The 143,541-nt window shown below is 46.8% G+C and overlaps 2 protein-coding genes and 2 long non-coding RNA genes across 10 annotated transcripts; 1 reads left to right on the forward strand and 3 right to left on the reverse strand.

The window, feature by feature from the left end:
- Positions 1-697: 697 nt before the first annotated feature.
- SLCO4A1 (solute carrier organic anion transporter family member 4A1) lies at positions 698-28,741 on the reverse strand. The gene is made up of 12 exons (XM_052785904.1): positions 28,660-28,741; positions 14,776-15,756; positions 13,617-13,707; positions 12,678-12,799; positions 12,238-12,349; positions 7,258-7,412; positions 6,364-6,559; positions 5,598-5,763; positions 4,816-4,988; positions 4,608-4,672; positions 3,913-4,061; positions 698-3,096 (listed from the first exon to the last, which is right to left on the reverse strand). The coding sequence occupies exons 2-12, from the start codon at positions 15,599-15,601 to the stop codon at positions 2,947-2,949; spliced, it is 2,205 nt and encodes a 734-aa protein (XP_052641864.1). The 5' UTR covers positions 15,602-15,756; positions 28,660-28,741; the 3' UTR covers positions 698-2,946.
- Positions 28,742-31,672: 2,931 nt separating this feature from the next.
- LOC128141314 (uncharacterized) lies at positions 31,673-35,235 on the reverse strand. 4 transcript variants are annotated; one of them, XM_052785926.1, is made up of 3 exons: positions 34,982-35,235; positions 33,061-33,192; positions 31,673-32,913 (listed from the first exon to the last, which is right to left on the reverse strand). In XM_052785926.1, the coding sequence occupies exons 1-3, from the start codon at positions 35,171-35,173 to the stop codon at positions 32,731-32,733; spliced, it is 507 nt and encodes a 168-aa protein (XP_052641886.1). In that variant the 5' UTR covers positions 35,174-35,235; the 3' UTR covers positions 31,673-32,730. The 4 variants fall into 4 exon arrangements, 2 of the variants coding, with proteins under 2 accessions (XP_052641886.1, XP_052641877.1); XR_008234957.1 differs by having other exon boundaries at positions 31,673-33,192; positions 33,390-35,235; XR_008234956.1 differs by having other exon boundaries at positions 31,673-33,192; positions 33,304-35,235.
- A 28,474-nt stretch (positions 35,236-63,709) lies between these two features.
- LOC128141334 (uncharacterized) lies at positions 63,710-64,605 on the forward strand. The gene is made up of 2 exons (XR_008234965.1): positions 63,710-63,787; positions 64,463-64,605. It is a non-coding gene; the product is annotated as an uncharacterized LOC128141334 (long non-coding RNA).
- A 37,078-nt stretch (positions 64,606-101,683) lies between these two features.
- Positions 101,684-104,194, reverse strand: LOC128141325 (uncharacterized). Of its 4 annotated transcripts, none has more exons than XR_008234959.1 (3): positions 104,026-104,194; positions 103,509-103,667; positions 101,684-102,016 (listed from the first exon to the last, which is right to left on the reverse strand). It is a non-coding gene; the product is annotated as an uncharacterized LOC128141325 (long non-coding RNA). The 4 variants fall into 4 exon arrangements; XR_008234963.1 differs by having other exon boundaries at positions 103,509-103,719; XR_008234961.1 differs by having other exon boundaries at positions 104,001-104,079.
- Positions 104,195-143,541: the final 39,347 nt, after the last annotated feature.

A 143,541-nucleotide genomic window follows, 5' to 3' on the forward strand; every position in this document is an offset into this window, starting at 1 on the left:
TCCAAACAAACTTCACTAGAGAAAAACGGCTCATTGACTGCCTGGGGTTTTGTCTACAATAAATAACGTTCAGTTCTTCCTGCTTGGACTCCCTTCTGGGTGCTCATTTGTTTTACTTCCCTGTGGCTTTTCCTCAATATCAGCCACTGTTTGTATTCTTTAACAGCATGAATCGCCCCTTAAGAAAACCAGAGGTGACCCAGGACTTGGACCTCGTTTACGTACTGTATGTCTGGGAGAAACTCCATGGCTTTAACAGGGTTGGTCTGTGGATGAAGGAGGGCAGCAAAAGTCTTACCTTGCCCATTTCGTTCATCTTCCCCAGCAACGAAAAACCTCATTTTGCCTTCAAAAGCAATTATCCTCTGTCTCAAGAGGAGAGGGTAAGTCAGCAGGAGACACCCACCCACAGGGTCTCAGTGTCACCTGCTGTCCCACCAGACAATGCTGCCTGCAGCCCCCGTATCCACGAGGGGCTTTCCTACCACTACAGTTTAAGCACAAAGCTAAACCCAAACTCTCCTCCTTGGAGGCACCACAATGACCTGCAGTGAAGCCTGGACCCCTTGGGGTGGCCCTGACCCCATTAGCTGGAGGTTCTGTGGCACAGGCTTCCCAGGCAGCACGGATCCAGCCCACACCTGCCAAGAACAGCAGCTGGGAAAGGGTGATGACTGATGAAAAACACGCACACAAGTACCTGTGAAATACTGATTATATTTCTATGCTTTTATAGCAATATAATACTTCATATGAGACCGGGAAACATACTGTCAAACATTTTAAGTTACCTGTACACCTACATAACCTATTTATGGAACAGGAATGCCTTGTTGCTGCTTACTTAATCCACGACTTACCAGTCCCACAGCAACATAATAAATGCCCAGAATCCCACGAGCTTTTCTTTCGCTCTGGAAACAACACACTCGGATAAAGCTCATTTTATAAACACTAGAATTGCATTGCAATATCCATATATATATTAAGAAAAACTTCTACCTTTCATAAATACATCATACACAAAATATGTTCCCAAAATACATTCATGCATTTTCTCCATCTAAGATCCCTGCTTGTACCCAAAGTGTCTGTAAGCTGGGAAGGGCAATCGCTGGGCAAGGCCTGGAGACAGGCTCCTGTTTGCAGGTGGCTCCAAACCCAGGTGGAGGTTGTGAAGAAGCCTTTGGTGTTTGGGTGGTGTTGGGGTTAACTCCTGCATCAGTGGGTCTAATCCTGCCTCCCTGCAGAAACAGGGCTCTCCTGCATGCTGTGCCCTATCAAAGCTGCACCAGCTGCCCACGTTTTAGCAGCCAAAATCCACGCTCCGTCTCAACCCTTAGCACTTCTAGTTTTTCCAGCAGTTACTGGAGATACTCAAGTCTCTCCCAGTGCTTGACAGAGGCTGGGAAAGCAGGGCTTTGGAAGCGGGAAGGTCACTACCTGGCTTTGGTGGAAGGGGATCTGTGAATGGAAGAAGCTGCTTTCTTGACCGCCATCGACCTGAAGATCGAGAACGCTCCCAGCGCTGCCATCCCTGTCTGCAACAGGAACGGCTTCACATCTGCTCTGAGAGTCTTTGCTAATGAAGGAAACAAAGGCCCAGCCCGTGCCCATTTATGAAAGCATACACAAAATATACAAAAACATCTAGGAAGTAATTCTAAGTAGCAGCTGGCACAAAAGAAGCGCCAGCGTTGCAGCTTGGTAACGCGGGTCCCATGCCCGTGAGCGTGGTTTATACAGTGTAGGACTCCAGGGGCCGGCCACAGCCCTCCCCCAGAGCTGTACCTGGATCGTGTGACTGTGCAAATACAGGCAGACTAAGCACTAACCTCGCCTGATCTGGGTTAAGAGGGAAACCAAACACACGCCCACCCAAATTCCACTTTTTCCTCCCCTGGTCAATATTGCAAGTGCACATTCAAAGGTCATTTTGGGAATGCTGCCCTCTCTACTTGCAAGCAGGCCAGTTACAAGTCAGCATCCCCTTTCCACAAGGCAGTCTGTCATTAGGGCAAGCTATCCCTTAAGCTTAAGAGACAAATTAAATTCATTCTGACTTTTCTCATCTACCCAAACTCAATGTCTTTACAGAGTAACCAAAGAGAAGCATTGCATAGATCTGTATCTCACGTCTTCCCGCACCCAACAAACAGCAAGAAGTTAAGTTCAAGTTTTGCAAAATACATTACAAAAGGCATCAGCTTTAAACAATGCAAGAAAAAAAAAAAAATGAAGTGTCACCACGGTGTAAACTCTGCAATGAAATGAGGCAGTGAACGTACAGTGCTCGGCAGCTCTCGGGGATGGCTGCCTGTAGTGTACTGATGAATTTGCTAGACAAATCTCCTCTCAAACTTATCTCCCATTGCACAGTAATATGAATTTGCATAATTAGATAACCTGCTCCTGAATAAAAGGAGTGATGCTGTGTGTCACAGGAAGGAAGAGGACACTGTTGGGGCCATCTGCTTTGCATACAGTAGTTTACGGGCCAGTCATCCTCTCTGTAATGCAGACTGCAGGATAGCAGGGCTCTTTTCAGGCTTAGGAAGTCTCAACAGAAGTTTTGCTACAGTTGGATTTACAACTGAGATATTAGGGCCCAGATCCTCTGGTGGTTTAAACCCCACATGCTCCATTGGAGTTACTGGTGCTTATTTCCACGAGTGGAGAATGCGGTCCTTGCTTGTCACAGACAGAGAATAAAGCTATGGTAGCCCTTTCTTTAAATAAAATTAAATAACTGCATGTGGCATCAGCGCACAATTTTAAATGTGCTTCTGCTGTTAGGAAAATAGCAAGCACACCAGTGGTTAATTAAATTATTTATCTTGAACTAAAAAAAGTGATACTACTATTAATTTAAAAACCCCTAGGGACTGCATAACATCTTCTCATCATATTTTTGCGACTGAGAAAGTCACTTGCACGCATACAGCACTATATATCCTCTTCAGCCGGCAGCGAAGGTTTGTGTTCCTGGAGGTCACAGTTGCCATTTTCAGATGCATCCGAGCTGCCCGGAGCCGACTCTGGTGGTGGGGGTTTGTAGAGTAGACAGGCGACTACAAAGAAGGTTGTCCCAAGCACCTGCAGCCACGAAGACATTCCATTACTCTCTGCTCCCCCTGCAAAACCAGGCACCTAGCCCTCATTTGGGCTGAGATTTGTTGACTAAGCTTTGGGGAAGAGATGATGCTGAAGGCCAGCCTGGGCAGCAGGCCAGCGGCATGGAGTCAGAGAGGGCAAAAATCTGAATTTAGCCAGCCCCATAGCAATGGGACAGTGAGAATTTGGAAAGCTGTTCAGCCCCCCCCGGACACTTGGAGCACAGCACTGTGCGGACCGACACCGCCTGAGCCATTTGCTGGAAGGTTTTTGAAAGCCTCTTCATCACAGCAACTGCTAAACACTGCTATCTAGGGCAAGTGTTTGTTTGGGAGCAGTTAAAATGATGGTTTTCAGCTAATAAATAAGAAATATAGAGCTAAGCTCTCTTATTTTCTAGCAGTGATCAGGGAATGGTTATTTACAGCCTGTCTACAATGCCATCCCTCACTCTCACTAACACACCGCAGTTATATATTTTACTCCATTTCTAGAAAAAAAATCACTTCGGTAACTGTTGGGAGAAAAGGAGATATTTCAAATGGTGCAACAGAAGCTGTAAGCCTAGAAAGTAATGGGAATTTAAGAGAATGATGGTGCCTGGAGCTCCATTACCTGGCAAGAAGCAAATGGAGCTTTTGCCTTCCCTGAGAACATTTCTTGTGTGAAGGTCTAATTTGGGCTGGGCTGAGAAGCAGATCAGGACAACCCAATTTTGTAAAATTCTCTCCCAGAGCAAAAAGCTGTCTGCTAAAGACCTGTTCGCTTTATCAGAGTGAAGTTAACAGGCAGCATCACCTTGTAGACCAGTCCAGCGATGAGGGTGTATCGGCTCATGGCTGAGTTCTGGTAAACGTAGCAAGAACCTTGCTCGCCACACTGGTCCTGCCAGAGCAGGCAGGATTTATCAATCATGGACCCAAAGGCGATGGGGCCAGGGATGCCTCCTGCGGGAAGAGAGAGTGGACCTTCAGTTTGGGCAGCACATATGCACCAGCCTTGCAAGATGCAAGGTGCTTGTAGAAAAGCATCAGGCTCTGCTGCTACCGTGATTAAGCAAACTCATCCTGCAACATCCGTGCCCAGAGCCACAAGATACCCAAAATACACTGAATTTCAAGATCTGAGAGTCCAAGCAGGTCTTTTGATCATCCTGACCTACACGTTGCACAAGAGTCAAGAGGCAAACACAGGAGCTTCAATGCCTCTGCTCCTTTTTTCTTAAAATAAGGACACGTTGCCCAAACGTTGCTCTTCGACTCCATCTGTGATACGTTACAGAATCCTTCATTCAGTTTGCAAACCCTACGCAAAGGGAATTAGGTTTTTCTGAATGACAGCAAAGAAAAGAAAACATCCTCCTTTCAACAGTGTGTGTCCTACCCCCTTCCTTCTTTTCTAACCCAACGGGTTTTATTCTTAGGCAACAGCTTGGCACACGCTCCACAAAGCCAACGGACCACACCGATGCCCAAATTCACTCTGTTCCATACCTAGCGTTCGTACTACAATCCACTGGATCCCGAGTGCGAATGACCTTTGCCTGTCGGAGACACACCTGGGGAACAAAAGGGGACTGTTTAAAAACGCTGCCAGGCTGCACGGCACCTCCCCACGGCTTGAGCCAGCAGAATAAAGCGGAGAGGTGGATATCAGGGCTTCTTGCAGCGCTGGCGGAGGATGAGGAGATCCCGTGCTTACCGCAGAGTGGCAGTCAGGGCAGGAATGCTGCTCAGGAAGGTGAAGAGGATCACCACAAACATGAAGAGGAGGAGCAGGGGCCTTTTTGCACAAGAGGAGGTGCATTTCCCTGCCTCTGCGTTGCCGGGGCTGGGCAGGAAGGTTTTCTCAACGCAGCTACACTTGTGATAGACCTGGGAAAGAAAGGCTGGTGGGAGCTTTGCCAAGGAGAGCACGGTGATAGACAAACCTCTAAAAAGAAAGACATTCAGGGAGGGCAGAAACCAGCCGGTTTCCCTCCCAGAGCAGAGTGAAGCAGAAAGCAAGCTGCGTTCTTGGCACACCTCTGTTTCAAAACAGGTTATTAAATAAAAGACATTAACTTTGCCAGGCAGCCCTTGAACGCTGAATGTCATCATTACCCTTCTTAAGCCTTTGTCTGTCTCTATGACCAACACGCTGGAAGGATGAGGAGATGCATCATGTTCACTGAAGACCCAAACTAAGGATTGGGACAGGAATTAGGTGCCTACCGAGCTCCCTGCCTGCCTGGGTGATTTACTACAGTGAGTTTGACTCGGAGTGAGGCAAAAATGGTTGGACACATTGAGAGAAGCAAAGCAGGGCAGCCTCAGGGTACCTTCTGCCTTCATCCCAGGTGGTGCCCGAGAGCATCCATCCTGCATTGGGCTTTTACGCTGATTTGCAGCAAAGTTCAAACCTGTCGACGCTTTTGCAGAGCCAGCCAAATCACTCCAAAGATGTGGCACCACCTCGTTAACACACAGCGCTCTCAAACATACCTTCTTGCCGTTCCTGAGGTTTTCAGACACTTTTTTGCACCCAGCGTGGCAGGGAGAGTAATACATAATGCCATCACTCCCGCAGACAGGGCTGTAGGTCTCCTGTAGACAGCCACACTCGGCGTTGCAGGCTGCTGTCAGGTTTAGGTGGCCACCAGGCAAAGCACTAAGGGAAACATGGGAGCAGTCAGTGGGGAGACACTGAACAGTATTTTCCAGGAGGAAATGGGGAGAGCAAGAGAAGGAGAAGGTGGGACAGTAGGAAACACGGTGGATCCCCAAGTAGCATAAAGCCAGGCTCGGGAAGGGTTTCATCTCGCCCAATTTTAACCATGAACAGGAATCAATCGTGCCCTGGAGTTGCCTCTTTCCCACAGCTACCAAGGGAGTTTAAGTGACCCACTCACAGGGAGACACCTCCATTTGGAGAGGAGATTCCCCCTTTTAGGCCAGTTTATCCCACTGGCTAGACATGTGATGCCCTGTGAAGGCAACTGAAGAGCAGAGTATCTCACACTCTGGCACTGCTGATCTCCCCTCCCTCACTAAAGAGGAAGCCTCTTCCATAAACTCCAACGAGATGCAAAAATTAGGACATCTATATTCTGGGTCTCACCCTCAGTATCTGCCTGCAAGACTGACAGGACATCATCTTGCATCACCAACACATTCACACACAACTACCACCAGCCCCATGTATTTGGAGTTATCCTTCTATTCTGACCAGGGCCACGCAGCACAAGACAGATGGGATAATTGTCATTACCTTCCATCGTACATCTGGGTTACTCCTGCCATTGGCATGTTAGGGCAGTGAATAAAAAAAATGAATATAGCCAGCAGACTTGACACTGTGCAAAGTAAACACAACTTGATGATTCCTGAACAGCGGAGTTTAAATTTATTCACAAGGAATCCTCCCAGGAACGTGCCTCCCCCTCCGGCTGGCACAACCAGATAACCTGAAAAAAAAAAAAAAAAAAAACAAAAAAAAAACACCCACAAGCAAGTTTAGAAATGTCAGGCAGGAGTTTTCATGTCTGAATACATTAACTGCAGTGTGTCTGCATGAGAATAACCCCTTGGTTGCTGTGTGGCTTCTTGGTGGGAGTTCAGTGGACTTTGCTACAGTAGGTGGTCCTCCGTAACAGCTCAGGTAATGTGACAAGAGCTTGGTAAGGCAGCTTTTCCTGGCCAGAGATCTTAAAACAGACCCTTTGAGGAGCACATCGTGAGCATTGATGCTTGTTGGACATCACTTCCTCAGTCTACGATACGGCAGCTAAGTGAGGATCTTCCCAGTTTCAGGATGCTGACAAAATAAGTCCCCCAATTCAGACAGTCCTCGTTAGAGGAAACATTTAATTAATGTTTTCTGGTAATGCACTAGAAGGAACAGACTACAGTTATTTTGCCTTCCTCTAGAGGGTAACAGATGGCTACAGAAGTGACACATTTCCTCCTGATGTCAGTAGATACAGCTCTGAAAATGCACTTGGTACAGATGTGCTGACGGGAAACGATCCTATCTAATAGCTGAAGACGATAACTGCTCTGTAAATGAACTGCAAAGAGCGTTTGTCTCCATTCTAAATGAGCTACAGTGCTCTTATATTTGTAAGCAAAATGGGAAAACATTGCAAAAACCTGGTTTTCTTACCAAAAAAGGTAGCAGCTTCAGAGGCACTTAAACTAAACTGAGACTCCAAGAACTTGGGCCCAAACGTGGACATCCCAGCAATAAGGGTGGCTTCGGTCGCTCCTGCTAAGCAGAGGAAGATGAAGGTGGGGTTCTTCAGAAGCAGCAGTACTGACCTGGGAAGGACAAATATACTGGAATTGAATCACTGTGGCACATTTTGATTTTAGGTCAGTCCCCTATCTTCAAGTCAGAAAGACCACATGTAAGATGAGGCAGCATCCCACCATGCTGCATCTCTTCGAAAGAAAAAACCAAAAGGGAACTAATTGGAGTTTGAAAGAGCAGCGAGTTTCTCCACTCACACTTATCGAGTCCTACCAGCCAAGGAAGGATGCTGAGGACACCCTCGCTTCTCCCTATGTACCTGCACAGAGTAGATACTGGTGCTCTGGGGGAGATAAGTCTCCATTGCAGGTGAGGATCGACAGTTTGTCCTTAAAATCTGCTTTTATATATAAAGTCTCTCATGCACCAACTTGCTCTGGCTCTTGTTCCTACTGGGTGTTGTCCTGACTATCTTCAGGCATGTAACAGATGTGCTTACCCTGGCCATCTTTTATAGCCCCGTTGGCTACAGCCAACCACCAAGGAAATCTGAGGAACATCAGCCAAACACCTAAAGCAGGAGGGAATAATCTGGGACTCTTCTCTGTGGACCTCATGAGGGCACCAGCTGGGTCTATTTATCTCATCTGCATATTCAAAATGGAGATCATTTCAATGGTCAATCATTTCAAGGTTTTATTAGTCCCTGATGGCAGTTACTCCCGACTCAAACAACCAAAAGCAGGGAACAAAGTTGTGTTACATCCTCCCGTACGCACATGCTACTCATGGGCACCCACGTCCTCATGAGAATAACAATCTCTGATAACCATGGACGTTTTGCAGCTCGGGGGAAATACCAAGCAAGCCTTTCTGTACGGAGGAAGCACCTCCGAGACACCTTATTTCCCACTGGGAAACAGAAAGCAATCTTTCTCCCACAATCTAAGCACAGTTTTACTTTAAGCTTAATGTATAAGTTGAGCAAATACATTTTCTTTTCAACCCACTGGGATTTAGTAGAGAGCCATAGATAGGCCTGAAAAATTGCCACGTGTCATTTATATGCAGAAAGATGATCCAGCAATGATTCCATCTTGGAGACACAGAAACACCCTCGGGCACATGGGATGGTCTCAATTATCTCTCGCTATCTCGGATATTGGACTAAGAGGGTTGACACTGCTTTGCAGGGAGCGTTTTGTAACACACTTGAAATTCTGCCGCATGACTTTCCCCAAGCCTAGCCCGGACCAGTACCACAGACCATCTCTTTTCCGAGACAGGCACAACTCCGTCATTCCACAGTGATGGCAGCAACAGGGACACTGCGGGATGCTCGCTGAATTGAAAGGCACAGTCACTTACCACCTACTGCGTTGGAGGAAATGTGAAATCAGAGAAATCCTACTGTAGTACAATCGAGTGAGAGACATGCTGAGGCTCAGCATCAGATTTATGCAACTTTATCCACATAAAGTGGAGAATTTCATTATACCAGAAGAATGAAGAAGCTGAAAGACAGAAATACCACACATTCCTACACGTTGATTACAGGGGGCTTTATACCAACCATTGTCTAGTTGTTGGGATTAGTTTAATTTACTAAACTATTTTCCAGGAATGATCTTTTCAATTGTGCTTTATTTGGAAGCACAAAGCCTAATCTCTCAGCAGAAAACACTTCTTGTGGACCTCGTTGCTGATGTAGAAGTGGTACAACGCCTTCACCTTTTTACAATTCAAGAGAAAAGAGAGAAGTTGTCCCCTGGCAGTAATGTGACTTCGTGTCTGTTGGCCAAAGGTTACAGGCTAGACTTGCAGATAGGAAAATGCAGGGGAACTCCTTTCAGTGCTAAGAGTAAGGATTTACTCACATAACTTAATCTGTCTGTAGACAGAAGATGTAGTTGTGAGGAGCTATGGCATATAAAACCTTACCAAATTCAACGCAGACCTTTTCATTACTATCAGTAGGATTTTAAACACACCCAGAAACCACCTAACTCTTGAATAGTCTCGACTGTCCTCAGTTCTTGCAGCCAAGGGGATTTCAGGATGCTCAGCACTGCCAAGAGAAGAATCCCACCATCTATAAAAGCCTGATCCTGTAAGTCTTTACTGATATGGGCACATGTAAGTACTCTTTCCCTATGTAATGGTCCTGCTGAGCAGTCTGGACCACCTGTACAATCAGAACCTGCTCCTCTGAGGAACACTTGCATGCCCAGGACACCCCAGACTGTAACAGAGTCCAGCCACAAGCTAATGAGCCATTAACGATAGAGAGATATTTATGCAATCTTAGAGCATGTCAATGGGGACTTTTCCAGCACAAAACGACACCGACTGTCACGACCACCAAGGGGACGGAGGGCAGCACGTATGTCCTGCAGGAATGTAAAGCAACCTCCCTTTACAATGCATGGAAGCTGCAGTAAAGCCACGAAACAAACCAAAGCATCCCCCTGCCAACTAATCCAAGAGGGACGAGTGAAATATAGACAGTAGCTTCTCGTGTTGAAGATCAGGCCTTGACAGACCACTAAGTGATCCTCACAAACTCCATCCCATAGCTCGCTAGGACAAAGCCTCCTCTCCTGGCACAGCTCTGCGTGTCTTCTGTTTGAATCCCTCTATGCTGCCAGCAGGGGTTATTTCATGAGAGCAATCATATGGAACCAGAGAAAGGAAAATGCTATTTTATCAGGCCTTTTCAACCCAAGAATTACAACAGAAGTCTCTTCAGGGCAGAGGATTAAGCTGCATGGGCTGCATTCCTGTAAGCTCCTGCTCTTAGGCAGCACTGTGAATACAGCAATTCATTAACGCTTAGAAAGGACCTGATGGCATGGAATAGTATTTTATTTCATCAGTATTTCTGCTTATCTTTGTGAGACTCTTACTGTCCATACTGTGAGAAAATGCGTAGCACCCGATCCCTTACTAAAACAAAAGCAACAGTGTCCTTTGGCCTCGCTCTCCAGCCTGGTCCATGTGTCCCCAAGAGCTGCACGTACAGATGTGATCTCCTCTTTAATGCAAGTTTCCAGAATAGCAAGCCTTTAAGGCACTTCCCTTTTATTAATCAAAAGCAGGGAACACAAAAGTCAGTCGGGTTTTTGTTTTCAAACAAAAACCACACTAAGGTCTGGACTGATCTGAATTGTTTGATATGAGTTGCCCACCTTTGGCTATTTGTTCTTCAGCAACGAGGGGTGAAAGAAGATGCTCCCGGAGGAGGACTGCCTCCATACCTGCTGTCAGACAGCCTTCACCGAGAAACAGTGGGAGCTTTGTTCCAGATAAGCAAGAAAAGCATCAGCCACTGAATTTCATCCCTCTCTGCTACCCTGTTTGTGTTGGTTTTAGTCATAACCTTATCATTATTTAAATGCAGGTTTTGAATTTAATTTCCGTGCAGAGAGTAAGCCATGACCTCGGAAAATGGCACCCAGTCAAGAATGCCATTTAATAACAGTATTGAAATCTGTTCAATGTAATATTCTTCATAAAACTGCCTTAACCCCTGGTAAACTTCCTATGAAGTCTCCAAGAACTTCAGACCTATGCGAGTAGTTGCGTTGACACAACACAGATCGACTGCTGCTGAAAACTCCCGTACTGAGCACCTGCTTCGATCCTCCTCTGCCAGCACAAAGGCAAATACCACAACTAAAGTTCAGAAGTAATTGCTAGCAGCGGCACGGCGTTTGGCAACCTTGAATGTTTGCCTTTGCATGGGGCAGCTGTCACACACTGATGCAAACTCCTCCCTAAGAACGGTCCTGGGAGAAACACAAAAAAGAAAAACCCGCTTAGTGACTGCAAGCTCCGAAAGGAATTGATACCCAGATATCTCTGCAACATCGAGAGCTTGCACACCAGCTAAAGCCAAGCTGTAAATAAAGCAGCACCTCTCCCCCTGCCCTCCATTTAAATACAGCTCAAAAAAAAAAAAAAAAATCCTAAAAGATCTCAAAGATCCATAGCAAATGTTTCCAGGTTAAAAGACCACATTTTATTTTGGCCACTCGCTTGTTCCCACCCAGGATCCCTTTAAAACATTTCCTACCAAACCTCCTTTGGTGCAAGCGTGCTTGCCCGCACCACAGACCCAAGCAGCAGCCCTGTGATTCAGCGCGCTGCTCTGTCGCTGCTTTGCGGGAGACATAAGAAGTAGTAACACATAAAAGGTGGCTGGAAGATGCAAAGGCAAAAGGAAAAAAAAAACAGGAAACTAAGAATAAAAGAGAAAGGGAACTGAAAGCTACAGTACAGGATATCTTGTTCCCTGGATTCGGAATGGAGCTGTAAGAGTCAGGGGTTTTGTTTCCTCTCTTTTCTCGTCAAAAGGAAAAAACAGGGACCTAACACAAGCAAAAACAGAGGAAAGGAAGAAAAGCCCTGAGGGGATGGAGAGGAAGAGACATCGGATGACACCCAGTTGGGCCAGGTGAGGCCAGACACCAGCAGATGGGAAGAAATAATGCCGCTAGGCAGAGGGAATGAGATGGCAATGCCTGTGCATCTCCCATCACCTAAAGGTTGGCACCAAGCCACTCTCGGTGAAACTTGGCGCGTTGCATATGACTGCAGGTGGATCTTCACACGCGGACGTGAGCTTCTGAAAACCACAGACAGGACCAGCTGCTTGTCCCCTGCTCTCCCACGCGATCCTCAGCACAATTTCTAGTTCAGCCCATCTGCCGAGACCCCCCAGCCACTGACAGGACTCGGCGCTTTGCAATTTCCTCCGCGAGAACGCGTCATTGCTACGTTTGGAGGTGGGCAAAACCTTTTAGCTAGCATCAGAGAAAGCAAGCTCAGTTTGGGCCCGTTGTTCTTGCTTCTGGGGCTCCCTGAACCTCAGGCGTGGGGTGGTTTTCTCACCGAGGCAGATCTTTAACTGTTTTCCCAAAGTCCGGATCCGACGCTTTTTTGTGGCTTCCATCCTTTAGCTGATGAGCCTCTGACACCCTCATAACGATATACCGCTGGGATCCTGAAAACGAGAGGCGAACGGGAACAAGGAGCATGTGAGACATGGGATGCGGATGCTACCGAAGCGGTGGATTTGCAGGGGGGAAAATGCAACGTGACATCCTCCCTCCGCCAACCCCTGCAAGGGAGGAGCAGGGAAACAGGCAGCTGGAAAGCCGCAGGGGTGAAATCCATGTAGGAATTACAATTTAAACACTGGAAGCTCTTCCTCTGCCCCGGTGTCCCCAACTACACGCGTGCATAAGGATGCAAGCCCCAAGGCGAGCGTTGAGTACTGTGCAGTCCCAGCCCCAATTCCCTCGAGCTGGGGGGGGGGGGGGTCCACGTACCTGGGAGGCGCTGGGGGTACCCCAGGATGGGGATGGAGATGAGGAGGGAGGCTGCTCCGGCCCCGAGGAAGCCGATCCACCATGCCCCCACCCACAGCGTGTTCTCCGGCGTGATGTCGATCCTGTAAGAAACGAAGCCGAAAGGACACAAGGGAGAGAGGCGGCGGTTTGAAACGGAGCGGGATGGCTCGGCGTGCCTCTCGGGGGGACATGGGGGGGACGTCAGCGAAGGAAACCGAGCTCTGGCCTCTCCCGTGGCAATCTGCTGGGGATGCCACGTCCACCATCCCTCTTGCCACACCGCAGTGCTGCCTGCCTTACCGGAGAGCACGATGCTTAACAAGCCCTGGAAACTACCATTTAATTCTCTCCTTCTCTGGCTTGCATATTCACTTCTCCCCATTTCATTTGCACTTTGGGGGTTGCTACGATCCTTGTTCCACCCCGGAGCCACCCTTTACAAGAAAACGGGTGGAAATAATCCATTCCATCCCCTAGAAACCCGTTCCCCCTTTTTAACCTACTCATCTGCCAAAGAGCCTGTAAGGAGATAAGAATGAGTTACAAATACTAGGAAGCAAGGAGGGAGTAAGCATCCTGGCTGGATGACCAGGAGGACGAGCAGCACTGCTGGTAGCACTGCCTCATCAGGGAACTCATTCAAAAAATTCACCTGCTGCTCGTAGCCTCATTAGCGCAGGCAGTGCAGCGTGAGGAAGGATTTAAGCTGACAGGTTTGTCAGCAATTTTCTTCCAGCGACAGCACTAATGCAAGCCACCCCTCCAGCTTTGGCCCCCCCACAGAAACACCGCTGAACACCATGGGCACGTTTCCACGCAGCCACTAGGTCATTTCTCCAGATTATTATTATTTTTTTTACCCCAAAGGAAACATATAGCATAAAGGAAAAGGAACAAGATTATTTTTTAGCGACTTACTCTCTGCCAATTTCAGTATAAATATTTAGAAACATTCCTCCTACCAGATAACCCGCTGCAGGCCCAAGGATTGCAGCAGTGTAGAAAACAGCTGAAAGGGAAAACAAGCCGTGTTAGACAAATAGCAGCATTCCAGCCAGGGATGCTGGGGTGCTCAGCGTCCCCTGCCCCACCGCAGCAGCCCAATTCCCTCCGGGATCCGGGATGCTCAGCCTCCTGCCACCTCGCACCCCTCTCCCTAAGCCACTGAGAAACAAAGCCAGTTTTAATCCGTTTTCATCTTATGTCCCAGGGCAACTTTTGCATCCAACCTGGGAATTTTTATAGCATGGGGCAGGCAAAATTGGTTCAGTGGAAAACCATATTTAGCAGGGATGTAGCTGCCACATCCCAGCTCCCAGCGGTGTGATGAGCAGTGGTGTTGTCTCCCCACTGACAATACCCAATGTCTACGCTAAATGCGGCACCAGCGGCACTTATTTTGGTTTGCTGCCGTGGAAAGACCACCAACTTACTGATGATCAACTTGTGATCTCCTTGTCTCCCTGCACAGCCTTCTGATACAACAGTACGGGCAGACTGCTACATTTTGAAATGGCTCAAAGGTCGTCCCTTTTAGCAGTTTCACCAAATGGGACTGGAAGTATTTGGCAATTGTCGAGTGATCAGCCATCGAGAGCAGAGCGAGCTGAGCCTCTTCTCTTGGCTCTGCTTTGCACCAGCGGTATCTGAGCAGCCCAGCGACCGTCTCTGCTGTCCTATGGCACTAAAGGGGTGATGTCCCCTTGCACGGACAGTGTATGGCCCCATGGTTGTTTGCCAGAGATGCTAATGCCACACACGCACCGGGGCACGCTGGAAGCTCTCCCCCGCTGGCCCCGTGCCGGCAGCAGGAGGCACCTCCTGATCTGCAGGGCATGCGTTGCAGGAGCAAAAATACCCAGCTGCACTTACAGTTCCTGCCCATAAATTATCAAAACCGCCCCAACAGCTGCCACTTCTCTCTGATTACCACCTCGCCTGTTATCGGGAACAAAAGACCGGGAGCACCTCTTGTGAAACTGCTCAATGTGGCCCGTTCGGTGCCAAGGTTGATGGACCGGTTCTCCCTCCCATTGCCCCACTCGTGGGTCCGGGCTGCCCCTCCAGCTCTACTCACCAATGTACACAGGGGAGTAGTTAGTCTTGACGTTTTCATCTAAATAGGTGACACCGAGCGTGTAGAGCGGCGTGGCTCCCATCCCGTGCAGGAACTGCCCCAGCATGAAGATGAATCTGTAGCCGGAGAGGCTGGAGGCAACCTGGGCGCAGGGCAGGCTCTGGTTCCCCCCGCAGACGCCCACCTCGGCTGCCGAATGCGTCTCGTACCGTCCCGTGGTGAAGTGGGGCAAGGCAAAGAGCAGGGAACCCAAGCCCATGACCAGCACGCCCCAACCCAGCCATCGCGGTTTGTGGCCGTTCCCCCCAAAATAGCTGACGAAGGTCAAGCAGACGCACGCCGCGATGTCGTAGGAGCTGGCGATCAGCCCGCTCTGGTAGCTGCGGAGGTCGAAGCGTCGCTCGATGGAGGTGATGACCGTGTTGATGAAGCCATTCACCGTCATGCCTTGCAAGAAGGAGGCCACGCAGAGGAAGAACAAGACGCCCTTGGACGTGTTAAAGAGCTGTAAGCACCCGGGGGTGAACCCCCCCCAGCCGCACGCCAGTTCCTCCCCGTCGGCCGACACGTATTTAATCCCTTTGCCAAATTGGGTCTCCTCCTCTCCGGGGGTGGCAGAGCAGAGGGGCTCGGCGCACGAGTCGGAGGGGCTGGGCGCGCCGGAGGATGCCGTGCCGTTGCTCAGCGGGGTCCCGCACGCCTCTCGCCCGCTCGGGGCATCGAAGGTCCGGCCGGCCTCGCCGGGAGGAGGAGAGGGGCGAGAGAAGTCGAGCGTCTGAGCGAAACAAAAGCCATTTTCTCCGGTCGAATTCTGGGGCATTGCCATGAATGGGAACGCGGGATCAAGCGGCAGGTCGAGGTGAGCCTGGTGGCTGGGGTGGCTTCGCAGGGCGGCAAGGACCTGCCTGTCCGGGAGGTGCAATTTTTTGGCGCTTACATCAGTAGGGAGATGGCGAAGGTCTGAGCCAAGACCATTCTGATCTGTGAAGAGAGAATTTTTACACATGCCTTTATATAAAACCATGCTCAAAACCCTCAAATATTGTTCCTTTTTTTTTTTTTTTTTTAAATAAGTATTAGCGTTTCACTGTGCAGTTCAGCTGGATGTGTGCCCTCCACCATGGGGTTTGTTGGTACCTCAGGTATCGGGGCACCATTAACATTACAGAGAAGAGCAAAACATTCAAGAGCATTAAAAAAAAAGCACGTCTAAAGGCAGTCTTCCCACCGGCTGAAGCCCCTTATCCCTCCTCTCAAAAAGACCCTGCTTAGACACCGGACCCTCACAACCTCTGTCCCTCTCCTTCCCCCTGCAGAGAACGGTGTGCGCAGCTACAAGTTTCCCACTGTTAAAAGTCCTTTGGTCTCTCTTTCACACTCTGCCAATAACAGTTTATAATTATCCTGAAAAGTTTCCACAGTCAGACTGATTTTATTCCAAGCCCTCAGATCTGTTTACAACTATTCAGTAAAATCCTTTCTATAACTAATTAGACTACATGCCATTTCAGAGAGAGCTGGAGGGCAGAGGCAGCTGACTCTAACCTGATTACCGATGCAGACTGCCTTCTTTCAACCGGTTCCTGTGCATCGCAGCACCTGATCATGCCAGCGACCAAGAGTATTTTTTCTTAAATGCCTTGGCTGAACTGTAAATGATGAAAACAATAAGGTTTTCCCTTGAATACTGGCCTTAAGTGCTCGACAAATGCTAGGCAAGAACAGTTTTATTCATAGAGAGAATCTTCAAAGCATCCAGTATTTCCCAATATTTTTTGCCAATATCTGTTCGAGAGGTTCCTATAAAAACGTTCCTCTTGAGATGGCAATCAGCCTCATCAGCAGGGAACGGGGAAAAAGGGCATTTGTTTCCCCAATAAAATGAACCACGTTCAGATCATGGTAACCTGGGAATATCACAGCCTTTGATGAAGGAATTAACACTCATCTGTGTGTTGCTGGAAAAACTTACTGACATTTGCTTGGTAGATCACGGCGTGCACAAGCACCGATGTGGTTGCCTGTACCGGCAGTTCTTGCAGGCACTGGGGCAGGAGGACTCGGCAGAGTGTGATGCTTGGAGCAGCATCAAGGTCCTGCTCCCACCCCAGAAGGGTAGAGGATAGACCACGTAGGCAACCAAATTTTAAACACCCAGGTCAGTAGTGCTACAACAGGTCTGGTCCTTAAGGTAACTTAAACAAACGAGATTTGCCTTTCATTGGCAAATAATTCCATCTTAATTACCCTGTCCGGGGAGCAGAGTGCACAGAATATTTCAGGGTCCAGATTTTAGGAGGAATTTGATGATAGCGCAGGGGCAGGGTGAGCTTGGCAGCCAGAAGGGCACTGCTTTTCAGGTCCACGCTAGACCCCTCCGGGTAACTTCTACTTTAGCTGGCCGAGTGCAGTGCAGGATAACTTTGATGTGGAACGTGTACGTGCAAACAACTAACTGCAGGCATTGAAATTTTTGCTGCAGAGACAGACTGTTGTAATGTGTTGGCACAAAAAGATAATGCCTTGGATGCAAGGCTATATTTTTTCACCTTTTCGTCCCTCCAATGTTCTTATGACTTTTACAGCTCTAAATCTGTTTTCTCATCTTTGGATGCAATATTGGAAACAATAAATAAGAGTGCTTTAGCACTCTAACTTTATTAAAGCCAGAAATGATTATTGGGTTCTGCATCAGGCTCTAAGGGGCGGAACCGCTCGTGTTACCCCAGTGTAAATCAAACATGCCTCCTGCACAGCAGCCGGCTGACTTCAGCTGCACGCTTCCCATCTCAAACACAAGTCTGATGTTACATTTGACTGCACTTGTAAAGCAGGTTGTTTGGCTAGGGATTGATTTTGCTATCACTGGTTTCAGTACATAGAAAAAGCCCACCTCTGTTAGTCGGCTGATGCCAAGCGGTCCCAAACTGGCACACCTTCATCCTGGACGAAACACTCCTACTGCCTCTTTACCAGCACTGGCATATCTCCTTTGACACTTCATGAATATATATTGACATTTTGATATTTCGTGAGTCAGGAAAGAGATTACAGCCTTTCATTAAAGTTTCCTTTTCCTTGAAGTAGCAGGAGTCTGGGCCACCAGCCCCAGGTGACCACATCACCCTCCCCTTCAACTCTGGTTACCCTTAGTTCTAATTAACAGTAAACACAGGGCGAAACATTTCCAGGGAACCAACCAGTCTTTCTTCCAAGCAGCAGATGTTTCCCCCGCCCCAGAAGCCCTCTCTGCCCCCAAAGCCCACGTCCTGGCCATCTCCTGAGGGACCTGGGCTAACGACTTGTACCCAGGTGCTGCAGGCGGGAAGCCCGTTCCTGCTCGGTGCTGTCCACCAAGCTGCTTTTTATCTCTTAAAGTATTTATAAACTGGCAGTGACATATTCACTGGGAATATTAGCTTTCATAGGAGCCATATGCCACTTTAGAGGACAAAATATAATCTTGAGGGGAAAAAAATCCCAACCAACTTCACGCACTTCCTAATCATTCTTATTCATCTCAGCCATCCATTTATTGCTTCCCATTCATCTCTGTTTTTAATGACGCAGCTGGTGATTTCTTGCTTACTTTGAATCAGTCCCAATGCTATTATCTTGCAGCTATAGATTTACTCATTTTGCTGCAAGATTTTAACTCATTTTTTTTCAGCTGTACAGCTGGTTCCAGACTGCCCACATTACCAAGTCAACACAACAAAACTAGCAAGGCAATGAAAGCATATGATTTGTATTTCGTGATGAAATCTGTAAAGACTTCCTCTGCTAATATTTAGCATTAAATCAATAGTAAAACTTACAAGCTTTTCATCAGGTGATCATTGAAAAAGTCACAGGACCAATTAAAAACATTTTGTGTCTCTGCCGAGGACTGCGATTAGATTAATGTTACAAATTAACTCATAACTGACATGCAAAATAATCCCATTTGCTGAAGCATGCCCAATAATAGTTAATCTTCCCTTTCACTCTATGTTTTTTGACTTTTATAGGGTATTATTGTGGCAAATAACATCTATTCATAACTTCTGCTTTCCATAGCTGAGCACAGTTTACGGTTTATGAGCAGACTTAATCATTTTTTCAATTCTATGGCATACATGGAGATATTTGCTAAGGAAGAGGAATGGGGGATTAAAAAATGATCAGAAAATGTACTGTAAACCAGGGAGAAGCAGCCCCAGGCAATGCTCAGTGGCTGCGCCAGGCGGTCTCAGTTATTCTCCCCGACGTGCGAGTGAGCCTGACCTTGCTAAACAGATACTTTGACTTTGGGAAAGTCCACATCCAAGTACCAAGCTCACGTTACTCCAGAAAGGGACAAATTCATCCGGGTTTGTACATTTAATTTCTCTTGGTAACACACACTGAATTTTTCTCAGATAGTTCGGCTCCAGAGGATTATCAGTATTACTTCTGTCATGGCTGATAAACACCATATGGATCAAGCATAATCCACTCACTGGTTTAGGAACGGGGAAGCCTCCCAGAAGCGAAATAAATCCACGTCCCAGTCCTGTGAATGGGGCTTGCCCTCAGAGCGCTGGTTCAGTTAAAAGGAGATAAAAGAAAGCATGGAGTGATCGGGTTGTTCATGTGCAACACTGAACCGTTTTCCTGGCAGCTGAGGAACTTTACCCAGCTCACATGAAGTGTGAGCCTTGCATTTTTTAGCAGGCTTTTAAAAAGCAACCCTTTGGTTCAGTGATACAGAGGATGCTGCTATCGCCGGGAGCGGCATCGGGACCAGCCTGGAGCCTTTCGTAAGCAATTCCTACAGGAACAGCACCGTCCTGCACACCCAGAAACATTTCAGGAATGAGAAACACACCTGAAGAGCAGGCAGCTGACCATATATCCAACGCTGTGCCCACCGTCAGTGCTGCAGGGACAGCTGAAGTGCAGGGGAGGAGGCATCTAGAAGCGGAGGGCGATAGGAATACCCTGGTCCATCCCTCATGTCAGAGATTTGTTTTTACATATTAGTCCCACCAGAGTCTGAAGAATGGAAGGTAGCAGTAGAAACTGGCTTTAAATTATCACATGAGCAAGGACACATTTATAATTAAATACATTCCAAATAGCAAAGCTTAGCACTCGCAAATCCTTTGTATGTTTTCCAAGCACCTTCCATTCGCTGGCAAATTAATACAATAATATGCAAGAAATGAGGAAGGTGGCTTGGATAATTTTCAATTAGCTGCTTGAAAATGCTTTGAAGATAAATCTAGCCAGATTCTCTGACCTTACTTACTTGTTCCAGCTTATCTGTGCAAACACAATTGGCTGCAGCTGCCTTAGACCATCTTTAAAAACTTGCAGTGCCAATGCACAAAGCACATTTAACCGGGCCGCTATATTTTGTGATAGCAAAGATTAGCCAGACAAAAGATTCTTTTATGCTGTAATACCTCACTCCCTCTCCCTAATGTCACTCTTGCTTTAATATCTTTTTCCTACCCATGAGTTCAATCAACGATGAGAAAGTTTTCATGCTGGCGCAGTACTGTGCTCTCCAGCCAGCGTCACTGCCCACGGAGCCGGGTGTCTCCCTGGCTCCTCCAACGCACACACACCACCAGCATCTTCCCAATATCTAGCCCTGCCCACAGCATGGCATTGTTTTCCATCATTTGGATTCTTACGACCCATTTGAGGATGTTCAATATTCAGGATAATGTTTCTGCATGAGCCGTTAGTCAGCTTTTCCCAATGATTACCAGTTAGTTCCTATAGGTATCCCTTCTTTGTTTCCATACAGAAGACGCAGATTCAGGCAAACTCTTTAAGATATAAGAATTGAAACAAAATGAGCAAAACCCAAATGAAGAACGTGAAACACGATTCTTTGCTGCTTCTAAAAATAAAATAGATATAATATTTGCAATAAAAATGCAAAAAATGCAACATCCTGTATTACGCAGTGCAAGGATGCTGAGTACAGCATAAATATAATAGAATAATGCTGACATCTACTCTTTTTCATCCCCCTGGTTTGATCAGTATGAAGGCAAAAACAAAAAGGGAAAACCAGAGGAAATCATACCATGAAACTTTGTGGAAGCCATACCATAATATTGTACAGAATTACTGCATCCTCCTCCTAAACAGAGGGCAACAGTCATTGCTAGAGTATCAAAGTCTTTCCATAGGCTTTTTTCTTACATCGCTGCTGGATAACAGCCTTTTCATTGAGCTGTCTCCTTCATCTGGCTTTTTTTTTCCACTGAATGATCAATTCATGTATTACACCAAGCTGCACGCCTCTTGCAGGGTATCGGGAATCTATTTTTGGTTTGATCGTAAAAGCAAAAGGAGAAACAAAATCATGCTTGGGGCCAGAACTATTTACACCCTAACTCAGACCACTACCCTCCTTTCTACTGTCAACTGTTCAAAAAACCTAGAGAAATTTGCACATTTCCACAACTGTTTTTTTTCCTCAGAACACCTGCCATGCCTGTGCTACTGCGGACTGTGAGCGAGGAGCTGTCAGAAGTGGGTTTCACATGAACCCTTGCTGTTGAAGAACCATTCCTTCACGGAGTCTTAATGCCTTTTTCCTTTCAAATGGATCACATAGATCCAAAATTGGAGATGAAATACAAATCTTAAATCCCTGATTTCCGCTGCAGCATGGGAAGAAATCTGTGTGAAATCCTGGGGCGTTACACAGTGCTGGAAAAGGGAAAGGTCTGGCATGGGGCACAGCCTCCGTGCTGTCGCTGGACAAAGGGGATTGGAGGTCAACTTCCAAATTACCTAGTACTTCACTTTCTCCTGAGACAAGATGGCCTTCCAACCCCTCTTCTCCATAGTAAGTGGACCTTCTGGGGAAAATCATGTACCACGAGGTCATATTGCTCTACCAGCCAACGACAGTCTTTAGCCTGAGCTTTCCACGACAAGTTCTCCAGCTCAACCCCATGTTGGTGGGCTGCATGCTCACCCGTTCCTCTCTCAAACCGGACAACACAGAGCCGAAGGGAACACATTAGAAGAGCCAATGCATCACAGAAAAAGAAACTCGCTGATCGTCAGCGACCCCTGCAACAGTCGCCATCCTCAGCGAGCGCAAGAACACGCGAGTCCACGAGACAGGCAGAGGGTGGAAACACTGCGTCAAGTGGGAGCACGAGAGAGACAGAAACTACAGGAAGGATTCAGCTGAGGGAAAAGTATTTCCCACACAAGCCCACGTTTTTTCCAGATCAGCAAGTAACAGCTTCCCCAAACAGCCCCTGGAGCACAAGCTCACTGGTGCACACCGCTTAGCCTGGATCTTGTTTAACATTCAGCGATGCTCTCTAATCCTCTTAGGTATTAGTCTTGAGATTCCTGCCAAGCACGGGAACAGCACAGCCTCCCAGACAGCACTTAAATGAACTCACTGCTTGAAATGGGTGACTCCAGCTGTTCATTTTTGGTTAACCTCAGATTAGCACCTAGGAAGTCACTATGGCATGCAAAATGCAAAGTTAAATAACCCCAATTTCTACGTCTCAGGTGACTCCCTAGGAAGTTGTTCTGCATTAAGACTGGGATTTCTCTCTCTTAATTACTTGTTTAAAGTTAAGTACCTAATTTGAGTTAGGCATTCCTATTGTCTCGCTGTTGCCCACTGCAAGGAGATGATCCCATTCGGGTTATCTACAGCCCTCAAGCCGCATCTCCACAATCACTATTTTGTGCGTGACTAAATCACCCATTACTGCAGATACGATCTGGAGCAGGAACAGGCACACAATCATATTTCTGTTGGATTAGCCAAGCATATCACCCCGAGCTTATTCTGGCCTCATGTTGGCTACCACAACACAAACAATATTTGATCTAGCACAAAGCCAGATGGTGCAAAATTAACCCTTTCAGCACAAACCTGACGTGGCACAAGGGAGTTTGGACAAGATCAGCGCACAGGCTCATGTAGCAGTAGGACCTCTGACTTGGTGTATGCAGCCTCTAAGTTTCCTGACACCAAATACTCCCCATCTGCCCTCCAAAGAGGAGCTAAACAAAAGCACCATACTTCATCGTATTTCATCCACCTAGAATAAACACAATGTCAGCTTGCAGTTAATTTGCATTTGATCATGCAATACCCTAGATCTTGACACACTGTGGTATATTTGGGGATTTTTTTGAAAAGGGCACATCCCTATTATGTAATCGAGAGGAAACGATGACCACTTTCAAAGGGATGACTTCTCTTCATTCTCTGACTCAAAATCCCAAACCAGTACCATAACCACAAACTACAGCTACAACAACTACGAGTTGAAGGGTAGGAACCCAGACCCAAAGAGGAATGGGACAAAACACGAGATCAGCACGCTGGCAGTGTGCAGGGCTGCTGACCACTGCCACCAAGGATGGGCAGAAGAAGCCAACCTGAAATGACACCTTCCTTAGAAACCTCAGATCCATTTCAACGGCGAGTCCTTGTGCTGCAGGTTCCTACAGTAGCTACAGCAAATGTCTGATGTGGAAAGCACTGAGAATCTCAAGGATGGCCACAAACCACAACAGGTTGCAAATGGGCCGGTATACCTTGGCTGTGCTGTCCTCGGCTGCCTGCTTCTTCTATGGCTGGCTGCATCTCAATAAATAAAAATCCCCGCTGATTGGAAGAGGTGAGACTCCACTGATTCCTTCGAGAGATGCTGGTGGAAAAATGCTGAGCAATACCATTCTGCATTAACAGGCTTCTCCAAGAAACCCAGCTCAGTATGAAACAGCAATCCCACAGACACACGCGTCAATATATGTACTAATGTATAGAGAAAGATGCGTACACAGGTGACCACACACTCTCCGCAAGCACCACACGGTTTGCAAGCTGCCCCTCTCCCCGGCTGGCATGTCTTTCATCTGACAACGCTCAATCAGGTCAGTAATTCATTCTTACTGCCAGGGAGCAAATTGCTGCCAAATGGTGTTTCTTCCTGAGATAAAGGAATAAACAGGCATATAATGTTCCCATTGTCAACCCAAAACATCTGCTGGAATTCAGAGGGGTTTGCTGTCCGTGTGCAATGTGGAGATGGCTTCTACTTTGTACCCTCCCATTTCTCACACATAAGGAATCGCAGCGTTAGACAGCAGCTGTTGGAAGACAGATTTACTTGGAAATCTGAAAACCGCCTTCAAGGGATCCCTGCTTCCACGCAGCAGCATAGTGGCGTTTCCATTTCTGGCTCCGGAACTTTTAAATTTTCCTTGGTTAGGACCTGCTCGCATCCTACAGCCCCCACCAAGGTGCTACGAGAAACGGCCACAGCGGGATGACCTTGTTCTTGGTTATTACCTTGAATGAGGTCACTGAGGACTGATTTTTGAGCAGTGTTCCCTAAGAAACGGTGGGCCTGATCCTGCCATTGCTGCTTACCCATGAGCAGTGTTTGCTCACACAAGCCATTCAAGCGGGGTTCCCGACATCACTCACAGAAAGTAAAAGGTAATTCAAGGGAATAAAAATCGGCTGGTTTGTGGCAGTAGGCAAGGAAGTCTTTTTATTGCCTCTTGAAAAAAGGCAATATTTTAAATTTTAAATTATTTTAAAACAAGAATATTGGAGACAGATAATCAGTGTACCACAGGCTGGATACCTACTTTTCACTCCTTTTAATTCAGTTCTTCAGCATCTTAAAATACTCTTTTCAAAGTTTTCTGCCAAATAAGAAGAAAATACTCAACACTAAAGGGATCATGTTGATCAGGTTACAGGGGGACTCCAGAAAAGGCTGATACTGTTGTAACCAAGAGCCACATCTGGTTCGAAGGATCTAAATCCTCCTCGAGACTGAATCTGCTCCAGCAATACAAAGAAGACCGTAAAGTTGCTCTGAAAGCACTGTGAGGAAATCCCTTTTTTGGGGGGAATTCTTATGCTAACATAAAGCTCCATGGCATCTGCCCTGTCCTTGATTATGCTGAAGCGGTGCAGGATCAGATCGGTCACGGAGGGAAGGCGTTAGCAAGCCCTTCCAGCTAAGGCAAGGTAGAGCAGCCTTGCAGCTGCTCCGACTTGCGTCCAGGACAAGGGCTGAGCTTCTGTTTTCCACGGGGCTTTTAAAGCAAAGGAAATCTTGAATTAAACTTTCAAATCCGATTTCTTTGGAGTATGGTAAGCTAAAAAGATTGGTGCAGTTTTCCAAGGAGAGACTATGAGGGAACAGAAAATCTAAAGAGCTCATGTCCTTCAGATGTTTTGCAGACTTATTTCTGTGTCGTGGGTTGGTATCATTTATCAGAACTCTAGAATCTAAACTTATTTTTTTAACTCCTAATGCCATCTAGAAAAATAAACTCCTATCTCATAGCATACCCAAAGCACTTGAATTCACAAATATAAAGCCATAGCCATAAAAATGCCAAAAAGTACTTTTTCTTGGATTTTTTTCAGCCAGAACATTGCAAAGTCAAAGTATTCTTTGGGAAAAAAAAGTGTTTGGCCTTGCTTTTTCAACATGAAAATGACTCTCTAACTCCTTCAAACCACTGGACGACAGTTAAACAAAACTTGTCAGCATTTCATTTTCTTTTTTGAAGCCACCAAGCCAAGCTCTGAGAATTCAAATGACTGAAGATTATTGATGCCATACAGCAACATACTTTATCCATTAACAATAGCAATCAAATTCGGGTTTAGTGTAACTATACATATGTCGGTGGAATAGCACAAGAGAAGAAATGGGACTAGTGTCTTCACTGCTCCAGGCATTTCAAAACCTGCTGGAAAGGCTCAGCACTTTGCTGAACAAGGCGAACAAGAATAAACAGAGTATTTCCCACTGCTAACATATTCCCATTGCTCAAGCTCATTTACAGTCTAGAAGTGGAATGACATTATTTTTGACAGCAGCAACACAGTAGTACCCCAGATTCAGGGGCACTTCTGCCTAAAGAGAGATTTAAGGTTAGAATAACATTACTCTGTTAATATTAAACACTTCACTGCCTCATCTCATGCTCTCCACTGTACTAACGAGAGGTCTGATGCAAAATCTATTAAAGTTAGTGGCCCTCTCCGAGTGCTTGTCTACAATCACTCATCACAGCTCCCGAAGTAGGATGGATGCTTTTGTCCAGGATTCATAAACCAGATGAAGTCCTTGACCTCTCTCAGAGCATTTTTTTCCCAGAAAGTGTTTGCAGAAACTCTTTGTTCTCAAATCCCCCAGTTCAGCATCACCACTCATACACTGGGAGGTCGCTCAAGGCCAAGACGGAAGAAAACTAACCATAATCACGGGGAAGTCTAGCAATAAATCAGTTTTGAAAAGGGAAAGGAGAGTGACTCCAGGATAGAAGCAGCCCTTGCACTGAGAGGGCTGGGAGAGCCAGGGAACCTGCCAAAGCACAGGCACAGGGAGAGCCGTGCTGCCACCGACCCCGCGGGCAAAGCCCCTGATCCTGCCGGTGGTGTGGTCTGGGCTATTACTGCTCCCAAATTCTGCTTCTCTGCACAAGGATCAGCCCCCACTGGGCCAAGATAACGCGTTTTTTTCAAGTTACTACGGAAGCACAATATGCTTTGGGGTGGCCACTGAAATCAAGACCAGAACAGCCCACATCCCAACCAGCCTGTGCATAGTTAACAACTCCCGCACATTGCTTTAACACAGGGACCTCGGTTTATTAAGCATAAAATCCAAAGGGGGAACCTTTCCCCTGAAATCGTACTCAGCATCTCACTGACCCACCAGCAACAAGCCGTCAGCTCTGCTAAGTGGTTGCAGAGTCTTGCAAAGCTTTTCCACTGTTCACCGTTGCATTAATGGGATTCTGCCAAATGCGAACGTCCCAGGCTCTGAATAATCAACTTACAGGCAGCAGCTCAAAGAACCAGGTGAGGAAGACAAGAAACCCAAATGGTAAAGCAGAATATTTGGCAATCTGGCATAACGAGCACCTTCACCTGTGCATTGTGACCAAGCCCGTAGGCAAAGGCAGGTTTCTGGGCTCGGTACACTCAATTAAAATAAAGCAAAACAAGCGCTCAGTGACGCTTTTTGGGGTGGACTGAGCAAAACAAGCAGCGTAAAGCAGAGCCATGATTCACTTTTTGTGCTACTGCAGGGTGTAAAGCCCCAAATCAGAGAGCAGGATCCTCCCCAGCATGCTCCATGCTGTAAAGGCACACACAAAAAAAGATTAAAGCTGCCTCAAGGAGTTTGCAATCGGAAATCATGAGGCACAGAGCAGCTGGATGCTGATCTCCCTAAGCCGGTGGATATTTCTTTTGTTGGTGGCTGATCCCATCTTCCCCCTTGCCTGCAAATCTCTAATCTTTGTAAAGATTTCTAGTAAGTATTTGCTCAGGTAGTTCCTGGTTTTGCTGGCCAAGAACGTCTAACCCTCGCAGGAATTGCTCCTTCCAATCTCACTTGTCATCCCAGGGTCACGCTTAATGTTTTTGCCACTGTCACTTTGTGGGTTGGATGCACACGTGCGGGGCAAATTAAGGCAATATCAGCGGAGAGGCTATTTCACAGGGCTTCAGACAACACTGTCACGCCTGGACACACTTGTCACACGCCAGCACACGCTTGTTGCACGCCAGCACGGTTTCGGCCGAGTCGTGGCAGGGCAGGTGGCTGTGGTCTGTCCCTCGCAGCCCGCCCAGCGCAGAGGGCTGCTGCTTCAGTTTCTGATCATTTTCGGTAGCCTGCAGGCTAGACCTCTTTGCATATAAATAGCAACTTTTTTTTTTTTTGTCTTTTCATTTTTTGACTAACCCTCTCTCCCCACGTTTCATCCTTTTTCTCACATTTACAACAGCTCAAAGCATCCTTCTCTAAAGATCTCTTTTGCGTTCGTTCCCCCTTAAATGCTGTTTTGACATGTGTTTTTACAACCAAGTGGCACTATAGAAAGTAAGAGCCCAGAAATCAAAAAAAAAAAGGAGGTGCCAGACTGGGATAACTTCACGTTTGTAGCGTGTTGCCTGGTAAAACCAAACAGCCTATAAAATGGTAATAAAACATTAATGCAACAAACTGATGCGATTAATGCCCACTTGCGCCTTTGGAGCTCTCAGAACTGAAAAACACGGTTTTATTATAACAATGCTTTTGATTTGTATCACCTGGACAAATAGGTTAGTAAAAGTAATATAGGTCAGGTGACGAAAGTGCTCCGATTTTGTTTCAGCATGCCGCCTGCTACTTCCTTCTCTAACTTCAGTTACTACCCTCTCGAAATAGGGATCGTTTTGTCATTAACACAGTTTTTACTTGCTGTAAGGATCATTTTGCCCTGCCACTTCACTAGTTTTTCTTATTTTCCGCCTTTTCTCTGCATCTTCTTCCCATAGAAAGGCAAGGGTTTGATAAAAGGGAAAAAAAAAAAACCCACTCAACCAACCAACCACAGTGAATCAGTTCTAACGAATTTCAGTGACAAGGTTTTGAAGCATCACCGGCCATCGCTTGCAGACGGAAAATTTCAATGAGTTTCGCTATTTTGGTAACTTTTTCCCCCCTCCTTGACACAAGCCGGGCTTTTCCCCATCAAACCACCGATCCCCACACAAAAGCCCGGGGCTGGAGCGCTGCCCTGGGACCGGGCACCAAACGCTTTACCCCAACCCCGAGACCCCCCCCTCCCCTCCCCGGGGGACCCCCGGCAGCCCCATCTCGGGGCTTTTCACCCCGCTGCGGGGGGGGGGAGCGCCGGATGATCCGCGCCCATTCCCGCCTCCTCGGGGCTCCCCACAGACACGTGCGGCACCGCCCGGTAGGTCCTACCATGCTGGGGGTTGGGGGGAGGGGGTCAGGGTTCGCCCACCCCTCCCCTGCGATGCCCGCCCCGCGCCCCTCCATCCTTCCCCCCCCCCGGATCCCTTGGTCCCGCCGCCGTTACCTGCCGCCGGGCGCCGCCGCTGCCCTCTCGCCTCCGCCCCCCCCCGCTCCACAGCTCCACAGCCCCCGCCAAGGGGGTGGGTGCCTGGCCCTGACGGACGGGTGTTTCCTCCAATCGGCGTGGATGCTGCAAGCGGGCTGGCCAATGGCGGGGAAAAGTGAGGCTAAAGCGAAAGTAGGGAGGGGGGGATAAGGCGGGCGGTGGCGGGGGGAGAGGGATGGACGGGAGGGGACGGGGGGGGGGGGGGGGGAGAGGAACCGGTGTTTGAGGGGGGGAAGGGGGAGCGAGAAGAAACGGGGTGAGGAGAGAGCGGGGGGGGGCAGGTGCATCTGATGAAAAATGCCCAATTTCCCGCCCTGCTGCGCACCTGGGGGCTCGCAGCCCCCCAGGTAGGGTTCGGGTTAACCCCCCCCCCCCGCCGGGGTATCCCAGCCTTCTTGCACCCCCGGGATGCTCAGGGAGAAATTTGGGATATGGGAAAACTGTGCTGGAAGGAGCAGCATCGGTGGCTGTGGTGGCAGAGAGCAATGGCAGGGAATTTAATCGTTTACCTCCAGCTATCGCAACGAGCTGACCTCGCGTAAAAGGCAGAAAAAGCGCGAGAGCAGAGGCACGGGTGTTATTTTATCTGGGCCATAAACGCAGCTATCGTGGCATTATTTTTATTGGTGCAGTGGAGTGCCAGGCTGGGCACGGCGGGTTTAACGGTGGAGCTGGGCGGAAAAGCTGTGGAAATACACCGAAGCCCCTCGATTTGCATTAACACTTTTGTTCCGGCCTTTTTCTCTGCTCTTTGGGGACTTGCTGTCACTGCGGTTGGTTTATAGGCACAGAAAGGGGGTCCTTGTGTCATTACACAGATGAGTCTCTGGACCGGCACCCACACCTGAGCACCCACCACCCCGCAGGACATAAATCACCTGGGTGGGAAGAATCTCAGCAGATGTGACACCTGCATGTGTGAGGGTCTAACCACGCAGCTCTCGCATGCCTACCAGGGCAGCTTTTGCAGCCCCGTTTCTTACAAGAGCTGTTTCACATCGCTTGGGAATTTGGCTTGTTTCTGCATGTTCAAAGATAAATAATTTAGGCACTGTATGTTTAGCTCTTCAAAGTGCAATCAGTTCTCCATTATCCAGAGCGCGCGGGATAACCTGGGTAATGGAAAACCCCGGCTAATGCCGCGCAAGGCGGCGAGGAAGGCAAAGATATGGCCAGAGGTCTGCCATCCTTGCTGTGCCCCTTGGAGGTGGATGGGCATCTTGCAGTTTTGCTTTCGCTTACTGGGCTAAATTGGGAGCTGTTGAATAAGCTTTTAAAGCAAAACTAAATGTGGGAGAGTCTGCTGTTTGCGACATGCTGTGGTTAGGAAAACCAGGAAGCTTTTGCTCCATGGGCACACGCTGATGTTGGTTTATTATATATGAATCGTTTCCTGCACACTGGAGTTAGGGCATTGTTTTGCCTGGTGCTGTACAAGGACTGATGTGTAAGGCCCTGTTTCAAACCGTTTATATTTTAAATAAACAGGGTGGAAAGGACAACAGATGTGCGAAGGTGAAGTGGTGCGTCAAAAGCATCCGAGCTGGGGAAGCCCACACTGTTTCCCGTTCAACCATGCCAAGCTGCATTCATTGCTGGCTCCAGCTTCAGGGTGATGCATCCCTGCTCCTCAGCTCTGCTCACTTCTCCACATAGGTTTTGGTCCATCCTGCCTTTGGTGAGGTTGTCCTCTTTTACTTAAATTTTGGTGATTTTTTTGTACAGCATCTCCAACTATGTTACCTCTTGGGTGAGGGAGATGTCAAGATACGGAGCTTGTCCTATGGATTTGCATGAGCTAATAGTAACTACGATAACGTGTCCAAGGGAGATGGTGTGGCAGGGAAGGACAGAGGTCACCTGGAAGATATCTGTCTCCTACAAAAATCTTTAAAAGATGCTGGGCAGTGGCATGGCAAATCAGTCTTGCCATCTCTGCTGATTCGCTTGTAAATGAAAAGGAGTCTGTCCCGGGGGCAAGTTTGGTTTAAACTCAGTTTTAAAGCCCTCGGGGCTCACCCTGCGTGAGCCAGTGCACACCTTGCAGTGTGAGTGGCAGAAGGCTCCTCCAGAGCCCGGCGTCTTCCCAGAACTGGGCTTATCCTAAGGATCTTTGTAGCTGTTTTAAGGGATAGGAGAAGCTGGAATTAATCTTGGGACTGTCTCCTTTTGCTCCTTCGCCTGTCAAGCTCAGCCAGACTGGATATGGAGCTCTGCTAGTGGCTGATGCTGCTGGTGGCTTTTCTTTTAAAATTGAAGGGGACAAGGTTTTTCCTTGGCTGGGGCTTGGTGGTGGACACAAAGGTTGTTTCTGAAAGGATGGGGCCATCTCTGCCCCCATCCATCGTTAGAGCTGAGAATTATCAGGGCCATGATGGTAATAAACAGTGACAAGGAGACTGGTAATCGTATTAGTAGTATTTTTACTAACATTATAATCATTATATTGTTGTTATTATATGGGTTACTATCTCCTTGGGTTTGGGAGGCCCTGAGCATTTTAGTTTGACTGAAACTGATTTTATGGGTCATGTTAACACTTGCAGATATACCTGCAATGATTTTCATTCAGTATTTCACCCCGGGATGGATTTATGATGTGTTGTACCTCTGTCACAAGCTTTGAGAGTGTCAGGAGCTCTGGGCTGCCGTTTTTATAAATGTCCATAAATCATTAAAACTCTGGTTTTAATGAATGCAAATTTAGTGCCACGGAAGGGAAGTTAGTTGGCTGGAGGCGCTCCCAGAGCTGGAATCGCTCCGACACCAGCAGCTGTTGAAAGATGTTTCTTCAAGTTCAGTCCTGTAAGCCACGTGGGGCCTGAGATGATCATGACAATCTTTGGGCTAAATCTCTGCAGACATAAACCTATTAATGCCCATCAAATGAAACTATCCTCGTTTTTCCAAGATCCACAGAGCTGACTAGGAAAGAAGGGGAGTTGTTGTATATTCATCATGTAAAGTCCGGTTCTGGGAATGTTTACATTTTTAATATAGTTAAGTGTACATGTATTTACAAGATAAGGTTAACATAGTAATAAACAATTTATTTAAAGACATAATGTCTAACACAGATTTCTGGTGCCTGAATGATCATTTCCTAATATCGCTGTTATAAATACTGCCATGATTCACATCTCCTATTGCAGAACACGCAACAAATCTTGGGGAAGGAAGTACAGAACTGGATTTTTTCCTCAGAGAAGATTTTTTTTTAGACTTTTATTATAACTCTAATTTGAGCCAGAAATTCATTCACAGGAAACATATAATAAATAATGAGTAAAGGTGGGATTTTTCAAGAGCAGTGGCTAGTGCTGGCTTGCAGTGGGAAATGCACTCCTGAAAATCCCCCCTGGGATTTTTACCAGACTTTGTGTTATCCTACCTCTGTAAGACCCTGTTGGTTTTGCAAACTGGAGCATCAGAATCCATCCTGCTCAGCACTGCGAGCTGCATTTATTATTACAAGAGCAAAGGATCCTGTAAATGAAAGGATGAGGTAGGAGGTTTAAAGCAAACTCTTGCACAGCTCCTGATTAAACAATGGCAACCGTTGCCGAAGGGCATTGCAGAGCTGAAAGTGTAACTGTGTTCGAGGAAGGATTAGACAAATTCATGGGTGACACACGCTCTGGCGGCTGTTAAACCCAATAATCTCCGTGCAAACCTCTAGTTCGGGATGCCCCCGAGGTGCTGATGGCCGGCAGCCAGGGGAACGTCGCGAGAGGCAGCGATCCCTCGCCGTGTGTCCTGCTCTCGCCCTCTTTATAAACCAGCCGGCGACAGCACTGCCATACCGTACCTCTGGGTTATTTGGAAACGGTGTTAGAAACTTTGCTGCTCAGCAGGTAAAAAGTGTGATGCATTAATTTTAAAAGAGGTAAGGGAGAGCTGTAGCTTCTCTTTGAAAGATTTCTGAAGGGTCTGAGCTCTTTTTTCTCAGGTCTTTTCCATTAGGTGATGCGCAGACCCTGCAGCCTTTCTTTCCTAAGATAGAAATAGAAGTGATTTCTTGCACTCCAATCAACTTTTATTTGAATGAAATATGACATTACACTGGCAAGAATCATGGAAAAGTCCATAGATGGCATCATCCGAGGAGAAGACACGTTGAAGCAGAGCGCAGCAGCCGTGGGTATGTTCCCATAGAGTCTGAACAGTACGTGGTGCCCGGCAGCTCTGAGTTAGCATCAAGGTCATTTCAACCTTAGGAGTTAAAAGGGAAATTGTGGCTGCGATTATGGCAAGCACAATGTTTTTGTAACTGTTGCTTTCTGGCAGAAACCAGCCCAGATTAGCAAAGCCACCCCATGGGAGTGTATGTTCTGGGTGCAGGCGAGGCAGTCCTGTTACCATAAACACCCATGGCCACGCTCCGGTCCGGCTCCACTTCTCCGGGCAAGCTGTCAGGAGCTCGAGGGGTTCCTTTCTCCCTGCCCATGTGCTGCACCGTGCACAGGAGCTCCTGAGCTGGACGTGGGAGTCCTACAGAAATGCAAACAGTAATTAATAATACCAATAATTACAATCCAGATCATTATTACATGGGTCATGCCCAGCTCCAAAATTTTAATTCTTTGAGCATAACTAACTAACCTGCTAAATTCTTATTTAGGAGGGACTATAAATCGTGGCCTCTTTCCTGAGATGAGGGCTGGAACAAAGCACACTCCGCACCCTACCTTCCTGGGTTGCAGGACCTGAAGCTCCGCGCTGGGACGAGGATCCCCACCTTGGAGAGCTGCGGGTGTGGGTGCATCTGCGGGAATCCCCCGGCTTGCGGAGGGAGCGAGGGCAGAGATGTACCCCAATCCCACTTTTCCTCTGTTCGATTCACTGAGGGGGGAAAAAAGCTATGAAGAATAATCAGAGAAAAACATATAAAACGAGAGCAAATATTTGTGGTGTCGTGACAGCTCAGAATTCATCGCTCTGTTGTACCAAGCAGCGGTGCAAACAGGAGCGTGGGGAAAACCACCTGTACTGTGGTCTTTGCTCCTTATCCACTTGCTGTGCTTTTGGCACTGCGTCTGATGGGAATATTTACTCTCCATTTAGCAGCAGCACAAACTCTACCGTACCAAGGAAGAGCAGGCTGAGCTCTTGCAGGGCACGAGTGAGGCGGCAGCATCTCAAATAAGATCCCAGCAACGCCTGTGGTGTGCGGGAAGCGGTACAGAGCATCAGCACAAGGGTTTGGGCTTTGGCTCCAACTGAGTTGCCATGGTCAACATTGCATGTTTGTACAGCAAGAGGAGATCATATTCATCAGAGCAACACCCTTCCTTTTTACGTGTGTGTTTTGACGTGTATTCGCCATTGAACTACCCATTTAACACCGCTCTCTCTTGCTAGGACACTAGAGAAAGAGGTTATTTTCAGTCACCAAAGGTTTTACTATTTTTTTTTTTAATAAATCCTGATGAAAAAACAACATTATAGCTGAGGCGTGAACTTTTAATGACTTTATTTCGTAATCTTTTTGAAGATTCCTGTTGAACTAACCGAGTCTTTCAACACTTTTTGTTGTTGGCTTAAAATGCTGGCACAAATGTTGCTCCAGATCTCACATACTGTGCTATTTGCTGTGCCCAGTCCCCCCCTGCAGATTTTGGTAAATGTTGCCATTGCAGTGTAATGAAGTACAGACGCTTATTGACAGTGATATCATCTGCCCATATGATCTGGGAGATGGTCACAAGCATCATGTGTTTGTGAAGAATATATTCCAGCATGATATGTAGCATGCTTAGTTAGCCGCATTGGAAAGATTTCCAGATAGCTATTGATTTTCCAGTCCTGTAATTAGTTCAGAGATTACAAACATAGAAAATATTGCTCCAGAAATTGATTTTTTTAATTGTTCATAGCACCAAAACTATGGCGTGACTGCGAAGCATGTCACATGCTTCCTGCAGATAAAGACTTTGAACTTTGGAAAAATATTGCCCCTGTAAACCCAGAGGAGAAATCATGTGGCTAATTCTGTTGCTATCTATCTCAGGTAAGGCCTGGATCCCACTAATTCTGACTGATTTTGAAAATCCATCCCTATAGTTCCTCTTGCAGGATTCAAGGTCTACAAGAGAGATCGCACTCTGCATCTGCGAGGCCAGATTGCATCCCGGCCGGGAGCTGCCCGTGTGGGTCAGGATCAGAGGAAGCATCAGCCATCCCCCGTGGTGCGGAGCCCTCCATCTGGGGATGCCCCAGTGTCCTGGGGCTGACGTTCACCCTCGTAATAGTTTTCGCTTAATCTGTGCTCTGTGCTTACCATCGCATGACTGCCTCTTGCCCCCCCGAAGAGGTCGCAGCCCCATGGAGCACATCCCACGTACTTCACCAGCGCATGCAGCCCTCTGTGCTCAGCTGTGGGCTGAAAATGCCCCTGAGGAGGAGGTAGACTCCTCTGCCCACTTTCCAAATTCATGGAGCTGCTTTTAATCACCATCATGAGGGTCCGCATGGCTGCCGCAATGCCGGGAGCTAGCTACCGAAGGGCTCTGGCTGCAACCTGCAGCGACACAACATTTCATAGAATCATAGAATCATAGAATCATTTCGGTTGGAAAAGACCTTCAAGATCATCAAGTCCAACCATTAACCATGCCTCCTAAACCATGCCCTGGAGTACCCTGTCCACTCGCTTTTTGAATACCTCCAGGGATGGTGACTCAACCACTTCCCTGGGCAGCCCATTCCAATGTTTGACAACCCTCTCAGTAAAAAAATTTTTCCTAATATCTAACCTAAATCTCCCTTGCCTCAACTTGAGGCCATTTCCTCTTGTCCTATCTCCAGCTACCTGACAGAAGAGACCAACACCCACCTCACTACAACCCCCTTTCAGGTAGTTGTAGAGAGCGATAAGGTCTCCCCTCAGCCTCCTCTTTTCTAGACTGAACAACCCCAGATCCCTCAGCCGCTCCTCATAAGACTTGTGCTCAAGGCCCCTCACCAACTTGATTGCCCTTCTCTGGACACGCTCAAGCAGCTCAAGGTCTTTCCTGTAGTGAGGGGCCCAAAACTGAACACAGTACTCGAGGTGCGGCCTCACCAGTGCTGAGTACAGGGGAACAACCACCTCCCTGTTCCTGCTGGCCACGCTGTTCCTGATACAGGCTAGGATGCGATTGGCCTTCTTGGCCACCTGGGCACACTGCTGGCTCATATTCAGCCAGCTGTCAACCAGCACCCCCAGGTCTTTCTCTGCCGGGCAGCTTTCCAGCCACTCTTCCCCAAGCCTGTAGCGCTGCATGGGGTTGCCGTGACCAAAGTGCAGGACCCGGCACTTGGCCCTGTTAAACTTCATACAATTGGCCTCAGCCCATCGATCCAGCCTGTCCAGATCTCTTTGTAGAGCCTCCCTACCCTCAAGCAGATCGACCCTGCCTCCCAACTTGGTGTCGTCTGCAAACTTGCTGAGGGTGCACTCAATCCCATCATCCAAATCATCAATAAAGATATTAAACAGAACAGGGCCCAACACCGAGCCCTGGGGAACACCACTCGTGACCCACCGCCAACTGGATTTCACCCCATTCACCATGACCCTCTGGGCTCGGCCATCCAGCCAGTTTTTCACCCAGTGAATAGTGCACTTATCCAGGCCACAAGACGCCAGCTTCTCCAGGAGTATGCCATGAGAGACAGTATCAAAGGCCTTGCTGAAGTCTAGGAAAATAACATCGACAGCCTTTCCCTCATCCACTAGGCGGGTCACCTGGTCATAGAAGGAGATCAGGTTGGTCAAGCAGGACCTGCCTTTCATAAACCCATGCTGACTGGGCCTGATCCCCCTCTTATCCTGGAGCTGCCGTGTGAGTGCTCTCAAGACAAACCGTTCCATAATCTTTCCTGGTACCGAGGTCAGGCTGACAGGCCTGTAGTTCCCTGGATCCTCCCTCCGACCCTTCTTATAAATGGGAGTCACATTGGCAAGCCTCCAGTCCTCTGGGACCTCCCCTGTTGACCAGGAACGCTGATAGATGATAGAGAGTGGCTTGGCAAGGACCTCTGCCAGTTCCCTCAGTACTCTTGGATGGATCCCATCAGGTCCCATAGATTTGTGAGTGTCCAGATGGCGTAACAGGTCCCTAACTAATTCCTCCTGGATTAAGGGGGGTATGTTATGCTCTTCATCCTTACCTTCCAGCTCATGAGGTGGAGTACCCTGAGGATGACTGGACTCACTATTAAAGACTGAGGCAAAGAAGGCATTAAGTACCTCGGCCTTTTCCTCATCACTGGTTGCTACGTTCCCTTCTGTATCCATTAAAGGATAGATATTCTCCTTGGGATTCTTTTTACTGTTAACATATTTGTAAAAACATTTTTTGTTGTCCCTTACGATAGTGGCCAGATTTAGTTCTAGCTGAGCTTTCGCCTTTCTAATTTTCTCTCTGTATGATCTAACAAGATCCCTGTACTCCTCCCAAGTTGCCCGCCCTTTCCTCCAGAGATTATAAACTCTCCTTTTTTTCTTAAGTCCTAGCAAAAGCTCCCCATTCAGCCAGGCAGGTCGTTTTCCTCGGCGGTTTGACTTGCGGCACATGGGAATAGCCTGGTCCTGAGCCATTAAGATTTCCTTTTTAAAGAATGTCCATCCCTCCTGGACCCCTTTGCCCTTCAGGACCGTCTCCCAAGGGACTCTCTCAACCAGTGCCTCGAAGAGGCCAAAGTTAGCCCTCCGGAAGTCCATAGTGGTGGTTTCCCAGCAAGGCTGCCTTTTGCTAATCCGCTGCTCCATTCTGGTCTCTGCATCTATGCTTTATAAGTTTAAGCTTTACACTCTATATTGCTGCTGGAGCTGCCTACTGGTGCAGTAAATGCCGTGCGTGCACACGTGCTGCGCGCGACTCTGCCCCAACCATTCGTCAGGGCTGTTTCACGGCTAGCTGAGCTTTCCTGAAACAAGTCCCGTGGACCACAGCTTGGGCCATGCTCAAATCCTTTTTCCTTTCCTCCCCCTGGTCCTGCAGCAGCAGGAATTCAAGGCTCAGCCTCACATACTGGAAAGGTTTACAGGATACAGCTTTAACTTGGTGACTGCCACGTGTTTCTCATCTGAAGCGACACTTGCACGTGCCGTTGCCTTGTTATAATTAAAGAGAAACTTAATCAGCTCAACTTCTCCTTGCTGAAGTAGGCCTGACTTTGCGTTTGGCGTGCTGAAAGCCATTAGACAGCGACAAGCCGCAGCAGCTCCTGCAGTCAGCAGAGGCCAGAAGTCGGTCTCTGGTGTCCTTGTTCCTCCGGTCCTGTGTCATCACAAGGGTGCACCGTCCCACCGGTCACTTTGTAGCTCCTCTCGCCAGTTAGTGCTTTTTCTGGTTTTTAATTCTCTTCTAGGACTGTGAAGGGGGAGATAAGAGAGGAAAGGGATATAAAGACTGGGAGCATAGCAAAGCAAATCAGAGTTACTGCAGTGGTCCCGAGTATTTCAGATTTATTTTTTCCACTTGCTTACCCAGCGTTTGACATCCGAGGAGGACAGGGAGCAGCAGGCAGTTGGCTGAGGGCAGTAACTTCTCCCACGAATGTCCATGGCCAGAAGCAGATATACGATTAACCATCTATTAGAGATGCCCTATGGCTGCTCTGACCTTCATCCCCACACGTCCCAGATCCGTGCATGGACAGAGTGAGGTGAAACCCCAGTCCTGGCCCCCGCTGCAGCAGGAGATGCTCCCACCCCAGGCTGTCCCCAGCAGCTAGAAGCTCCATTTGCACAAGCAAATGTGCCCTGGACCTGCCAGGTCTGGAATGTCTATTTTTTTTTATTGCTTCCAGGCAACATTTTTTCATCTGTAATTATCCACTGAAGAAAGATGTCTCTTCTCTTCTTTGAAGGGATTTTGGGTCTTCCCCGGCAAGGTGCACGAGCCGGTTAGTGCTTCGCACTGGTGACTCAGTGGCCTCGTTGCACACACAGGACGGTGTGCCTGTTGCTTACGGAAAATAGGAGTAGTTCTGTCCAGGAAAAAACACAAACTTCCTCTCCAAAGAAGCTGTTGTTTCTCTCTAACAGGATAATGACAGATATTTTCTGTGGAGGCAAAGCCAGGAGACTGCAGCAGAGGCAATAAGGGCACTGCAGTTAGGGTGGTTATTAGAATTATTTCATCTCATTGCCCAACTGTGCCTGGCATTAAACAAATCAGTTGAGTCACTTCTCTAAAAAGCTTGCAAATTAGGAAGGTGGGGCAGACAGCAAAATCCCCCAGAAAGATAATTTCCAAGTTACAGGGATTACATAGTCTGCCATAGTCACACAGGCAGTCAGAGAATTTGGCTACTATGGGATTTCTTCCAGAACTTGTGAGATCTCAGGAAGGAAGAAGAGTTGTTTATTTTTAAAAGCCCCAAACCTTACAATAATAAAAATAGTCAAACTGGGCAATGTGATTTGGTTGAGAAAGTGCTTCTGCAACTATATAATTCCCAAACATACCCAGTCCCAGCAAGACCTTGGGAAGCATCTCGGGAGACGGGAAGTGCTGCAGTGAAAGTAAATTTAATAAGACATTAATGAACCGGGCACCCTCCCCACCCTCGCCCACGGCAGCTCCCGAGGCAAGCGGCATCAGACCAGGGCACAAATTCTCCTCCTGCATGTGCAGTCATTGCGCCAGCCCATTTTTAATCTTTGCAGGAAAATGGTATCGCTGGGAGTATCATTACATAAGAATCCTATAGGAGAAAGGTGTGGAAGGAAAGGAGGAGAAAATACTGCTTTATTCTTTACCTCACAAAGCAATTATTGGGGTCAACCAGCTTCCTGGGAAGCAGGATTTGGGGCATGGATGAGAAGGGAATTGCAAGCACTTTCCCCACCTCCCTCTGCTCTAGGACAGGTGGATAGGAAGAAAAATGAAGCATATCACCCCAAGAATATATCTAGTCTTTGTGTAAGTGAATCCCCCTTGCCTGAGGGCGGAGCGGCCACCGCCAGGATACCGGTATTGAGGGAAAGCACCAGGCAAGCATCAGTCCCCCCTAACCATGCACTTTGGGGGTTAGGCAATAACTAGGCATTTGGGGGGTTACCCACTGTCTCCCCGAGTTGGGAGGATTTGCAGGATGACCTGCGGGCATTTCTCAGTTCTCAACACCTCTCGGAATTCCTACCGGGACAAGGACGGGAGCAGCTGAGTTAGCCCAGTCTCACTCTCCCATCTAGTGGTAAAACAAGGAAAAGTGGTCCAGGCAGAAAGAAAGACATTTTAACTTTCTGGGGCTTTTGGAGAGGGTATCATTGTGGGTTCAGTTAAACTCATCTTCCCCAGTACGCTGGGGATTGGGAATGTCACCGATCTGATCCAGAGGGAAACACAGCAAAATGCAAAGGTTGCTGCGGGTCGTTCCCCAGGTCTAGCGGGATTTGGGGGACCTCTGCTCCCAGAATAACTCACAAAGGAGAGAGATCTGCACACTGATGAATACACCCCAGGTAAACCAGTGTGGCTCTAAAAGCATGCAATTCTTAAGCAAAATGATGTCTTCTAAACCCCTCGTGGCAAGTGGGAGGCAAAAAGCTGTAGAGCAGCACAAGAACTGCAGCTTCCCATAAATAACCTCTTACCTTCAACTAGCCCTCTCCGCTGCTCCGGCCCCGATACAGACACAGCTTTGCAGTTCCCCCCCCCAAGCCCACCCCACACGCAAACCTCACAGCCACCGCGCTGCCTTCCTGGAAAGGCTGATTGTACGGACGAGATTAGGTACCCGCAGGCATCGCGCTGTCGGAAATGTGGGCTGTGCTCGCTGAGCATGGCGTGCAGAGCCTGAAATTTCGGCAGTGCAACAGTCTTTAAGACCTCTTCTAGGAGGTGGCTAGGGGAGGCTGAAGCAGGGCAAGCTGCAGAGCTGTGTTTTATTTCAGCCAGACCCACAGAGCTGCATGAGAAGGGTTTCATCTCTCCCACAAAACTTTAAGATGCTCAAGCTGATTCAGGCTCAAGAAATCCCAATTTTTCCATGAGGAACTGGTGCAGAATGAGCTTAGTCAGTGACTAGCCCCATGGGGATGTCACTCCCCAGGCTGGAGAGGTGCAGGGCTCAGGTCCTGCTGTCCCATATTCATGATGCTGCAATTCCCACTCCGGTGCCCAGAACTCTGTTCCAGAGACCTGAGATGCAGAACGGATGCACTCTTACAGAAGATTCATGTTGTCATGTCAGATCGAAGAATCATGGTATTTCCTGGAAGGTTAGATGATGTTTCATTTTCAGCAAATAAGGTCAAAAGCACAAGGGAAAAAAAAAAAGTAATCTCTCATAGATCAGCTGTTTACAAACCCCAGAGGTACAAGTGCTTGGCTCATGTTGCTGTTCATAAAAAAAAAAAAAATGCATTCCTGGAGCAGTACACTGCTAAACTGGGCTTTCCCAGGGTGTCACCCACATAGTCTGCAGCGTGAATAGACTCAGCTGGAAAAAGATTACTCGGATGAGTACGGTACTCACTCCCACACTGTTGGAATACAAAACCGAAAATAAAAAGTGCTGGGCAGGTTTGGGAGGGCAGGAGTCAGTCAGGTAAAATGGAAATCTTCTGCAGAAGGAATGCAGCGCTCTGGGTGGTTTCTCAAACAGCACCCACACGCTGCTGGAGGGGGGACGCAGGTTGGACCCATCGTGGGCAGGAGCCGGTGATGGGGCCAGGCCACCTCGGGGGATGCTTGAGGCCGTGTTGGTGTGTGCTTACTGGGATGGGACATCGTTGGGCTGTGCCCAGCGTGGCTGGGACCAAGGGGGGTGCTGGCCGAGGGTGCTGGGCCCCCTGCGCTGGTGGGGTGCAAGCTCAACCACTGCATCCCTCAGATACTCTGCGTGTCGGGAGAGGGCAGCCTTCACCGCAGACGGATGCGGCCGGGAGGGCGAGAGGCATCCGCAACCAACTGGTCCCAGCACAGCGGGAGCTGTGGCTTTTAAGAAAAGCTTCAATTGGAAAGTTTAAGTGATGCCTGCGGAATAGGGGGTTGTGCAGATGAAGGCGGCACCTTTCTCTCCTGAAGACACTGACGTTGCCAGGAGTTAAGCACTTTCCCATCTGCATCCTCAAGGATGTCCCGAGATGGGATTCACGCAGCCAAGCTGGTAGGGCAAAAGGGCCCCTGGAGCAAGGCTGGCCATGACCTGCTGCTCCAAGAGCCCCTCTCCAGCAGACTTGTAGATATATATCAGGTTTCCCTTCTTCACTGCAAGCTCATCTACATGCAGCACAGACCATCAGGCTCATGTGCCACAGCCTGGGGACCCGGGTGGGACATCCTGGGCTTGCATCTCCAGCAATGCAAACCCTCTCTGGAAAGCATGTTCGCTGCTACAGCAATAAAAAAAGGTTAATGAAAAGACAAGCTGGAAACATGGAAGCACAGTTAATGCTACTGCTGTGATGCTTCATTTGCGCTGCAAAGAGGAGATAAGTTCTGCCTCCCACTAGAAGTGTCACCAGGGAAAATTATTCCTTCCTTCTGTAAATGGCATCACATTGTTTCTTCTTTTCAGCTTGCTGCCAACTTGGTGTCACGGTCTATTTTTTCATGAAAATAATCTGATTACCTGGCAGTGGCGGTACCCTCCATCCAGCCTCTCACCCCCCAGACAAGATCAGTACAAAAGATATTCAAAAATAGATTCACCTAGGAAGGAAGAATAAATAAGGACGGCTCTTAGCTTGTGAATAGCTAATGAAGACCCACTTAGCAGTCTTGGCATCTTCATCAGCTTCAGCGGATGATCGTTGATTGTGTGTCTGCAGCTACTTTTTTCTTCTTTGCTCATTATACCCAGGTCAAATGAAACACACACAAAACTGTGGCAGAAATGATAAGAGCCGATGGAGATGGCCATAGTGGTGACCCATCAAACTGGAAAATTACCAGTTAGGATTTTTTTGTAGCCTGTTACGTGGAGCTGTTTCGTCTATCAGCAAGCGGTAGGTCACTTCTAATCACCAGGAGTGAAATCCAACTCATCACACTGTCCTGCATCTCTCATTAACAAGGGATGAATCTGAACAGTCCCGCCTGGGACACCCCTTGGAGAAGCACCGGGCACATGTTTTGGGGGCTGTTTAGGATTCACCACCACACTAACGTGCTGGTATTGCCCAAAGGACTCGGGGCTGTCTGCACCAACCTGGGTGCAAAGGCTGTGGGTGAGGATGGAAGAGGGTGGCAGGGCTGCTTGGCACCCAGCTCCTGGCAGCAGCTGTGGCAACAAGTGCCACCCTCACCGGTTGCTGCACTGCTCTCCTCAGCCCAGAAAGAGTTTTCCCTCTTAGCAAGCGGTTTTTCAACTGTTAGAGTCTAGTGAAACTTATAGTGAATAACCTACATCAATACACTATCATATAAATATAGTGAATCCTCTAACAGGATTTTCTTCTTAAGTACCTTAGGACATCGATTTCTCCCTTTCCCAAAACCAAGCCTGAAGGGCTCAGGGGCTGCAAGGTGAATGATGTTTTAATACTATATTTGCTACTAACCTGGGAAAGAAAAAAGGGAACAAAAGAGTAAAAAAGAAAGAGAGCCAGCCAGATCCTGCCTCGCCACAAGTACCCATGTCTTGATTAGTTTGCCACAAAACTTGTGGCAATGGATAAATATGGAAGAGGGGTGCTGTAACATGAAGTGCCTTTGCCAGAGAACTCTGCTGCAATGTGGATTACCCTGCTGTAAAATCTGCTCTATTTCTACTTGTCTGATCCAGCCCCAAGACCTCATTGACGGTGATTACTCCCAGACTCTTCAGTCTCTGCTTCTTTCTGTTCCTAACCCAGCAAACCATCCTCTTCTCACCAGTTCTGGGTCAGAGGAAAATGTTGTTATTAGGCTACCTCTATTTTATAGTCTTTTAATTATTTCCACCTCTGTGATTACACTAATTAGCTAACTGGTTTCTAATGGCTGTACAGTAGCTTGCATTACACTTTCATTAATCACGGTGTTAGCTAGTCTCGTTAAGAGTCCCTGATTTTTTGCATTATGATTTGAAATTATTCAATGTAAAAGTAATCTGAAGGGGGAAAAGAATTAAATAGGAATTGACACCATCTTTGCCAGCAGCTTGGCAGAGAGCCTTTTTGATATATTTAGAAATGTTATGATTTACAAGAGCCCGCCAACCATTTACTTAGTGTCTATAAAAAAAAAAAAAAGGTAAGCTTGAAGTTTCCAAATCACAACTATTAAAGGCTCCTTCTCACTTTCTTTGATTCAAGGCTGTTGACGGACACATTCAAATGGGATCAAAACCAAAACAACTGACAACACGTGTCCTTCATCCTGATAGCTGTAACCGAGCACTTACCACAGCTACACCATCTCTTCATCACATGGCAAACGCAGGACAACGCAGAAATAAAGATCTAAGAGGAGGTTAAGTTTTTGCCACTGGAAAAACATTACTCTGACAGCTCTCAAGACCTTCCTATAAATCCTTATCCATGGAGACTATTTGATGTGCTAAAGGACTTCTTAAAATAATCAAAATTAAGAACAAAGCGGCCCACATTGGATAGCTTAAATACATGCACAGGGGAATGTTTGCCACTGTGGTTACGATGGGGAAAAAAAAAAAAAAATTAATACCTACTTAAGAGGAGAAATTCAAACACAGATCAATTAATCCTGCCAGCCTGCTGTGTATTGGGCAGGGGAAGGATGATGGGTGAAAAGACAATTGCCCAGAGACCTGCGAACTGCCAGCAGAGAAGGCCAAGCTGGAGTCACCACTTGCAGACAGTGCTGCCCGTCCACTCGAGCCCTGCCCAGGCACGAGCCGTTTGCTTTGCTTCTACTTCCAAGTGCGATCCCGCAGCTTCCCTTTTCCCTCCACTGCAGCCACTCCGGGAGTCCCTGGAAGACATCCCTGCCTGCACCACCACCATCACAAAAAAATCCTCCAAGGAGAGGCGTGCGGGAAGGCACGGTTCTGTCCATCAGAGCTCACCCCCCTCCCAAACCCTTTGAAAGGCAACAGAGGCACAAATTAGAAAGAAACCAAAAGCGGACTCTTACACATCAGACCTATTTCAGCTATCTGAGGGCTGAAAATTGATCACGCTCTCTCCTGCTAGAGATGCTACAGATGCATGTCACCAGCGATTCTTGCTCCCTTTCCCCATCCCGGGCCAATCCTGCACCCCAAGCTTTTCTCAGGAAAGCAACCTTCACCTGCGCAGCATCCCACAGCCTCTTCAAGTCACGGCCCATGGAGGATCACATGCAGGGGAGCACAGGGGGGGGCCTGTGGCACCAGGGGCAATGAACTGGCCTGGAAAAGCCATTCCCAAAAGAAAGGGTGCAGGTAACAAGCAAGGGCAAACACAGGAGGCTACCTTGCTAAATAACGGCACTTAAATGCTGTTCTCCAGGCAGGAATTAGCACTTTGCTCAGCTGTTTGTGACCTTCATCAGCACCTTCAGCACAGGTGCTGCTGATACCTTCAGCGAGAGCCTCTTCACCCGCAGTTATCCCATGCTGGTTTTTGGAACAGGACAAACTTTGCTCATCCTGCTTGCTCCCAGTGAGGACAGGATAACAGCACTGCATGGGGATTAACTAAACCAGACCTTGAGCAGCAACTGCAGCATTTCAGCTACTGCAGAAGGGTAACCATTGGCTCCTGTGGATTTTTTTTACAGCAGCAGCCTCTCTATTTAGTTATTTTGCATCTCCGACCAGTAGTCTTCATCTGCTGCAAAGCTGAGCTCTGAAGAAAGATGTCTGGTCTGGCTGCAGTGTGGGGCCCTTCTCCTGGGCATGTCAACCTGGGCTCTGCGTGATGATGAAGAGGGTGGCCAAGCTCCAGTTCAACGAGGTGTTTCAGTACAGCATAATTTTAGCAAGCGTTAAGTAAAACATTTTTAGCAGAAGGGACAAGGATGACGTTGCTCTTGCCTGCCAGGGCTGGCTTTGAAAAGGAGGGAGAAGCAGGGAACCTTCATTTCCTGAAACTAAGAGGCTGAAGAGCTCCCATGACAAGCAAACCATTAAAAAGAAAAAGTAACAATACTACTGAGCAAAATATTGCTTCAGGGAAAAATTTCGGCTTGGTTTTAGCACAGACATTGATATTGCACACTCAGAAATGGCTGCGTGGAAACACATTCACAGTGTGCTATTAGATGGTGCACGAAAGCAGAGAGCTGTGCTTGCATGGGAGAAATTAAAGCATTTAAAAATTAAAAGACATTTAAAAAATGTTTTCTGAAAGGCATTTTCTTCTCTGATAGAGAAGTTATGAGTAGAGAGACTGCGCTTCCCCAAACCACAGACCCTTAAAGCCAGAGTCTGTGACTACCTTGAAGCACTTGTCCAACCCTTCACTTCTCTGCTTCCACAGAAGGGAGCTCTGGCAGGAACCAGCCGTCACCTCTGCAAATTCCCGTGGGAGCTCCTCTGCTCGCGGTGAGACTGTGCCAGGCTCGCCCCTGCAAACCAGCCTCGGCTGGGGGCTCCTGCCCACAGCAACCTGCATCGCCTCATTTGCAAACGTGCATTCATGTGCTCAGGAGCAAATCTGGAGCAGGGGGATCTGCAACGTGCCAAATTTCCCCAGGGCGAGCCCTTCTCACGCTTGGAGCAGACACCCATCCTGCCTGACGCCTGCACTGCTGGAGGTGCTCTGCGTGTAAATTCAAAAGAAAGCTTATCCATACGGCACCCTTACTACCTCCACATGCAGATCCCACAAAGCATAAAGGGATGCTTTTCAAATTAATGAATATCATCGTTTCAAAACCTGAAGCCCTTGGGAGGAGGGAATCCTGAGACCCGTGGGATGAGGGAGTCACAGGCTGAGGCTGAGCGGAGTTTTTCGGGCGTCGTGCACCTGAAGGCGGCATGCAGCAAGGCTCATGCACAGAGGTGATTGCTCTATACTCTGCATATTCCCTCTGTGCACCGGGCTGGGATTTTTCAATTCATCCATAATTCATGTCTTGCTGCAGCGATTCTACGGAGGCAGTACAGGACCTCAGCACCAGTGATAACAGGGAAAAGAGAGAGATGCTTTTCGTGGCCAGACAGCAAACTGTAGAGCTTGGGTCCAACAAGCACCTCCACTTTATCCCAATTGCCCTGTAGGCAAAGATGCAAATAGACAGTGAAATAAAGGCTGCGGCTGGGTTCGGCGAAGAATGAGCTGCTGGTGCGTGTACAGCCTGCTGAAGGGTGCAAGAAAAACCTCCGTATCGCGGGAGGGCCAGCCCGGCTCAGAGCTGCACAACCTTTGCTCTTGAGTCGCTGGCAGCCGAGGCTGAAGATGGCTACTGCAAACCCCACATTCAAACTCCCCGTCTTGGCTCTGTTTGTAGCCAGGAGTGACTCTGCACAACAGCCAGCAGCACAGGGCTGCTTATTCCTCCAACCCCGACCTGTTTTACACATGCAAATGCCATTGCTAACCAAACTCAGATGCCCGTGCACCATTAGCTTTTGGGACCAAGTTGCTTTTCTTTTTCACCTGGCTCCAGCAGTGCTGAAGGATGACAATCTTTACTGTCACCGTGCTGCTCCGGCCGTATCACGTATATGAAACAGCCTGCGCTCACTCCCAGGGCTATAAAGCTTCCTCCTGTAACCCCGCTGCCTTTCCTCTCCATAACACACAGACTGAAAAACCCAGTTTGTCAGAAACCAAAGTGTTTTGTGAGATTAAAATGTAAATGTTGCACTCAGCTTTTCAGAGGGGGTTTGGTATTTTACTTGTGACTTTGAGAGGAAATAGATTGTTGATAACTCTGCGGAACTGCTGCTGCCCAGCCCCTGCTGCAAACAGCCAAAACCTTAATAAATAAATCCTCTGTCAGCCAGCTCTGAAAACCAACTTGCTGGTGGTTTGGAGAAATATTGGGAATTTCAAAGCAGCTTTGCACAAGGGGACCTCTAATTACAGCAGCGTCTCCTACGCTGCCTGGTTTTCCTTGGGTTTGGGAGGAGAGGGTGACTGCAGAATACCCTCTGACAGTGCTGGCAATAAACATTGTATATTAACTTTTTACTATTTTATTGACTTGAAAATATGGGGAAAGGGCCATGTCACATCTCATGCTTTGCACTAATTGTCACCCATGAATACCAGAATAGGACGTAGAAAGGGAGTATGAAAATAATTCACATGAAATTCATGCCTGGCTTGGCTCCGTTTTGCAGCCTCATCTCCGAAGGACACCTGCAAAAAGGTCTGGCTGAACCCCAAACTAGGTCCTTCCTAAGGCAAACTTTTTTCTCATCTTTCCATGATGGATCCAGGTCTCTTTTCTCTGGACTCTTCGACTCTACAGAAACTTGCATCGCATTCAGCATTCACTGCCATGCATGGCTTTGGCTACGTGCTAGCAAATACATGGCACCACGGTCTGTCAATTGTCCAGTCACCTTGTTCATCCAGACTGCTGTAAACACGATAAACTTAAGGAAAAAATAATCGAGAGGAGTTTGCTGACTTTCTGCTGACCACCAAAGCTCTCGGCCGCCCGCCAGTGTGGTCAGAAGTGAATTGCTGGGATTTTTGCATCCCCAGTTATCGCATCTTTAGCACGCCAAGGTTGCACCTTGGTATAAGAAGCTCTTGGCTTATGGCTCTCCATTGAAAACTATGACCAACATTAATATTTACAGCTTTATTACCAAAAAGCATCATGAGTTTAACCTTTCTTGCATAATACGTGTAATAACCTAAATACGACTGCTGCACAACTTGACCAGCAGCACTCGGAAATGATCAGTAAGTCAGGCATTACTCACAGGATTAATTTGGAAAATAATTTCAAACAATTGAGATGTATATGAAAATGAACAGACCACACAGTAATAGAGCTTGAGCCTGATCTGTAAACTTAGCTACTCACTTTTTATCCCTTAAGTAAACTAGGAAGAGTAATGTATTTATAGCCTCTTGACGTAAGTAGCCTTGCTGAAATATTGTATGTAATAAATATTCTGCCATCTCCGACAGCCTATAGGACAAAGCGCTACCAAGGTACTGCAAAGGTAAACTCTGCGCGGTTAACGAGTCCTGGTGAGCTGCCAGCCAGCTGAAAACATCGCAAATGAGAGAAAGCAATGAAAATATAGACTTACTGTTAACGTAGGATAGAGTTTTATAGACACAACCGCAGTGCAAGGTCATTGGATAAGGTCTTTCAGCCTTTCAGCTTTGCATGGCACCTTTAAACGTCCCCTCCCACCATCACCTTGGAGTTTGGTCAGCTTTATCCCAAAGTCTGTTGTTTGTCAATTATTTTCTCCACTGGTTTTTTCCCTTTCTGATGTAAAGAAAGATCATAAGATCTCGGCCCTTTTTCCCTGACCCGTGCTGCCAGCATTGCTTTTTATGGAACTACAAATTACACAGTGCATCTGCATTAAAACAAAATGTGTTCATCACCGTTTTTAAATAAGGATGTCATTTGTAAATGCTTTATTCATAATTAATGGAATTATTACTGGGTGCAGCCGCATTCTTCATCCATGTACTGTAAGATATGTTGTAAAGTGCATTAGTAAAAAGCTTTATAGATGAGGGTATGACAACCCGACTGTGAAGCACATTATGTGATGTACTGTAGCTATTGTAACAATCTTTATGCAAGATTTTAAGCTATCAGTCAGCCAGGGGCTGATTGATAGTGTAAATGTTAATAATTAATAATAGGATAATGTTGATAACTAATTAATAGTAAATGATGAGTATGGATTTTTTTAGTTAGTATTATGCTAATATGCATTATTCACTCAATCATAAAATCATGTTAGAGATGAGAAAGTCTCTCTAGCTTTCTCCGTCTGTATCACTGCTGAGTCAATGCTGCTCTTTCCTCTCATTTCCGAAACAGCTCTTTTCATCTGGCTTCCTGCATGAAATCTATTTGTTAAGAAGTATGTTTTAAAACAAATTTATATCTCTGTATATGTGTGTACCAGAGCAATGTGTAAAATCATGGCCTTCGGGACACGAGTACAACAAACCTGCCTGCTGTAGGCATGGGAGACCCACGATCTGAGAGACCCTTCGCTATGTTTACAAGGGAATAGTTTAAAATGAAGAAATTGCCACTGCAGATTTCTTTCACTTATGTGTGGCATCCTCCAGCAATTTAAAGCCATCAGCTACAGGAAGGTCCTTGGGCTGATGAACAACCCATAACGCAGGGAGGGTGTAAAGATGGAGACACAGACGAGAGAAGCGAAGACCTGTAAGGTGGCTCAATCAACGGTCATGTCATTTTTTTTCTGCTGACATTATCTTTCTTTATATATGCTAGACAGGATGAAAGCGGGCATTACGTCATGTCGGGTGAAGTCAATGTCTGTTTGCCGCCGGGCACAGACTGCTCAGAAGACGTGAGATGCCAAGAGCAACCTCCAAAATCAGGATTTAGAAACGGATACTGGGTAATGGCCCCTGGGACGTGCTGGATTCAAACACTCCCAGCAGGGAGATCTCCCCTTCTCCACCCCAGCAGCAGCTGTCTCCATTGCCCAGCTCACGGCTGCCCTCGCAGGACCAGATATATAATTTTGCCTTCTCCGGTTTCAAAGACTAAGATGCGGGAGAGCTCCTTCCCGGTACTTAGCTGGTTTGTGGATAACCTAAGCCAAAGGCATCAAATACACCGAGCTCACTGGCATTTTCCTGTCGGCACGGTCTACGACAAAGAGGGGTGCACTCCACGCACCCCCTGTAATGACGTTTTAATTCCTTAAACCATGCTAATACCCACCCAGCTCACTGGCAATGCACGAACACAGCTTATTGACTAGTGCAAGAGCAGTGTTTAGGGAGAGCTAAAAGGTGCTAGTTAGTGCAAGAATTCTCTTGTTAAGGAAATTAATAGTGGCAGCTTTTTCTTAGAGAGATGAGAGTCCTCGGAGCTGATCCACAGATTACCTTTCCTAACCCTTTTCCCTCCTCGCCTCTCAGATTTTGTGTTTGCCTTTTCAACGTTTTTATCTGAGACAAATCCGCAAGCGTATTTTCAGGTGGATGTCACCAGGATCCACTTCCTCCTGGCCCACAGACAGTCTGTCTCTTATCTCACTTACATTAGTATCAATTATTTACAGCAGGAATGCTAAATCATGAAAATGAAGTTGCAGCAAAGCTCTGCCTTGGCTAAGTACCCCACACTGTTTGCAGCTGCCCAAGCCCCTGTGCTATTTGCACTTAGCCTTGCAAAGCAATGGCCACGAAGTTTTTCCCCCCTTTCACAGCCGCAGATAAAGGCAGTGTCTGGGCACCCAGAGCCCATGTTCTTCGTGGGGGTAAAACTCATACAGGGAGTGCACTCAGCAACATGTCTATAGGGAAATCTTTTCCATGGCGACTACGTTTTGGAGCACCACAGCTTCTTTGTGTACTTGCCAGAAGGTTTCCTTTGCTTCTTTTTTTCCCTCCTTCCACAGAGGCTTCCTGACACTGGAAAGTAATGTTTGGAGGAAGGAGACCATCTGCCTGCCCGTGCAACCCGCGGGTGATGGAGCTGACACCCCAAAGCAGGGTGCAGCCAACCTGCCTGGGGGCTCGCAATTGCTTTGCGGCACTGCACCAGTATTTTTGCCATTTCCCTCCTCCTCCTTCCCACCGGAATAATCTCTCTTCTGGGAGCCCGTAGTCTGGGGGGAAGAAGCTCCTTCCCCACTCGTGGCAGCCAGTGCCATGAGGTTGGAATGGGGCTCTCGCGCTGGCACGCAATCACTGATGAGCTCCTTAAACGACTGAGTGCCTAAGGGATTTTTTTTTTTCTTGATGAATAGTATTTAAACATGAATAACTAAAATCTCAGTTAAATGGGGATGTTATACAGCTTAGGACAGTATAAATACAAATGTCTGAGCTCTGCTCATGTCTTTACCCTTCGGATCCAGAACAGCAGAAGTACTTTACCTCTGTTGGTAAGTGCACCACTAAGTGAGGTGATGCTTACACCCTTGACCTTGGAACAGTGCCTATGTTTAAATTTCCAGTAATTCTCAATATTTTTCAGATAAATCCCTGCTTGCACTGGAGAAGCTGTCCTTTCCTAGTTTTGGTTCGACTGCTTACCCAGCACAATCCTACTCTGCTAGTTACAACTGTGAAAAGAAACCCTGAGAAAATAAAAAGAACAAATAAACCTTTTGAAACTTGGTTGTAGAGAGTATTCAGAGAGAGAGGAGACCCCCTGAGTGCAGACCAGAGCCTGCAGATGCTGAGCAAGCTGGTCTTGACCTGCTGTGGGCTAGCAAGGGGGTTACTCCAGGAGACCTGAGCTAGCCCTGAGGTTGCAAAGCTCCAAGCCTACAACACAGCTCCCTAAAGGGAGTCTCCAACCACCAGTGGCCAATTCAGCCCTGGAGGGGTAATTTTGGGCACCTTTGAGCCTCCTTGGCAGCGTGCAGTGGTTGTGGTCCACGCCGTGGTCGTGGCGAGGAGTTGAAGGGCAGGGCTTGCCTTGGCTGGAGGTTTCCATGGCTCAGTGGATGCTGCTGGAGATGGAAACCTTCAGCCAAAGCGAGTCCTGCCCCCAGCCCCGAACCAGCTGGCTCGACCCTTAGCTGGTGCTTTGCTGTCGCCCATGCGTGTGATTTTGGGCAGACGCAGGAGTCACTTGTGGAGAAGAGGTATGCAAGGGAGGACGGAGAAAAGGAAGGGTGTTTTAATTTTAACCTGCTGTGAGTCACTTCATTAGCCCTGACCCTGTTTGACCCTTTTACTGTTATATCAGCCTAACTGTTTATTTTCCACATAAAACTAAAACTAGATCGATTGCCTTTGTCTCAAAGCCCTTTATGTGTCTTGGCGCCCAGGAACAGCCCTGCCATTAGCAACAGGCCTAATGCAAATTGAATCTTTGGGAAACAGGGACAGTTTGAAGCAGACACCAAGCCGACCTCCCCATCTTCCTCCTTTTTCCTGCTTAAGCTTCATCTATTGCATTTAAAAGAGAAACCATATCTATTTATTTTAAAAATAAATGTACAATGCTATCGATATATATGTGCATGGTATGTCTCTGTTGTATACGCATCTATACAATCAATAACCATGTCTTGCTGGGGATTTAAGTATTAGTCATCAAAATCCAGTTCTAGACCACCAGATTTATTTGTATGAAAATATACCCTTTCTTGCATAAGGAAGGATATTAATTATAGATGCAAACCCATAAATCTTCTGGCTTTAGCTGAGATATTTGCTGGATTATAAATATGAATTGGAGATGAGGGTCCTGCTCTTCCTATTATTACTATTATTACTTACTGGTTATTATTTTCTATATGATCAGTATCTTCAGGTGGGTCAAACATTACTGGGGAACGGGGAGCTAAGCCTTCAAAGGGTGCGCACATGTTGAATTCATTAAAAGGTTTTCTATCCCAGCCCTGCTCTCCGCTGCATTTCACAGTCCGGTGAGTCATTAAACACCCCGTTCAGGTCTCTTCCCCTCCTCTCCATCCTGCTTTTGGTACCTCATTTCATTGTACTGCTTTTGCCAGATCATATCAAGCTCCCTAATGTTTATTAATGGTGTCCTGTGCATCCTATTGACAATGCACTATTGTTTCCTAGGTTCTGCTTCAACACCAGTCTTGGAAAGCAGCCAAACCGGGAGCCACCGGGACCCCAATATCACCCAGGGCTTTGTCACAGGTGACAATTTTCTTCTCCACCATTTATTATGGCAGATCTGGGAAAATCAGTAATAAGCCACAAGGGCTTGAGTGTCCAAGGAGCTGAGCACCCAGAATACCAAGTGGAGGATTTGCTTCAGGTAGGATGTGACAACTTTGATGTGACAACTTTGATGTGACAACTGTGGACAGTCCTGATGCTGCTCAGCACCTCCCAGGGCAGGGCTGGAGGAGCTTCACCATACATCACCCCAGAGCTGAAGAATTGAGTGTTGCTAGTTAATTCAATATAAACCGAGACAGAAGTACGTTGCAGTGGATCTCCCAGATCACTTTATCAAGTGCTCCAGAGCGAGAAACACCAATTAACGAGAGCTAAATTGAAGACTTCATCGAGGACCTCAGGGCGTGCTATATTTGCTGCTGTATCCCTGCTGATCTCTGCTGCTCCAGCCATGCTGGCTGCTCTGTGGTCCATCAACTACCGAACAAAGCCTGATGCCAAATGCAAAGGGCTAGATGCTCCCAAGCATTAGTAGAAGCAAAAGGCATGGAGCTGGGCTGGTGTGCACCGGGAAGGATTTCTAAAGGTAGCTCTGGCAGGTGCAGCAATGCGGCAGGTTGCTGACCAAAGGAGAGCACGTAGTCGGATCTCAAACTAAATTCATATAACACCCTACCCTGAAATTAATAGGACCTTCTATGCCAGGACTGTAAAGACAGGGCTCTGTGTAAGGTCTGTGTTTTTGAATTAGACTCCTGTGCTTAAATAAATTGAGCGAGCTGTCAGTATATTAAAAGATTTAATGCCTTCTTCGGTTTTGCAGTGGAATCCTAATGAAAATACTCTTCAATATAAAATGCTGAATAAATTAAATGGTGAAGTGTTCTAATAAACGGTCTGTTGTTACAGTGAACCACATTAAAGTAGTGTTTATCTCTATGGTAAAGATGTTGCCCTGGCTTTAAAAGAGTTTCTGCTGGTTCAGGCTTTTTCTGACAAAACATAAGCATTGTGCTTAAGTTGTTCAGTTCAAAAGCATCTGCGTGGTTCCTGGACCAAAACCTGAAATCAATGGAAATCTTATTGGCTGGCTAACCTGGAGCTGGATTAATTGGCATTTGGAGCAGAGGGCTCTTGCAGACTGAATTGGAGCTGCTGAAGAAGTTGCTGCCTGATGCCCTCTGCCCTGAGCAGGAGATACAGAAGTGCGTGTGGGGTTAGCTACAGCCATCAGCGGCATCCTACAGTGCTGCCTCCTCCCCAATAATTAATAACCTGGATTATCAGCTGTGAGTCTCGGGTGCTGGTCACAGCAGCAAAGAGGTGGCAGGCGGTGGGGACAGCAGTGATGGCTTGAATCATGCCAGAGCTAAATCCAGCACAGCTCAGGACCCAGAGTCCTTGGTGGTGCTCAGCATGGGCATCTAGCTCCATGGTGTGGGCAGCAGGGATGAGACAAGGTCCCAGCCTCCCAGCTTCAGCGACGAGGCCCTAAATTTACAGCTGGGTAGATTTTGCTATTGAAGAACCACAGTGAAATCACAAATAAGCTGAGGAGGGGCTTAAAAGTATTTTTTCTCTGTTCTCATTACAAGTTAAGATAACAAATTACATCTCTTTTATATTCTTTATATAAGGTAAAGACCTGCTTTTAAAGGTAAAGACCTTACCAGAAGATAAAGTCCCTTACATATAAATCAATTATGAAACAACTTTAATTGTCTCGCTTTTGGATATCAGTTCTTATCTAACGACCTCCACCCCTCACAGTATTTTCTTTGGAAGGAAAATTTTTTCCTGAAATTGTTTTCAGAGCTTGAAAACCCAGAAATAATGTCCCAGTACCCAAAGAAAAAAAAATAATCTAAATTATATAGATATACCTGTTCGGTCCCCAGAGCATCTGGATGCACAGTAAGATATTACAGAAAGCCAGCCATATGCTGGGCTGCATGAAGAGAAGCGTGACCAGCAGGTCGAGGGAGGTGATTCTCCCCCTCTACTCCGCTCTTGAGACCCAGCCTGCAGTACTGCGTTCAGCTCTGGGGGCCCCCACCATGAGAAGGACATGGACCTGTTGGAGCGAGTCCAGAGGAGGCACACCAGGGTGATCAGAGGGCTGGAGCACCTCTCCTATGAAGGCAGGCTGAGAGAGTTGGGGTTGCTCAGCCTGGAGAAGAGAAGGCTCCAGGGAGACCTTCTAGCAGCCTGCCAGTACCTAAAGGGGGCCTGCGGGAAAGCCGGAGAGGGACTTTTTACAAGGGCATGTAGAGGTAGGACAAGGGGTAATGGCTTTAAACTGAAAGAGGGTAGATTTAGATTAGACATAAGGAAGAAGTTCTTCACTGTGAGGGTGGTGAGGGACTGGAAGAGGTTGCCCAGAGAGGCTGTGGCTGCCCCATCCCTGGAATTGTTCGAGGCCAGGCTGGATGGGGCTTTGAGCAACCTGGTCTAGTGGAAGGTGTCCCTGCCCAGGGCAGGGGGGTGGGAACCACATGATCCTTAATGTCCCTTCCAACCAAACCATTCTATGATTTTATGATTCTATGAGATTCTATGATTCTATGATTCTATGTCAGCTGGGTCTTGCAGACCAGTCCCAGAAGAAGTCAGTGTGTGTGCCCGAGTGAGGGGTCTGCAGCCAGGGCTCCTGCTGAAGAATTTCCATGAAAGGAGAAATTTCAGCAACTCCCAAACCAGAGAGCAGAGATGTGGCAGAGCTCCTGCAGAAAGCCCCACTGTGCGAGATCGTGGTGCTCTCTCATTCTGTGATTTCCTGGGCGTAGATGAGTGTGTTATTAAACCACGCATTTTTACTCACAGTTTTAGCAACTTTTAAGGAATACAAATGTGTAACTTCCCTGAAAAGTCTATCAAACTAAAGCAGCAGATGGGGATCAACAGCATTTAACCGGACCACTGGAACACAGGTCCTTCATGTACTTGCTTTGAGCTGCTCTCTTTGGTACTGCATTTGGGGTTTTTTTTATAGCAGAGAGATGTAGGCTGGGTTCATTTCATTTGGGTTTATAGTACTTTTCCAGCCTTTCCACTGGCAAAGATGAAGTACTAATAACACTGAGGTGTCTGTGTGAGTCTCCACCAAGGCCAGACCAATAACTCTGAGAAAGGGAATTGTCCCACTCAGTGCTCAGGGATGATGACTTCAATACTCATTATTAGGAACGTTATAAAACCAAAGAAGGACCACCTCATCCATGTGGTGTGTGTGTCTGTATGTCAATTCACAGTGATCTTTGGTGGATCCAGCATAAGGCTTTAAACAAAAAAAACCCAAACCAGCATGATTTTGAAATGGCCAGTGATGATGAAATCATCTGTTGGGAAGTTGTTCTGATGTTACTTCTCCCAATTTAAAAAGCACACCCTTCCCAGTTTGAATTTAACAGTGTCAGCTTCCAGTCACTGGCTCTTTTTATAGCTCTGTCTATTAGATTGAAGAGCTCTCCCTTTCTGCATTTCTGTACCCTGTCTGAATACATTTGGATTGTCATTAAGCCATCCCTTAACCTTCTCTTTGTTAAGCTAAGCGTATTGGGGTCCTTGAATCTGTCACTATAAGGCATGTTTTGCAACGCTTCAGTCATTCTTGTGTGCCCTCTCCCATTCATCACCATCCTTCTTGAGTTGCAGACACCAGAAATAGCTGCAGTGTCCCACTAGATGTTACACTGGAGATATTTCACTCCGCTATTTTATCAAGTTTCCAGCGTTGTGTAATAGGATCCCTCCTCTCCTCGGTGAAAACCTGGTTCCTAGAAGTGTGGCTTCATGTGTGCCCACGTTAAACTGGCTGGTGTTTGCTTTATCTGGTTCACGAAAGTCGCAGGGCTGAGGAAGAGACCGATCCACATACTGACCGTGGTCCTACTCCAAATCTCATCAGCAAACTTTGATTGTAATGAGTTTTGATTTTCTACCATTTGCTAGAAGTGATGAACTGAAACACAGCCACTTGGGATGATTCTCTGATATGTTTAAACATATCAGCGGGGTTTTCATCCATTTAGCGCATGCCATGTTGATTTTACATTGTTTTAGCTTCCTAATAAATGAGACAACATTAAGTTAAATGCCTCACAGAAGTCAAACGTAACAGTGTTGATGAAATGTACTAAATCAATCAAATCTGTAATCACGTTCTTGAAAAATTATATCAATTTCATTTAATAAGATCTATTTTCCATTAACTCATGTTGATTGTAATTAGTTATTCTCCTTAAATTGTTATTAATCAAGTCCCTTATCAGCTCTTCCATTATTTTTCACAAAATCAACATCAAACAATCAGATTTATAATTACACAAGTCATCCTCCTCATCGACGTTTATGCATTGGCACAAAGTCAGCGCTGCTTCGGTCTTCTGGAAAACTCCTCGCCTTGCAGACACTGCCGGCCTGGGGCACTCCTGGGACAGATTTTAAAACTCTCAGGCACTGAATATTGAGGGCTGCTGATCAAAAAAATCCTCTAGCTGTAGTAGCAGCTGTTTAACATCCTGAGTTGGAACTGAAGATATTTCACATCATCGTATTACATTGCTACTTCACTTAGCTTTTTTTCCCCCAAATAGAGAAATTAAATATTTAGTGTCTGCCTTTTATACACTTTTTTTTAATGTCTGCTATTCTGTCTAGACAACTACTTTTAGTCTCTTATATCTAAAGAGCACTTCTTTATTGCCCTCACCTCTGCTCACCATAAGTTTCACCTAACAGCCTCCTGCTTGGGGCTGGGTCATTATTAGTCACTCTCCCTTCCTTCCTTTCTGTGAATTTAGACCTACTCTCACTCCCCTTTGAACTTCTGTTTTTAACCAGAATAACCTTCTCTTTCCCAACGCTGAGATTTTACTGGATTCCCTAGGAGCCTGAGTGCCTTTAAACAACAAGTTGCCAAATACCATTCACATTTTCTGTTTAAAATCCTCCAGGTGACCTGGCTTAGAACACTGAAAAGCAAAAGGACCTACTGCTGGCTCAGGCTTTCTTCTGTCTGTGCCCAGCACGTACGATCGAAATGGGGTGACCTCTGTGCTGGCTGTGGCTAGTTTTTGGATCTGTGATCAGTCCTGCAGCTGTCAAGATGATCCTGTCAAGGATCCTTCTGGTTTTGGTTTGGAAACGCTCTTCTACGACATTTAGAAAATCCAGAAACCAGCAGCGCGAGCCCTCCAGCTCACATCATTCAAATTGAGGTTCCCCAGGACAGCGTAGGGAAATTTTCTTAAATATTATAGATATGTGACTAAGGAGCCAGTAGTCCCTGTTTTCTAGTGAGAGTTGATGGTCTGGAGAAGTGTCTTCTGACGTTTATTTGTATTTGACGTCACTTTCTCTTAAGTTTCTAGTGGTGCTTGGAACACAGCAATGTCACTTCTGATATCAATTGTCCCTCCTGCACCTTCTTTGCCCACGCAATTCTTTCTAAATAGGTTACAACTATTGATTTTAATATTCCAGGCACATGGATTTTCTTCTGAACTTTAAGTCATGCTCTCCACATACAATCTGTACTCATAAATTAGTCGTTCCCACTTTTTTTTATTGCTCAGACTTGCTGCACTTTTGTACAGGCAATTAATGTTCTTCTCACTTCCCTAGGTGTGTTCATTAGCCCTTTTCTCAGCAGCTTCATTTTCTTCCTTGGCCCAGGGATGTGGATGGATGCCGAAGGATTTCTGTGCTTCTTCGTGCTCGCCAGTCCCAGTTCCTTCTCATCCAGTCCCAGTGTCCCTCTTTCCAGAAAGGCCACCAGCCCAAACAGCTGGCAGGAGAAACACAGTAGAAGGGAAAACCTCAGCCCAAGCACCGCCAGTTGCAGCACAGATGGATTTCAGGGTCATCATGGCAGTGGATGCAGAATGACTCAAAAAACAATCTGTCGTGTCTGCTTCAGACGGTCTCCAACCTCTTGATTTCTTCTGGCAGCCGCTTCCCATGTTCAGCTCAACCTGCTGTGACTGTTCCCCAGGCACACGCAAGCGCTTTTACTGGGCTGCCACAAAACCATCACATTTGGGGAATAATCTCACTTGCCTTTTGGTCCCCAGAGGTTTTCCAGAGATTTTTACGAACCCCAGTGATAGGAGGGCTAAGCCAAGAGAGAGGAAGAACTGTGCTTAGGGCACCTGCACATACGGCTTGAGATCTGAAGGTTTCTTCTCACCTCCTCACCTCCTGCCTTTGGCATGTGCTTCAAGGTTGTGTTGGCTTGAATCCAGCCCAGGCCAAGGTGTGCTGACTGCCTAACACGCCTGTGCTCATTTTACCTGGCTCTGCTGGAAAACAAGAAAAACCCAACCAGCTCTGTTCTTGCAGGTCCTAAACAGTTTGCAGCTGAGGGCTGGAACAGAGAGTTCTGATGGTTTTGAAAAGTCTCCTGTCTGGGTCATTTTATTTACAGCTGGTACATGTTAATGTATTATGGTTAGAGAATCACTGTTTCAGAGCAAAACCAAACCACAGCAGTTCTCCAGATTTGGCCCTTGCTGGGCTCAGTGACTGGGGGTGTGCCTGTCCTTGCTCTTGAAAATACCCCCCTCCATCTTCTTTAATCCAGCAGAATATTTAGGGGCACATCTGCGAGTAGAGAAGTGGAGAAGTACGAGAGAAGAGAGCAGAAAGTCTGTAAAATAAACAAGCTACAAAATGCCTCCAGGTTGCTCTAAATTATGCATCCTTCCTGTTGGGACATGTTCAAGGTTGTGTTTTTCTTTGAATGGCTCTCCTCCTGGATGCTCATCTTCATTTTCTGCGATGCCTCTGCTGTGGGTTTACGGTTACTTTTCCTCCCCTTTTACTGCCTTTTAAACAATTTCTTTGCTACCTTTTGAAATTCAGAACAAGATGAGGGAGGTCCCCCTTCGGCTGAGGGGTGGGGGAAGGGGAAGGGGATAAATGGTCTCCAGTACGAGGTCGGTGCTGGCTGCAGGGCAAACATCATCACAAACTCCTCGCGGTGGTTTTCCCCTGTTTGAACCCAGGACAGACGGACAGTGCGGTGTCTGCAGGGACCCTGCACAGCCCCCTCTTGCTCACAGCCATGGCCCATCAATTTTGCAGAGCCAGGAGCTTCACTGGGACAAACTGGAGCTCCCTGCCTCTTGCCAAAAAACATGGGGGCTATTCTGGGAAAAAGCCTGAGCTGCTCGTTTCCTTAATGTGATTGGTGCTGGGTTCGGTTATGAAATTCATTTTTAAATTGTAACTTCTACTTTTTTTTATTTTATTATTAAACCCTCTAAATTTCATTAGTTTGCACTTACAAAAATAAACCTGGCATCAACTAGTGAGCTCTCCTGAGATTGTGTCATCAATTTACCCCGCCACCGAAGCAGCCCCGTGTCATGACTGGCACGGTGACAGCACCCAACTTCAATACTGCAGCTGCCTGCAGTCACCTGCCCTGCCTGCAAGCAAAGAGGTACTTTCATGGACTTTTCTGATTAGGAACTTTGGTTTCAAGGTTTCGGGGGGGGGGGGGGGGAAGGAAGTTGATTATAAATTTAATTCCTGCGTCTTAGTCATTTCTGAGCCATGGGTCATTAACCACACATTAGTACTGCTAGCCATTTTTCATAGGGGCTGCACCAGCGACACAGAGCACGGCTACTGCATCCTGGAGCATCCTGCCTGCGACCCGTGGGCATTTTGGGGTGGCGGGGGGCACCCGTAGCCTGTGGGCCTGACAGTTTTTTACCAGGCAAATGCTAGAGGAGAGCCAGAACGGTGGCAGTCCTGAGTGTGAGTGTGACTGATAGCACATAAACGTCCTGGGAGTGGTGACTTCTCCGTATTTTACATTAAAACACCTCCTTGTCTTATAAAATATCCCAGCTCCATTTCTTCTCCTCTCCCCATGCTCATGTTCATTTTTAACCCTTGCAGCTAGGTGAAGGTTAAACAGCTCCAGACTTCAGGCATTTGGTCAAGGACTTGTCCAGCCCTAACAAAACAAGCACTATTTGTTGCCAGCGTAAACTGAGGTTTTCTTTTAATGAAAAAGTCGTGTGTGTCTTGCAGCGTGAAAGATAAATCTGTGAGCCTGTGAAAGACCCGTCCCGAGACGTGCTGCGCTGCCTGTGCTCAGCACCAGCCAGAGTCACCCCAACGCTCGCGATGTCAGTCTGTCCGCAGGCTTGACAAACAGCCCGAGGAAGCTGGCTCTTTTAATAGGCTTCAGGGGTTTATTTATAGCCCCTTTGAATAAGTGCAGCTGATACTTAAGATCGGCAGATTTAATGACAGTGAGCTGGCGAAAGGCCAGGTCTGCAAATAGTGCCACTAAAAGTCTTCTCTGCCATAAAATTTGTTTAATGTAAGAAATCATATCGTGCAGGGTTTTGCCTGCCATTTTTATAATTAGCAGGAGAAATCTCCATTTCGTTCCTAAGAGCAGCCAGCACTTTATGGGACGCGGCTGTCTTTCGGTGGTGGTTTTGAAATTTATCTCCACGGTTGGAGGGACTCCTGTGCTTTCTGTCCCACGGGTAGGGGACTTTGCCCACCCCACATCTCCTCATGCTTCCCCAGAGACATGGAGAACAGAAAAGAGCAGCAGAACCTGTGCCAGGTCCATGCGGTGGCTGATCCTGGAGGAGGAGGAGGAGGAGGAGGAGGAGGAGGAGGATGACACCCTGTATGTGCCAGACCCCAGGACCGAATCCTTGCCAAGGAGCCGCCAGCCGGTGCAGTGACACCCCTCTTGAGATTTGACCAAAACCCCATCAAACTAACCAGAAAAGCAGCTCCCAGGCAGGGCAGACGGGAGTGGGGCCATTTATGATCTGTAGACATGCAAAATGCATTGAAACGACCACACTTTGGTCTCACTTTGTCGACGTTTGATAACTTTGCGATACTTTTCTCTAAAGGGCCCTGTTAGATTTTTGCAACTATTCCCACTTTCTACAGACCTCTCGATCATATACAAAATCCCCAACAAATTACTTTGAAATGAGTTCTTTTATTCCCTTTTTTTCCTTCCTCTACACAGAACAGAAATGAGCTTGGGTCATTTTGCTTACTAATCATAACAAATGACTCTAATCACACATAGAGCAGCGTACAGCACCTTATGGCCTGGCATCGTCCCTGGCAGCATCACCGCCGACAGCAGCGTGTCCCTGGAAACAGCCTTTGCAGGTGAACATCTGCCCCGGGGTTTGCAGAGGGACCCCAGGCTGTGCTTGGGGAAGAAGGGAGATCTCCTCTTCCAGCCCAACCCACAGCCCACTCCGCTTCAAAAAAGGCTTTTTTTTTTGGTGTCATACAGGTTTGCCCTCTCTGAGGGAGCAGTGCCTTAAAAAACTATGTATTTAGAATAATAAAAAGCAAGCAAAATGCTAGCAAAAATCAAAGGGTTGGAAATCCCTTTAGGTTTTGCATTTAGATGTACAGATGCATTTCAGGAGCTCTCTGCCTGTGATCTAGATACAGTGCAATAGCAAGCAGCTTGCCCACTTTCTCTTCACTGTGGTCACCTGTCCAGCCTCCTCCATCAGCAGAAGAGCTGAGAATTAGGTTTTTTGCTCATCTTATTTCCTGAAGGGTCCCCTTGAGATATGTCCTCTACCTGCTCACCTCCGGAGTAGCCATCACCGCTCGCCCATGCAGGTACCTCTGTCCCGAGGTGGCCCATGGGGCTGCGAGAGAATCTGGAGAAGACGGGATTATTCTGGACATCTTTATGGGAATAGCTTTCCCTGGTGTTTGCACTGTATATATTCTCTGGACCTCCTGCCATCTCAGCTATACATAGATTTTGGTCCAGCTCTCTCCTATTATAAAGATTAACCATGGGCGAGGCCCGGCCAGCTCTGTGATTTAGATTACCCATTTCTGTAATGGACCAAGCACTTGCCTGGCTGCGAGATGGGCTGATATTTATAGACACACTCTGGATCCCAGATAAAACGCTGTGTCTTTAGTTAAAGATGCAAGAGATGATTAGTGTCCTTTCCGCGGGATATGGTTAAAGTTGAGGTACTTCAGGAGTGCCTTAATGCCTTGCTGACCTGGGACCTACATTCAGAGGAAGCTTTAAAATTAAAGAAGGCAGGGGAAGGAAAATAATTGGGTGGATTGTGTTGAAAAAGGTGATAGGTATGGCTGTTCACTCTGTCTTTTTTTAATTTTTAGGCTTTTCCTATCACATTTTCCTTCCAGGAGGATGAAAAATTGAAAGAGCCAGGTGCACAGTATCTCCTCTTCAGATACAAGTGAGAAGTACACACACAGATATTTTTTACTGGAAGGAGAAGAACTCCATCACGCAGAGAAGTGAGCGTGTCTCCTTCAGTTGCCTCTGCACACAGGGGCCCGGGAAGCCACGGGGGGAGCCGCCAGTGCCGGGGGGGGTTCAAGCACAGGGAAAATGAAACTCGTGCCCTTACAAGACACCGTGTGCCCTATTTCCAGGTAACAACCGGGTGTGAAGGAGGCACCTTGTTGGCCGTACATGTGTTTAGACCTGAATTTCACGCCTCATCAGTCTTCGGGGTCCCTGGAGGCTCCTTCGTGCTGCTTGGGGGGATTTGACCTTGGGAGAGGTTTGCTGGTGCTGTGCAGGGCGGCTGCAGGCTGTGGCTCGTGACGTCTCCAGCGATGGCAGGTTCCGTGCTGTGCCTGCCGGGATGCTCAGCCCGGCTCCGCATCGGCCAGGGCGCAGCTGTGAAATCCCCTTTGGGAGAGGTTAGTGCTGCTCAGGTGCAGCCGCTTTGCGGTGGCATCTAGGAGCGATGCTCAGGCACATCTGATAAATGAACCCTCCCCTGACACCGTGCGGTAAGTAGGGCCAGGCAGGTTAGCTTTTCACCAAACGCTTTCCTTCCAAGTACATGTGAGAGGTGTTTGTAGTGATGTGATTAGCAATGGAGGCTGGCAGCTGTATTTTGAGCCCCAGAAAGGTCTTTCAAGATTTTGAAACGGACTGCCAAAATCCTCTGAGAGACCTGACCCCCAAGCAACCGACATGCAGCAGCTTCAGCAGCCCTAGTTTCAAGACACCGACTCTTTCTCCTGCTCACAGTTAATGCTACAAATCCAGAGGCTTTTCCCCAAAAATGTATTAATTCAGGTGAGTTCCCTCTACAGGTCTCACCCGTGGTCTAAATCCGGCGGTCAGGAACGTGCTCTTCCTACCCTGGGTACCCCGTGGCAATGCGAAGCCACCTGCTGTCACCCTGGACAGGAGCGGGAGCTCCCAAAAGAATTCCAGGAGCTTTCTGGGGTGCAATGACTGATCCTGCACCCAAGGAGGATGATGTCCCCTGTCCCTCCGTGCTGTCCTGCAGGGGACGTGCACCCAGCAGAGCTCGCCGGCGTTTGGTTACTCGGTCACTCCGGTACAGGCAGATACACAGGGTGGTTTCAGCGACGGGAGATTGTACTGATGTATAAAAATTGAAACTATCTGTTTAAAGGAGGGCAGAGGGAGCAATCCAATGGATTATTCACAAAGACTCGATCCCAGTTGAATTTTGACAGAGCCCTGCTGTAGCCCTGTCCTGCACACCCAAGCACTCGTGCTACGGGAACAGGCATCATAAAAATGTATCTGCAACACAAATATCAGTGTGGACAATTGAAGTGAGCTCTGGTGGTATCACTACTCTGCAGAGGAGGAGGTTTGAACATACCTGAGCTGCTCATCGATACGCGTGCCCAGGGGCTTTTCCCTTCGCAGGCACCGGTGCTTCCCATGTCCTGTGCAAGGCATCGATGCAGCCTGAGTGTTAGCAATAAATGGTCACATCAAAATAACACATTTGCAGACCAAAAGTGATTTTGCTACAAAATCTACAATTTCAAGCAGTGAAAGCACCTGATCAGAGCATACAATGCTTTGCTAGCATACAAATCATGAGCAGAAGTGGGCATTTCACTCAGTAAAGCTGCAAGTTTTGAAATAACCTGAATTTTTCTGGCCCAAATTACTAATTGCAAATTATTCACCCAGTCCTGGTAGAATGTCCTGTTTTTGCTGAACTAAAACCAACTGTATAGTACCCTCTTAGCCTACTGGGCTTATCTCCAGAGCTCAAAGCTGTTCAACTTCCTTGTCTCTCTTTTCCCTCTCATTTATTTTCCATATGATAAATAATAAAAAAAAGAATTTTTAAACCAGGATAGGAGAGAACTTTTCTTTTTTAGTGCACTGTTTGCTGGGGCATGGGGGGAAGGCTGGAGAACCTGAACTATTATCAAGAATGCCACTCAAATTACAATATAATTGTCTGAAAGAAAAAAATTCTGGCAGCTAATTCTGATTGCAGTGCACATTTCTGTGCCTGTGACAAATGATTTCTAAAGTTAGATTCAAGGACAACAGGCTTCCAAGAGGTCACTCATCTACGATGTTTATTTTATTTGCCATACCAAAGGAAGTTTTAAAACAGTTAAATTAATTAAGAGGAGGGGAAAAAAACAAAAAAGGGAAGAAAAGCATGGATGATCTGAAAAAGATTGAAGTGTTTTGTTTTAAAAGGACTGATGCTCAGAGCCATAAAGTATGAAATACAGGAGAGAGAGCAGATTTGGGGCTAACCCACAATATCACATTAGACTTTAAAGCTGTTCCAACAGACTAAGCATTTGAGAAAGAATCGGAGCTGTTTGTGATAAGTTGCTCCTCTTATCGGCAAACTGTCATCTGTCTTGAGTGAGAACATTTTGTCCACCCTACCAAAACAAGTCAGAAAAATTGGATAAAAACAAAAATATAAATCAGAACGGTAGCTGGGAGCAGAACTGAAATGATGGCAATTTCCTGGCAAGGATCGCTGTACAGCTAAATGTCAGACGTGGCAGAAAGAATTATATTTTCGACTGGAGGTCAGGAATTATGTGTGAGCATGTGGTGGCCAGACCCCCAGCCAGCGTGGGACCCGCGTGGCCTCTGGTGACAGCCGCGGTGGCTCGGCGGGCAGCGATGCCGGTGCGTGTCCTGGCTGCAGACCGGCCGGGAGCACTGCAGCTCTCTCCCATCACTATCCCACCGGAGGCTTTGCTCCTTCCCCGGCTGCGGCATAGACCAGCTCCATGGCACAAGCCTCCCGCTGATTTCGGCAGGGTTCGTGCTGCTGGACCAAACCTTTTCTGCTCGCAGCCAGAAGCAGAAGGTCGTGGTGCCTGCAGCTTGCGGAGGGTCTCAAGGCAATCTTTACGACTGGAGCTAAACGTTGCCGGAGCCGCCCCGTGCCTGGCTCCCTGCAGACGCTTTTCCATGGGATAAGTGGCTTGCAGATAATCACGAATTAAGTGCTTCCCAGGCTCTTTCTAAATCTAATCATTTCACTGCATTCCCAAAGCACCCCTGGAGCTACAGCGGCGAATGGAGGGGCACCCTCTCCCCAGGTGTGTGCAGGGGCGTGGGGACCAGTTGCACCTGGAGTACCGGCCTCCCCCTCTCCTCCGGGTCTCCTGCAGGGAAACCCCGCTCAGGTCAGGGGAAATCATCAGGGTACGACCTTCTCCTTGGCAGTGATAACTACGGACAGCCCTTCTGGCCGCCCTCCCCTTCTCAGCCCTGCGTGGGGAGGCATTTAGTTGTACCCGCAGTTCTTAGTGCTTCGTGTCCTCGGACCAAAGGGATGGCACACGGGGATATCGCGGGTGCAGGTGTGCCTCTGGAGCGTGGAAAAATATCTAGGGACATGGGCACAATATCATGGCAGCACCTTGGCATCTGAGCTGGAGGCAAAGCGGGACGTCCGTACCACCACCGGGGATGAGCCGTGTTCCTCATCTCCCGGGCAGAAGCTCAGCAGCCCAGGAGGGCAGACATTGCTTTGTGCTCAAGGCAGGCACCGAATTTAGATGGGCAGCAGTGGGAGGCCCAGGGACCTCGATGTCCAGGGCAGCACGGGTGGAGGGGAGCCAAGGTGCAGCCTGCCAGCCGCTTCCCCGCGCTGCACCTGATGCTCCCAAGTGTTTTTCTCCTTCACTTCAACACATTTAACACTGTGTTCCCACCGCAGCAGCCAAGCTGATATCACTGGAAGCAAGACCTGACTCAGATCCTGAAAAAAAATCAGCTATTTGGATGCACCAGAGATGCTGCACTCTCGGTGGCAGTTAAACCACAAGACACCCAAGTGCAATTTGGAAACAGAGGTACAACAAGGGGAGATTTGGAGACACCCTTTTACAAAATCACTGAATGGGAAAAGAGAGGTGCTGGGCAGAAATGAGGCAGGTGGTCCGTCAGGTTGTGAGTGGTAAAGACATGGCAATGTCAAAGGCTTGCGCAGGCTGGGGTGGGGAGCAGCACCTTCGAAAGCAGGCCAGGGAGGAGACTGTTCTCTTCCCCTAGTAGAGCTGAAGGGTCTGGAAAACTCCCTCAGACCCTTTGCAGGTGGGGAAGAAGGAGCTGGATTTGCTACAAGCTCTCACAGCCCCCAGCACCGCTCTCTGCCCAACCTGCCCCAAGGTCATCGCACCCCAGCACCCAGCAAACCCCTTCCCTGGCCCCCGGTCGGTGCTGCAGGAGTGGAGCATCCGATATGGCAGGGTTGTTGGGTCTGTGTTATGGTAAGCTGCTCTGCTTTTATTTGGATTTTAAAACTTTTTTTTATATTATTCATTTTGCAACAGTTTGGAGCTTGGGGCACTGCAAGTACTTCTGTAAATCCAGATGAATGAGCAATAGCTGAGCCTTTGCTTCAACCTAACTGGGAGCAAAACATCCTAACACACAAAGGCTGGGTTGCCGGGTACTGCAAAGCTCTGGTGCAAGTGCCCATCTCAGAAAGACCAAGCCATTTGTAACAGGGGGACAGGGATAAGGGACAACAATTTATTCCCTTCTGGAAATATCCCAACAGCAAGGACATCAGAGCTGCCCTTTAAGCAGAAGCTGCTGAGAGGCTGGTGCAAACTCATCTCCTAAGAGTATCATTTAATGCACAGGTTGTTGCAAGAGGAGGGGTGACTCAGGCAAGGGTTAATCAAGGCTGTGCACCTAGCACGTATACACCGCATTTGCAGCACTGCGGGTGCGTGTGTATATATATATATCTCACATATACAGGTATTTAGTTATCTATGGCATGCGGGCTGGGGAGCAGACAGTCTCTCCTCTCACCACGGTGGAGTGTGGGATGCCACACAAATTCTCTCCATTGCTTCTCTGGAAATCCTGGCAAGCCCGGGGGAGCCTGCAGTTAATCAGTGCCGTGTCGCTGTGCACCGCTGCGGGCAGCGGGACTTCACTGCGGCGTTTTGGGATGCTCTGGAGCCGCCAGTGCCCGGACAACCACATTCCCCCCAGCGCCCCAGGGACAGCTATGTGCTCAGCCCCTCCTGCCCTTCATTTGCAGGGTCCTGCACTTGCTGATGAGACCTTTCAGTCCCATTTAGAACTTTATTGGCTTTTTTTTTTTTGCATTATGATACCCTAACGTCGTGGTTGATATGAAGGAGCTGGAAGATCAGCCAGGTCACAGCCAGTCCCTCTCCGCCATCAGACACACAGCAGAGCTGAACTTCTGCTTTGGTTGCTTTTGGTTGTGCTGTTTGTTTGCTTGCAAGGATTATCATATTCCCTGCCTGTATTGCACCACTGACAATAAATCCAAAGCAACCAGAGCCTGAATTTTTGAAGAGGTTTCCCGAAGGGAATGTCAATTACCTTTCCCTTCCAGCACCATCGACGCCCTCTGGTGCTTACAAATCCCAGTTTTATTTTGAGAAATGCAGCCACTTGCTCTAATTATTCAGCCTGCACTCTAAGGCAAGCAAAAAAAAATATTTAGTAGGTAAACTTGAAAAGGCAAGGTTTAAATGGTGGTTTAAATTGGTACGGTCGTGACCCCAGGCATGAAGTACAACCCCTAACAAAGACAGTCTGTGTGTATGCAATGGTTTCTGTGTGAAAGTATGGAAGCAGTGGGAGAACATTGTAGACTAACTCTTCAAGTCTCATTTGGGGTGAAATTCCCATCTGAGGCAGCTGGGACTGCTTTTGCTGCTGGGGATTTGGTTAGAGAAAATAATGCCATGACCTGGATTGGTATTTCTCTCTCTGCCCAGCACAGTTACTACATTCGAGCCCACTGAGACCCTTACGCTTTCCTGCGCTGGTGGATGTGACATTATCAGCTTTGAAAGGGGAAACTCAAGAGCTTTTGGGTCCAGAAGAGGATGGAGGAGACACTTCCTTCCCCTGATCTGCCATCACCACAGAGACCAAGGCGTCCTCATGGTGCTGGTATGGAAACGCAGGGAATTCCCTGGGGGAGGAACTGTCCTCCTCTGCCCTTGAGTGATGTGTTCCCCTCTCAGCACTTGTCCTCCAGGTGCTTCATCTCACTCCATCCCCACCCCTTCCCCAGCTCTCTCTTCATGGGCTGCCACACTCCTTCCACATTTAGATGCCAGTCTGTCCTTGCTCATTGCTATTCTCCACCCATCTCCTTAGCTCAGCCTAGATTCAAACGCAAATGCTTTGTCAAGGTGCCAGGATCCCCCGGCAGAGGTGAAGGTTGGTAGATCAATGCCATGAGTGCCTCCCAGAACATGAGCGTCTCTGCACATCTGGTGCTTGGAGAGAGGGACCAGCCCTGGGGCTTGGAGGTGCCGAGGACCCTCCCTACAGCAGCACTTCCAGATTTGCAGCCCCCCCCAGCTGCCAATTTTACTCCAACACTTGGCTTTCCCTTGGGCTCAGCAGCCCAGCTATGAGCACTGTGGTATTTGGGAACCAGCAACCTTAATTATCTTTTAAATCTCATTATCCTCTTTCCTAAGATCTCCTCTTTGTTCCTTCTTCCACCCCTCTGTGTCTGCAGGCAGTGGAGAATTCTGTCTCTCCCTCCAATTCCTCGTAGCATCACCACATTCCCAGACAACCTGCACACGAGCCACATGGGATTTTCATCTAAATCACGCCAAAAGCAAGGACAAAATCCAAGGTTCATCATTCCTGAATCATAACCAGACCACAGGCAGTGGCACCAACTCAAGAAGATGCAAACGCCTTTGTAGAAATGCCTCTGCCAAGTACCTGCCCCATTGCTGACAAGGGCTTCCCAGGGATTTCCAACCTGGTCCCATGCAAGAAGTGCTATCATCCTGGGACACAGAGTCTGTCTTTTGTGGTTCGTATTATTTGTAAGGAAAATAACCGTGTTTGTCTCAGACCAGCTCATTCTGAAATCTCAGAAATTAGGTGTCATTACTAGGTGTCATTACTCTGCGGGCATAAAGTCGTACCTAGCCAGCAATCCAGCTATCTGCAGATAGATGAGGAGGATAATTTGATTCCATCTTTGGAAATGTCAGACTTTATGGGTGAATAAAATATATTCCATTTTCCTCTGTTTGTCAATATTGGGTGAAAACAGACTAGAAATTGCTTATAAATGGGTAGTGTCAAGAGAGAGGCAATATATTTGTTACCCCTAGCATATGCCCCGCTACAGACACCTCTGTATAGCATGTAAGAACCACGTAAAGCAACGAAACAAGGCATAGATAGAAGAAAGGGCAACCTCTGATACCTCTCCATTTACAGCTATCGCTGTACAAGTAGGTCCAGGTCCTGCAGTAGGTAATCGTGGTCACACAAAATGAGATGGTCTCAATGCCACTGCAAATTCTTGGTTTTGAAGGGAAATTTGAAGAGCCTTGTAAGGATGTGCTCACCTGAGCTCTGAGCCAAAGGCAAAGCAGAGACCTGAGGCTGAATAAAAGGAGCCCTATGCCCTGCAGAGCAGCCGAGCCCCCAGTCAGTCGCCCGTGGCCAAAGCAAGAGGGGGCAGATGGGACTGGTCCAGTGAAATGCAGGTTGCTCGTGTGCTTGAATTGCTGAGCCCAAGCCAGGTCAAAATCTGGGCACACAGAAAGGATGTGGTGCCTGACAGCACGGTAATGGTAAAGGGAGAGATTTCAGGAAGGAGAATAGAATAGCAGTGAATGAACTTTTCAGATAAATTATAGCTAAAGAGGAATGAAACATTATAGTTTCAATTACCGCTGTGCCCAGCCACGCAGGTAGTAATTCAAACAAGAAACAATTGGTGGATTGTCACCCTCAAATCAGACACATACCATTTAATTCCATTTACTGAGGGTTCACTGACTGTATTTTGAATCAAATACAGCCATTAATGTGCAAAGATCTGAAAAATGCATGTGTCCCTTTTACAAATGTGACAGTGAGACACTAATTCCTGTAAAACCCTTTTTCTTCAGGTTGGGCTGTTCCTATTGCCTTTAGTTATGCAGATATTACTTATTAAAAGTTTTAGTATGCCAAGCTAGTTCTTTTCAAATGGCTTGTACCTTTTTGTTCAGGGCATAGGAAAAGCATGGCCAAATCCAGTCTTATATTCCATCATCCAAACTTAGCAAATTGATTCAAATGCAGCAAAAGCTGCTTTCATTAAAACAATTAAATCCTTACTATTATTGCCATATCTGGCTATTACAGCACAAATATAAATCATCAGTTACGGGAGCTAAAAGCTTTCAGATAGAACTGCTCTAACATCTGCCCCACACAATGGGCAGAGGAAGGATGACGTGCACCGGGCTTCTTCATGGGCGATACTGCTGCCTAAATAAAAACCTGTCATGTTCATAAAGTGAATATTATTCTGCTGCCCTGTTTTGCTCCAGCAGAAAAGCAATGCATGCCTATGGGCAGGTTGAGTGGGAGGAATGGTGCTTGGGATGAGAAAAGCTGGCACCTTCCCCAGGTGATGCCTCCTCCCCTGCACGGCCATCACAGGGTGTGTGACCCTGCCTGGGTTTTGCATCGTTTGAACCATGCAACGGCACGACACAAAGCTAAATCTATGCCCTCCCTCACCCAAGAAACAATTTCATGGGTGAAAATGTCCTGTTCAATGTGATATGGTGGAATGTTTCTGGCACAAAGATTTTGGGGATCACTTCAAGTGCTTTTGCTTTCCTTTTTAAAATAATACTTGCATGTAGCCCATGTGTCTGCACCATCGCATGCCCTCCACGGGGCCATGAAGTGTGTTGCCTACTAAAAACAGGCCTTTCCACAAAACTGCACTCACCCTTCTGATCTGGTTGAGATTGCATCAACGGGCAGATTGTTTAAATGTAATTTCACTGGTTATTGAGTGGGTCATCAGAACAGGATATGAAATTTCAAAGGCTTTTCTCCTCCTGCTCTTCACATCATTCCAGGTCACACTTCCCTACAGGTGCTCCCTGTTGACGCAAGGACACTTCAGGCAGCAAAATATCAAAGGAGCAGGGATGGACAGGCCAGCTCATCCTACACATTTTAAATTGCTTAAAAAGACCCAGAAGCCTTTTTGCAAAGAGATCCTGTGGCAGGGACTGAAATCAGTGCTCAGCATGTGGCTTAGACAAACAGAGTGGTCATTAGTGACTGTTGTCATTGTCACACCGGTGTAGACTGTTAATTCAGCACAGGAGTCATTAAAAACAAGCCTCAGTGGAGAGAGGGGTTTTTGCAAATGCTAGATGACTTGGCAAAAATTGAAGAAGACCCTCAATATCCTATGTTGCTCTGCTTGTAAATTCAGAACAAAAACTCCCAGGAATTTGCTGGGGACAGGATTAGGTACTAATTATTTTCTCATGCTGAAAACTGTTAAAACCCAGCCCTGCTTTTCCTCACCCCACAACCAAGCTAAGCTCACCGGTCATTCACCAGGTCCCTCTCTTCCCAGAGGATGTCACCACTTCCAAAGCTTTCACCCTGACTTTGCTCCTGGGTTGGGAAGGTGACACCACGATCCCAGTGCTTCTGCCAACCTGTGCCATCAGCTCGGAGGGACATTTGGCTCCGTCACACTGAGTGTGACTATTCCCACGTGTCTGAGAGCGAAGGGCTCAGTCTGCACCCACTCCTGCTCCAGCCCGAGCCCCAGGGCTTTAATCACCTCTGAGCTTGCAATTAAAGAGCAGCATCCACTATGCTGCATGGGTGTCCCTCCGTTAGCCTTCCTCCCACCAGGTGCTTTTAATTTATTTGTATTTCCAGCAGCGATAATTGAGTTATCAATTTTGTGCTCTTTTGGGCCAGAAGCAAAGAGATCAGAGAGCTATTTTATACACCTCATTATAGATTATTTCCCATAGCTATAAAACCACAGAGAGACAGATCCAGAAAACGTGTCATGAGGTGCTCTGTGCCCTCTTCATCTCTACTGACTTCTCCCTATTGCTCCCTTAGACTCCAGGCTGAACGTCCTCCAGGCAAAACAGTTGTCAAAAACAAGGGGTACCTATTTCGCCACAGGACAAAATCTTTCCCCGCCCCAGCTGAGAGCTGCTTGAAAATCAAATTCAACTTATACTTAAACAATCTGTTTAAGCCTTTAGCACCTCATAGAGTCAGGCTGAGATTTATTCCATTTCTGTGCAGTTTGGCTATAATCTGGCTCATAATGGTGGCCTGGGGTCCTGCTGAGGAGTGAAAAATTTTATTTTCTTTCCCATTTCTGGCTTTTGGAGGGTTACATTTGGTGTGGCCCTTCATGCCCCCATTACCTCCCCACTCCCTGGGTCTGGCTGCGATGCCGCAGAGCCACCCTCCATCCCACATGGGTCCAAGCTGCCTTCAGCATCCACAGCTCAGCCAGAGCTGCCTGGAGCACGCTGCAGTGCAGAACAAGTGCTAAAGTCCAGCAGATCCTATTTTTATATTTACGGAAAGAGATGGGAATCATCTGTGTGTCGGTATTAGGTTTCTGGTGGTGACATGAAGACGCCATCCAAGATGTATGACCTAGCAAATGTACTGTAATGCACACATCACATTTGTTCTCCGAGTAAATAGATATTGTCTAGGGTACATTACATCTGCGCTTTCATGTTTAATTTAATGTAAGTGAACTGCCTTAATTTCTCTAAATTGTAGTAATAAACATAATGCTAACAGTGATATTGCTAATAATTTATTTAGCAAGTGATTAATCAACAATGAACTATTTTAATTACCTGTTCTGAAATGCCAAACTCTAAATTAATTATGTGTCATTATATGAATTCATATGTGTGTGTGTATATATATATATATATATATACACACACACACACTTATATATGAATTCCAAGGCTAATTAAAATGAATAAACCATTGGATTTGGTGAATTCATAGAGCTGAGGGGGGATCTGCTCTCCCTGGCTTTTCCGCCTTTTTGCATTTCATCCTCAGCACAAAGGGAATTACATTCCAGTGCTTTAAGCAAGTCATTTGTGCTCCTGAAAAATATATTACTCAGAGAAAGTAGCAAACTCCCTGGGTCCCACACTGCAAACAGAAGTGCTGCTGCATGGCAAGGGCAGCGCTTCTGCCAGGGGAAAACGCAGAGTGGGACTTTGTCGAGTGATCTCTGCCGGACCTCGGAGCTCCCTGGAAGTGAAATCAAATGGGAACTTGAATGGGGGAGAAGGAGATGATGCAAATTCCCTGTCCTCAATTGTTTGTAACAATTTTTGGAGGGAAATCGGGGATTAAATTAACAGATTTGGGGCACAACCAAAGAGTTTTCCTTTTTGCCTGGGAGGAGGGCTGCATCTAGAGATGCTACAAGACACCAAGCTGACAGCGTTGGGGTATTTAGCAGCGGGAGCATCCCCAGGTGCCCCGAGATGAGACTGGGCAGAAAGGGAAAGACACCTCTTTGCATTAAGACTCAAACCCAGAGCTCACGGCCAGGAGGTCCCCAGCCATCCAGCAGTGGCCCGACCAGCAGCAGCGGTCCCCAGCGGGTCGGTGTTCCCCGTGGCATGTGCAGCACGGAGGGACAGGGGAACTGCAGGGGAGGGAAGCTCTAATTTAGGGGTGGGGAGCGAGACGTAATGGCTTGTAGCACCGGCTTGAAGAACAGGATGATTAATGAGAGCAATGGCATGAAGGAACCAGAAACTAAGTAATGAGACCTTTATTTGATACATAATACCACTGGGACCTTCTATAAAGAGAATACCAGGAGTAAGGCTAAGTTTTGCCCGTTTGGGAATGCATCAGGAAGGGGGAAGGTATTGCTGACTTTGCAGTCAAGTGCCTGGGCTGTACACAACTGGGGCTGCAGTGGTGTTGTTCAAAGTAAGCCTGGGACATGTTAATTTGGTCATATATTTTCAGATGGCGGCAAGACACCCTGACTTTTGATTTAGTGTGCTGCGTGGATCTGTGCAATGTTGTGGGTTTAAAATGCGGTGTCCAGAGCCTGATTCAGTCACCTCATGGTTGAATTCTAGCTGGGAGATGAAGAAGCCATTATATACATAACAAGAACTTCCAGCCAAAAATTACTTATGGTTTAAATTGAAGGAGAAGAAGTTGCTGATAGTTTAGGTATGGATGTCAGAAACACAGCAGTTAACAGCAGAGATGAATGAGAGATTGGGAGGTGATAACTTAGATAAATTGGTGTCTCATCCATATTAAGGAGACAGCTCATCCTCAGTTGCTGCCGGATGACATGAACAGTGGAGCATATATGGATACTAAAATACATTGGTCTTAAAGTTAAATCCCCAAGAACCATCAGAAATAAGTCTCAGAGGCCAAAGTGAGATCTGATGCACACTGCAAAAATATGCAGTCTGTCAGAGCACACTGCTCTCTCCATATAACTTCCACCGTTTGTGGGACAATTACAGAGAAAACGATACTGTGATCTGTAAAGCAGTTCCTGGAGTAGTTTTATTCACTAACTCAATGCTATGCATAATCATTGCCAGCAACATCTCCAGAGGTGTGTGCATAATAGAGAGACATCAAGTCAATGAGTCAAAACATCAGAAAATAAAATTCAGATGAACATCGCATTCAAAAATTATATCATCTGTCATTTAACACTGTCTGAAGACCTCCTTATTGAAATAATACATCTAAACCAAAAGTTACCCCAGGCAGTAATACCGTATTGCACTGTGTTTAGGATCTACCAGGAATTTGAGTTTTCTGCAACTCGAGCTGGCTGCCAAAGAAGGCGAGCTGGGGTTATAAGCCCTATGGGGATCTTCAAACTGAAGCACCCAAAAGACTTGTATAGGGGAAACGCAGGGTGCTGGGAGGGTGTGTTCCTCTCGTGTACCCACTTCAAAACGTGCCAAAGTCAGTAGTGATCCCCCAGCATCACCCATTTCCCTGGCTGTGTGGATGTGTATAACAATTTTTCTTTTAAGACCCAAATTAGCCTCTAAAAAAGGCATTGTATCCAAATGCAAAATTAATTTGCCCTCCCTGACATTACACTTCACTGTATTAGAACCGTCGTTCCTCCTGTTCCAAAACACCCATCGAGATAAGAAGTTTCCCTTTTTGAAAATGCAGGTCTGGAAGACCTTTAAATCCCCTAACTAAATTCTTATCATGCCATTTTCCCAAAGCACCATGTTTAGCATCGTCTCTGCACTACAGCTTGAAAGGCACAATTCCCTGCAGATGCACGCATCTGAGGCCAGGAATATCTGCTCCTGGGTGCTTTGGCAGGGATATCACAGCATGGGCCATAAGGCAAGTATAAATATATAAAGAAAATAATGCCTGTGTACATATATATGCATATTTTTTCTAATATATATATATACACACATGTATTTCTTAAAAAACAAGGCTTTTATTCTAGGCTTGCTCTTCTCTTAAACCATAGGAAATCATAGCCTATCCTGTTGCACCAAAGGATAATAGAAAATTGCCAGGTTGGTTCTAATTTCCCACAGGTTCCTAGCTGTAGGTACAGGGAGAATGATAGTTTTGCTCCCCCCTTTTTGCTAGCTGCCCGCATCTCTGCACCAGCGGCAAATGCAGGTCCCAGCCGCCGCGGTGGTGGTCCCACCCTGCGCGCAGGCAGGTGTGGGTGGGAAGAGCAAGTGCTGCATAACAAGTCCAACTTGCTCCAGGGTGTGAGAATGAGCAATGAGCATCTCTGCTGGAAGCAAAATCAGGAACTTGGGTGAGCTTTGCCACTTAGACAACAAATCACTGGGTGTGCTTGAGGGTTCATTTTTCATTGGAAAACACTGGTGAAAGGAGTACTTTGCTGCTTATCTCTTTATTGCTCATCAGTGCTTCTTTGCCCTTCATTTCTTGGAAAAGGCAAGGTGCTTAAATGGGTTGAAGGGTGGATGCTGTGAAAGAGCTAAGCCACCTCTTTAATCCCAAAGGCTTCATAAAGGGTTCATTTTGCTCTCCGGGAAAATCTCTGTCTTCCCAGTTCACTCGCCTCCCTCTCTCTGCCATCCATCTAGGTTGCCTCGTCTGTATCTGAAGGCATGCTTGCCATCCTTTGAAGAGGTAGTCTCCTCTAAAAAATCAATAGTTAACATTGTCTTTAAATAGTCTGACATTTACCTTCACTGCAGTTTTCATTTCTTTCTGGGATTGCTCAGACATTTGTATTACCCATGTACATTCCTTATTTCCCTGCCTGTAGCCACTGACCAGGACCTTTGCAAGGATGGCAATCCTGGCGGTGTAGCTCACAGCCACAAATAAGGAGACTTTAGCAAGATAATTGAGAGGACTGGAGCTCGCTAATAGAAGCATCTTTAATTTATGGAAGACATCAAGTGAGAATAATTACAAGCAAAAGGGTAGTGTAAATCCCTGAAGAAAATATATCCTGAACACAGTTTTCCCAACAAGCAAATCTGAATGCTGGCCCAAAGGTCAAAAATAAAAGACTGTGAGCTTCAACCTCCCAAGCCATCCACCGTTCCTTTCCCCTCTTGTCAAGAAATTGTCTGGGGGTTCATTTAGAAAGCTGCTTGTTCAGAGTAGGGCTGTTTGCAATCTGGGAAAGTTAAGCAAATTAGCAGAATTATTAGGTAAGAGGCAATTCTCCACAGCCTGCAAAGCAACCGCTTGTTAAATTAGCTCATGCGAGAGAGTTGCACTGATCGAATGATGGTTGCAGTGTTTGCAGAGAGAAGCCTGTGCAGGCATTTTCTTTGAAATAACACTGCTGTACTCCAACTGAAAAATAAAAAAGGGGAGTTTGTGCAGATTCCCTGGCAGGCTGGGACGGGCTCCTTACACAAATGTACTGGAAGATGCTTTGTCTTTTACACACATTCCTGCTACCCAGCTCCTTCTGCAATAATAATAAAAAAACTAATAAAGAAGAAAAACCCAACAGCTTCAAACTAGCTACTTCTAAAAATAGGGAGGGCTGCAGGAGAGCTGATGCCACGAGACCCCTGGAAGCAGGTGGCTCCTTGCACCCGCTCCCCTCTGGGACTTGCAAGGACACCTGGGGTTTTGCAGCCTCGCTGTTCTGGGCGACTTTGGGAATGGGTCTTTCGGCAGCAGAAACAGAAATCGGAGTCCTCCAAGAAGCCAAGGAGAGGGTGGCTCACACATGGTTTCTGATCACTCAGTCTCATTTTTATATACTCTTTGGCTATTGATTTGATATTTTTATATCTTATGAGTGCACTTAGTACAGAAAAAAATGGATTAACCAAGTAAATGTGCTTTATTAGCGGGTCTCTGATGGAAAATTATGTCAGTTTTCCATTTAAAAGATGCATCAGATTAATCCACTCATGAATCAAATTGTCCATGCTTGAAAACCTACTAACACCCCACATAAAAATTTCCAGTGTCAAACTGCATGTTGGATATAACAACTAAAGTTTTAAAATGAAGAAAAAGTATTATTGGGATGTCTTTAGCACTTCCAACACACCTGAGGATGAAATACTCATCCCCACAGTGAAGTGAGGGTGTTACACCAGGCTTAACTCCGGCTTCACTCGCAGGAGATGAAGCTAGTTTAGTAAAGTCATGGAATTGCATCCATCAACATCAGCGCAAGCAGCAAACCGCTGGGCTTTTCCAGCCTCACCTTGCCTATTCAGAAGTGCAAAAAGCACTCGCAACTGTAAGCAGAAGAGCTCTGGACACCAACAGTGTCTAAAACAAAGGCCAAGACACCTGGCAGCTCCTTCCTAACTGCACCACGTAGTCTGACAACCTCTTACAAGCCCAAAGACCTGGCAGCGTGGCGAACATCAGCCTGATCCTGCAATAACTCTGCCGGCAGATCGATGGGGAGGCTTCAGCAAGCGCCGGCTTCTCGGCAGCCCTGATACAGCCCTGTCCTGCGGACATCAAGGGGGGCATTTGCCCATGCGGAATCTGCAAAGTCAGGCTGGGCGTATTCACCAGATAAATCCTCTGCAGTTGCCGGCAATGGACCTGAGCCACGATGCAGAAGCTCTGGATCCAGATTCAACTTTTCTCCCAGGTTTAAGAGGTACAGGGTCTGGAGTTGGCTTAAGTCTCTACCCAGCTGTTAGCTAGTAGCTACTTTCTGGCTGTTTTCTGGTTTCCCCAAATCCCTTTTTTTTATTGACTGCTTCACACTCCATCCTCTGCTTTAAAATGAAGAAGGATGCAACTCTTAAGCCTCTACAATGGTAGTTTTGGGGTCAGGATCACTAGACTTGGGAAGTGCTGCCTGTCGAACACTGCCCTATGGCACAAATGGCAGAGTTATTTATTTTTTTCTTTTCCTGCTTCTTTCTAGGACTGACAGATGTACCAGCTCAAAGGGTTGTCCAAGATTTTGTCCTTCTCAGGCTTTTTGGCTCACTGGGCCATGTTCCTCACCATGGAAAGATGGATTATGTCTTTGCTTTCCAGGTGATCCACTTTTCCCCCTAAATACTTAACAACCACCATCTTCCCCCCCCTCTTTTCTTTGTGTAAAAACCTCAAACTCTCTTGCAAAGATAGATGGGGCAAACCAGCTATGATTACTGTCCATCTGGGAATAATGCTGCCATGGTATTAAACAAAAGTCTACTTATATTTCATTGCTGTGTTTCATTACTAAAGCATGAAGCATGCTGGGATTTCACAAAAGAGGAGCTTTAGCACAGGAAGGGAGAAGAAGCCTCGGGTTTGGAAGTTCCCCTTAAATTCTGTGAGAGTCCCTGTAATGGAAAGTTATTTCATTAGCCATTTCCCAGCCATGGGCACTCGGAGCCAAAGCGAAGAGCACACCTCGCTGAAGCAAACGGGCAGATCAGCTTAGTGCAGGGCACGACCAGCCACGTAAGCCACCCCGTGAGGGAACACAGCTCTTTTTCCTACTCTTTCAGTAAAACTACATTGGCACAAAATCAGGACCTTTGGCAGCGAATGTGCAGAGTGACAGAGATTGAAAAGGAGGGTTGTGGTCTTTAGAGCAGCTGTTTGGGGAAAACACAGATCTGTTTCCATCCACGCTCATGGGCAGGAGCAGACAGTATGAGCTAATTGTCTTACAGTAAATTGTCCGGCAACCAAGGGGGTGACAGAGGCTGGGGGAAGGGGAGCCCAGATCCAGGAGAATGAGCTGCCTCACAAAAGGGCGATAGAAATTAATTCCTTTCACAACACCGAGGAGGGACTGCAGGATAATTCATTATTTGTTCCTGAGCGAGTGCAGCACGGGGCCACCTCTTACCCCTAGCAGGATATCAGCTCATGGCTGAACACTTGCATATTTGGGAAATAGTTTCAAATCTCTCCCTCTCTCACTCTTTCCCCCACCTCCCCGTAGCGGTAAAAGGAGAAAGCAGAAGCTATCTATCATTCACTGCACAAAATGATTTATAGGAGGGGGAGGGCAGAAAGAGCTGGAGGCAAATGTTATGGGAGGGAGGTGCTAAGTGATGTGAAATACCTGTCCCACATGGAGGTGGAAAATAAGTCCTTGGTGTTCAGTCTCTTGTGCCTTCAAGAGAAAGACTGGCCATGCTCTGCCTCCATCACTCAGTTATTCAGCTGGTCGTAGCCCACCTGTAGCAGATGGGGCTTCTGTGCTCAGCCCCAGCCCTGTGGTGCAATCCTACCTTGCAGCCCTGGGACTACAGGGAATATTGCAGTGTTTATTTTTGCTGTTGTACAATACCAGACAACTACCTATAGCCAGCTGAGAAGCCTGGGCGTGCATTAATATCACAAGCATAAGGTAAGAGCAGATGAACATTAAAATAGGGAGTCTGTCCAATCCAGGCAGACCAATTGCGTAAGAAAATAATTTACACGGGGCATTGACAAGCTATTTTCTGTTGTAATTCTGTTTGCTGAATACCCCAAAATGAAGGATTTTATTCCTTGGGAGAAAAAGGAGGACTTATCCACACCCCAGGCTAGGGTGTTACTACAGCTCAGCACTGCCGCAGTAACTGAGGTAATGCATGAACCCGCCAAGCTGCTACGACCAGCCATGCGCGTGCTGTCTGGCCACGTCAGACACAAAGTAAAGGGCGTTTGCTTAAACCTCAGCCAAAGAAGTGCACGTGGACACGTTTTATCTCATGGTTGCAAATAGCTCAGGCTGTGCGGGCAGTCGCCGTTGCACAGCTCACTGGGGCTGGGCGGCAAAGGAGCAGCCCGTGCACAGGAGCCGAGGCATCCTTCTTCTCTTCTTGCTTGGATGTACAGAAGATACCATCATCCAGCCCTTTATTCCTTTGGAAACCACGTGCAGCACATCTCACTGTTTATGTTTAATCCAAACTAATGTCCTACGGCTATCATATGCATCATTATGGCAGTCATTTTTAATTAGGGGTTGTGTCAATAGTATTGACATTTTCATCGCTTTTGGGGGAAGTAGAGGATATTTTCCTGCAGGTGAAGTCCTCTCTTTGCAGTTCTCTATCCCTCCAGCTGCACCCACTGTATGAAATGGCTGTGCAGCTTATTAAAAAAAGGCAAGAGTATTAAAGCCCATTCTCTGTGCAAGTAAATTACAGGGACTTATGCAACACCAAACTCAAGGAATGCAGAAATTCAAATTCCCTCCATCCTATGGCAAGATTTACAATTTTATTCCGAGTGCAATATTTATTATTAACAGAAGCCCTGGCAGGACCAGGGAAACCCTGGTGGCCCTGTGATGAAGAGGATGCATTCAATAGCTTGCTGGGAAGCAGTTAGACATGAATGGCTCAAGCCAGTCATTGCACTCAGTGATAAATACCCTGCAGGAGCTATCATTCACCCAGAAAGAAAGGGGAAGGCAGATCATTACATTCATTGGTCATAGTTTTTCAAGAGTCAATAAAGACCCACTAGAAAAGGCATGGTTAGTAGCAGGAATATATATATTTTTCATCTATCTCAAAAATACCTTTGGCTCAACAGCTATACATAACACCAGTAGAAGGTCTGTCTTCTGCCCAATATGTCAAGATGAATCTTCCTCTTAGGTGACGGTCCTGGTGTAGATGGTGCTCACATTGTACAGTTTTTAATGTCTTTAACCATCTTTAGCTTTGTATCCTGATAGCCCCTTCAGGCTATATGTCAATGCCATCTGGGAGGAAAAGAAGAGACTTCTGCTCAAGCGCTGCGGTAATGCAGATCTCTTGACTAAAATTGTGCTTCCTTCACTTGACAAACTGTCAGCACAGAACAATTATCTGCCTGTTGGTTTGCTTGTCCTTTCTTTCTCTCCTCTCAGAAAAAAAACAGATGAAGGAAAAGGATGCACATAATAAAACTCCATGGACAGAATCCAGCTGATCTGATTGCACTACCCAGAGATGCGCTTGCAGATGTATCAAAGGTAGAAGTGGGTCCTTTCTTTACCACCCCACCTCTTTTGCCACCTTCTCTTCCTACACTTGAGTGATGAATGCCTTCAGGTCTTTGGGACAGATAATGTGTCTGTTTTTATCTGTCTTAAGTCCTGTATAAATATGGATATTAGAGTATTAGTGTATTCAGGCTGATGTGTTTAGCGGCTCTAGATTATGAATTGCTCCTCAAAATAACGTTTGCATTTGCCGACAAAGGTCTTTATTACAGAAGAGGGTCAAGCAAAAAAGGATTATTCCTGCTAATTATTCACTGTTATTTAATATTTGCACAGAAGGTTTGCAGGACTGAGTCCTCAGGATTGCCTTGTTTGAGAAGCTAATAGGGTTTCCAGGAAACCAGCAGTGGCTGGTGGGCCATCAGAGCAGCCTCTCAGTGCATATGGAGGACAATTAGATTTGATGTAGTTAATGGTGGTTGGCTAAAGGCTCATAATGACTTAGCCAGGACCTGATCCTGGGGTTTTTAAAGGCAGTGACAAAACTTCCACTCAGACCTGCGCTTTATGGGAAACTGAGAGAAGCAGATCCAGTTTTGAGACCATGGGCACGTTCATGACCTGGGGAGCTCCTGGCTGCAATGGGCAGCCATAAGCGAGCTCCGTTTCCTCCAAAACCCTGCTGTTGCATCAGGAGGGATTTGGGAGTGAGCAGGGCTGAAACACAAACTTTTGGGAGGGATATTTTGGGAGGGAATTGTAATTTTTTGGCCCATGCCTTAGGTTTGTCCCTAGAGAGTTCCCCTGAAGTCTACCTGCTGCCTTCTGCTTGGACCTCGTATTTCCTCAACTAGACCATAATAGGCTGTATTGTTATAGAAATTCCTTGCTAAGCGAATTGAATTTCTCATTCCATAAAGATATAATTAGGCAATAAAAATACTGCCAGAAATCTTCAAGTATGGGTGCCTGAAGGTGGGGTCCACATTTAGGCATCTAAATACATGGCCCAACTTTTGGGATCCCCGTGTATTCATATCTTCTCTAGCTTCAAGAGAACTGAGAGCTTTCCTGCTATTCAAGGCTTAGGTGACTTTGGTGGTACCTAAATATGGACCACACATCTTTAAGGAGAAAACATTTTCATTTACATTCCACGGCTTTGTTCGAATCGTAATGCCTCCAGCTTCCCCATTTGACATTTTTTAGTAACTTAGTTATCACTACCAAGGAAGAATTTTAATAATGGTGTTGTTTACATTGGATGCAGCCCTGGGGAGTGAGAGAGAATAACCCAGATTGCAGGAGCAGGAGGGAGGAGCGTGGTATTTTGGAAACCCAGGCCACAGCCTGCTGGAAGCATCTGTTTCTACTCAACCTTTTCCTCTAGAGTCCCAATATCATTCACAGCCCAGACTGCCAGCAGTTAGGGACTTGAGCTGAGGATTCCCCTTCCCTTGTGCTTTCGACCTCATCCTTCCTTGTTTATGAATCTCGGGACTGACAGCAACAGCGTTAAGGTGATGTTTGTTCAGTGACTGCTACTCATGCAGTCATTCCTGTCTCAGCGGATGCCTTCGCTTGATGCTTCTGAGATGGAAATTAGGAGGTGGGATTGGGTAGTGCTCGGAAACCAGCACTGCAAATTGCAACGCAAATAATTGGCTGGGAAAGAAAGCATCAAGATGTGACGTGGAGCTACAGAGGTGGTGGCCACTTGGCTATTTTGCCAAGGGCTGTGTGGCTGCAGCTGGAAAGCCACGAGCATCCTTACTACCCACGGCTGCAAACTGGCTCCATGCTAATGCGGGCATTTGTTGGAGCTGCTTGTTTTCCTCTGTTTGCAGGCACAAATGTCGGCAAATGGATATTGCAAAGGCTTAGGTGTCTTCAATTAAGCCAGGTCAAAGCCCTGTTGGATGCATTGTTGGATGTTTGGAAAGATGTTGCATTTGTGAAAAATTAAAAAATAAGAAAAACAGTAATTTCTTTTACATGTTTCCAGGAAATCAGCTGGTGGCATGAAGGAAAAACATCCTTCTCCAAGGGTTCATCCGTTGCTTCCCACATTTTGCATTTTTTAAAAAAAAAAAGGAGGAAATGCTTCTCAGCAGTTCTGATACAACTGCTTCTCCTTGCTGGCGTATTTACACTTCAATACCGATGAACCACAGAAAGGGAAGAAAGTAACAGAACAGCTTAGTACCTACATCTTCCCAGCAGCAACCTGGAAATGTATCTGTCATCACTGTTGCACAGATCCAGTCTCTTGCAAAAGAGGGTTTCACCATGGAGGATGGTCTCACTGCATGGCAGCTATAGAGGCACTAGTCACATTTAGTGAAGTTTTGACATCTTAGCAGTCTTTTCAGTATGGGAACTGATCACTGCATCCCAAAAAAGAGAGCTGGAGACCTGAGCTCTCAGCTGCGTGTGTGCTTTTCAATCTGAACTTGTTCTTGGGCAGAAGTACTGGGTACGTGCCTGATCTAATTGAAGTGTGTGGGGGGAAAAAAAAACCATGTAGACTTCAGTAGGATTTTGGCATGGATGTTTAGGCACTGTTAAAGTGCAGAAAAATGAGCTAGAAGAATTGGGTAAGCACTGTTTTCCTTTTAGCTGAGGAAAGGTGCTCCTGCAGTAACATTGCTCCTGATGTCTTTGCCTTTTAAATACCCAGTGACATAAATATTAGATGCATGTTAAGCCTCAGATCCAGCAAACAGCTCCTTATCTTAAAGCACATGAATACTCTTGGACCTAGTAAGAACATTTAAATGGTAGCTAAAGGACTAGAGACGTGGAATCAAGTGAACCAAATTTCTGGTGTGTGAAGAGAGACAAATCTCTGCACTCTCTCATGCCAGGGGTTAACTTGGGCCAGGTGTTGTTAAGAAGTAAGGAAATGAATAATCTCACATCAGACTTTTGCATCCAAATGGCTCGTTATACCAGCAATATTCATAGCTTGTGATAGTCCTATAGATTTACGATGGTTAGGAAAAGATGACGCCCAGCTTACTTTCCCACCAATCATTATTACATGGGAAAGTGAGTGATTTTCTTGAAGTCCATTAGCATAACATGAGTGCTTATAAGGACCAGACTGGGGTAGACACTTCACAAGTCTTTTAGGTCAAGGAAGTCAAACAGGGGACCCTTTTTTAGGAGCATAGCTTTTATCTCCCAAACGAAAAAACCCGTTGTTGGCTAGTACAAGCTGTGGATATTTGCAGTTTGGGGCAATTAGGAAGCAGCTGGCATTCCCACCTCATTCCCTGCTCCGGTAGCCCTGTAACAACCCATTTCTTCACTAAAGCCTATCGAATGAGCAGCTCCGCGCGTAGTACAAAACACAAGGAGGGAACTTCAGATCAAAATGTTTATTCTTCGTTGCAGCAGATGAAACACTAAGGCATGGGGCTCCCGGGTGGGCATGAGCGAATACATATGAAAATGCACAGCATTTGCAGTTGAAATACAGAGTCCTGAATTACAGCTGAGATCAATATAAGAGGACGATAGAGATTATCAATCTTGAGTGGTCTCCGTTAGGCAGAATTGACTGGCAACCACATAATGACTCAGGCTCAGCCCACCAGTTTAGAGCCCGAGTGATAGATCTGCAGATGCCAGTCATCATAATTTCCTTATCGGCACTGTTCATGTGGCCATTTGTCTTCTGCTACCTGAGTTGCCTTGGTCCGGTTCAAGTGTTTTATCCTCCAAGGTGCGTCTGAGAGATCAATGCACAGCTACAGCTGGTTGAAGGGGACCAAATCCATTGAACAGTTGATTTGGTTCCATTTTACCAGCTTTAGCAAAGCATTTGGCCTCATGGGCAGTGGCCAGCAAAGAGGGGAATTCCTCGGGGTCTTTTCTTTCCCAGTTGCCTGGACCTCTTCTGAACTCGCTGCCTGATGTTGCACCGGTTCAAATGGCTTCACTTTCAGGCAGTCGGGATTTATTTAAGCTTCTTAGAGGCTACGGCTGAAGAGCGGGTCTGAATTAAAGAGGCAGGTTTAATAGCAGTGGAATAGTCTGCAGCGGTAACCACCAGCCTGGAGCATTTTTAAACCTGATACTCGGCTCCATCTGTTTCGAGAGCCATGTTGCTATTACAGTGTGACATAAGTAAAGGCTATTGTTTTAATCCAGATACTTTAATTGTCACCTCCTGCCTTCTTCCTTTCAGTGTTTTATGGTCTGCTGTCCTCCTCCATGCCCTGAGTTTTGGTATCTGAAGTGCCAGCTAATGCGCAGCAGCAGGGAAAGCAGAGATGTCCTTTGCTACGACCAGCCCACCCCACAGCCGAGCAACTCAGGGCTGCAGAGCTCTTCTCCCCTTGCGGCTTTCCTTGGCAAATGGGAGGGAAAAGGCTGAAATACCTGAAATCTTTTGTAGAGGTTAGCAAACTCTGCCTCCCTACCCCGCCGCCTCCCGTCTTTTCTCATCTGGCATTAAAATCAGTGGTTTCAGCGGTTTTAAGATCTGCTTGAGACAAGCAATGGTTGTATTTGCCGTCGCCAGAAACCAACAGGAAAGGGGTGGAAAGGAAAAGAAAGAGGGGGAAAAATGGAAAAAAATGGCGCTTTTTTCCTGCAATTTTGTAATCAGGCAATTTGCCCCCAAACGGCGAAAGCGAGCCCCTGCCGGGCAGCCCTGCCACACCGCCGCTGCCCAAGTCACTCGCGCGATGGTTCGTGTTGCAGCACTGGGGAGTTGATTTCTCCTGGAGAGCCCTGCAGCATGAACACCCCACTGCTAAAAATAACTCAGTAAATCAAATTTAAAAATCACAGCAGCTCCAATCATTTCTGCAGTGGGAGCCAATAAAGTTGGGCCTTTCCTTCTTAACCTAGAGCCACATGCAGATATTGCACATTGCCATGTGCATAACCTATTTAAAGAATTTATATGCGTCATAAGGCAAAGGTGACTTTCCCCCTTCTTCCTTGCAGCCCACCACCCTGCAAGATGATACTAGGAAAAAGCACATGCGCTTATAACCACTGCACACAGAAATATTGCAAGTGGGCCAGCATTATAGCTCCCCAAGAAATACAGGCTTTGCATTGTAACGGTAAGTACTGCAGATCACTTAACTGCCCAAACCCGTTACTCTAAGCTGCCTATAAATAAATGGAGAGAGAGACGGAGAGAAAGAGAAAGAGAGAGAGAATAGCTTTTTTAAAAGAGCTCTACAATTAATTTAATCGAGTTATCTCTAGGTACCTTTTCAAGAGACAATCAAGCCAAGGAACTAAATGGAAACTTAGACAGTGAAGACCTGGAAGTATTAAATTCATCCTTTGGTGAGTTACAGGAGGCAAAGGAAAGTAATTATTTACCAGTGATTGAGCGGAGGTGGAAGTGCCATCAGTGACCAAGGCTGCACTGAGCCTGCAAGCCAAACTCTGATGGGCACGTGGATTTTGGGTTAGCATGCACCAAGCTCCCTGAGCATCACCACTGCACACTTAAAACACGCTCAGTTCCTCAGGTATGCTTGCTCTGTCCTGGTCCCGTTGAGTTGGGGAGAGTCATTTGAAAGTGGCACCGTGGGAGAGTGGTACGGGGGTTACATCGAGCATCTTCTGCCAGGGAGGACCGCTGTCCCGACTCCCTCCTGCTTTGCTTCGAGGAGTGCCCAGGAACACATTTGAAATCAATGCAAGTTGGCATAGATGTTCTGTAACATTTTGTTTAAATTCTCTGCAGTGAGTTATGGGTGAGGTTTTCCTTTATAGAAAATTAGGTTTTCTCTTCTGGATGCCATTAATCAAAACTAATGATGTCTCTCTGACGGTGAGGCTTTCCCAGCAGCCGAGAAAGAGGAGCCCACGTTATCGGCTGGAGAGGGCTGCAACCCACCGGGGCTTGTAGCCTCCCGGCAGGGAGAGCACACCGCCAGCCCAGGTACCGCCAGCCTGGGCTCCGAGGCTGTACAAGCCATCCAAGCAAGATGAATTACAGAGGCTTCGCTCAGACGTGTTCAAAGGTCGGAGCTGTGCTGAAGCTCCTGATCTCTCCTGCGAGGCAGCGCACATCCCCTGAACGCCTGTGGGCCCCCACCCCTGCGAAACGTGGGGGTACGGGGTTCACCTCTGCCTGCTCCGCACTGCCAGGTTGAGCAGGCAGGATCTGGCAGGAGAGCTTTGCCTAGCCCTAAAAGCCAGGCAGGGCTTTGGTGTCACCATCTCTTTCCACCTATGCTGATGTTGCAAGTGCGGTCTGTGACAGCACCGTGTCCCAGGTTCAAAAACTTGACCACCCGACACCACCAAATTTAGGTTTGCTGTCCACAGTGAAGCCAGGTCTAGTCATTTTCTCGTGAAATTGGGTCTCGCATTGGAAAGGTCCCAGGGCCAGGATGGGGTGCCGGTGCCACCCTTCGCAGGACCCTGCTCCTACCCCTGCCTGCCCATTGCACCGGCACGTCCCCGAGCTGGGCAAAGTCCACGCGTGCTGCAGGATGGCATTGGAGAGCCATGGGCACACTGAGCAAGCGACATGTGTTAGAGGCAAATCAAAGCCAAAATAACAAAACAAACATGTGCATCACTTTTCCCTCTCTGTCGACCATTGCGTAGTGCTTCTGTTTTTGCTTTTGGTTTGGGTGCCAGCTACGCTGTTCACGATTATAGGCATGAGAACGGGCAAAAGCCCCACATTACCAAACCACTGCCGTGGCAAGTAGGATCAGTAGTAGGCAATGTAAGAGGATCTGCTCTATTGAAGACCTTTCCACTTTAGCCTCAGTATTCTAATAAAGACACGTTATAGACAGTACAGAAAAGCCAAAGAATTTATCAGCATTTGTCGATATTCCTAATGAAGCAGAAGATTCAACATGCAATAGAATTAGCCTACAACAAACCCTTGCACTGGGCCTATCCTTCTGAGTCCAGAAATCTCCTGCCTATTCCAGTCCAATACCCTTTTGAGAAATGAGCATCCCTCAAAGCCATTATCATTATAAGCTAAAAGGCCAAATGAGACAAAGTACTGTTGCTCTTCATCTGAATAAACAAATCATTTTTAGATCAAATGCATTAACAATTCATCATTCTAAAATCCAATCAAAAGGAAAAAACAACAATACAGAACATTGATTTCCTACAGCTTTATCTTAATGAAGTGCACATTCCCTTCGTAATTAGCTTTGGAAGGTTTTTTCCCCTTTCCTCAAGCTAATGTGTTATTTGATTTCCATCCAAATGTTACTAAATTGGAGGAAATTTCCCCCAAATGAAGTGGCTTTTGATAATACAGGAAAATGTCTACTCTCTCACTTTGCTATTTTTTCCACCAAACAGCCATACTTGTACTGCAGATGATTCAACTTTATTGCATGGTGTCTTTGTGAGGATGCTTAAATCAATGCCACAGTCGCTGTATTCTGCACAATGTGCCATTTGTAAACCAGAAAATACAACCTCGCCGCTTTCATCCCTTTCCTTACAGACATCAAATATTAATTTAACTTATATTATTACAGGGGAAAAGTGGACTGTGTTTTATTAACATTTCTAAAATTATAGATATTCAACCCAAAAAGTAGACTCCAGACAAGGCTTGAGAGTCTCCCGCTTGGATTTTATTTGACTTAATTAAAAAGCACTCAGTTCCTTTGTGCACTAAAGTAGTTGCTGACATTGCAGTAGCCACTCAGTCTTTCAAACCAAAACTGTTACCTGAACTTAATAAAGTGTCTCTTTAATTCATACACCCCCATGAACCCACCTGTCTCCCACAGACACAACGTGGTCCTTGCTAACGACCAGCAAAGGCAGCGAGTTGACAGCAAACTCACCAGCACCCTGGGGTAGCTCAGCTGCCCCATAACATAATTTCCATCACCTTTTATCTGCCTTCTCTGCCATTCATACTGTTATCCAATATCCATGATCCAATGATCCACCACGCATTGCTGGAAACGCTTTTTGTCAGGCCACCTCTCCGTTCCTCCCCTAAATCTCTCTTTTAAATCTTTTCTTCTTTAAATGATGCTGAACAGAGGACTATTGCTTTCATCCTGCTTCACTGAGTATTTGCTGAAATGCAATGGCTAATTTGATAGTCTGGTTTTATTTGGATGTATTGCCAGGGTACATGGCAATACCTATGACAGAGAAAAAAGCCCTAACACCCTACAATCATCACCTTATTCCTTAGTTACACAGAAAGTCAAGTGTGACCTTATCAAAATCTTGGCTTTCAATACGAGAATCTCTGTCTTAATCCAAATTTTGGTCCTAGGCCTCTGGTAAAAATAAAGGTCCTATTTCAAGCACAGAGCAGATCTGTTCTGGCAATGCAGAACATTGATACCTGGAGGGAGCTGCAAATGCTCTGGCTCCACGCGGGACCGAGACGGACCCTCTGAGTCTGTTTGCCTCAAATGCAAGGCTCTGGGAGCTGCATCTCCTGAAACTGGCGGTGGAAATAGTTGTGGGGTTGGATTTTTTTTCAACTCACACACTCAAAAGAGAACAAAGCCATTCCCTAATACAGTTTGTGCATTTTATGGACCAAACAATTAAATAGGTTTTAAAACATGTGCTGACTGCATAATTCCATACAGGGGAGTATACTCAGCATTTCTAAACAGCAACTGATACGAGATACCACTTAATAGTACAAAACACCAGCAGCCCCGTTAAAATCAATAGAAAATTAGATGCTATGAAAATGCAATATGTGTCCAATTAGTTATAATTGGAGCAAATGGTGATGCGGATAAACTCCTGGAGGAAGACGTATTTGTCCAGAACGCTCCCTGCTTGCTTTCGGCACCGCACAATATCGGCGGTGGCGGGCTCTGCTGTATCCTATAGCATGAATGATGATCCATCTAATACACGTATGTTAACTGTTATCTAATTATGGAGTTGCTCAGAGCCTGCAGGACTGCTTTGGTGCACCACTGTGCGTGGTGAAAAATGATCCTCTGTCACACGGAAACCTCCCTGTTGGACTTGACAAATTATGCCAGCAAACCTGTTTAAGAACTAAAAAATCCTTGGACACAGTGACAGGCAGAGAAAGGTGCTGTTTGGGGATAGTTATTTATTTATTTATTTGGCGGAGTTTAAAAATTGTGGCTCAGTCCCACAGACACTCACTTTTTTTCCTGCATGTCTGTTGTATCAGTTCAAACTCCTTCTCACCAATTATTTTTCAGGCTTCTTCCAACTCCTAAAAACTCAGTTGCATGGCAAAACGGGAACTAGGTTATGCAATTCTAACGCTTTATTTTTAACATCTTTGGTGCAACATATTGGCCTCCTCTTTGTTTCATCTTATGACTAAAGAAAAAGAGCAAAGATCCCATATTGCAGCAGCACAAAAGGTACATCCCCAGCCAAGCATTGCCCCAACCCCTTCATGCCCTCGCAGTGGATGGAAGCACATTACTTGTGGCACAACAAACATTATTAATTTGGGAGTGTTTTTTCATATAAACCCTATAAAGTATCAGTTATTTTATCAAAACTATTGGCTCAGAGCTAAGAATCAATAACTTTCTCCAGGGTTCATATTTTACTTCCATTTTAAGTTAATAATACAAATTATTAAAGACTTATGGCCACACAAAAAAAAAGAAAAAAAAGCTCGTGTTTACCCAGACCTGAAACCTTTTCGCATTACTGGACACTCTTACTTACACTGTTAAGGGAACTGTCTCTCAAGAAAGGGAAAAAAAAAAAGAGGTGGCAGCTTTTATTTGTTACGCTGACTCAGCCGAACAGTGGAACAAGAAACGTTAAGACCCAATCCATAACTTTTGTGGCCGCTCAAAGGACGTATTCTTCCTCGACACTGATAAAAGTTTAATATGTAGTTGCCCAGGTTTTTAATAAACTTGTCAACAAAAGAGCAAGGCAAATTGATGGGGAACCTTCCCAGGAATAAATTCAGCTTCAAATAGGCCAAATGAGTGTGGAGGACAGGGAGGGGACGGCGCACGGGTGACTTTTGCTGGTCTTTGCAAAAATGGCACAATAGATTTTAGTGGGTGCGGGTGCGTCTTATTGTCTCAAAGACAAGGCTTTAGGACAAAGCTGGCTTGCTTAATTTAAAGAAAGCAAAGTGGTGCGGCTCCCCGCGCATCACAGCCCTGACACCGGTGAGGAAGGGAAGGGACAAAGCCCAGATATAAATACCGCTCTCGCCCTGCCTGCCCATGCATCCCAGTCCCCGTCCCGCAGCAGACCCACTCAGGGACAAGCTGCAGCTCACTCCCTTCTTTTTATCCCATAAAAAGGATTGCAGGTATTTCAGGACATCCCTTCCAGGTAGCGCCTGCACAGCCATCTCCTCTGCTCGGCCAAACCATCCCCGCTCCCTGGCTCCATCTTTTCCCTTCAAATACTCAGGGCTGAGCTTAATTCAAGCAAAATACAGTCCTTTTCCACTGCTGTTGCAGGAGCTGGATCACACCCTTGCAGCCTGTAGCTACACGTACCCCTTGCATATAGGGACCAGTTATATTGCACCCACGCGGACATAAACTACACACAATGTCCGCCTTCTGCAAGGTTAGGAGTGAAATCGCTGCATGAGATTCATTATTTTCTACTAGCCTCAATCAAGTTGGTGCCTTAAATTATTAAGACTTGGGGTTTTTTTGTTAATTCGTTTACCCGAAGTAAACACAAATATTAAATCAGAGCTTTCAATAATCTCACTGCCAGCAAATTAACCCATGGCATCCCAGAAAGGGACACCAGTCTCTTCATCTCAGCCACTCTTTGCGACACTTTGCTTCCCGCGTTGCCAGCTCCCTCCTGATGCTTTCCTTCCTTCGCACTGAACAGTTTTCAACAGCTGAAAGCCAAGTCCTGCCTCCGACACCGGCTCACTTCTCAGATTGGAAGCGCTGCCCCGGCCATCGCGGTGAACTTTATTCTTGATTGCTCTTAGGTCACTGGATTCCTGCTCCCGTAGCTTTATCCGACTCCCCAAATACCAGGGTTCACTTGCCTATGTAAGGGCTTTGCAGGGATGGCTCCCATCCTTACAGCTGCTGGGTGACTTCTGCGGTCAGTGGTCACGAGTCCTGTGCCTCTTGGCTGCCCAGATGCCACCTAATCCGGTCCCACCAGAAGGGCAGCTGAGAATGAACACTATTTATAGCAGTTGTTCCCCGGTCTCCCTGGGCTCATCAGTCTGCCCAGGGCTTTTTTAGATAGCGGCACAGGTCCCAGCGCAGGCCATATCTGGGCATGGCAAGGCATTTAGAGGCATGGCCGTGTTCTTCATGAGAAAAAAAAAAAAAAAAAGGGAAAAAAAGGAAAACCCTGCATCTGTTGGAGATGTCAGTTGTCCTGCTTCCCCCGAGCCCCAGCATGTAGCTGGTCTCCTGAGCACCACCAGCAACTGCTCCAACTGCTAAAACCTTTGACTATTAAATTCTGCTTTATTCAAGACATATCTGTGTCTGAAAGCCTTCCCCTTGCACACAAGGATATCCACCATCGGCCTCTGCTCCTCCCTACAGACTGCTTCACAAAAATACAAACCAAACCAGAGATTCACGCTGATGCTTGTTAAACGGTGCAAGCAAAAATGCCTTCAGAGCATCACGGGGCGCAGTGGCGGTCAGGAGGAGGCAGCCCACGGGGACGCTGCTCCTCCCGCACATGCAGGTACCCACCGAGGTACTCACGGCTCTGCTCGGGTACAGCCGGCCAAGCCCGGGGGCCACGCCGGCATTGCACAACCTCCCCGGTGCTGGTAGAGTCAGCCGGCAATGCGGCACTGTGCGGTATTGCGCCCGGACTGGTAACCAGTATCCGTAAGGCAGCGAGCAGCCCCATGGTGCTGGAGCATCTCATGGACCTCATCGCACGCCTTGCTCCCACTTGGATATCCCCCAGGCAGCTACGGCCCCGCGGGGTTCCGGTTGAGGTCCGGCCTCGGCATCTCGCGCCCTGCACCCGCTCAGAGATGTTGGGGAGTCCGGACAAGTCTTTGCGTTTCGGCATGAGGGCAGAGGGGGCACAGTCCAGCCAGGCTGCGCTGTCTCCCCAAAACACACGCCAGGCATCACTGTGCAAGCCAACACCAAAGCAGGGAAGTCCTTACAAACCCAGAACGAATTTGTCCTTCGGTAGTCGCATCAACCGGCCTTGGCCTCCTCCAGCTTTAGCCTCACAGCGCAAGCAGTGGCTTCAACATCTCCAAGGTGAACACCTACTCTGCCTCTGGGGGAAACTGAGGCAGGGGAGCTACACGACTCATCTGCAAGCCCAGTGAGCCAACAGTGGAGCCCGTGCCCTCAGCTCCCATCCCTAGAGCACTGGGCTGCTCTCACCATGACCCCCCCATGTCCCAATGGGAAAGCATCTCACAGCATCGCTGCCGGCTTGGCCGAGGTCAAGAGCAACTTCAGCATCAAGCGGCAAACATTAAACCTAGCATCTTCTCTGGGAGGCAATTGCAAGCGCGGTACTTAAATCAGCTCTGGGCTTTCAGGGAAGGGATCCGAGCTGAGGAGTGAGGATATTTCTCTTGCGAGGAACACACCACCCCCTCGCCCACAGTCACTGCTAAGTGCAAGATGTGGTGAAAGTCTTTAAAAATAGATATATTCCCAAGCAATTCATGCCGCTTGCATCTGGCAGGGCAAACCTAGCATGGAAGCTCTTTCTTACTGACTAAAAAGGATCGTTAGCAGCTCAAGGCTCGTGCAACCTTGACTCTCTCCTCCTCTCTTCAGGGCCTTCTCTTGTTCTTGGCCTAAACCAGTCCTGGGAAACACAAGGGAAGCCCTGCCCAGCTAGGCTGGTGTCAAAGGCAGGGAGAGATACTGCAGTGCAGTGCTGATCTCTTCTGCAATCGGACGTGCAGACTAGCCCGAATGCTGAGTCAGCACAATTTCTTTTTTGATTGGTTGATCTGAGTAACATACTTTCAATGTATGCTAAAGGGGCAGCAATTAATACATTTTCCCCCTTTCCCCACCTTTCCAAACCGCTTTGAATCGAACGCACAAATCTCACCCCCAAAGTCACTCTCTGGTCCTAAATATTCTGAGACTCTTTCATTTTTAATTTAGGGCATTAAAAAAAAAAAATTTGCAATCTAAGCGATGCTCACTTTGATCGACTTGTGCTGCTGCAGCTAAAATATCTGTCCTGCAGGTCAATCTAATCATGCTTAATAGCAGTTTATTCTTCAACGCAACATTTTTCACGTTGGGTCGACAGTTTTAAATGAGATTGCTGATGCACCCCTTTACTAATGCTTTTACCAGGACCAGCACATCTCTTGAAATACTTGTGCAATAAAATGCTTTATTGCTCTTGATGAATGCACTATTAAACTTGAATTGCAAACATGCCCCCCCCCCTTTTTTTTTTTTTCAAAAGAGGGTGCTGGAATTTATGGGACCACCTGTCTTCCAATATTAAGTAATAGTAACAACAGTAATAATAGATCATCAACACAACAAACACACAAAACTAAAAAAAAAAACCCGCCAGGGAAAACCGCATGGCACAAATTCGTCCCTGTGCTCTCGTGTGCACGTGCAAAATATCCATCTTATACCTGCCGGTAGTTCCGCTTACATGCGGAGAATTCATCTCGAGAACGGCTGGATTTTGTGAGGCATAGAATAGAAAAATTTAACTAATTTGGTCCACTGGATTTATGGCTTTTACAATTCTCAAAGCTCCTGTTTCCATGCCCGACACTGCACAGTCCTCAGTTTGCAGGATGGATGGGCGCACCTGAGCATCCCGGCGCTGCTGCACGGCAGCGGGTCCAGCACAGATGCTCCTTGCAGCGCGCCCGCGACGGCACTCAAGGCTGGGAGATGCTCACCAGTTTATAAAGAGCGAAAGAGATGCAGCTTAATTTTAGCTACCAAATAGAGTGGATCTAGTGCAATGTTAACAGTCGCAGTTTTAATCCGAAGACATGTAAAAGGGAAGAAGAGCTGCCATGAAGCAGAAGAATGGCGCAAACTGGTTGCCGAAGGCCTGCAGCCGTCATCTGCTTCCATCGACGCCAACAGCAAGAGGCTGCCGTGGCTCTGGGGGGGCCACACACAGACACCCCATATTGGTTTTATCATCATCCAAGCCCGGGTGCCTCGGGACGCGCGCCATGGCGAAGCCTCCTTGCCACCTCCGCTCCCATGCTGCGAGACAGCGCTCAGAATTATAGCTTTGAAAATATTTACATAAAAAATAAATCTGAGCACTTAGTGACTTCCTAAACTTAGCAATTCCATGTGATTAACAAGCGTATTAATTCAAAGAGGGGGGGAAGGAGATAAAAATTGCATTAGGAATGCAGGTATCTACTGTAAATCAGACCATGAGCACCTTCGCGAGAGCAACACACAGTGGCACAGGAGTTTTAGTAAAACCTGTGCTGAGGAAAGAAAGAACAGGAAGGAGAGAGAGAGGAAGAAAAAGGAAAAAAGAGAAAAAGAGGGAAAAAGATAAAAAAGATTAAAAGACAGAAAAAGAGAAAAAAGATTAAAAGAGCAAAAAAGAGAAAAAGATTTTGAAAGAGAAAAATATTTAAAAAGAGAAAAAGTTTTACAAGAGGAAAAGAGAGAAAAAGAGGAAAAGAGAGAAAAAGAGAAAGAGAAAAAAGAAAAAGATAAAAAGAGAAAAAAGAGAAAAAGAGAAAGAGAGAAAGAGGAAAAGAAAAGAAAAAAGGGAAAAGAAAAAAGAAAAGAGAAAAAAGAGAAAAAAGAAACACAAGGAAAGAAGGAAGGAAAGGACAGAAGGAAGGAGAAGTAAAAGGAGAAGAGGTAGGGCAAAGGCTCAGCAAGGAATGGAGGGAGATTTTATATATAAATTATATATAACATATAATTTTATGTTATATCCAGAATGGTGAGAATTGTCCTCATTTTTCATCTGGAGACTCAAGCTAACATCGGTGATTTACAAGTGAGCGAAACTGCAACCCCGCTTGGGCACCAGAGCTTCCCTGCTCGGGCTCAGCTCGTTTCCCAGCATCCACCAGCTTCATGCTTCAATCTGACCCCAAAATGGGGCTGGACACCCACAGGACCCGTCCTCGTGGGGACCCAGGGGCTGGGGACCACCCCCACGCAGGGTGGCTGCTGGTGGGGCTGAGCCCAAGGGATGATGCTTCCCCACAGCGAGGATCCGAGAGACCCCGCCGTGGCCAGCCAGGAAAACCCCGGCTTTCCAGGGCCCAGTATAACCAGAGCATCCTAAAATGCAAACGGGATGATGTGCAAATCAACCGTCCTCCAGCACAAACCCGGCCTTCCCAATGCCACCTGGCAAAGAAAAGGCTCCTCCTCCGCTACGAAGGGGCTCAGCACTTCCCACAGCTCCATCACCCACGGTATTTACTTTAAACAACAACAAAAAAAGCTCTTAATAAACCCCACCAAATCCCACACGCAGGAAACCTCCCCGATAGCCCAGCCTGCCTTTTCTAACCCGCTATTCACGAGCGCCTGTTTACAGTTAAATCCCCTTTGGTGTACGTGTAACAAGTGACGACGGCGCTCGCCGTGAATCGAGCCTGATAAAGACTCTGCAAAATCCAAACTCCGAGTCTCGCCCGCTCCCCGTGCTCGGGAGAGGATGCTGCGACGGGTGAGATTTGATTAACTTCGGCGCGGGATGCCGAGGCATCACACCTACCAAACGATGGCTTAGGAGCCCGTGAGCCGAGTGAAGAGGGGTGTCGCGATTGCAGGGAAATCGCTCAAAAGCAAAAACCTTGCTCTCAGCTGCCCCGCAGAGATGGGAACGTGAGTTTGGCTAGCTGGGGAGTGGCTTTCTGAGGAGTTCGGCTTTGCCCGTCGTTACAGGCATCACAGAAGCATGAGGATGTTTGGGGCTGAAAGCTTTAAACCCTCGGCCGCGACTCCCACCTAGGCAGAACGTTAAACTTGTATTTAAACCCAGTTGCTTTCATCTTGCCTCATTATTGTAGGATCCTGGAAAAACAGCCAACTGGTTTACATTGGAAAAGGTTGAAAAGAAAAGCGAAAGCTAGTGAAGGCTTCCAGAATTAAAGGAGCTAATTTTCTTATTTTCCTTTGGGAAAATAAGACCCCTATATTCAGAGCATTCCTCTGGCTTTAGCTGTGATCTGCTGACTCAATGGCTCATCACACCGACAAGGAAGATCTCCCTCTCTCCAGTTTTAAGCACAGAAAGTTTTAAGGTGGGAAAGGTTCGAAAAGCGGAGTTTGCACTTTAATTTAAAGCTAAAACACTGCACACGTGAGTCACAACTGTTGTATCCTTTTTCTCTCTTCTCCCCCCACCCATCTCCTTTTGTTTTTCCTAGATTTAAAGATCAGCCAGCTCTTTTTGCTATCTAGCCTTATTTTTTGGGGGGAAAAAGGGTTGACGGGGAAGCAGGAGAAAGGAGCGATTGGCCTGCATCCCTGTTAAAACCCAGGAGCGGACAGCCAGCTTTCCTCTGGCATCGCCTTTCAAAGCCCATGCCGCAGTCAGCATATTGAATATTTAATGTCCTGATGAGCATTTCCACCTGCTGACACAGGCAAAGTGACAGAACAATACACGCGCTGGAACAAGATCATCAATTGACTCCCCAGTCGGTCTGCCAGGTCAGGCAGTTTAAAAAAAATAATAATATAAAATAATCTGTCTGTCTTTCTCCCTCGCTTTGCCCAGGGTCACACATTGCTCCTCCGAGAAGGGTTCCCACCTGAAATACATACTTCTTTACATTCCATAGCTTGCCAGGTTCATATGGGCATATAAAGAAGTATGTCTCTCAAGCAGGTAGTTTCAATATGCGCATTTATATGGTCACAGGAGGAAAAATAACACTGATTTACAATTTACATCCCGAGAGTGAGTCACAGCTCAGTTTAAACCAGCAGACTTTCCTCCTGCCCAGCCCATGTGCGGAGACACACACACCCCCCCCGGCTCCCGCTCCTCGCCGGTAATCCCGGGCTTTGCCCTCGGCAGGTGATGGATTTTGGTCCCTGGGAAGAGGAACTGGATAATTCACAGGACACAAAGCGGCAGCGGTCCGGTGGCTGCCCTGGCAGGGGCTCTTTGTCACAGAAACGGCACAGAGTAAAAGCCAATCTCCCACTCCACCTAAAAAGTAGGTGTTTCATTTGAAATTGTAAACTTTCAGCAATTAAAAAGACCAAAATGTGCTTTAGTGGAAGAGATTTGCTCTATACGCACGTAGATATCATTTTAGACAAAGCCATGTGGGGGAAAGTTAAATACACATTTTTTCCCGATTGCCTCCATCCTGCAGTTTGGAAACAAAAAGCCAATTTGTTTTCAGAAAGCCAAAAATCAAATGGCCAGCTACTGATTTACAAACCGACACCAGGAAGGACTGCTCCATTTGCCAGAGTAAGAAAACTCATCAGCCCCAGACAAGCAATTGCTTTCATCAGTAAGTAGAGATTAAAGCATAGGAAGAAGAAAGCATCTTACCTAGTGAATCCAATGATTTTTCCTCTGCTGGTCACTGTGAGTGAGACACTACCTCGCAGATAAGCAAACCCCAAAAGATAGCACATGCCTTTTGGGGAGTTCAGGGTATTTAAAAAGCAAAAAAAAAAAAAAGAAAAAGACTTAAAAATCACTTCGAAGAAGTCATCCGGTTGAGCTCCACGCCAGCTAAGGGGTTTTGGGGAGACACCTGCAGATAGGCAACATAAAAGCCAGCCAAAGCAAGGTGTCGGGAGCTCGGGCCAAAGTCTTTTCGAGTTATTCCCGCAGCCCCGTGGGATGCACGCCTGTGCATGCCCCTCTCCCTCGCCTCCTCACAGCCGCGCTGAGCTTTAAAGCTCCCCGAACAATGTAGGCCGAGTGGCAGGGCTGCAAACGCCGCCCGGGCTGAATAGGAGACTATTATAGGCAGGATTTAGGCAGGGAGCGACGGCGGAGGTCACGCCGGGCGCTGCCTGCTCGCTGCCTGCTCGCTCAGCAGGGCAGGCAGGGCACGCTCACCTGCGCCCGCCGCCCCTCGCCCCGCTGCTGCCAATCGATACCAATTTACAGGCAAACGCGGAATGGCTGCCTTCGTCTTAATGAATTTTACCGTTTCTCACAGTCTTCTAATGAACCCTTTAAAGAGGGTTTAAGTAAACTTAGCAAGTGGCAAACTAAGCACTTTGGAATACCTAATTGCTTCGATGCTTTTCTACTGCTTTTTAAAATATCACTGCCAGCTGGGGAGTAAATATTGCCCTGCTCTCCATCGACTTCTAGCACCACAAAAAGCAAAGGCCGCGTGGAGCCGGGGTGTAAATCCGTCGCGCTCAGCCCCCTGCCCCCAAAATGGCTTTACACCACTCACGCACCACTGGCACGTGCCGCCGTGCTGGCTCTGTGCAGGTCCCCTCCTCGTTCCCCGAGTTTGTCGGCCCTTTTAATCATCATTTGTCTCATTTCAAGGCAAATTTCAGCCTTTAGTTTGGATTAAGGGGAAGAGAGATGGAGCTGTGGCACCATTGTAATGCATGACTGCAGTGAAATTAAAGCAAAGGGAGAGCTGAGGAGTGTGAGGGAAAGTCTGAGTGCTTAAGATTCAAAAAAAAAACCCAACAAAAATCAAAGTGCTGGTGGGGGGTTTAGCACAGCCAAGGTACTCCATGGTATTGAATTTCCTTCAGATCGACAACAGTAGGGCAGCTACTGGACTTCTTGGACAATTAAACATCTGCAACTCATACCCAATTTGCTTTCTTCAAATGCATTTGACATAGGCTGTCTTGAACGCTCCCCAACTTCTGCAGACGAGCGGGACGGTGGCTGCCAGCCACTGAAGAGAGCACTATGCAAGAGCTAAAATAATGACCTTTTAAATCCTTACTAAAACTGAAGACAATGACACGACCATGGCAGCAAAGTTCATCCTGGAGATTTAAATTTGCTTTGAGGCTCTGGGTGGAAGCTTGCGCTTTCCAGGGTTGTGCCTTTTGGTGGAGGAGCAGATAAATGGCGTGACGGTGCTTTTAACGGTGACGCCAGAGGCACCCTGTGGTTTCCATCCTGCAGCTACCACCAACAGTAAGTGGTGGTGGGCGAGCGTCATCCAACGTCCTCGACCCACCTAGGCTCGCTGAGCTCCTGGGCTTGCTCTTATCAGAAAAACATGCGCAATACAGTTGTGGCTGTTCTGGGGAGAAAAATGGATGGAGACCTGGATAGTGCAGAGGCCAAGGGGCAAATAAAAGGGAAGGGAAGAGCCTGAGGTATTGCCTGGAGGCAGAGGGGGAAGGAGGATGGTGGGAGAGATGGAAAGCAAGGTGCTGTGTGTTATATCCCTGCTCTGCCCCCGGCTCAAGGTGCTGCTCAGGTCCAGGTGGCAAAGTCGAGCTGGAGCTGTGCAGCACAAAACTTTGGGGACTTTGGACACAGCCCGTATTTAGGGCTGGGTGCCGGAGAAGGGAGAGGCAAGCGGGGCCGAGGCAAAGGCATGCCCTTGCCCCAGCGCAGCCCACGGCAGAGGGACTGGGCTGGACTGGGCACGGCGCTCAGTCCTTGGGAGACACAGATACAACCATGCGCTCAAGAGAAAGCCAGCAATTAAACTGACAGCACACATCACAGATTTCTGCCTATACAATTACACACAATTGCTGAGTGTACACTCTCTCTGGCACAGACATATACATCTAGCCATACTCTCAACACAGCCTGGAGATGCGTTGTATTTGGATGATACGTTACACCTGCTTATATATAGCATCTACATACCTCTGTATAAAGATGTGTAAAATATACATATGCATGCTATAAAACGTACCTAAATTTGTGTGCGTGTGTGTATGTACCACAGTATCCATCTCACAATACCGATGTCTATATATTTATGTGACTAGGTATCACCACTCTCGTATAAAATACAATGACCATAGTCAACTCTGAGCTGCAGAAGCAATAACAGTCAATTGATGTATGAAGTGTAACCTGAATTCCAAACCCTTGCAGGGAAAACCTAACTTCTCCTCCTCATATTCCCTTTTTGATCGTCCACAAACCATACGCCTGTAATTAACACTCATTTCTCGGCATTTTAACAGTTAATCACCGCAGCATTGAGATCATTGCAAGTTAGGCTAAGTTTAACCACATTTCACCCTTTTGCTCTGGCTGGTATTAGCTCATAGCACTAGTTTGTTGCAAATAAATAAATAAAGCCCCAATCCCCCCAGGTGTCATTAGCCATCCTGTGTCTGAATTAGGCATTTAAAAGCTGGTTTAACCTTGCAGAACGGTTGCATGTCAAAGTTCTAACATTTCAGTTCAGATTATTCTAGTGCACTGCTTGCTCTGCAGTTTGTTAGGTTTTTTTTTTTTTAAATGCGGAGTATGCCACAGCAGAACAAAAAAAAAAGGGGGGGCGGGGGGGGGGGAAGGTCTCCTAACCCATCCACAGATCAAACACACACCCAGCACATCCCCGCACAGACACACACACGCGGCACACACGCACACACATACATTTGCCGGATGCAAAAGCCCACATTTAAGTCCCCAGGTAAGTTGGATGGGCACTCAGTCCTGCATTGACCAGAAAAAGTGTTTAAAAACAAGCTGAGCTGGTAGCAGTTAAAGGCAAGGCAGGGAGCAGAAGAGGGAAAAAAAAAAAAAAAAAAAAGACATACCAGTTAGGAGCTTCTGTTGCAGCAGAGGACTCACCAGAGCACTAGCTGAAAGCTGAATCAGCTTTCGAGAGTTAGGGATGCATAGAGGAGGGTCATGGAATCACAAGGTAATAATGCGCTTCATGCTGCAGCCGTCAGCCTTCTCCTTATAGCCAATCTCTAATGCAGGAAGGGAAAAAGAGAGCAGGCCCAGGAATGGTATTAGTCCTCACTTGGAGAAAAAAAAAAAAAAAATTAAAAAAAATCATCAGGCAAACCCTCCCCTCCCCATCCACCCTTACCTCACCCCCTCCACCCAGCACCACTACAACTCCATCCCCGCTGCTGCATCGCGGCTTGCTGGGGCCGGGGGGGGGGGGCGGAGGAAGGCGGCAGGCAGCGCGGTACAGCGGGGGCTGAGCGGCGGAGCCGGAGCCGGGGAAGGAGCCCGGGGGGGGCAAAGCGGGGCTCCGGGGAGCGCTGCCGGCGAGGCAGGAGTTAAAGAGAAGCAACCTTGCCCGCCCGGATTGCAGCACACCTTGATGCGAAAGGGCTGCGCCTGCAGAAGTGCCTGCGCCCCCCCCTCCTCCTCGTCCTCCTCCTCCTCCTCTTCCTCCTCACCCCCCCCCCCCCAACACCCCCCTCCTTCTTCCCCCGGGGGGTCAGCCCGGGCTGGGGGTCAGGAGGGATACACAAGCACAGCCCGGGGGGGGCGTTGAAGGGGAGGGGGGGAGAGCTGGTCAGAAAGCGAGTCCACCTTTCCAGTGCTTATATACCCAGCGAAGCATCCGAAACACGCACTCCCGGGCGAGTGGCCCCTTCTCGTGTTCTTCCCTCCCTGACCATATTTAGTCAACCACGGCAAAAAATAGCCTGTCAGCTGGAGGCTGCTGAGCAGTATTTGGAGTTCAATCGCTCCTCGCAGCCCATTGACTACTGGTCCTGCAGGGTCCTGACTCTGCCTTTTTTTTTTTTTTTTTTTCCCTCTGCTATTTTTAGCTAGGCCAAATAAAGAGGGGGCTCATCTTACTACTCTCTGCCGGCCCAAGCTTTCGCGGGGCCCTGGCTATGTTTGGTAAGCGTCGGCGTTGGGAGACGCGGAGCAGAGACCTTTTCCGTGCCAGAAGACCTTTGGCTCCCTCCCGTATTTATTCTTTTCCTCTCCTTTTCTTTCTTTCATTTGTATTTCTTCCTCCATGGTAGAAAGGCATCCAGGGAAGAAGGTGGGGAAGAAGCTCGAGGGATTCGGATTTTCACCTTATAGAGGGAAGAACCGGGATTCAAAGACCTCATGCTGGGGCCAAGTCCCTCATCATGACATCCTGGACACCTCGCTGTCCGGCCACATCTGTCCTCCTGTGTCTCCAGAGGTGCTGAAGGCTGGGAAGGTGTTGGACCTCCTGTCCTACATGGGGAGCACTGGGGACCCCCATCACCAGCCAGGGAAACCACCCCTGTTACGGTGGGTTAATGGGGGTCACAAACACAGCAGTATGGGCCTTGAGGTTGTGGGAGCTTTCCAGCCTCCAAAGTTTCACCCAGCGGTACACCAAGGAGGGGCGATTTTGGCAGCACAGGCATTGCCCTTGGCTTGCACTCGGTGAAGCAGGTGAACGTATCTAGAAACTTGAGTTAGACCCAGCTTCTAAGTAAAGATGTCCAGGACAGCAGAGCCCTGGGGATGTCACCTAGGGAGAGCAGATAAATGATGACACACATGGCATTGGCTACATTCAGCCAACCTGTCCTGCTTGTTCGCAGCAGACCCCCACCTTCTGAATCCAAGACCCCCGTGCCCTGCCCACACCAGGTCTCTACACGGTGCCGCCTTGTCAAGGCTCACCCAGAAGGACCACACCACCTCCTCACACCCCAAGGGCACCTCATGCTGCTGATGGACCACTGCCGTGGGCAGGTTTTGGGGGATCGGGGCTGGAGGAACCACTATCTGCCAACACATGCTTGGGTGGTGGTGGCTGGATGTGGAGCCGGGGTGGGAAGTTTGGATGAACCCCAGTTCAATGGGGTGCCCAACACCCTCTGCTCCCATCAGCAATCAATGAACGTGGAGCAAAGTGTGATGGAGATGCCCACCCATGGGGTCTGTGCACTGTTGCACAGAGACCCGGCAGTGCCGATCCCAATGGATACCTCCACTTGGGACATCCGTGTGACACCGTCAGGCAGCACTCATCTGAGGTTGTTGTACTTGTTGGGAGCTGATAGCATGTCATCTAAGGATGGGAAATACCTGCAGGAACCACCCCATAATGCCACGAGGTGGGAAGGGCTCCCAGGAGGTCCCAGTGGTGCTTCCCCATGCCCTGATGTCTGAGGTCCCCAGCTCCAAGGACGATGCCAGAAATAGCTGCTACGGCTGACGTGTCTGTTCTCTGTCCTGGGCTGCTTTGGATCTTTCCCTGTCTCAGCCGACGGCTCTCCTGAACCCACGCTGGGAACTCGGTTTTCCCTCTGCCCTCCCGGTCCCAAGGACAGGCTGTTCCACACTGTCACTGTTCGGATAGCCCATGATGGGGTGTGTGGCAGCAAAATCATGAATCTGGTGTCCCTGAGGTGCCAGAGCCATCTCTGCGGTGGCCACAACATAAAGCAGCCCCCAGGCAGCTCTATCTGACCCCAGGGACCAAACCTGCCACCCCCCATGGGACTGGCAGTGGGGAGACAGCCTGTAGGAAAGCTTCTCCTCCCTTCCCACTCCTCTGCGCCAACATGGTCCTTGTGACCACCAATGTCCCCTTTGCACCTTCAGCTCATTTCCCTGCAGAACAGCCCAGAATTTCCTACAGTGGCATGAACCGCATCCATTGGTTTTTATGCCTTCTCTTTTCCATCACCGCAGGGATGTCCATGCTGCTGCCCCTCGAGCATCAGCCAGGACTTTCAATGCTTCCCAGCCCATGCCCTTTCAATAATTGAAGCCATGGAAGCCCTTCTCCACCCCGGCTCACCCCAGGGCCACCCCAAATTCATTTAAGAAGGCCTTTACCCAAAATACCAGCCCAGCCAGCTCAGGGGTGGTTCGTTGCCTGTTACCCTCTTGGGAGCATCTTGGGGTTTTTGAGAACCCGAGTGCCAAAAGCGACAGGTTCTCATGCTATTTTCAGCCCCATCCGAAATCACAAAGTCCCCGGGAGGAGCGGCTCGCCATGCCCTGGCGGGACCCTGCACTGGCGGCAGCGGAGCTGTTAAGAGCTGCTCGCTATCGCAGGCGCAATCGTGCCCTTCTTTGGATTGAGTGAGTTGTTATCACATCCCTGACAGGTTCCCCAGGGTTGAGAATCCATCCCAACACCAAGATATGTTGGGAACAGGAGCAAACTATAAACGGAGATGAACCAAAAGCAAACGTTTGAGACGTGAATTAAGAGATTGTTTAAACCCCAAACCTGCTTTTTGCACACCGATTTCTTCCCTTCACTAACACCACACTCACCCTTGAGCTCGCAGGGACTGAAATATCTGCGTTCCTCTCCAAAATGCATGGCATCTTTTTATCAGGACTTGGTTTGGCGCTTGCTCCATGCACCAATAACGCTGGGAGTTTGGCACGCAGAGAGTGCAAGGAGAGATGGGTCCTGAATGTGCAACCCCCACAGCCTGCTAGACTTTATATATATATTTTTATATATATATATTTTTGCATACACGCATACATATATACACATATACGTATATGCCTGTGCGTATGTAATAATAATGTATGTATCTGTGCACGTAATAATTCTGCATTAAAGCTCCTTTAACCAAAGAAACCTGAGGAAGATGCACGGCAGACTGTAAAACTGAACCAGTTCAAAATATTATGTGAGAGATTGCAACACTCCAAACAAAATGCAAGATGTTACTTTAAAAGAAGCAGGCTTGGGCTTTTGAATTTATGTAACCTAAACTGATTTTGTCTGTTTGAAATTGTTGTTGCGTGTTGGGAATCTCAAAGAGGCGAGGAGCAAAGCTGCAGACGTTTCCTTTGGAGTCCAAGATTACAAGCCCCTTTACTTCTCCTTGCAGCTCCAAAGCTGTTAATGGTTTGCTTCATTTTATTAACAGCAGACAAGAAAAAAAAAAATTCCTCTTCGGAGCATGTGTGAGGTGACAAGTTGGATAATAACAGCTCCTTTGGAAGCTTTTATAGTACATTAGGCAAACATAGTGGATGTTTATAGACTTTAAAAAATGCTGATTATATAAAAATGTATTTATAGCCTTCTAAAATACCAAGCTACTATAATATAAATATTTCCAATAATAAAAACTAAAAATGCAGATTATTGACCCAATTGGAGCATTTTTTGTATAGGTTTCTGGTTTTCTTTGGGCCAAAATCTGATCTCGAACCAAAAAACCTGGACGGTACCCTGTGATAAGAGTCAGATCAATGAGGTTTTCACATCCTGCAGAAGATGCTGCACTTTCCTGGGATGAAGCCAAACTGACTTAACAATGCACCCCATTCACCCTCCCAGCACCTCCAAACACCTCCAGCTCGAGGGAGCTCCTGGAAAAGCCGGGCAGCTCCCAGCAACCTGCTGGCCCAGGCGCCTTCCCACCTTGCTGGTGGTGAGGAGGCTCTTGGTCACCCAGTGGTTGGTCTTCCTCTGTTCTCTGTAAGAACTTGTATGAATAATTTATTTTTTATTGGCACAGAAGCTGGAAAGTGGCTCTGTCCTGTTTCTAGCTGATCAGGTTGCTGGGGATGTGCCTTTTCTCTTTTTTGTCTCTTTTTTCTTACTTTGACCCAAAATTCCATCAGTAGGTGGAATTAGCATTTGCCAGTGGTGGTTGTCTCAACACAGCTAAATTCTTTCCACAAATTAAGGTCTTGACAAATTGGCACATCCCTACCAAAAACCAAATACCTCAAACACCTAGAGAATAAATGAGTTATTCTTTCTTTTATATTCTTTGTTTTATAAAAGAGAATCTTTTCTTGGCTTTGTCCTGTATTAATGACTGGGAAAGACCAGCTCTGGGCTTTGGAGCTGCCTGCAAAGTCCCCTAAGTCAGCATGTGGTCTGGCTCTTACATCAAACAACCGTAACACCTGATCTGTAGTTTGACCCAAAAGAAGAGTGTTTATTTCAGTTTCATCTTCCTGAAGCTAATTTTCTTCCTTTTGGTAATTTAAGTTGGTTTTTTTTTAATAAAAAGCACCTTTTCTTGTGCAGGGTCCCACCTCTCCATTAACTGAGCCCACTGCAAAATTTCACATTACTTGAGAAAACCTCAGCCCCACCAGCGAAGACAAACCGAGGGAAGCAGCTGCCTGCAACTCTCCCACCAGATGAAAGCAGCAATTGCATCACCATTTTGCAACGTAATGGTGCTTAAAAACACATCTCCTAACTTCTCCCAGAGGCCAACTCCAGCCTTTTCCACTGTACACGGATATAACACGTCTGTGCGACACACAGTTCATGCGGTACGATGCAAAAGGTGCTGCTTTTTTTTCCCCCCAAAGCTTTTTCCTTTTGTTTGGTGTTTCTGGCAAGAGAAAGAAAACAAAATTGTTTTCAAAACTAATGACAAACAGAAGCGGTGTTCATTGATAGCGCACTACTAACACCCTTCCCTCTCAAAATCCTAATGTGGGAGACAGCGGTGAGATGCTCGCCCTTTTTTAATTGGGAAACTGAGGCAGGAGAAGGGGTTGTTTTGCCCGGGGAGCAAGGACATGGCCGGGGGGTGCCGGGGCAGCCCGGGCTGCTTCCCCGCATTCTCCCGGTGAGCTCAGCCACCTCCGGGGCTTATCAGCATCTCGCTGTTGGCGGATGAAACGGTGACATTAGAGATAATTTAGCCAATTACCCACCAGCTGACTTGAGTTCATTCACATGTTGCGGGCTTTTTTTGTTCAGCGAGATGTAAGGGTTGGGTTTTTCTTCGACTTTTCAGAAGTTGTGAAATACAGCCGTTGGATGCTATCGTAACGATGAAATATGGCTGTTTCACTGGCTGGCTGGGAGATTTTCAGTATCTCTATATGCACATATACGCAAAACAAGCACGTTGTTTCTGCAGTTTGCGTGTGTAATATAATGCTTTTTGTTTTGGAAGATATGTCTCTGAAGACACTAACCACCTCACCTCCGAACACAAATGTTTTTCAATTATTAGAGGTTTTTTCCCTGCATTGTTGGAGCAATATTAACAATGGGCAAAAATGCAGCAGAACAAAAGGTTTTCATAGCGGTCTATCTGTTTAAGTATTTATAAAGCACCAATCTCTCAGGTACCTGGCTCTTACTGTGGTTTTAAAAGATTATTATGCTATCATATTATAAAGGGAAGAACAAAGGACCACTCATAAATTTAACCAAAAACCCCGTATTTTCCAATCTGTGTGATCTCTCTGAAACCTGGGATCTTCTTTTGTGTCAGCGACGTTTATGTCTTCTCCGATGTCCTTCCAACAATAAGCGTTCCAGCAACAGAGATCACATTATATACTGTGGTTTTGTTTGTGGCAGAGCAAAATTAAATGAGTACATAAATTACTCTGCTCCTGGAATAAAGAAACAAGCAGAAGAGTGGTTTTTTAAAGTGGCTTTTTTTTCTGATAGGATGAGTTAGATTTCCTGAAACCATGTGCAAATTAAAAAGTTCACAGTTCAGGCTTATTGTGAAAGCTAAATCTCAGCCTCATTTTGAGAGGCGGTGTATTTAGGAAGACACATTTGGATTTCTGTAAGAACTTGTAATTGGTTTCCTACATCTTCCTTGAGCCAGCACGCCTCCCGCTCCCTCCCAGATTAACATTTGCGGTGCTTAACAGCAAAAAGGACACTCGTGGCTTGGTGCACGCTACAGAAATATCTCCTGACGTTAGTGGAGCGCTGCAGCGTTCTTCTGCGAAGACCCGCTACCTCGAATAACTCACACCTGAAATGCAGAGGTACCCCTTGCAGCCCCAAATGCAGCCTGCTGCAGGGTACCATCCTCAGCGAGGTTTTAAGGAGCAAGAAGAGCATCCTTGGAGGGATGAGGGCTGCAGCAGGCACACCAGTGGAGATGGTCCAAGTCCCCTTGAGCATCTCCACACCATCCCACTGAGCATGAACCTGCTCTCAGGTTTCTTATCAAGCTCGTCCATGGCAAGTCGCAGGCCAGGAGTGCCTGGGGTCACTGCTGATAGCTGGCCAGAGCCAGGGTTGGACCAGACTGGTTTGGGAGCAGAGGAACTGGGGGAGGATGGGAGAGAAACGAGATCAGGAACTGACATGAGAGAGGCGCAGGCTGATGGGAAAAACAAAGTGCTGGAAGGGCCCCGCGCTTTTTTTCTCAAACACATCTTTTTCCGTGCGTACAGGATAAGGTAACAAGATGCATGATTTATTTAGCACAGAGAAAGCAGCTGTTCGGAGGAAGTGTGGGAGTTTTTAGGCAATCATGTTCAGTTTCTGAGGAGTCCCATTTACAAACGCTTACCACTTCATTTTAACCCCTCCCTCTCGTTTCCCTACAGTTATCTCCCCATCAGGCTGTGCTGCACGGATGCTTTAGGCTCTCACTTAGTCTTTACTTCTGGCTTCACTTCAATTCCCTGAAATTGTTGGGACTGCCTGGCTTTGAGGGTCACCCCACCACCTTTATCTAATCCATGAGACTGTTTCTGACTTTCTGACAACATCTGAGCCAAGAAAATCCTGCAGCACTGTGCTGAGGGTGTTAAAAACGAGCAACCCACTGCAGCCAGGGGCATCGGTGAGGCTCCGCTGCCTGCCCAGGAGCAGGCGAGACATCTTCCGAGGGACCTGTGCCAGAGGCTTCGTGCCCGATGCTCTGCTGAGCCAAGCCCTTGCTCAGATCAACCACTCTCTACAAGTTCACCTTTCCTACGGGGTGGGGTCTGTGTTCCCCCCAAAAATGCATTACACACGCCTTGTGCTGCTGGATGGGATCAATCTCATCCATAAGGTTAATATCTCCTCCTCTTTTGTCCAGGGCTGGGAATGAAACAGCATCACTTCTAGCTACAGTGCTGGTGGTGTAGAGCTTACCAGCTTACGAGGGCTCGAGGCTCCAGAGTTGCCCTGGGAAGCATGACACGTACCCTCAGCCCTTCTGCAGAATTTCTAAGTGGTCTGGAATTAACTGTTCTCCTGCAAGTAACTCACTAATAGATGTGATTAGCAATTAAGAAAAACATTATTATCTGTCACATGGGATTGAGGAAATATTCATTGCAAGCCTGTGCATGACAGCAGTAGGAGAAGGGTCCAGGAAGGCTAAGAAAATATCAGTAAGACAATGTCAAGGAGGTTATCATAGGCAAAGACATAATGATGGGAGAGGAAGCCAACGAGATGATCCATGAAAGATGGTAATGAACAGCGGTGCCAGCCAGCAGAGTGAGCACTGTGTTGCACTTACAGGAGAAGGCAATTTATCATCAGATATGGGTAAAAATTCTTCTGAAAGATCCAAGAATCCTTTGATAAGTCAGGAAAAAAAATCAAGAAAAAAAACTATAGGCGAAGCAGTGAGCAAAAATGATTTAGCAAAACAAGGTGCTCTGTACTCATCGTGATAGGCAGTTCAAAAATTTGCTGTTCTTCTTAATCTCTACCTTGTGTAAAGCCTTCCACACTGGTCTAAAATGTCTGAGGAGCTTTTAATGCAGTCCCTACGCCTGCCAGACCTTCAATGGCAATTAGGCACCAACCCATGCAGACAGATAGGTGCTTGGTAATGTTTCCAAAAGCACAACAGTGAATTAGATGCTTACTTCTGGCAAAGCACTTCTGCAATTCAACTGAACTTCCTCCTACATCTTAAGAGACCCAAATACCTTTGGAAATCTGCTCCTTCCAAGCACACTGCTGTGCCTCTAGCTAAGCACGATGTACCTGAGCTAGTTGTGATCAAACCAGTTCTGGAAGAGCCGTATCAGACATGCCATGTTGAGAGATGGTCAGATGGGACCTAGACCACACCTAGACCCTGGTCAGGTATCTCCAACTGGAGCTTTCCCAGACAACTGGGGACACAAGAGCTTGATGGAAGCAATTTTGTGCTTGCTGCATTTCAAACACAGCCGCAGCTCTAGTTCCTTTTCCCTAAAAAATACAGAGCCAATATAAGGGAAAGTAAATGGTATTTTTTCCTCAAGCTGCAGAAGTTAGGTTAGTTTTTCATGCTCAGACTGCATCAGGATGCAATATAGTCAAGAATAACTAATTTCCTCTTGGGATTGTTGGAATAACTGGAGCAAAGGCTGCTCTTTAGGAAGGACACAAGTAACCCTTAGCCGTGTTCTGACTGAAAAGGATCATCTCATCTAAAACTGTGAAGAAATTCCCTTCTGGAATACATCTGGAAATGAAGGCTGTCATGCAAATCTTGTTAAACCGACCAGCATTGGAGCCAAACAGAAGTAGGCTGGTTTTTGTTAGGACATACCCCTCGTGAGTCATGAGCTTACGGTGGCACCAACAGGCTTTTGCCCATTCCTTTCGGTCATGCTTCTCTATTTATTTAACATTAGCCAATTTATTCAAGTGTAAGTTAAGAACCAGTGGATTATAATAAATATTTATTGAAGTTTAACAAATCTGTAGGACCTGTATGTATAATAATCCTCATTATAAGTGCTGTCAGTTGCCACTTAACCTACAGTAGCTGTCTTCCAAATTTATTATATTAAATACATATTTGAGATGACTAATTTACAGCATTAGCAGAATACATTTATGTCACATCCCATACTCCCTGCCTTTGCAGGCTCCTTACGAAGAACCTCTCAGGAGCCAGCCAACATGCCCCAAAGCTGGCAGTGAAGTGAACATTGCGAAAAGTCCACTGACCACCTTGTAAACCAGAAGTCCTGAGAGAAGCAAACCCCAAACCTGCGGAGGACACTGCTAAACCCAAAGGTCTCCTTGGAGCTTGAAGCGGGGAGCAGATGCCACAGCCTTCTCCTTCATGGGGCCATCAGGAGTCCATGCCTTTGCCTCAGCTGCAGGTTTTGCTGCAGCCTGCTAGAAGTCAAAGACCTTCTGTCTGCTACTCCACCCATGAATTTGGTTGAATTTGGCTTTCAGGTTCAAAACTTACTTAAATGCCCACAGATCGTGAATGCCTAATCTACCTTCCTTTAGGAATCGATGTCAAGAAGCCTGAGGGTCTGATCCAAAACTCACTGCAGTCCATAAAAGGCTCATTTTGATGCCATTGACACAGACCCAGATTTTCTGACAAGTCCAGCCACTAACAGCACCTGTGGGCTTTGCATGCATCTGACTTGGGGCTGCAATTTTCCCAGCAAGAACTGGATCTCTCTTTGATTTTTGCGCTCGAATCGAGCGTGCACCACAGTGCGTGTGCAATGAGGTGTGTGCCCATTCGAAGGTAGAGGTGAGGTGTGTTGTTCTGCAGTAATGGTGTGGTAACTCCATTAGAAATAATGGTAATTATATTGTGACTCACCTTAATGCTACCACATTATATCCTAATGACTGTTCAGTTAATTCATTTTTATTGGCTGTGTCTTGGAATGGAGCTTTGGAGTGTGCCGCTAATGCATTGGAAATTAAGAGTGTACACGGGCCCGTGGGGTTATTTGTACCCAGCTGCGTACTAGCGCTCCTGCTTATAGCAAAAAGATTGTGAAATCAAAACGGATTTATGCAAAAAATAGGGAATGCAGCCCTACCATGGGTCCGTCAGTAATGTCACCCTTGTTGAGAGGTAGCAGGAAAAGCAAACTGGGCTCCTGCTGCAAAGAGCTCCCTGGAAAACTCCCATAGGTGGCATTGGACACAGGAAAAGTAGAGCAGCAAATGAATCGTTGCCTGTTTTGTAGGGGAAGGTGACTGCAGGAGACACACTGGCAGCATGTACGAAGAGAAACGGCCTGGGTCTGCCCAAGCTGCAGCCCCAGTCTGCCTGCTAGGACCTTCTTTGTTAACCTTTGTGCTAATGAGAGATAATGACCAGGCTCTTGGCTGAAGCTGGAGCTGGAGCCTTCCCTCCTGATCCTTTGTTTACAAGGAAAGGGCTCCTTTTGTCTGTTGTCTTTGTGGTTCATTATGACCATAATTTATTTGGGGACAGTGTTTTTGCAAGGTGCAAATTACCTTCCTCCAGGGAAGACCTGGCTTCAGAGCAGAGTCTCCACCTTCCCGGTTTGTAGCTCTCCAGCCATCCAGACTGATCACCGCAGGTATTTTTAGAAGGTCATTCTGAAGCAGTAATTTCATCTAGTGATTTTATCTTCTGCCTTTTAGCAAATATTGCTATTTTTTCCCCCTGCTGTTTCAGATGGTGACAGGTTTTAATGTCAACATCAAATTACCCCATATTTCTCAGCCCAGTTCCTGAGCCAGGACCTCTGCTGACACGTGGAGTCACGCTGGTTGTCATTCTCAGCAGAGGGACCAAGACTGTGAGAGCCTGGAAGAATAAATTTCTTTCTTCCCTTCAGAGGTGGTCCCTCGAGACCATTTTTTCAAGCAGAGGGATTTTCCACTCTGCAGGACAAACAGTACCATTCATAGAAAAAAATATGTTAATGGAAGGGAGCTTCATGCCAGAATCTCTCTGCGTGTGTATGAGCCTCAGCAGCAATGACAGTGCAGCTCGAGCAACAGGCTGCTTCAGCTAGCAGGCTTGGAAGCTGCAAAAGGAGAAATAACTGTGTTTCTATAGACCCTAACAAAATAAAGAGCACTTTTCTTTCTCTTTTGATCTGGATCTTTTGTTTTCATTTTTATGTAATTGCAGGCATCAAATTTACAAGGGCAGAGTGTCATTTTCCTCTTAAAAAAAAGACACCTGGATTTCAAATAACTATTCCATTTAATAACAGCTATTTTAAGGTAGGTCAAACCTGTGGCCCAAAAACCCTTGACAGCGTCCCTTTGATATATTCCATTAGCCAACAAAGGGTTTGATGTAAACTGACATACATCTTTTAAAAGAGCAAACTGGATTGCGACAGCTGATAATCTCATTTTGCTGAAGGACTTCTGTCGTGTTACCTTTAGCTCGAGGCTGAGGTCTCCAGGAGGAGTTGGAGCTGGCAGCAGGTTGGTGAGGAGCCCTGCTCTGGGGTGGGTTGGAACGTGGGGACCATGCCAAGCCCAGCAGCCACATCTCGCGGGGCAGCAAAACGTAGCGATGCTTTTGAAATCCCTGCAGAGAGAGTCAGCCAGTCATCCAGCTAGGAGCTCATTTAACCCAACATAGCTTAATTCTCCTCTTATTCTCATATTGGTGAGAACAGGTCCCGGAGGCAGTCACAGGTGACTCAGGAAAGACTGAGGTAGTTTTCTCTGCAAGGTCAAAGAGAGCCAGGCAGGTGAGACATTGTTCCCCTGCACCACAGCTCCATCCAGGCAGCATGAGAGGTGAACCAGCCCTGACAGGGTGGTCCAGGCACCGCAGGTGGCCAAGTGGTGATAAACTTCTGATAGCAACCGCCCAACCCTGCCCAACCCTGCTACCCATCTCTCTTCCCAGTGCCGCTGTGAGCAGTGTGTCTTGGTGTTGCTTTCCCCATGCAGGAAGATGCCCTGATGGAGGCAAGGTGGACTGGAGGACATCGTTGGTCCTTCCAGCAGTCATGAAGTCAACAGGTACCTCTATTGGCAGTGACAACTCCTTATTCCATGCGGGGCCTTGTACCACCATTAAGTGGTTTTCATGCCACTAATGGGACATGTACCTTGGTCCTGGAGCCTTCTTCCAGTCCTTGGAGCACTATTAACAAATAATTTTGTCCAACATGTCCTAAAGGTATTAGTTACATTTACTGTTCTGCCAAATAGCTGTTTCTTTCTGGTTTGGCACGCAGCATCTCATTCAGGAGAGAAGATAATTGTCTGGCTCAATAGCTGATCTATTTTCTACCCAATGATGGTTTCCCTTTTTGAAAATTGATGATCGATTAGTTACATTAAGGATCACCAGGTATAATATGTTTACCACACATTATATTTATTCCAGTGTGGGATGAATGCATTAGGCCTCATATCATTCAAAGGGCTTATTTCTGATGTAAAACTGTGCTGTATTAATGAGACTACCCATCAAAATGGATGGGTCAATTAAAATAGAACAAATTGCAGACTCCTGCTTAAAAGTCACACTGGAACCTCCAGCCTACATTATCTGTAAAATTCAAACTGAGACCATTTTTGGCTCAGACATGTTTACTTTCTTATGGAAAATATATTAAACTGTATTTAATGATATTCATGTAAAAGGTTGTACAATTTTTTTGCTTGATGCCACCCAAGACAACTGAACCTCAAGCTCAGGACTTTAAGATACTACTGTAATTCAAATACTGATATTATCTCTGCAAGATAGGTCTGGGCATGGAAGCAAAGCCTTTCCTCTTTTCCAAAAGAATCACAGTGATTTAGGAATCATTTCACCTCCTTTTGTTACATTTCAAGTTTTACATTATATTTTAATAAGTCTGTCATACGGTACAGACAAAAGGATGTTCAGCTTCTGCTGTAATTAAAGAAAACCACTGCAATGGATAACATCAACTCAGCAGATTTCAATGATCTTGCTTTCACCGCTCCAAACTCCGGCACTCCTTGCATACTGAACTAAAACAAAGCCAGTCTCCAGGCTGCTGCTCTCAGGAGGATTCATCTCCCCCAACTTCAGCTTCTAAAGACAGGCACTAAGTCAATCATTCAGAGTCTCACTGTAGGATCATTTGTCCCATGCTAGCTTAGCCACCTCTATTAAGCCTATTAATTTCTTCTGCACTAGCTCTGGGAGCAAACTGGGCAGGAGGCTGGCAACATGTCTCCAGCAACAGAAGAACTATCACTTTGATATATCCCAAGAAAATCCCACTGCAGAATTATGCTTTTGGTGCTCGCATTAGCATCCCTGGCCGGTATCCAGAATTTCTCTTGGAATTTCGAGCTGCAATCAGCTTGTTAGACCAGACCCAATCCTGTCTCCAACCACCATCGCCCGGTCAGAGCATCCCTCTGCAGTTGTGGAGGAAAACTTTCCAGTGCTACATTTCATAGATTTAAATAGACAGTGGAGCTCTCCTTTAAGATTTTATTTCTTCCTCTCTCTTAGATGAGTTAGCTGTGGAAAAAGTCACCTATAGTTAAAGTTAGTCCATTGGAAACCGTGAATATTATATTGTCCTTTGTGCAAGAAAGGAATTAAAGAAATGGATTTGGCCTTGATTTTTTCATTTGAACTTCTCTGCTTGAGCTGCACTTTTCTATTACCTCTGCAACTCTGTTATTAAAAGAAAAGTAATTTATGATTGCCAGTCTTGCAGTCTCTAATTATTTCTGGCTGTGCATCACAACTATTAACTTGAGTATCCACCCTTTTTCTAACAGGATGAAAAACGTGCAACCTGTTTTGGGTGAGTTACTCGTAGGTAGCCATGCATCCATCCTTGCAAGCCACTGTGTCCAGTCAATAATGACAGTCTCCCAATTTGATATGTTGGTTATACTCGGTGCAAGCCAAAGGTTGGATTTACAGTGAAGATGAAACACAGTCACAGGTTACTTGAGGCTTGGGTTTAGTGCCTGGGTGTACTAAAGCATCTTGCACTGTTCGTAGTCTCATTCAAGACCAGGCAATAAAGTACCACTCAGCATGAACTGGAATATCAGCACATCACTGCTGTTCTCCTTTTTTTCCCTGGATTGCACTGGTTTTCCATTTACTTCTGGCAGGTAATGAAGACATCTGTTCTCATCCCAACAGCTCTCTGCAACTTGCTTTCTGAGAAATGGAATAGCACTATTTCAGCGATTTTGATCAACTGAGAAAATACTGCCCTGCATTTATGGAGGTCAGGACAGTCATTATATTCAGGATATTTCTATGAAAAGTCCCAAGGAATGGACGGTGACTGGGAAAATCAGATTTCTGAAATGCGTTCAGATGCCCCAGAGATGTTTCACAGGTGGATCTTGGGTAAGAACATCTCAAGCAGAAATGCCCTGCCCAGGTGTAGTGCTCATGAAAAGCAGAAAAATTCCAAAAAGGCTGGGGAAGCCCCCACCTTTCACAGCAGAAAGCCCAAAGCCACTGGGGAAACTCACTTTGTGTCGGTGAGCGCGCTGTCCATGGCCCCCCAGCCCCTCCGCTGACTCGCGCTGGAGTAAAAGCCTGGGATGTGCTCTGCTGAATTCCAGATTTCATCTGTATCAATCATTTTCCCATGTACCAGGACAAAAATCTGCTACCTGGCCCAAATACAGCAATCAAAGTGCTCCATGCCAAACAACACATCTCTGTGAGTGAAGCCAGGCTGGACTGCTTTTCGGGTCCAACCTCTCACTTTTCTGTAACAAGACCATTTGTCTATAAAGCACACCTCTTTTTTATCATCTTTAAGATAGCCTTTATGGTAGGTGTAACTACATGCAAAGGAAGGAGGGGGGAAAACCTTTAAGTATTTTGCATTTATAGTTATATGTAGCTTTATTGCATAGTCAGTAAAAATCCCTGCTGATTATGTCATTGCTGAGGCAATCAGGTGCCAAAAATATTTTTTTTATTTCATCTGAGCAATAATCATTTTCTGCCTGAACAGTAGACCCAGTTATTGTTTCTTCCCTTATGTTTTCATTAATTAGAAGGAAGTGGAGAGGTAACAAACGACTCCCTGGATGCTGAAGTGCACATTTTTCACTGTCAAGTTATAAGAGGCAATGGGCAAAGACAATATATCCTGTCAGATGTGAGAGTACTTATTGTCAGCATGGTTTGTAAAAATAGAAAGTGAGGTAGCTTTTCTGGATGGAGTTGAAGCTATCTATGGATGGAGTTTAATCTGACTAATTATAACTAAAGGCTTTGGCAAACAGCATCATGTAGCTGCGAGAATACTGGATAGTGCTTTTTTTCTTATCAAGTCCGTGTGAATGTTAATGTGTGTAAGTGTAAAATCGACTTATATTAAATCTTCTAAATTGCCATGCACTTCTTCACCCGCAATGCCTCACTTCTTCATAACTGTGCTGTGGAGTTACTGGTAAAAGTATTAAAACTCTTTGAAACAGTCATATATCTTCTGGTTTACAGGAAGCGCTTCTACTGAAGAAGAAAAAAAAAAGAATAATTTCCGAGGAGCGCTTCTCTCTTGCAGCAGAGCAGAGAGGAGAAGGGAGTTTCATCTACAGCTGAACGGCTGGCCAGGCTCCATTTTATCGAGCAGCTCCCTAAATCCCACCGCGATGAAGGCAGCCCTTCCAGAAGAGATGTTGTTTCCTACTGGAGAGGCACTAAGGAGCAAACCCTGGGGCCCATGCCTTGGCGTGGGAATTTCAGGGAACTCAAGGAGCTTCTTCTGACCTTTTCTTGCCAAGATGCAACCCTCATAGCAATACTGGGAGGTGCAGGAGCCTGAGACAGCCAAGACTCCCCAGCCTACTCCCAGTTAACTGGGGATTCATGGAGAGCCTTTGCTCCTGGAGCGAGGCGATACATGGAGATGAGCACTGCGTGGAGATGAGCACAGACCGCCCTTTGCCCATGGAGCATTGCCCCAGCCCCTGCGCCGGCTGCACCGCTTCCCCGAGGTCTGCACTAAGAGCTGGCGAGCTCATGCAGAATATGCAAACAGGCAAGAAAAACCAAGCTGAAGTTTTTCTGGCATGCAAACGATAAGTTGAGCTCTGCTTTTTTTCTGCACTGGTGAATCTTATCTTAATTGCATCAGGCTGTTTGAGATTCCCAGTTGCAGAGCGCTCTGTAGCCAGGCGAGCTCTGTAGCCATAACCATTCCCACCTTCCTTAGCCCAAATATTTCATTACAACCACCAGTCAACCTTTGCTTTGGCAAGGTCTGAGCGACCCATAAGAGCCAGGGACAGGCTCTTCTGCATGGTGTGAGCTGTCTCATGAGCTTCTCAGAGCACTGCGAGAAGGACCCCTCTCTAAGACCACCCCAATGTTCAATGCCCTGCAGTGCAGCCAGCTTTCACAGAGGACTTCTTCTCTTGGGTGCAGGCAGAGTAGTGCAGGCATCTAGAAATCTAAGAAGCTGGGCATTAGCAATGCAAAGCACCGTGCCACAAACCCAGCTCCAGGCCTGGGGAGAGGAGGCAAGAGAGGAAATCTGCCATGCACGACAGATGTGAGCTGCACCGCTTAATACACACCCGGTAAGGTGGTGAATAGAATAGAATAGAATAGAACAGAACAGAACAGAACAGAATAGAAATCATTATATGTAGTTATTGTTTATCTATCTGTGCTTTGCAGGTTAACAGCTTTACAGATATGTCTCCCAGATATTCATTTTTTAAGACATCCTATTTTCTGTTCTGAGAACAGCAGCCATGGAATCCACTCTGAATGACCCAGGAAGAGGATGATGTTTAGACAACTGAAAAAAACCTCACTTCATTTTATTCTGATGATGCACTTTGCCTGTCTGAGATGGATCTGAGACCTTTTCTTAGTTTCCTAATTAATAGATAGTTACTGACTTAGAAGCAATGTTAATATGCAGGAAACAGCAACCAAGTTACAGCTCAGATCCTCACTGGTTTAATTTGACTTTTCTTCACTGGCTTCAGTCAGATTAGAGATTAACCCAGCCAAAACCTGGCCCAGCTCTCTTGGCAGTGTCTGTCCATAAATGCTATGGTAATATTTCCAGTGTAAAGCTGTGGGTATTTCAAAATTTCACATCCCAGAACAACTGTGATGACTGCTGAGATCATTTGTTTGATGGCATGGCTGCTGCTTGGATGGCTCTTGGAGATACGTGTATTTCAAAAAAAAAAAAACGAAAAAAAGAAAAAGAAAGAAAGAGAGAGAGGATGTAGTAAAAAGAATTAAAATTTATCTGAGTTGAATGAAGATTTTATCTTCCATTCTGCCTAATCCTAAATGTGAAAGGTCAGTAATGACAGTGCGCTATGAAAAGGAAAAGGCTGTGGGGTTGGTATAAAGGAGACTACCAGTAAATTGCAGCAGTTTTACATAAGACTGCGGCTCCAGCATGGGGAATTAGGTGACACTGAACTGGGGGGCAGAGTCCTCACCCACGATGGCTGGGAAAGCCCGGGCTTTCGCCCCCGTGCAGCCCCCGGTGCAGCCTGCGGCTGGGGACGAAGGCTGTCCCTCGGGTCCTCCCAGGCAAGGTCCCACTTTCCCCTTTGAGCATCTTCTTGCCGGCATCAGGGATGCCTGGTATGCTCAGAAACACCTCTCCATTCCCAATACTGTGCTAAAATTGGTGATAGGGGCCTGTCCATGCTGTTATATCATAAAACACATCTATACAATGAAGAAAGAAGAAAGAGAATAAAATGAGAGAAGTGGCATTGTGTGCAATCGAGCCTTTTGCCTGCCTAAGAAATAGTCTTTGGAGTTGCCTTTGCACCATATGTGACGGGTTTCGAAATGAAAGATGAGCACTGAGCAAACCGTGTGGCCATCAGTGTGCTCTTCGCCCAAGGACATCCCTCCTCAAACCCACACACGCCACTGGCAGCTGCCAATCACCGCGAAGAAGATATTTTATGGCAACAAAAATATGAAGTCTCCTGCGACATTCTGCAGTTTTTATCTCCCCTGCCTGATTCTCGGTGGCTGTTAAACATGATGGACATTGAAGGCCTTTTTCCAGCGCATGCTCAGCATTACGGCTCCCAGACCTAGCACTGCCTGCAGTAATAAAAGGTGATTGTTTCCAAAAGTGAATATCCCCTTCATTTGGGTCATTCTTTTAATTGACTTCATTAATAAAGGTAAGGCACTATTTAAACATAACTTCATCTTCCTGGCAGTATATAAGCAGATGTCATAAAGAAAACAACACACATTGTTTTTAACACAAAACTTTAATACTAAATTGCATTAACTAATAACATAAAAACACCAACCATCTGGCTTTTTGGTGGGAGGACTCTAATTCCATTAGGACTTTAATAAATGTACTGCACTGTAGAGACATTTTACTTTGATAGCCTGGGCAAAAATGAGTAGCGTTTACAAGATTAGTATATGCAGCAACCCTGGGATCTCTCCCTTGGAAAGGCTTTAGATGGAGCCAAGGGGACATCACTGAAGGACAGAGATGATGTAAAAAGTACCGGCACTGGGGGATGTATTTGGGGCTTTCACATGCCCTTGGATGCGATGCCCTGGCACGTGGATGTGCTGCTGCCCAGGGAAATTAGCTGGCGGCTCTTGCGCTGGTGGGGAGGCCAGGCTTTCGGTGGAGTCGGCAGAAACGATGCAGGAAAGGAGCGGATTGCTCCAAACCCTGACATCTTTGTCTCTCTGGGAACATTCCCAGCACGAGGCCTCAGCCGTGCCGTGGTGGCTTTCTTGTGCCTCGCTCTACCTCCTGCCATCCTTGTGCGCCTGCTCTCCCGATACATCCCCTGAACCCTCCTGCCCTGAGCGGATCCCACCTTCTCCTTGAGGAGGCCCGTGCCAGCTGTCTGTCTGTCTATCTGAGCCTTTATGCCCACATCAGTCACTTCTCCTTCCCGTTTAGAAAAAGAAACCACAGCATAAATATCATGCTATTGACTGCTACGTCCATACAAACAGCACATTGATTGCATGAAAGGTGGAGCCTGAAACGTACCCAGTCACCAGTAAACTGAATTTTTGAACTGGTTAATCACTAGTATCATTAATTTCCCCAGTGCACTGGCAGGACGAAGGACGCAGAGTCCCATTTTGCTCTTAGGATGTTATTAAGGTGAATTCATCTGCATATGCTGTGAGATGTAAGGGCAGTTCAGTGTCCTTCGGTACAGTAGATGAACAAACCCTGACTAATGCAACAGGCTGATTTCTGGCATGCCAAGCTTCTCTGGAGGAGTGAAAAATGGAAATTAGTGAGGGGAAAACCTGACAACATTATTTTTCACTGAGAATTAACATGCGACATGGAATTGTAGGTCTTCCCCTACATCAGTTTTGTTTTCCCCGGCTCTATTTTCTTGCAACACACTCAGAGCAGATCCCCACCCTCCTATGTCCCCTGGCTCATCCCGTGGTGAGAAAGAGTAAGCAAACAAGGCAAAAACATCCATGCGTCTTAGTATTAATATTTTTAACAGAATTTATTAATGATGGGCATGTTTGGGTTATTTTGAACAATATGTATTCCAAATTGGTCTTAAGGCCAGATGACCCTCGTGATCACCTCGTCACAGTAATTACCGGAGCTTCTTTAAAAGGCATTTTGTGCCCAGAAATATTTGTAAGTGAAAGCACATTTCCATGTAGGTATCTTTGGAATACAAAGTCGATTTGCAAGGAGCTGCAGTGTCAGATGAAGCTTTTAAAAAGTTGGATGTCTTCCAGATTTTAATTTACATGATCATTAATACTGACTTACTCCAAATATATCAATCAGTTTAAAAAACACCATGTCTCATTCCCGGTTCAGGAAAGAATCCTTAACCAGGTGAATGCTTAAGCACTTGCTTAGCTTTAGGCAAGTGCTTAAGTCTTATTGAATGGCTCAGTGTTAAGCACATTTTTCTGCTGAGAGAGGGTTGGAATTAAGTTTTCAAAATGCAACGTCCAGACCTGGTTTGAGAACAGATTCCCTGGGAAAACCCTGCATGGGGCACGGGTGATGCTCTGCACCCCACAGCCCCCAAAATCTGAGCCTGAGCCACTCTGGGGCCAACACGAGGATTTCCAACAGCCTGTTTGAGCTTGTGTTTAGACACACTGCTACAACCGAGCAGATGTAGCTCCTTTCATAAATGCTCCTTATTATCAGCTGAAATAATATTTCCCTCTGCTGCCAGCATTTGCACAGCACGGTGTTACCGTCAGCCGGGAAACCCCACAATCGCTTTAACCTGGCGAAGGATGAACCTTGGTGTTTTTCAGACATGGAAAGCTATAATAAAGCCATCCAGAAAATGACAGGTTACAGGGCTCTGTGATTTGGAAACCGTTTCTATTAAGTTGCCTTCTTGTCTCGTGGCAGCGGGAGGGATGCTGATACTTATGCTGGGACGCAGCCGAGCCCTCGAGCATGCTGCTGCGAGATCAGCTAATGCCCCGTCTCTCGTGATCCTTGTACTTCTGGCTGTTAATGCCGTTTCTCTGTAATACATTGTAAAATAAACACCCTTTGGGTTTTCTACCTAAATCCATAATACAAAAGGGGAGTTGACTTGAATTGCCTGGCTGAATCATTAGAAAATGAATGCTTTGGGGGGAAAAAAAAAAAAAGAAAAGAATTACATTAGTGATCCCCCAGCTTGCCTTTGTGTCTTTTCTCTTTCAGAAATCTCTCATGTTGCTGCTCTCTGCATTTTTCCCACAGTATTGATACATGAAATAAAGCATAAATAACCTCCCTTTCTATTCTTAAGCCTTCGATCCCAGATCACTCCGAGCCTTTTGCCAATAAGACCATTTTCAGCGTCCGCTGGCCTGGAAGTAGCCAGCAATGGTCAACGAGCTTAGGAAAAGGTTTGAATATTTGCACTGTCACCATCCGGGATGTGCTGTCATCCCATCAGGCATTTCTTTGGTCTTCTTCCAGGTAGACAGCGGGAATTTTTTTTATCCAGAGATGAGCAGTCATGGGATGCGCTCAGCATTTTGGGGGGTTTCAAGGGCATGGGCCATGCTGACACGCTGCCAATGGGTTTCAACACGGGGGCTGCCTCGCTCTTGCTGCTTGTGCTCCGTTGACAGGCACATTTTCGTGAAGGGATGTAAATTAGTGCATCCCAGAGCTGCCCGCATAAATAGCTAGTTTTACATTAATTGCACTTTCTTCTGCTCTTACGCACAAAGGTTTCCATTTGCAGTGAGGTCGCTGGTAAGGGTATAAAACTGATGAAATATAAAAGGGGAAAAGGGGTTTACTTGGTCTAAGCCCATCCTGATTTTACTGCTATCCACCCTTTTTGCTGTTTATGTGGAGCTCCCAGAGATGCTGTTAGCCCTTCCAATGAGGTGATTGCAGAATGATTGCTTTTCAAGGTCAACAATTTAAGTTTTACCACTCTTTCTCCAAAAGGACAAAAGAGCAGCAGGCAGGTAGGCAGAGATGCATAGAGTAAGCAACGTGATCAGCTGTTAATTAAAGTCCTTTAGGAGGAGGAAGAAATGACTTAACCCTTGCCATCACCAGATGAAGCCCCTTATTAGAGGCGGAGTGATTTTTTTCCTTTCCTTTCCTTTATTCCAGCGTGTCAGAGCCTCTCATTCCTGTGCAGTCCCCATCAAAGTGTCTCGTGTGCTCTGCTTTTCAGTTTTCATTAGAAGTTATCAGACAGAAACTTCATTTTTACTCAACATTTCCTGACCAGTTCAGTGTGTAATTGGCTCTCCTCTTCCCTTTTGGCAATTGAACAGCAAACATTACAGATTTAAAAGAGAGAGAGAGAGAGAGAGAATATATTTATTAAAAAAATAAATACAGCTGGAGGAGCAAAAAGACACAGGCCCATTCAGAGTTCCTTCCAGCCACTCCCTTAATCAGATATAACATTTCTGTCCTAATTTTTTATCTCCTCACTGCTCCCAACCTGGCACTGGAGGCTGCTTCTCAGTCCCACTGAGACCTGGACCTTCAGCTCAGGGGGAAGAAATCCAGAGACCTGTAACTGGGAGAAGATGCTGCAGCTTTCTTGGGTGAAGTATTGCAGACTTGCAGCAGCTGCCCAGTTGCCCTGACTTTCTTGCAGACTGAATTGACTCCCTTCTGTCTGGATGGACTGGCCACAGCTGCATTTGTTTTGCTTTTTTTTCCCTCTGTTTTCCTTGCTGCTTTCTTTGGGTTGTTTTCTGATTCGTGAAACAAGACAGATCTCTTGCCTGGGTGTTGGTGGTGACCTGGAAATCAACCAAGAGGGAACAGTCCTAGACCCAACGGAGAGGACAGAGGAGGCTCAGGGTCTTGTTGGAATTAGGGCAGGTGAGTTATGGAGCAGAGAAGGACAGGGAGAGGGCTGGGCTGCTTTTCTCCCACTCAAAGTCAACAGGGGAGATGCTGTGGCTGTTGGGAGCAGGTGGTTTTCCCTTCCCACTTTTGTTCTGCCTTTCCTCCCCTACACTTGGGGTCCTTCCATGAAAGCTCCTGTTCCTGTGTATAAGGGCAGCTTTCATGTGACGGACCCACAGGATGAAGCAGCAGAGCGGGATGCGTTTTATTTTCTCTGTAAAGCCCACAGGAAACTCATAGCATGGGCTGTGTATGATGGTGCTGAGACACCATTTCAAACCGCTGTGATTTATATGCTTGAGAAGACCACTGTGCTCTGGTTCAACTAGCATCGGGGCGGTAAATTAATTCTGCAAGGGTCCTGTCCAAACTTACATTGATTCTGATTTTGTTGAAAATCATCCATTAGCCAAGAATTACTACCAGTGTTAGTGGAAATGCTGTAGTGTCATTAATTGGAATTAATGGATGGGTAGTTTTTATAGGAGATTTGAATGAAGGCAATATTCCTTTCAAAAACCATTTTATTAGAATTTGCTTGCCAGCTGTAAAAGGCAATGCCACAACAAGCCGTTCCACAATGCTTTATCCATGGGTTGATGTGTTTTTAATTAAGGAAAAGCAAAGCACTTCGAAGTGTTTTTATTAAAAAAAAATAGCCATATAACAGATAGCTATTTATTTATTGCATAATGGGGAACTCGGACCAAGAGAGGCTGGGAAGGGTCACAGCAACACTGTCCCTGTTTTTTTACTGGACCCTGAATATTCTCTTTCTTCTGGGTATTTGAAAGGACTGCAGGTTATTTCTGGTGCCTTATAAATTGCTCCGTTCCCACATTTCTCAGGAGTGAAAAAGAAGAGGATAATCTGCTCTAGCTCTTTTCTAAGGACAGGTTATAACCCTGGAGAGTTAATACTGGAACTGCTGGAATAGCCCCAGTCCTGGCTGAACTGGTTCAAGTCTAGCTGAGGATGACCTTTTCCGAGGGGGCAGGAAACAGGAGAAGAGACAAATTGATGATGCTCCACTGAAGTCAGAGGAGCTCTTCTGATCCATGGGGTGTGAAGATCTTCTGCCCTGCCCTTCTTATCTCATGGGGATACAAGACACTGTTTTATACACCTCTTCCATGACATTTGGAGTGTTTTACCAAGGCAGGATAAGACTGGTGTTCTCCCTTTATGCTTGAGGAGGCAGAGGTAGATCAGGTTAAAAGTCTTGCTCGAGACCACAGAGCAGGAGCTCACCAAGCTTATTACAAAAAAATCACCCTCCCACCAAGAGAATACGTGAAGGTTCCTCATAGCATTTGCTTTAGCTTTTAGACCCAACCAGATTTTTTTTAACTGTTTCAATGCTACTACGGCAACTTGCTGTCTTTCCTTGTCTCTCTTTTCATCTGGGGCTTATTGATCTGCTTGCATTTCCCACAAAAAAACCTCCACTGGCTCAGCATCAGCATCCTGCACCCGACGCTGGCGGCAGGAACGCACGTGTGCTTTGTATGACCTATGTGCAAGGATGCTTTTTCTGTGTTTCTTTTAAATGTGGGGGGTTGTGTGTTTGAAATAGCAAAGACTGAGGTGAGTACCTCAAGGTCTTGCAGAAGTCATAGTAGCCGGGTTTAGGCAGAGGTAAGGACAGCCTGTATTAAGCCATGTGTATATAAATGGGGAAACTGCACTTTAAAGCAGTTAAAGATCGTAGTTTGCTCATCATTTAGGTGGACGGCTCATAGAAACACAGTGCTCACGCCTCAGCTCCCTGACCTGCCCTGACCTGTGGAGCTCACCTGGAGCAGCGGTCCCCGGGCTCGTGCCGGTGGGGAACGGCAGCCGCACATCAGCACGCTGTCAGAAACCCTTCGCAGTCACGGTCAAGGACACTCCACACAGCCGAGCCTACTTGGAAATTATCTCGTTCCCTTTCTCTTCCTACATCACTCTAGTATTGCTCTCCAAACAATCTCATTTTTCCCTAAACCTATACAAAAATGTACATTTTAGTAAACAGCAAAGAGCAAAAACCAGCATGCCCCTTCAGCTGGTGGAAATCTCCTCCTCGGTTGCCTGTCGTTAGAAACAGGGGCTGGGGCCGGTTTCTGCAGACGCAGAGCTGTGTATGGGTTTCCCATGCAGAAGGGGGGCGAAGGACGTGCCGACTGTCCTTGGGTGACGTGGTGGATGCAGGGTGTGCAGGGGCTCGGGCAGGCACCCGTGGGCAAGGGTGCTCCCGCCTGCTCCTCCACTGTGCTGCCAGCCGTGATCCTTTGCACAAGAGTTGGGCAGGTTTCAGAAAGCCAAGGGGAAGCACAACAGGAATGAAATGGGGTTGTATGATCAGAATCCTAATTAAGGAGAAAATATTGGAAATATGCCATATTAGAAATGCTATTACGATTAATAGTGACAATACCGCTCTTGGGAAATAGGCAAATTTACACAGTAGCTACACATAAAATTTACTTTAGCATATTCCCCTCTCTACCTTGTTTGCACACTGTGATAACAAATTGCTTGTATACTGTATGGTGGTATTCTTTTTTATATTTAAATATTTGAGCCAGCAATTCATTCTGTGAGGAGAGAAAGGCATGCAGAGGTCTTGGAGCTACAGAGCAAAGTAAATGATGTACTGTGATATATTTAGCAAGTGATAATGTGAAAAACATAAAAAAACCATGAGTATATGTGGACAGGAAAGTAAACACAGTAAGGAAGAGCTTAGTTTGGGATTTCCCTAGTAAGAAAGAGTGCTCCTGCATGTAAGATGTGAATCTGTCAATCATGGTACCACATTTGAAAAGTTATTTTACCCTTTTATCCTTCAAGTCTTCACTTTCCTTATTTAAAAAAAAAAGAGAGAGAGAGAGAGAAGGGAGAGTCAGTGAAGTCTTTGGATGGTATTTCCACATCTAGAAATGAAAAGTATTTTTTGGTGGCAGAAATGACAAAATTATCTACTGCTGCTACTTCTTTGTGCCATTTGACTGGAGCATTGCCTTGTCAGACAAAGCAGCCAACAGATTTCTTTTATATGTCTGTGTGCATATGTGGATACATGTGCATACTTTGTACATATACAAATGTTTATTTACCTATGCAATATACTTCATGCATATATTCCTCTCTCACTTTCTCCTTCTCTCACTCTCCCCATGTATACCCACATGCTCATACAGCGAGGAAGATGGTGCAGAGAATGACACTCGGTCATCATTAGCATGGGCTAGCTGTGGAGCTCTCTCCTTCCATGGGTAATTAAAAGCTGCTTGTGCTCTGAGCTGTAGGAGCCGGGAGAGGCTCTCATTGGCGTGCAGTCCTGCAGCACTTGGTGAGCCGGAGGGCAGCGGGGAGCCCTGCTGCATCCCACCCCGAGCAGTGTTCCCGGGATGTGCCAGGAAGGATGTTCGGCCCCGCGCCGGGCTGAGCTGCAGGGTTGGATTCGGTGCTGAGCTGCACTGGCAGGGATATGGGGGAAGATCCTCAGCTCCAAAGGTCCTGCTCAGACTGGTGCTGGGGGAACCAAATTTCTTCCATTTAGTGATATTGGTTGAGAAAGAAAAGAGAAAGAAGGGTTTCTCTCTGCATGGAGAACAGCTGTGTTAAAAAGCCCTTTAGAAGAAGAAGTCAAAGGAGAAAACAGCATGCTGGAAGCTACACCATGGTGCAGGCAACAAATAAATGGACTGCCAGGGCTTGCCCTTGGGATTAGCCCTGGCATGAGGCTTTGGCCCACATGACCAGCTTCACGGATGGAGCTGCTGTCACCTGGGAAGGAGACAAGATGGACTCTAGACCCTTTGAAAGGACAAAAAGATTACCTATTCCATCCCAGGCTCCTGGGGCGATGGTGGTTTGCTGCTGGCACACGTCGTGGCTGTTGCCCATGAACCCTTTGCCGACCCCACATGAGGAGCAGCCCCAGCAGACACAGGGGGTCCTGATGCTGCATTCACACACCAAGCAATTAGTCACGCGAAAATTGATTTTCCCTCTCTCTTGGGTTGTTAGTGGACATGCCCTTACCAAAACACAGCCAAAAATGCAGCGCCATATTAATCCTCATTGGAAATGCAGGGCAGATCCCCAGCTGGTGTAAGCTGTCAGACCTCCTTGAAGCCTACAAAGGTTTTATCATTTGGATCAACTATGGATCGCCCCAAAGGCTTTAAAACCAACAATTCGCAACACCGGTACAATGCCTATAACTGATCATTCTCAAGACACCCACCTTCTTATTTAATAAAGCCTTTCAAGTCTCTTTGTATTTTATTCATAGGAGCTGTAAAAAATCCAAGGACCCAGTATAAAGACTCATTTATTCTCTCCTACATAGCACTATAAATTTACACTGCATTTGCAAACTAAGAGCCCATATCTTAGGGCAAACCAGAGCTCCAAAGTGAGAGTAAGAATGGCTTTCGAAAGGCCAATCTGTCCCAACTAGAGATTGTGTCAAGAGCTGAAATTTACAGCCACAAACCCTGAAAATGAGGAGAAATTAGATATAGGGTTTAGTTTCATTGTTAGAGCTCGCCTAGCTTTTTTTTTTTTAAAAAAAAGCACCTTTTACTGGTTTGCAAATGCAGAGCTGTTTCTGCATTCATCCCTCTCATGCATAAATACACAGTGAGAGGAAACAGGGCTGGAAATGTGTAATATGGGGCAGAGACACGGAATGCCTGGAGCCATTGGGGCGAAAGCCATTGCACAGCACCTTGCATCCCATGCGTAACGGCGACACGGAGGTGTAGCTGCAGAAGTCATGCACTCCATGCTGTAAATACACTGGGGTGGCTTAAAACACTATTCACCCCTCTTCCTTGTCTCCCCTCACTTTAAGACACCAGAAAGCGTGACCCAAGGGCCATGTGCACCAGCACTGGGATCTCCAAAGAGAGGCACCTTCAGCACCCAGCCCTGCTCCGCTCCCTTCTGTCTTCAGCTCCCAAATGGGCAACAGGGCTGGTTCCAGCTGACCTGACCGACGGAGGCTTCGATACCTCATGCGGGTCCTGGCTGCCCTTTGCCAACCCCACTGCATGCATGAAATTCCCCCCAGTCTCTGCTGCTCCCGGCTCTCCCCTTCAGCTCATTCAAGTAAGCTGCAAAATGGCACAAATCCAATGTGATCAAATGCTTTCTTAGTGTCAGTCTTTTCTTTCAAAGGACAGAAAGGAAAGGGTACGTGGTGTGATATTTATGAGCCTGTCAAGCTCGCTGCTCTCACCAGAAAGTGCTCTCAGGTTTCCTTCCTCGGCGGGGAAGGGACAGAGCAAGCGCCGGGGAAGGGCACCCGCCTTCGTGGGGGCTGAGCATTGTCTGCGAGGTGTCTTCCCGTTTGTAATGGGCACGGTGGCATCACACAGTCACCCCCCCACCACCAGCCTGGCCCCAGCGCTGGCAGGTTGCAAATGGGGGGGGGGGGTTGAGCAGAAAGAGTTTGGGGACACATCAAGTACCACTCCAACCCTGCTTTCAACCATGGCATCCAAGAAGCTTTCTGCAGGGCAGGAGAGGATGGGTCTGAATTTTGTCCTGGCAGCTTCTTTTTCCCACTTCCCCAGAGGACAAGTGCACCGTGAAACGTTTCCTATTTGCTTTCTTTTAGAATATAACATGCCACATATACTTGAGAAAACACGAGCAGGGGACTGTGCTTCATGCTCCGGTGGGAAGGCGGTACAGCTTGTGCTGGGCTGTACCTCCTAACTTGGCAAGTATATGTGCCCTCCCTATAAACCAACACACTTAAATCTGTTCAAAAGCGGGGAAAATACTGTTTGTTTCGTCTTGTCTGCATGCTGATAGGTTGCCAGGTTGCTTGCCTGTAGGAAAATGATTGAAGCAAATTATAAGCGGTACCTCTAAAACCAAAGGGCAGATCCTCATTGGCTGCACATCAACGCAATTCCTTTGACTTAAACACACATTTACAACTGCTGAGGAGCCTCCGAAATGAGAGGACTGTAATTACAGCTGTATTACAATGCCCCTTGCCAAGTCAAATGGAGAGCTATTGACAGCGAGCAAAGACCTGAGAAACACTGATAAGAATGAACTGCAAGTCCAGTCCTCCGATGTGATTCCCCACGATCCATGATTTATGAGCCCAAATTAGCTGCCTCATCTTCAAGAGGAGTTGGCCAAGGGTGGCTTTTCTTGGAGCACCATGCCAGGAGGGTGCCAATATCATCTGTGTTTCTGAGCGGTATCTGACCTGCCATTGATCTTTCAGGGTCACAGATGTCCTCCAAAAGATTTCCTTTAAGCTCACGGAAAGTGGCATAATTTGCTGTCGTGATGGTTGTCCTGCTTGCTCCTCATTCGAGGAAAAACAGCCGCTCCTTTAGGGTCATTGCCAGGAGACGTCAGAGCCTCCCCCTGACCCTTTTGACCCATCATCTACTTTCCATACCCTCAGGGAAGGTGGAAGGAGTGGGATTTTGAGCAGTTCTGTTGGGTTTTTTGCTGAAGGGCTTGCAAGTGTGCTGGATCTCTTGGCCAGCTACGGTCTCGGGCACATTGATCTGACATTTCATAGGGAGGAGATCAGGAGATCACTCCTCTGGTGCGTGATGGGAGCTCACAGTTCCTCCTCTCAGGCTACCAGCAACGTTGGATCTACTTGGTCAATTACAGGGGCAGATGAGATCTGAGACAATCAAATTGATCGTTCTCTAGTTTGAATGAAGAGGATGATGGCAAGAAATCTGCTATGAGCAGTGACCTTGGACACTGAAATTTTCTTCTCTTTTCATCCAAAACCATCTGAAATGTTTGGCCTTGGTTTACCCCTCAAGGATTTTCTTTTCCCCTCCATTTTTAAGAAAAAGGGCAGCCAAGCCTTAGTTCTTACAGGCCAGGGAAGTAATAGCTTGTCATTTGATAGAGGTTTATGAGCTAAGATTAGTGACCCTTTCTATATTGTTCATGTGCTTAGGGGGGAAGGCAGGACTTCATACCATGCCAGCGAAAAGGCTCACATTCATTTCAACAGAGCTGGCACTGTGCTGTTAGAGGGAAAAACCCAAAACAAATAAAAAGGACCCTAATCAGTTATTCAGCATGTGATCGTGCTGAGAAGACAGTCTCTCAGAAATACATAGAGCAAAATTCCAAGATTTATTAATGCTATCATGCTTTCCCTAAAAGGATAATCAATGTACCCAAAGTCTCCGAATCAATATTTATCCTTCTCAAGCAGGGTACAGTAAAGAAATATTCACGAAAGCACTCACTTCTGAGATTTTGTTTTGTTGCATAACATTTCAGTCAACTGCAGAATGTCTCCGATAATGATGATAAATAAGTGTAAAGCCTACAGTGGTCTATTGTATAGAGGAAGTAAAATAAATACCCTATGTGCTTGGTAACAAAAGCTCAGCCCCAAGTAGACTTGACCTTGTGATCTTTTAATTGTATGGCAAAGACTTTATCCACTAGATTTAGGTTAACAGCTTTGGGAATTTGCAGGTGTTAAATTAACCACGAGAGACAGTTTCCTAAGTGCAGCAGAAACACACTGAGCATGATAAGGAATAATAATTAAAAACTGAATTAAAGGGCTGTAGAGTTTAAGGAAAAGCATGTGGCTTTGCTCATAGAAAAGTGGCACATACTCAGGAAATAGGTCTGATGTTGTGGGATACCCTGGGGCAGAAGTTCAGATGCAACTCGTTCAGCTTCAGCAGAGACCTGGCTGTGGCCCATCTGCCAAGGCAGGGCCCTATTTCACCAGAAGGTGTAAAACCTGGACACCCCCTAAACCCCAGGGTCCCCCAGCTGCTGCCCTGGCAGTGGGCAGCTCCCTTGGGAAGAGGACTGGGCTCTCCAAGCAACATGGGCTCCATCTCACAGTACAATTTTGCTGCAGTTCAGGCAGATCCAAAGCTTTAACTCCTGCCTCCTTCCTCCGAGTCCTCACGCAGAGCAGGGCATACGCCCTGATGCCTCTTAGCTATTTACTTGTTGACCCGTTGACCTGGTTCCTAGGTTCACTAAACATACAAGTAATCAAATGCTGTTTCAGTTCAAGCACAAAACTTAAAGTATATGAAATCCCGCAAATCATTATTCATTTCTTTTTCTCACCCACACAGCCTTCTCGTTTTCCAGGTGTGCCACTCCTTGCAAGCATGCTCAACATGAGAGATTAGACATTTATGGAAGTTTGGCCAAGATTTAGGCTTACAGATAGTGCCCAGTGCTATCAGCTGAGCTGTAGCTCTACATACATAATTATTGCTTTAGCTGGGCGCTGAGTAAGGCTAGACAGAGATTTTCTTGCTCTTGGCTCCTTGCTTCGTTCCTTCAAAGCCATCAGACCAAGGCACTCTCAGGAGGCTGAAGCCAAGGGCCAGGGTGGCTGTTAGCAACCCATGCTGTTGAGGAGTATGGGGCATAAATACAGCCAGGGCTACAGGGGTGAAGCTCAGCATTTCTCCTCCCGATGGGCAGAACCATCTCCCAGGGTTGGCTATGGAAGCCATCATTTGAGGTGCTTGAAACTACACTGGACAAAACTGGAAAATGAACTGGTGGGAATGGTTGTTGGAGTTCCCAGGTCAGTCTCCAGCATCCGTGATTCATGTAGCCCCAGTATGTAACAGTCTCCTGTTCCTGGCAATCACTCAGTAATGATATTGGAAGTTGCCTGGTTATTGAAGCCATAATTACTACATAATTTGCAGCTGTAAGATTTCATGATAACCCTCTCCCTTGCAGAGGGGAAAAAATAACCTGGTATTTTATTTACCCTGTCAGCATGTGGAACTTGCCTTACAGTGTAATTACATGGTCAGTAGTTACATGGCGCTCTGGTTGACGGTGTCCTGTAAACAAGTAAAGACCCACAAATTCCACCTGTGGGGATTCAGGCACTACATAAAACCGACAGGGTTTTTAAAGCCTCCTCAGTGTGTGCAATACTGCACCCAGGAAACTGCATGCCCAATTCTTGCCCGTTGCTCCTAGAGCTGCATGGAGCATTTTTGCCATGCACATAGCTTCTTCTTGCAACACCACCCTACACAGTCTATACCTCGGGTATTCAGTTAGCATTACAGCATCACCTTCAGGGCCCAAATTTAGCTCAGCATCCCTCTCTCTTACACACCTATACCTATATTATAGAATCATAGAATCATTTAGCTTGGAAAAAACTCTTGAGATCATCAAGTCCAAAATTTTGTGTGTATTACACTCACAATTCATTTGCAGCCTCTGTCCCAGCAAGCCAACAGCCTACCTAGTTTACCCAATTTACTGATGGAGAACAGAGTAGCTCCCTCATGGCTCCCAGGAAACTCTTAGTAGATTTGGGATGAGGAGTTGAGTTTCTAGAAGCCCAGTCTAACATCCTGACCCGCAAATCCAATCTTTTTCTCTGCTGGGATATTGCTTTCGGCCACTCCGCTGCCTGTTTTTGAAATTTGCATCGCTTCACACCCTGGGAACGTGCAGCGGGTGGCAGGGAGAAGGCTGAGATAAATATGAAGAGCTTTCTTGCTTTGTTTATTTATATGACCTTAAAGATGATGTCCATGCATAATGTTGAACATGACGGAGAGAAGCTGACAGGGCAGTAAGTTCTGACTACCGCAGAGCAAAAACAAAATTACATAAAAATATCAATTGTAAAATTACTCAAATCCATTAGCTTAATTAGCATCGTTAATCAAGGCAAAACATTTGATACGCCATGTACTTTCACAAGAGATAAATGAGCCTTTGATGAAAACCCAGCAGGTTGCCCTGCTTTTGGATCTGCTGGGGGCTGCCTGGACACGGAGGTGAGGCTCAGCGGGGCACAGGGCATGCTGGCAGCTTGGTGCGAACGCCGTCCTGCGAGCAGGTTTCCAGCTCAGCGAGGGATTGGCAGCATATTTGGCCAAATCTGGCCAGGGTTTAATATTGTTAGCTCCATCTGCAAGAGTGTAAAACTGCCTAATGGGCTACACTCATGCAATATCATCCCCTGGTCTTGACTGGTTTTGAGACAAGGTTAGCAAGGATATAGCAAGGATATTAATAATTCCTGTGGCAATTACAATAATAAATTCAAAGACTGTGCCACATTGTCTTACTTGAGGAAGGGAGGTTTATTGAGCTCTTGCTTTTGTTTCCTAGGGGAATCTCAGGGGAGAGCAATATTTCTCTATCTGTAAACCCTTCCAAGGAGAAACACTAGAGAGATCTTGATAGCACGTGACAGCACATCTGCAGGCAACCCATTCCCAAGATCACATCTGTCTTGGAGAGTACTCTAGGCTCTCATCTTTCTTTTTCTCTCTAGATTCACATTGTTGCGGTCAATCAGGTCCCCAGTGTGCAGTTCAGGGAATTGGTGATTACTGCATGACTTTCTTCCCTTTGCATCAGGCTTCAGTTGTTGCTCATTCCCTCTCCCCGTGCCGTGGCACATAATTGAATCTTCTCTTCGGCTCCTTGTAACAAGACCCAGCTACAAAGGCTAAATGCTTTATTCCCAAGAAAAGCCTTAGAGATAAGATTCACCATCTGTGGCAGCACAGTGCAGATCTTAGTAAGAGAAATAAATGTCCCTTCACTCCACGACTGTCTTTCCAGCACTTTATCTGCAATGGGCCCAAACACAGTCCTCAGCTATTTGTATTGCTAAATATAATAAAAGAGAAGTCAGCAGTTTCTGAGGGATACACTTCCATAAAAAACAGTTCAGTGGCATTTTCTGCATTAAACACATTATTCAAGGGCTTTTCTCCTTTTTAATAGCCAGTTTCTGCTGGCTATACATGTGGCTGAAGCTTCCTTCAATACATAAGACATCCAGACTGTCACCGAACTGCAAAAAAATTTATTCCAGTGGAATAGATGGAGTTGGATTTATTAATCTAATTTGAGGATAACCTCGACAATAATTGTCTGCATAGTGATTGGGAAAGGAGGAACTGACTGGGAGCGCTTCTGGCTAGTTGCTTGTTTGCCTTTTTATTTTCCTGACCAGTAAATGGTTCGGATGGGCATGGCTGGAACCAGCAAGGAAAGCCAGACTGGAGAAACCCAAGGGGTTTAAAGAGCTCTGCTTCATCCTTGCAAGCAAAAGACTCACACACAGCCTGTCCTTCCAAGAAGAGCTGTTTTGAGCACCCCCTGCTCCTTTCTGAGACTCAAAGGCAATGCAGCTTTTCTCCCTTGCTTGCACCCACACTGCCCCATTCGATGGTGGGTACCTGGGAAAGGACACAGCTTTGGGAATGGTGAGGCTTGGTTCTGTTTTGGGTGCAGAGACAAGGGCTGGATCTCACCATGGAGATCCAAGAGTGTTCTGAGAGCCGGAGGCTGCAGGTACATACACCTCTGCAAAGGGCATCCCATCGCTGGCAGGTTTGAACCAGGATCTGCAAACCAATTCTGGCTCGCAGACATCAGCACTCAGAGAGACAGATCAGTTTTGGTCTGTGCTTTGCACGGTGATGTAAACACTGCAATGATAAAGTAATCAAAAATGGGTATACTTGATTGTAAGCCTTAATTAACTATTAATTAAATTTCATTAACCCACTAGTAAAACTGATTGTACCAAGCAATGAATAAAAGGGCTGTAGTCAAAGCAGTTAATGTATCACTCATTTTTATGTGGCTCATCATTTTCTTGAGATGGCCAATATGTAAGGATTCCTCCTTGCTAAATCAGTCTGGCTGTTTTCCTACATGCCACTGATAAGGAAGTATTTACGAATTTATTCCTAAATTCAGAGTATACTTCAGGCCTTAATTTACTGTCGTAATTATATCACTGGCTCAATTAGTCCCCAATAAAAACGTTATGCTATGGTATCACAGAAATGTAGTACCTTTGAAGTAAATGGATTCACTTGCAGAGTAAGAAATCTTCCTTTTTATTGTGTTTTCTCATCTGCTACTTATGGCCACCCTTGTCTTAAATTGCCCTTTTTATTCTGTTCCTTGCAAGCGCAGCTTGTGCCTGAGCTCTGGATGCTCACGTAGAGTGAAATACTCCTCTCTAGCCTTGGGGCTGCATCAGGAAGCTTGGTGGTAACTTTATCTCGTTAAAGCTTTGCCAGCCTCATTTGCATGGTGATTTACATGCGCTGCCTCTGATATTTGCTCTGCCACACAAAGGCTAGTGGGTCTGTAGGTTTTTTTCTTGACTTCTCTCCTTTGTTTCCTTCTTGCCGGTGATGGGACCACGTTATGAGCTTTAAGGAAATACATCTGTACCTTTTGTCCTATCGATTTTCTCCTATTGCATTTGACAAACACTGGCAGTGCCCCCTGCCTCACTCTACCTACCCCAAACCAGCTAAGACCAACACAGAAAAATAGTCCTTGGGGTCCCTGCAGAGAAATTGCTGCAGGACCTCAGGTTCACCCCACCCACACAGTGTTTGGGTCGGGCGAGGGGGCAATGTGGAGCTGCAACGGATGCAAAGTCCTTGTCTCGGAGAGTTCACCCTGCAGACAGGGCAGGAAAAATGGTCAAATTGGACAAGCAGTGTGTCGGAGGGATGAGGTAATAGCACAGCAAGGAGAATTTGGCAGGAAATCTATGAGCTGGCTAGACAGCACAGGACAGAGATCCGTCTAAGAAATGGGAACGCATTGCCGTGAGCAGGATTCTTGTGGACACGGAGCTCTTTCAGACATCATTTGGCATCACTGCCTGTCCTCACTTCGGCAAACCTCCGGAGGCCTCTGGGTTTGATCTTCAGACTCAGGAACTAAAGAACCATCCAACTATTCATCCAAAAAGTTGTTCATTGTACCTTTGATTGACTTCTGAATACACGATACCAAGACCCCCTCCAGACCAGAATCAGGCTCAAAAAACAACTGCAGAATTCGCACTTTCTGAGAACGTCCTCCAAATCCAGAGCTCTGAGCTGGGTGACCTTGGACGGACATGTCCCTGGGGCAGCCACTAGCCTGAGATTTGCTACTTTTCACTTCTAGCATAAAGAAGGAAGGTTTTGCAATGAGCCCATTAAAAGAAGATACACCCCCCAAAGAATCGTGTCTTAATTCTGGCCAGTGCTGGCTGCAGAGCTGGCTGATTGCACAGCCGCAAAATGTGACAACTACCAAATTGTGTCTTATCTGCATCTTCTTTCTAGCAAATACATTTGCCTGCAGTTCAATGCATTTCAGCTGCTGACTGAATGACAAACACCGGTGTCACCAGTTTCCCCCAGCTCTCAGCAGGAAATGCCACGGGAACACCAAGCCACGCACCAAACCCAAATTCCTCATGCTCTCTGTATAGTCAATCCAGTCATATTCCCAGGCTTGGCTGGGTTTCTATTTTACCCATCTCTGGAGCTGACATGCCAATGGGTATCATAGATCTGTTCTCCCAGTCAATATTAGTGGAGATCTCCAGCCAACTTCTGCTGGTCAACAGAAAGTTACCCCTGAACTCCTGCAGAAAACAGGGCTCAAGTCCCAAGTATCCCTGTTTATCCCTAAGAAAGTCCATTAAAAATGGTCCACAGGTTTGTCTACCAGCAGTGAAGCTATAATGAGGGAATAGCCCCGTGTGCAAGTGCACGGTACGTGAGGTTAATTCTTCCCTTATTGTATTTATCAAAACCAACATATTTGACATTAAACATTAAAAACTCTAAATATTTTAAACCCAGAGAATATTCTTCATCTCCTTTTCATGTCTTTAAGGTAGATGAGATTATTGGAGCCTACCATTCTCCCTCACCTCACATAAAAAATGCTAAAAACCAAAGTCAAAAGAAAGTGAAATTTCTCTGCATATACTGTTTTCTTAACATCTGACTTATTTGTTTTAGCTGACAGTCTCTGTGCCCAGGTCCATGGCTGTTCTGTGTGTGCAACCAGTATTTATCCAGGTGGCTTTGTGCCTATTAAAAAGGGGAATGTAGCAAAATTAATGTATCTTTTACAGCAGGAGAGCTGAATTTATTGGTCTCACCACGGAAATTAATTTAGCACTCCCAGCTCTCCCTCACTGGACAATAAAGACACGAAATGAAACTGCCACACAAAGTTTTGACAAAATTCACAGTCATATGGAAAAAAAAAAAAGGCCATGGGTAATTTACCACCAAAACTGAATCAGCCTTTTATGCTGGTGATGCACCAGTGATACCATGAAAGGAATTTCCACCCAGTGACCAAAAAACCTACCTGAGGGAGTCAATAGAAATGCAGGATAGAAAAAAAAACAAGCTCCCAAACAGACTTATCTTAATTTTCTTCGGTTTGAAAAGCAAATCTGCGTAATAAAGCAGACAATGGGGTGTGCAAGGCAGCATCCTTCGGTCTCACGCACCCGTCGGCATGCGAACAGCACGCTGGTGGGTGTGTGGAGCCAAAGGATGCTGCACACGGAGGTCCAGCAGTGGTGGAAGCCACAGCTCCGAGGAAGCAGAGGTTGTTCTGCCTCTCACCTGGTCCCACACCAGGAAGAATTAAGCCAGCACATCCTCTAGATCGATATATAATTTACATGTTGGTCCCCACCTATCTGTCCGCACCCTTGTTTTAATGTTTCCTAAATATAAAAAATCAAATATCTACTGTAAAAAAAAAAAAAAACCAACAAAAACTTTTTTGTATTGGGGTTGATTGGGCAGCGGGTGGTGAAAGATTTATCTTGGCAGTAAAGCTGGAAAAGGGCTATAAACCTTAGCGGAGTGCCTTTGCGCCTGGGTCCGAGGGAGGCTAATTGTTTGTTTGTTCTTCGTGTTTATGGTTTATCTGTGGCTCAGCTGACAGGAAACCTAAACCTGAAGGAAAAAGCACATCAATCGCCATTATCTGCCTTCTGTGCATGCACTAAAAATAAAGCCAGGCGAAGGGGTGGCTCGCACACCCAACCCATCGCGATGCCAGCCGGAGCGTGCCTTGCTCTGTGATGCACAAGGGATGCAGGGGAAGGAGGGAGGGAGGGAAGAACATGGACTCGCCACCATTGAGCTCATCTCCCTCCCAGCCCACTGCTGCGGTGAAGACGTCAGTGCCGGTTGGACAAGAAAAAGAGTAATGGGTTTTTCCTGCTGTACTGCCCCTAAAATAGAGACGATTGATCTAAAAGCAATGTGCCAGTGCCACAAGCTTTGAAATTCCCTTGAGAATTCGCTCCGGTGGTTTCTTTTACCCAAAAGCTGCTTGGGTGGTGGAGTGAGATCCACAGATCAGTGTTTTTAGACCATGATAAGCATTACTGCACTCAAAGCAGTGCAGATTGCTGTCCTAGGCACATCCCAGCCCGTGTCTCCTTTCCTCCCTGCCCGTCAATGGGATCTGTTGTCCGTCTGTCAGGAGGTTTTGTACCAGTGTGGCAGAGCAAGCCCACCTTGATGAAACCAGCCCAAGCTACCACCGTGGGGTTTCAGCCCCTCCAAGGGATGGGGATCCTGCGAGAAGGACCACGACGTCCCGCTCGCCTTTCCCTGTCACGTGGGCACTGAGGATGGATGCAGGGCAGGGGGGTCCTGGGGAGGGGAATACCCCAGCAGGGAAGCCAAACCCGGCAAAGCATGGCACAAAAGCCTGCCCTAAAATGTTCCAGGGCGCAGCTGCATCATCTGAGTAGGTTTATATCACTGCCAGAAACACTCAGCCCCCAAAACATCAGCCCCACGGTGCTTTGCCATGGCCCTGTGCTTCTTGCACTGCTGCGGAGATGCTCCCGTCAGGCTGGGACACCCTTGTTCCCTGCCAGGGGACTTGGGCAGTGAGGACAGAGATTTTTTGCTGTGCCATAAACTTCTCTTTAGAAATAGTTCTCTGCCTCAGTTTCCCTGTTCCTTCCTTCCCTTCCCGCGGTGAATTGCTGCTACCGCAGCTGTAAATGTTCTGAGCAGGGGCTGGATCCTGGAGCGGGGATGTACAGTGCCCTGCACACCAGAGACCCGGAGACACTATAATAATAATAATTATTGATTTTCCAGTTTACTTTATGTTTCGTAGGGTGTTTTGCTGGAAATGATATAAATAGCTGTCTCTGTCCCTATCCCAGGGCGCGATACAGCAATGTATTTTTTCACAGTCTGAGGAAATAAAATGCAAAGTTAATTTCCCAATGATTTAAAAGTTATATTAAGGCCCAGCATTGGATGAAGCAGGAGCAACGTGCCTGTAACTAGATAAGTCCAAAGCTGGAGTGACCGTTTGGGTGTCACAGCTGTTACAATGGATTTATCCCAGCTCATGGGCTCGAACGCTGCGCCCCACATTTCAGTTTACAGTAATTCCGTGCCCACCACGAGCATCCTACAGCAGAAGCAACTCCGGTAACACCCCCAGGGCCATCAAACTGCTCGGCAGCCTGCTGTCAAGATGCTCAAAAAGTGATCTTTGGGGAGAGTGGTTTCCATATAGGAATGCATTTACTGTATCTGGGCTAAATATAGTAACAGAGCGCGTGGGGGATGTGGTCTCCCGCCCCTGCGAATTGCAGGAGAGATTATTCATTTTCAATTTGTTGTACCTTCACGCTGGCAGGAATTACTTTAGCCAAACAGGATTTAATAAATGATCTGTTCATAAACAACTGATCATTTATCGGGCCCCGGTGCTGCTCGCGTTCTGAATTTCTGGAGAAAAAGGGTATGAGAGCCCACTTGCTGGCAGGAGGGGCAAGAAGTGCCTGCAAGCCCAGAGAGCCGGGTATTGGCACAACCTTGCTCATTATACTTCCAAAGTATTAAAAAGTCCGGGTGTGATAAGGAAAAGGAGGCTGTAAAACTTCGTCCTTATCTTCCAGATAGTGGACCTGATCTTGTTTTATTTCTGCTGGTGTAAAGCAAAAGTAATTCCATCAGTGCTGTTGGTGCAAAACCCGAGCGGGTGATCTCAGAAGCGTGCCCGGACTCTCGGCTGGTGTTTTCCACTTTTAAATCTATTAATTTGACAAAGATTTTCTTGAGCTGCTGGAACTGCAGATCCAGCCTGCAGGGCTCAGAGTGAAGGGGGGTGAAAATGAAGCCACGTGTGCATCTTTTGTGCATCTTTTATCATCTCCACCTGCATTGTTCTGCTTGGTATGATTTTAAAGACAGCTGACCAGGTTTCTCGGGGGGCGAAACGCAGACGGCCTGGGCACGCAGAACCCCCAGCACCCTGCGTGGAAAGCCGGGTGTGTGC

Source organism: Harpia harpyja, chromosome 1 (assembly GCF_026419915.1).
Source record: "Harpia harpyja isolate bHarHar1 chromosome 1, bHarHar1 primary haplotype, whole genome shotgun sequence".
Lineage (NCBI taxonomy): Eukaryota > Metazoa > Chordata > Aves > Accipitriformes > Accipitridae > Harpia > Harpia harpyja.

Bases quoted from the DNA above. Each gene is read 5' to 3' on its own strand.
- SLCO4A1 (XM_052785904.1), bottom strand. From the start codon at position 15,601: ATGGCAATGCCCCAGAATTCGACCGGAGAAAATGGCTTTTGTTTCGCT. The intron at 12,350-12,677 runs GTACGTGGACCC...TCTCGTTTTCAG, and splicing joins GTACCCCCAGCGCCTCCCAG to GATCCCAGCGGTATATCGTT. The intron at 6,560-7,257 runs GTAAGAAAACCA...TTTTTTTTTCAG, and splicing joins TGAAGCTGCTACCTTTTTTG to GTTATCTGGTTGTGCCAGCC.
- LOC128141314 (XM_052785917.1), bottom strand. From the start codon at position 35,173: ATGCGGACCCTCATGATGGTGATTAAAAGCAGCTCCATGAATTTGGAA. The intron at 33,193-34,981 runs GTAAGCACAGAG...GCATTTCTGTAG, and splicing joins CAAGAGGCAGTCATGCGATG to GACTCCCACGTCCAGCTCAG.